The sequence below is a fragment of the Dendropsophus ebraccatus genome, chromosome 3 (genome assembly GCF_027789765.1).
Source record: "Dendropsophus ebraccatus isolate aDenEbr1 chromosome 3, aDenEbr1.pat, whole genome shotgun sequence".
Classification (NCBI taxonomy): domain Eukaryota; kingdom Metazoa; phylum Chordata; class Amphibia; order Anura; family Hylidae; genus Dendropsophus; species Dendropsophus ebraccatus.
This window is the reverse complement of record NC_091456.1, coordinates 54,398,222-54,542,400: the sequence shown is the minus strand read 5'-3', so window position 1 is coordinate 54,542,400 and position 144,179 is coordinate 54,398,222. Positions and strand designations below refer to the sequence as shown.

Sequence of the window (144,179 nt, the reverse complement as noted above, 5' to 3'; positions counted from 1 at the left end):
CATGTTATAAATAAAAATAAATAAATAAACATGTTTGGTATTGCTGCGTGCGTAATGGCCCAAAATATTAATTTATCACATTCCTGATCTTGTGCGTTAAACGACGTAAGCGCAAAAAATCCCAAAATACAAAGTTGCGCATTTTCGGTAGCATTAAATCCAGAAAAATTGTAATAAAAAGCAATCAAAAAGTCGCATATGCGCAATCAAGGTACCAATAGAAATAACACTTCATGACGCAAAAAAATTACACTAAGACAGCCCCATAGACTAAAGGATAAAAGCGCTACAAGCATGGGAATAGAGCGATTTTAATAAACATTTGTTAACAATGGTTTGAATTTTTTAAAAGCTATCAGACAAAATGAAAGTAATACAGTACATGTTACACATCAGTGTAATTGTAACAAATTGAGGAACATATATAACAAGTCAGTTTTACCCCAGGGCAAACTGCGTAAAAACAAAAACCCTCAAAATAAAAAAAAAGTGGGTTTTTTTTTGTTTGTTTTTTCAATTTCACCACACATTTTATTTTTTTCTGCTTTTGCAGTGTACTTTATGAAAAATTTCAACCCATCTTTGCAAAGTACAATTTGTGGCACAAAAAGGGATCATGTGGGTTTCTAGGTGAAAAAATGCAACTGCTATGGCCTTCTAAGCACAAGGAGGAAAAACGAAAATGCAAAAATTGAAATTGGCCTGGTCCTCTAAGGGTTAAAATATTCTTTTTAGAAGCTGATGTGCAGCCACAGCCAAGGCCACTTCTGCTAGAAGGTGGAATGAGAATCCCACCTCAGGCTGCAGATTTTTGAGTCCCTGAGGGAATGACAACTTCTGCCCAGTCCTGGCTGCTCTATATAATCTGATAAACTGCTACCTGGCTCCTCCCCCTGCACAGTGTCTTCTCAGATAAACTACTGCCAGGCTCCCCCCTCTGCGCAGTGTCTACTCGGATAGGATAAACTGCTGCCAGCAGGGGCGTATTAACTTTACCATAGGCCCCGGGCTGTTCACCAAGCCTGGGCCCCCCCACCCCACTGTAACTATGGAAGCACTAGCCTGGCGTTCATAGTACAGGACAGATAATGTCATGATGTCCTGATTTGTGCAAAATTGCCATAAAAAAACAGTGATTTTTTGCAAATCATGGCAGAACTGTAGCCAGGAGACAGTACACCATTGAAAGTATAAGTCTTTTTGGGTGGTCATGGGCCCCCCAGGAGCTCAGGGCCCTGGGCTGCCGCCCAAAACGCCCCTATTATAATGCACTACTGGCTGCCAGGCTCCTCAACCTGCACAGTGTCTTCTCAGATAGGTTAAGCTGCTGCCAGGCTCTTCCCCCTGCACAGTGTCTTCTCAGAGAGGTTAAGCTACTGCCTGGCTCCTCCTCCTGCACACTGTGGGCTAGGAAAAGCTAAGCTGCTGCCTGGGACCTGTTCCCTGATGAGCCCCTGACTTCCTGTGTTGTGCTTTGCACCTAAAACATCAGTGCACACTGAAAAATGCCGCCATCCGCCCACGCACGTTATACTGTAGTCACTTTTCTATTTGCATCCTGTCACTATATCAGGGAAGCAGATGCAGGCGCCCGGCCTGCTCATTGTAAGGGGGTATCACAGTGTGTATCTAGGTCCAGCCACTACCAGATTCTACCGTACAGCCCGTACAAGTATTTTTCTTAATTTCTGTATTTCATACGCAAGGCCTATCTAAGTTCCATACTGTGCTGTGTCCATAAAATGGTGAACCCCAGGAGGCCATGGTTCAGGGCAGGGTGACACAGCAGAACCTGTTAAGGAGGTAGCAGTGGCACACCGCAGACGTCCACTCCCTTGCTTCTTTGCTCAACTTACGGGGTTTCAAGGTAGACCGATATTGAAACCGCAGCAGTGTGAACAGGTGATCACGTGGATAGCGGATAATGTGTCCAGTAAACTATCCACCACCCAGTCTTCCACACAGTCCACCCATGCTACCCAAGGGAGTGGAACCCTTGCTCCAGTAGCTCAGCCTCCTTCCCCACAGCCTGGCCCCTCCAGGGAAAGAAGGGATGTAGATCCACCACCATGCTCCCATGAACTCTTTTCTGGACCCTTCCCTGAGTCAGAGCAACCAGAGCAGTCGATCTGTCCTGATGCCCAAACTATGCAGCTCACGCAGTCAGTGGGTGATGAGAGTGGGGACCTGTAAGCGGGATTGGAAGAGGTGTCTGATGATGACGATGAGACCCAGTTGTCAGACAGTGAGGTTGTTGTCATGGATGTAACTCAAAGTGAGGAGGAGAGTGAGGAAATAGAGTTGACAAAAATTACGTTTAGGATACACACCGCCACAGATAATAGGTTGTTAATGCTGTTTGTGCCTTAAAGGGGAGGGTAACTATCACTTCATAGAATGGTTGACGTGACTATAACTTTCATACTGACACGTCAGCCTCCTTACCCCCAACAGTTGCCAAAATAGGGCAGAGGTGGTCAGGTTGTCACCTTTTTGTTTCTGTTTGTCTATCCGGGAAGTCATGATCAGGAAGGAACAGATGCCGCACTCTGCTGAGGGCCCTCTGCCCCTTCCTTTAAGCAAGTAGGGTTAGGGTCAGCACTTGGACCCTAACAAGTTTGGTGACATGTCAGAAATTTGGAAATGATGGTTACCCTTCAGTTTAATTTGTTGGGATATATACATATTGTAAGTTTGCACAGTATGAGAGAGAAATCTATCTAGCTGTGCTCATGCTTGTTTGTTAGCACTTAAACCAGTTAGCACTTAGAATTGTGTCACATTAATCAACTAGGGATGTGACTATTGATGGGTTCATAGTTTTCAGTTCATAGTTCACATTGTAAAAGTTTAAAGTTCTGCACTTATCTCACTTTTCATTGGTTGTTGTTGTTTGATTGCACAGTTTGTGTTCACTTTTACCACTTTGATAGTTTAGAAGGATGTGTGCTTCCCCCCCAAACATTTGCACTATGATGTACCACACCACCCCTTACTAAGACACCATGTACACCATAGATATGTTGTACTTTTTTCTTAATTTAATATTTTATTATTTTTTCTTAAAGGGGAACTCCCGATCGAGGCAAGAAAAAACTTTTGAAACTACCAAAAGTCCATTTGTTTTGTGTTTTTTTGTTCTGTTTTGTATTTCTGTATTTCCTGCTTGAGCAGTACTCAGTACTACAGGTTCCAGAAAGCATTGCTGTCCCTTTGTTTTAACCAGGCTGTTGCACAGAATTAGCCATAATTGTGCCATTAGGCAACCTGAGAGGCATGCATACATGCAGCCCTTGCTGTTTCCTGTCTATTTCCGTTGTGTTTCCATCAATTTCTGAGGTTGACAGGTTTTCACACGACCTTCCCTCTACCGAACTTGGGTCCCCTGCAAAAAAGCTTGAGTCTCCCATTGACTTCAATGGAGTTCGTTACTCAAAACGAGCACTCGAGTATTGGAAGATATTTGTTTCGAGTAACAAGCTCCCGAGCATTTTAGTACTCGCTCATCACTACTCTCCATGTATCTATTTACCCAGTTAAGCTGGGTTGACACTACGTTTTTGCAATCCATTTTTTTCATCCGTTTTTGCAATCACTATAATGATATGTACCCAAACAATACAATGGTAGAGCGTCTAAAAAATATAATCTGCTGATATCAACGTGTGTGAAAAATGAAAATACATTCAGATATGCCTGTAAGTATAACTTGTATTGGGCTACACTGCATGTTTGCTACTTCCAGTTCTCACATTGAATGTCATGTAAATATCTATCATTTGAAAAACATTTAGGCTATGTTAACGCACCATAGAGTATATGAAGGCCATACAGTATGAGAAAACAGCGCATGATGGTTTTTTTCTGTCCATTTTTTGCTTCTCAAAAACCCGTCATTTCATTTCACATTTTTGATGACTGGCAATACAATGACGATTGTTGGTACATTATTCTAGTACAGGCCCTTTTGGGTGTGGTTCTTTTTTGAAGGTCCATTGACTTTAGTAGTAAAAACGATGAAAAAAAAACAACAACAAAAAAAAATATATATCAGTTTTTTGAAAACTAACGTATGCAATTAATTGTCATGAACAGTAATTTGACGTCCGTAAATCAATACACTAAGGGAGGCATTTATTAAGTCCGGCGTTTTTTACGCCGGACTTAAAAATGCCCCCGCAGCTCCGGCGGTACGGGGATTTATGTAGAGGCGGACTGCCTGTACATAAATCCTGTGCGCGCCGGTGCGCACCGCCGAAAACCTAGCCAGCTGAGGACTGGAGTAGGTTTTCGGCGTACATTTCCCGCCTACTTTCCGCCCCCTTTCCGCCCCCTTTCCGCCCCCTGGCGTACTCGGCGGAAAGTGCCGATTTGCGATTATTTTATTCGCAAATCGGCCATTTGCGTATAAAATAATACGCAAATCGGCACTTTCCGCCAAAAATCATCCGTTCGCCGGATGATAAATGTGGCCCTAAGTAGATTGAGCTTTTGTCATTCCATTGACTTCAATTTATTTCACTGACTTCAATCATAATTTGGTAATAACTAGTGATGAGCGAGCATGCTTGTCTGAGCTTGGTACTTGTTCGAGTATTAAGGTACTCGTTCGAGTATTAAGGTACTCATTCGAGTATTAAGGTACTCGAAGGTGCTTGATGCTTGGACAAGCATCTCGCGATACTCGAGAAAATGGCATCATCCTTTTCCTGCTAATTTGGGTGCAATTTCTCAGCCAATAAACATGCAGGAGACTCTTTGGTACATTGTGCGATGTCGTGGGACCCATACATGTCGATAGCAGCGATTGGTTGGCCAGATCAGATGACCCTGGCATACAAGAATCTGGGCCGGCGGTGCTTGCCTCACATGCATGCTTGAAGAGATTAGGGACAGAGCTGCTGATTGTCAGGGAGAGCGTTAGGGAGGGAACTAGCCTTCCTGTAGGCAGGGATGCTAGACAAAGAACCCAATAGCCCTTGTAAGGACTTAATTTTTTTTTTTTTTGAGTACTCCAGACTGCTGGCTGGGACTTGCAGTGCAGCTACCACGATCTTTGCTGCACACTGTGGGGATCGACTGCTGGCAGAAAAGGGACAGCAGGTGGTGCATACAGACCCCAAAGAAGTCCTTAGTACTATTTTTTTTTTTTTTGTGGCTGGTGCTGCTGCTGTTCTACATTGCATTGCTGTGATTTGTAGTACAGCTTTATAGAGCCTCACTGCTCATTGTCCTGTGTAACAGGTGGCATACACTATAAAGCACCACTTATTCACAGACTCTATAAGACAACCTCCAAAAACTAGTCTGACCAGTATCTGTTGTCATCTGCAGCCATTCTGTAGGGTTGCTTTCTTTTGTTAGTGCAGCCATATCCAACCTCACTGCTCATTGTCCTGTGTAAGAGGTGGCATACACCATATAGCAGCACTTACACACAGACTCTATACGATAACCTCCATGTATGCTGCCCCTGCTTTTCCTGTCTATTTCTGTGGGGTTTCTATCATTTTCGGAGGTTGATAGGTTTTCACGCAACCTTCCCTGGGCCGAGCTTGGGTGCCCTGCAAAAATGCTCGAGTTTCCCATTGACTTCAAAGGGGTTCGTTACTCGAATTTTTTTTTACACAGTGTGAACATAGCCCACAGCCTTTTTTATATCTTGTGATAGTTATATTTACTATTATAGAATATCCTATACAAGCTTTTGTGTTTGCCAATTTTGTTACAAGTAGAAAACAAAAATATTCAAAGAAAGAAATCTCAGCTTACCACACCTGTTGCCACATGTCCTCCACCTTGTGCTCAGACACTGTGAGCTTACCACAGAAAATGCCGAATGCTGAAATTACCTTTTTGAAAGAAAAAAAAATCATTGTGATTTGGCCCTTAAGTGCATTTATACATGGGCAACCTTTCAAATTCAATTGCTGACATATACCAGCACTAAACGCCAAAGACCACATTTACTTAACTAGTCAAAACTATTAGTTAGGCCATATTCAAACAACGTATGCTCTACAAAAATCACGGCTGGGATTCCCTCCAGCTGCATGAAAATCTGACATGTCAATTTTACATGAATAGTGGCCGCAGAGAACCTGCCAGTTCCCACGATGGAGCGTGCGGCTCCTGACACACGCTCCATTGTGTGCACCAGTAAATGGGGATGCGGACGATTCATCAGAAATTAAGATCATCCAGCCGGTACTACAGCACCGGCCAGGATGATCTTCTCTGACACTGGCCGTTCTGTGACAGCTGGTGTCTTACTCCATGTGAAGATGGCCTTAGCTAGCAACTATGTTCTAGTTATTTCCAGCAAGTACACAAGTTTTTACTAGGACTAAAGAGGGAAGTGATCTATGCTTTTGATTCTGAAGACAAGACACAAGTCAATTTATTCTATCCAAATAAAAACACCCCCACAATTAGCTGGTCATCGATGTAGTCCACCAAATCCAACATAAACCTCAAGATACCAATATCTAAAAGACAAAACAGACAAAAACAGGCAGGAGCAGAACACCCATCATTTTGTCAGTTATTTTGCTTCTTACAATATGCAGCATCTCTACAGATAGCTGCTTACAGTGCATTGCATCCCTACTTAACGCTTTGGGTGCTATGCAGAACAGTCTGGCCCCCAGTTGGTTAAATGAGGTTGATTCAAGTTGCAGCCAAGTTGCAGATAGATAGATAGATAGATAGATAGATAGATAAATAGATAGATAGATATTGTATGGAGGATCTCATTGTTTGTGTGTTTATGGTTTATTTTGCATCTTTACTTGAAACCCAAATGCCCTATAAGTATTTCAACAGAGGAGATTTTTTGTCAATCACCCTCATCTATTGTACTTAGTGGAAAGCTGCTCCTAATAGTGTCTCCTTCTGTGGTAAACCAAACTTTGTAGATCACTACCAGCTCATGGGTTTTAACAGATTACAGGGGATCCCTACAGATCTTAAAGGCAAAACACCCCATGCTCAACTTAATGTTGAAGGACATCAAGGGACATCTCCCATAAAGGCTCCTTCATAGTATTGCTCAGTTATCTGTGTTCAGGGGCGGGCTGGGCCTGGGGGCAGGAGGGCATGTGCCCCCCGGGCCGGTCTTCCCCACCAATGAGTGGGCCGCGACCCGCGGCCGACTCTCTGCAGTAGTTGAGACTGAAAGAATAGCGCGGCCGGCCGCCGCGCTATTCCCTCAGTCTCTTCCGGGCCGCCTGATCCCCCCAGGAGCCGCAGACGTGCTGTATGCAGGCACGTCTGCAGGCACCTACATCAGGTCCCCAGCGGTGACGTCACTTCCCTGACGCGCCGCTGAGGACCTGATAGGAAAGGGAGAGGAGAGGAGCCGCCGCGCTGCAGCAGCAGGGAGAAGCTGCTGCACACTGAAGATCCGGCCCGAGGAGAGGTGAGTTGTTTTTCTTTTTTTTTAAACCCATTAACATGTGGCCACACCGGGGGGGGGGGGCTATTCTATGAGGGGGGATGCACAAGGTGGCTATTCTATATGGGAGGATGCGCAGGGGGGCTATTCTATATTGGGGGGATGCGCAGGGGGGCTATTCTATATTGGGGGGATGCACAGGGGGGCTATTCTATGAAGGGGGATGCGCAGGGGGGCTATTCTATGAAGGGGGATGCACAGGGGGGCTATTCTATGAAGGGGGATGCGCAGGGGGGCTATTCTATGAAGGGGGATGCACAGGGGGGCTATTCTATGAAGGGGGATGCGCAGGGGGGCTATTCTATGAAGGGGGGGATGCACAGGGGGGCTATTCTATGAGGGGGGATGCACAGGGGGGCTATTCTATATTGGGGGGATGCACAGGGGGGCTATTCTATGAAGGGGGATGCACAGGGGGCTATTCTATGAGGGGGGATGCTCAGGAGGCTATTCTATGAGGGGGGATGGACAAGGAGGCTATTCTATATGGGGGGGTGCATGGGGGGCTATTCTATGAGGGGGATGCACAGGGGGATATTCTATTAGGGGGATGCACAGGGTGATATTATATTAGGGGGATGCACAGGGGGGCTATTCTATGAGGGGGGATGCACAGGGGGATATTCTATTAGGGGGATGCACAGGGGGGCTATTCTATAAAGGAGAATGCACAGGGGGGTATTCTATTAGGGGGGATGCACAGGGGGCTATTCTATGAGGGGGGGATGCACAGGGGGAGCTATTCTATAAGGGGGGGTGCACAGGGGGGCTATTCTATGAGGGGGGGATGCACAGGGGGGCTATTCTATAAAGGGGGATGCACAGGGGGCTATTCTATGAGGGGGGGATGCACAGGGGGCTATTCTATAAGGGAGAATGCACAGGGGGGCTATTCTATGAGGGGGGGTGCACAGGGGGAGCTATTCTATATGGGGGGATGCACAGGGGGGCTATTCTATGAGGGGGGGATGCACAGGGGGAGCTATTCTATGAGGGGGGGATGCACAGGGGGAGCTATTCTATGAGGGGGATGCACAGGGGGAGCTATTCTATAAAGGAGAACGCACAGGGGGGCTATTCTATGAAGGGGGATGCACAGGGGGCTATTCTATGAGGGGGGATGCACAGGGGGGCTATTCTATGAAGGGGGGGATGCACAGGGGGAGCTATTCTATGAGGGGGGGATGCACAGGGGGAGCTATTCTATGAGGGGGGGATGCACAGGGGGAGCTATTCTATGAGGGGGGGATGCACAGGGGGAGCTATTCTATAAGGGGGGATGCACAGGGGGAGCTATTCTATAAGGGGGGATGCACAGGGGGAGCTATTCTATAAGGGAGAATGCACAGGGGGGCTATTCTATATGGGGGGATGCACAGGGGGAGCTATTCTATGAGGGGGGATGCACAGGGGGAGCTATTCTATGAGGGGGGATGCACAGGGGGAGCTATTCTATGAGGGGGGGATGCACAGGGGGAGCTATTCTATAAGGGGGGATGCACAGGGGGAGCTATTCTATAAGGGGGGATGCACAGGGGGAGCTATTCTATAAGGGAGAATGCACAGGGGGGCTATTCTATATGGGGGGATGCACAGGGGGAGCTATTCTATATTGGGGGGATGCACAGGGGGGCTATTCTATATTAGGGGGATGCACAGGGGGCTATTCTATGAGGGGGGATGCTCAGGAGGCTATTCTATGAGGGGGGATGGACAAGGAGGCTATTCTATATGGGGGGGTGCATGGGGGGCTATTCTATGAGGGGGATGCACAGGGGGATATTCTATGAGGGGGGATGCACAGGGGGATATTCTATTAGGGGGATGCACAGGGGGGCTATTCTATGAGGGGGGATGCACAGGGGGATATTCTATTAGGGGGATGCACAGGGAGGCTATTCTATAAAGGAGAATGCACAGGGGGGGTATTCTATTAGGGGGGATGCACAGGGGGCTATTCTATGAGGGGGGGATGCACAGGGGGAGCTATTCTATAAGGGGGGGTGCACAGGGGGGCTATTCTATGAGGGGGGGATGCACAGGGGGGCTATTCTATGAAGGGGGATGCACAGGGGGCTATTCTATGAGGGGGGGATGCACAGGGGGCTATTCTATAAGGGAGAATGCACAGGGGGGCTATTCTATGAGGGGGGATGCACAGGGGGAGCTATTCTATATGGGGGGATGCACAGGGGGGCTATTCTATGAGGGGGGGATGCACAGGGGGAGCTATTCTATGAGGGGGGGATGCACAGGGGGAGCTATTCTATGAGGGGGATGCACAGGGGGAGCTATTCTATAAAGGAGAACGCACAGGGGGGCTATTCTATGAAGGGGGATGCACAGGGGGCTATTCTATGAGGGGGGATGCACAGGGGGCTATTCTATATGGGGGGATGCACAGGGGGGGCTATTCTATATGGGGGGATGCACAGGGGGGGCTATTCTATATGGGGAGATGCACAGGGGGGGGGCTATTCTAAATGGGGGGATGCACAGGGGGGGGGCTATCCTATATGGGGGATGCACAGGTGGGCTTTTCTTTATGGAGAGATGTGCAGCGGGGGGGGGGGCTATTCTATATGGAGAGATGTGCAGCGGGGGGGGGGGGGGGGGGCTATTCTATATGGAGGGATGTATTGATGAGGATGTTGCTGGAGCAAGAAGCCTAAAATGTCTGTCTGACAGATCCCGTGGAGAGGAGTCATGGCCAGAGAAGCCTTCATGATGGCCGGAGCCGGATGGAGAAGAAAAGGAAAAGTGGACGTCTCTTCATGCAGAGAAGACGCCTACTGTGAGTCACTGAATGTAACTGCACTATAATAACTTATAAGGTCTTATAACTTATCAGGGGTGTCAAACTATGTCCCTCCAGATGTTGCAAAACTACAATTCCCGTCATGGTTTATCTGTCCAGTCATGATGGGATTTGTAGTGTTGTAACAACTGGAGGGACGGAGTTTGACAACTGTGTTCTATTGTCAGTGTTCTTATACCGGAGATAGATAGGAGATAGATAGATAGATAGATAGATAGATAGATAGATAGATAGGCGATAGATAGGCGATAGATAGATAGATAGATAGATAGGAGATAGATAGATAGATAGATAGATAGATAGATAGATAGATAGGAGATAGATAGATAGATAGATAGATAGATAGATAGATAGATAGATAGGTAGGAGATAGATAGATAGGTAGGAGATAGATAGATAGATAGGAGATAGATAGATAGATAGATAGATAGATAGATAGATAGATAGATAGATAGATAGATAGGAGATAGATAGGCGATAGATAGGAGATAGGAGATAGATAGATAGATAGGAGATAGATAGATAGATAGATAGATAGATAGGAGATAGATAGGCGATAGATAGGAGATAGATAGATAGATAGATAGATAGATAGATAGATAGATAGGAGATAGATAGATAGATAGATAGGCGATAGATAGGCGATAGATAGATAGATAGATAGGAGATAGATAGATAGATAGATAGATAGATAGATAGATAGATAGAGAGATAGATAGATAGATAGATAGATAGATAGGAGATAGATAGATAGATAGATAGATAGATAGATAGGTAGGAGATAGATAGATAGGTAGGAGATAGATAGATAGATAGATAGGAGATAGATAGATAGATAGATAGATAGATAGATAGATAGATAGATAGATAGATAGATAGATAGATAGGAGATAGATAGGCGATAGATAGGAGATAGGAGATAGATAGATAGATAGGAGATAGATAGATAGATAGATAGATAGATAGATAGGAGATAGATAGGCGATAGATAGGAGATAGATAGATAGATAGATAGATAGATAGATAGATAGATAGGAGATAGATAGATAGATAGGCGATAGATAGGCGATAGATAGATAGATAGATAGGAGATAGATAGATAGATAGATAGATAGAGAGATAGATAGATAGATAGATAGATAGATAGGAGATAGATAGATAGATAGATAGATAGATAGATAGATAGATAGATAGATAGATAGATAGGTAGGAGATAGATAGATAGGTAGGAGATAGATAGATAGATAGGAGATAGATAGATAGATAGATAGATAGATAGATAGATAGATAGATAGATAGATAGGAGATAGATAGGCGATAGATAGGAGATAGGAGATAGATAGATAGATAGGAGATAGATAGATAGATAGATAGATAGATAGATAGATAGATAGATAGGAGATAGATAGGCGATAGATAGGAGATAGATAGATAGATAGATAGATAGATAGATAGATAGATAGATAGATAGATAGGAGATAGATAGATAGATAGAGAGATAAGGAGATAGATAGGTAGGAGATAGATAGGTAGGAGATAGATAGGTAGGAGATAGATAGATAGATAGGTAGGAGATAGATAGATAGATAGATAGATAGATAGATAGATAGGAGATAGATAGGCGATAGATAGGAGATAGATAGATAGATAGGAGATAGATAGATAGATAGATAGATAGATAGATAGATAGGAGATAGATAGATAGATAGATAGATAGGAGATGGATAGATAGATAGATAGATAGATAGATAGATAGATAGATAGATAGGAGATAGATAGATAGATAGATAGATAGATAGATAGATAGGTAGGAGATAGATAGATAGATAGGTAGGAGATAGATAGAGAGATAGATAGATAGAGAGATAGATAGATAGATAGATAGATAGATAGATAGATAGATAGGAGATAGATAGGTAGGAGATAGATAGATAGATAGATAGATAGATAGATAGATAGATAGATAGATAGATAGAAAACTTGTATATAGGAGCAGCACTACCAGATGTCCCGAAGTGGGTGCCAGCGGGTGGCCGAGACCAAGGCTTCAACTTGAATATATGTAGAAATCCCCACAGCACTCCGGATTGGCAAAAACAAACGTGGTTTATTGCATGGTGAAACAGCACAAAATAGTCAGAAGCGACGTTTCGACGACCTCCGTCGTCTTTTTCAAGCGTGACTCTATACAAAACAGCAGATCCTTTATACAGGTGTGTAGATTAGTGCAACACAGTGATAAGTGCAAAAAGTGCACGTGACTCAGGTTTGACAGGCAAACAAATAAAGTTTTAAAATACAATATAAGTGAAAAAAAATATACAAAAGATTGTATACAAGTGCTCAAGTGTAATAAAAAACCGCTTGAACAAGGCGGTGAGGTATCACAAAAGCTTATAGTTAAAAATATACAAAAATAATGTTCATATAGTATCTTTGTAGCGGCTTCGGCTCACCACCGGTAGAGGGAAGAATCTGAACCTTGGCACTTCTGCGCATGCGTGCGCTAACTGCTTAATAGATAAAACCCATCATGACAGATACTCCGATGGAGATAGAAGTTGCGAAGGTAGGAATGGATAACGGTACTATAAACAGCCTACTGCATAACAGTGACATCACCCCGGACCGTCACGGCACCCGGTACCGCCACCACTGCATTCCTGGCTGATGGTTCCCGCATTTCTCATTACCGACCTGTAATGTGAACAGTCATCACACTTCTACATACAAGACGATCATACCGGTACTAGGGACGGTAGTAGGAGAGCTGCATCACCCCGGACTGTTTACTCTGTCCGGTACCGCGTCCTCCTTACGTCCTGTGGCCCCTCCGGGCCCCTTTCCCTTAGATCGCTTGTTACTCGTAGAGTTCGTGATGTAAGAACTGGGTGTGAATAGTGACTGAAGATCATCCATCCAGGTTAATGCTGATGTTAGTTGCTGCCTCGGTTCATCCTTCCTCGGTTGGTGGTGAGTCTGTCCGCTACCTTCCAATATATTATGATCTGTAAAACAGAAAAAAATGAATAAATAGAGAATCCACTGTAAACAGTTATCACCCTGAAAAATGCAATGTAAGGAGCACAGTGGGAGAAACACTTATATTGTATTTTAAAACTTTATTTGTTTGCCTGTCAAACCTGAGTCACGTGCACTTTTTGCACTTATCACTGTGTTGCACTAATCTACACACCTGTATAAAGGATCTGCTGTTTTGTATAGAGTCACGCTTGAAAAAGACGACGGAGGTCGTCGAAACGTCGCTTCTGACTATTTTGTGCTGTTTCACCATGCAATAAACCACGTTTGTTTTTGCCAATACATAGATAGATAGATAGATAGAAAGATAGGTAGGAGATAGATAGAGAGATAGATAGATAGAGAGATAGATAGATAGGAGATAGATAGATAGGAGATAGATAGATAGATAGATAGATAGATAGATAGATAGATAGATAGATAGATAGATAGATAGATAGATAGGAGATAGATAGATAGGTAGATAGGAGATAGATAGATAATAGATAGATAGATAGGTAGGAGATAGATAGATAGATAGATAGATAGATAGATAGATAGATAGATAGATAGATAGGAGATAGATAGGAGATAGATAGATAGATAGATAGATAGATAGATAGATAGATAGATAGATATCCAGTAGGAAGTGGCTATCTAGCAGTTCATTATGTATCTTTGATTACACATGAGATCACAACCAGCAGACACATTTTAATAATGAGAACCTTCTATGGGGATGATCCTGGTATTTGTACAGTGGATGTTAGTTAGTAATGGCGGTGGTGGTGAAGGGGTTGTGATATTTGCTTCTTTTATACTGGTATTATTGGTCTTGTTATACTGGATCTCAGTTATGGTGTGGTGGTATTAGTTAGTATGAGGTGGTAATGGTTGTGGTCACAGTGACAATATATGTTTCTTATATACTGGTGTATTGGATTTGGTCAGTAACGGTATATTTCTTCTATCCCCTATTAGTTCTGTTCTGGGGTCACATCCACATACTGATCCCCCACAGAACTCTGTATACTGATCTCTCACAAAGCCTCCAGTATACAATACACCAGGAATCCTCCAAGTACAACAGCTGCAAACACTACAACTCCCAGCATTTACTTACAGTCTGCAGCCCTCAGGATATGCTGGGAGTTGTAGTACATCCTCTGATAACAGCTGGTGCTGCAGAGATTCAGGGCTGATGGTTTTAACATGATAAGAGAACCAGAAGGGCATTACAGCACTGATAACAGGGTCACCGGGTACACAGCATGGTACCTTAAGGGTGCATTCACACAGACAGATTTAGCTGACAGATTTTTGAAGCCAAAGCCAGGAATGGAGTTGAAAAGAGGAGAAATCTCTGTTTTTCCTTTATTACCTGTTCTCTGCTTATAGTCTGTTCCTGGCTTTGGCTTCAAACATCGGTCAGATAAATCTCTCTGTTTAAAGGCATCCTAAGGTACTATGCTGTGCACCTGGAGCTAGGTTCCCTTTAATCCAATAGATGTATATCACAAGGGCTTTTCGTGGCTGGGAACACTGGCCACAATACTATAATTCTGTGGCGCATGTGTAATCTTCCTTTCCCGCACTTATTTGGGGAGGGTAATACCAGGTAAGGGCCAGGGTGGTGGATGGGCCGCTAGCCTGCCAGTCAAGGGCCAGTGCCGTGTGCTTGCCCCCCAGGCTAAAATCTGCCAGCCAGCCCCTGTCTGTGTTATACTTTTTTGCATATGTTACCGCTATGGGATCATAGCAGAGAAAGTTGACTGTGTCGTAATATTCATGGCCGTAAACAATGTTCATGATCCTTATTTGAGTCTGTCCATATTATGAGATGGCCGCCTTTCCCTGCTATGTTCCCACAGTGGAAACATAGTCTTACTGTAAAATAACAGTTCTAATATACTGTATTTTATCTATAAATTCATGTAGGCGCTTTTAGACTCTGTCAAGTCATTTTTGGCTCTCAACCACCATATAAATAGTGTTTTCTGCTTGTGTTGGTGGTTCTGTTGCTCTTCAGTCTTCTTAATGGGCTCTTTGTGATTTCTCTGATTGCATCCATCTATCTTGTTCTTTTCCTGTCCTTCTCTTGTTTCCTTTCAACTCTTCCATGCATAATTGTTTCCAATAACTTGCAAAGTGCAATAATTCCCCCCCCCCCCTTATTTTGATTATTTCATGCTGTTTTGTTTTACTTTTATGTTTTTCCATATAGCTGGTTTAACTTAAACATGTCTCTATGCATGGCTAATCTCTCCATTTGTCATGTAAACCCACAAATGTTAAGGGTCCCAAAAGTACAATTAAGGCCGATGCAGCAAGTAAAAGCACAAATGTAACCCAGTGGACAGGCATTGTCCATTAGCTATGTAGTCTGCTAGAAATGTATTGTATTACAGCTTGGAAATTAATAAAATATAAAGCCCAAGAAGAGCATATTGTATGTGAAAACAGTATTTGCTACACATGCATAGCTTATTTTGATAAATTTGCTAATAACAATATTTTGATATATTTCTGTAGGCAAAGTTGACTCGCTGGCATAAAGCTTGTATATTTAGTATTGTATATGTCAGTGTATCTAATAGAATAATTAATATCCTCAATTTGAATCACTGAAGTGGAAATTTCCAATGTATTAATATTTCCTTATCTGTGCCAATATAGTCGTACAAGGTCATTAGGATATGCTCACAGTAGACACAAAACAAACAGTGGCTCAAGTCAGCACAGTAACTTCCTTCACCTATCCTTGTTTGCTTGCTGAGCTCTTGAGCAAAGTGAGTTTCAGAAAGACATAAAGGTATAACAGCTTGAGTCAATATTTGCCAAACAGAGTGATTTATTTAACATGAGATGACTGCCCCCCTTGAGCAAATACATCTATCTAGCATAAAACTGTTCACAGGCAGGCAGCTTTAGACTCGATGGATGAGAATTCTATTCAGTAGCTTAGACATTTATTTAAAGAAGCAACAGGCAAAGCATTGTGTCAGAAGCAACTATTAACCCCTTAAGGACCGGGCCTAAAATGGCCTTAAGGACCGAGGCAAATTTTATGAATATGACCTGTATCACTTTATTCATTAATAACTTGGGAAGGCTTTTACCTATCCGGCTGATTCTGAGATTGTTTTCTCGTGACATATTGTACTTTACATTTCTGGTAAATTGGAGTCGATAATTATAACGAATCTTTATGAAAAAAATAAATAAATAAATAACATGAAAAATTGTGAAAAATTGCATTTTTCCAACTCTGCTTATACAGAAAATGGTCATGCCACATAAATTATATATTAAATAGCATTAGCAACATGTCTACTTTATGATGGTGGCTTTTATTAGGCTATCTTTCACTTTTATTAGACAATAGAAAGCTTAAAACATTAGCAGCAAATTTCCAAATTTTCAGTAGAATTTCAAAATCAGATATTTTTAGGTTTAGGCTGCGTTCACACTACGTATTTTTCAGTCAGTATATGTATATTTCAGTCAGTATTGCAACCAAAACCAGGAGTTGATTAAAAACACAGAAAGGATCTGTTCACACAATGCTGAAATTGAGTGGATGGCCGCCATATAATGGCAAATATTTGCTGTTATTTTAAAACAACGGCTGTTATATTGAAATAATGGCCGTTATTTACTGTTATATGGCGGCCATCCACTCAATTTCATCATTGTGTGAACAGATCCTTTCTCTGTTTTTAATCCACTCCTGGTTTTGGTTGCAATACTGACTGAAATATACTGACTGAAATAAACATAGTGTGAACGCAGCCTAAGGGTGGTATTACACGGGCCGAGCAGGGCCCGATAATACCTGTAAACGAGCAGCGACCTATTACACGGCCCGATAATCGTTTGACAAGAGCTGCAAGGACATCGTTACCGATGTCCTTGCAGCCCTTGCTAAACTGGCATACATTACCCATCCACGTTCCAGGGCTGCTCCTGCGTCCGCTTCTCCCGGGGGTCCCGCGCGCTCTCTAGCGTCACAGCAGCCTGTCAGCTGGTAGGCCGCTCAGCCAATCACAGGCCGGGACCGCCGCGGCCTGTGATTGGCTGAGCGGCCTATCAGCTGACAGGCCTCTGTGACGCTAGAGCGCGCGCGGGACGCAGGGAGAAGCGGACAGCAGGAGCAGCCCTGGAACGTGGATGGGTAATGTATATCGTTAGTCGCCGGCCACGCACCGCTATTACACGCAGCGGTGCACGGTCGGCGCCCGACGAAAATAGGTTCTAACCTATATCAACGATCAGCCGATGATCGTTGTCATCGGCTGATCGTTGCATTTATTACACGGAGCGATAATCGGCCGAATCGGGCCAATTCGGCCGATTATCGTTCCGTGTAATACCACCCTAAGGCTAGGTTGACACTATGTAACTGTGCGGCTGTATTTTTTATGCAGCTGTAAATGTGCGGATGAAACTACGGCCGTGGGAAAAAATAGACATGCGGCTCAAAACATACGGTCATTTACTTGGAAATCTGGTTCAACTAAAAATAACAAATAAAATCTTAAGAAAGTGATGCAAACACCTCTGGATGCATCTGGGAAAGCTATTACCGGGGTTTGCGATCCTCTGGAGTAATGCCGATGTCTCTCATGGTTAATATATTAAAATAATAAAACACATTTTCGTTGTAATAAAGTCCCTTTCGTTGTTAAATAATTAAATTTAAACTAATCCATCATTTTGCAATTAAATATACTGTTAAAATAAATATATATATAAATAAATGTATATTTATATATATATTTATTTTTTGACAGTATATTTAATTGCAAAATGATGGATTCGTTAGAATTAAATTATTGAACAACGAAACTGATTTTATTTCAACGAAAATGTGTTTTATTAATTAAATATTAATTAGTACAGGAAGCTCCATAAGCCGTTAATTCATATTGCCGGCAAAAGAGTATTCTGTACTAATCATCACTTTACTTTAATGAAAACATCAAATGTTTCTTCTAATTATGTTATCACAATAGCATTATTAGGAGAAACATTTAGAATTATATGTGCGCTCAGCTGATTGGCTGATCGGCTGAGCGCACATATAATTAGCGGGTCCGCAGTACAGTGACTTCATTGTGCTGCGGACCAGCGAAGAGGACACATCGGGGTGAGTATAGAGCTCTCCCCACCCCCTCCCCAGCACTGCACCCCTCCCAGCAAGGAAGGGGGGTCACTTAACCCCTTCCTTGCTGGGATGAGTGCAGTCTGACATCAGTCTGGCCCCCAAGGGGTTAAGGGGGATGCAATACATCCTCCCTTAACCCCTTGGGGGCCAGACTGTAAGCAGCGATCTGTAAAGATGCTGCATACTGTAAGGAGCACAACACCGCTCACAATGATGGGTGTTGTGCTCCTGTTTGTGTGTTTTTTGTGTGTTTCTCCCTTTTTGTTTTTCAGATATCGGTATCCTGGGGATTACGTCGGATTCCGTGGACTACGTCGATGACCAGCGTTTTTTTGTTGTTTTTTTTATAATAAAATGGTCAATGAGGGGTATGGGGGTGTTTTTATTTGAATAAAAAAAATTTTTTAACTTGTGTCTTCTCTTTATTTCTTTACTTTATAGACTTAGTAGTGGAAGCCGTCTAATAGACGGAATCCATTACTAAGTTGGGGCCTAGTGTTAGCCGGTATAAAATGGCTAACACTAACCCCCCATTATTATACCAGTACCCAATGCCACCAGGGGTACTGGGAAGAGCCGGGTGCCAGTGGTCCCGGAGCGTCAAAATTGGCGCTCCTGGACCGGGCGGCAGCAGGCTGGTAAGATTTAGGCTGGGGAGGGCCTAAACCAATGGCTCTTCCCACCCTGGTGTTACTATGCTGCTGTCGTTTGGTTTTTAACCCGGCTGGTTATAAAAATGGGGGGGACCCTATGCGTTTTTTTTTTATTATTTATTTATTTAAAAAAAAAAAAAGCATAGGGTCCCCCCTATTTTTATAACCAGCCGGGTTAAAAACCAAACGACAGCAGCCTGGTAACACCAGGGTGGGAAGAGCCATTGGTTTAGGCCCTCCCCAGCCTAAATCTTACCAGCCTGCTGCCGCCCGGTCCAGGAGCGCCAATTTTGACGCTCCGGGACCACTGGCACCCGGCTCTTCCCAGTACCCCTGGTGGCATTGGGTACTGGGGTAATAATGGGGGGTTAGTGTTAGCCATTTTATACCGGCTAACACTAGGCCCCAACTTAGTAATGGATTCCGTCTATTAGACGGCTTCCACTACTAAGTCTATAAAGTAAAGAAATAAAGAGAAGACACAAGTTAAAAAAAATTTTTATTCAAATAAAAACACCCCCACACCCCTCATTGACCATTTTATTATAAAAAAAAACAACAAAAAAACGCTGGTCATCGACGTAGTCCACGGAATCCGACGTAATCTCCAGGATACCGATATCTGAAAAACAAAAAGGGAGAAACACACAAAAAACACACAAACAGGAGCACAACACCCATCATTGTGAGCGGTGTTGTGCTCCTTACAGTATGCAGCATCTTTACAGATCGCTGCTTACAGTCTGGCCCCCAAGGGGTTAAGGGAGGATGTATTGCATCCCCCTTAACCCCTTGGGGGCCAGACTGATGTCAGACTGCACCCATCCCAGCAAGGAAGGGGTTAAGTGACCCCCCTTCCTTGCTGGGAGGGGTGCAGTGCTAGGGAGGGGGTGGGGAGAGCTCTATACTCACCCCGATGTGTCCTCTTCGCTGGTCCGCAGCACAATGAAGTCACTGTACTGCGGACCCGCTAATTATATGTGCGCTCAGCCGATCAGCCAATCAGCTGAGCGCACATATAATTCTAAATGTTTCTTCTAATAATGCTATTGTGATAACATAATTAGAAGAAACATTTGATGTTTTCATTAAAGTAAAGTGATGATTAGTACAGAATACTCTTTTGCCGGCAATATGAATTAACGGCTTATGGAGCTTCCTGTACTAATTAATATTTAATTAATAAAACACATTTTCGTTGAAATAAATTCAGTTTCGTTGTTCAATAATTTAATTCTAACGAATCCATCATTGTGCAATTAAATATACTGTCAAAAAATAAATATATATATAAATATACATTTATTTATATATATATTTATTTTAACAGTATATTTAATTGCAAAATGATGGATTCGTTAGAATTAAATTATTGAACAACGAAAGGGACTTTATTACAAAGAAAATGTGTTTTATTAATTTAATATATTAACTATTAGAGGCATCGGCATTCGGCATCATTGTCGGCTATTTTTGAAGTACTCCGTACGGACCGCCTGTGAATCCACGGCCGCGTTTCCAGCCAAAAACAATAGTCTTGTTCATTTTTTACGGCTCCGTTTACGATAGGGCCGTAGATTCATACATAGTGTGCACTGTGCAGCCGTATATCGTATACTTTCCAGCGTACGCATGAACCACCAAAAATACCACCGCACAATTACAGCCGCACACTTACATAGTCTGAACCTGGCCTAAAAGTGTATTTGAGGGGACTGTATGTTAGAAAGCCCCACAAAGCACCCCATTTCAGAAACTGCACCCCCCAAACTCTGCAAAAGCACATCCAGAAAGTTTTTTAACCCTTTAGGAGAGTCACAGAAATAAAAGCTAAGAGTGTAAGAAATTTGAAAATTTTAATTTTCTGTGCAGAGGTTTTAATGTAATCCAATATCTTTCATAATGATAAACCTATTACCAGAGAAATGCACTCCAATATTGATTGCCCCGTTTCTGCAGTTTATAGAAATACCCCATATATGGCCCTATTGAGCTATTTGACGCAACCACAAGCCTCAGATACAAAAGAGCGCCTAGTGAATTTCAACGCCTCCGTTATATTTGGTCATTTTTGACTGTACCACTTCAGGTTGGCAGAGGCTCTGGGGTGCCAAAGCATAAAAAATACCCCTAAAGGGACACCATTTAGAAAAACCCCCATGCCGACAAGCAGGGATGGCCTGCTATACATTACATTAAATGTACGCCCGTTTGCGTTAAGGCACGGGTTTTGGGGGCGTACACTTACACCCGCGGTCGTTAAGGGGTTAAGAAACTGATTATATTTTGCATTTATGAGATAGCAAAAAGTAATAAATGTGGTTTATTCATCGAAAACGTTTAAAGCCTCACCACCCAAAATCTGGATTGACTGTAGTTAACCCCAATATTGTTCTTCACTACTCTCTCCAGTTCAGAATATACTCAAAGTAATAGCATATCATTAGAATGATATAAATTTCTGATGAGCAAGCTCTTTTGATGGCTGATCACTTCTTTTATTGCAACACATTTTACAAGGCAAATAGGGGATGTGCTGCCAATACACAATAAGGTCTATGGGAGAGGAGGGATTTGAAAAATGATCATAACAATGATTGTTTAACAATTGCAGTGCGTCAATGAAAGAAACTCAGCAGAGGTTGACTTCCTACTGTATATAATTGATCAGCACTCATTACGGACAATTTATCTGCTCATATAAAGAGACCTGAAACAGCAGAGACACCAGACACATTGGTATTATGGTGAATGGGAAATCCCAGAGACTAAACTCCACACTGCTTATAATGTGCCGGAAAAATTATTGAATGGGAACATTCATTTAAAACTATGATAATGAAAATCAGAACAGAAAACATGAGCAATAAATATAACCTTTGACTTTTGCTTAAAGGGTTTATCCAGTGCTAGAAAAACATTGCCGCTTTCTTCCAGAGACAGCAATACTTTTGTCTCCAGTTCAGGTGTGGTTTGCAATTAAGCCTTATTCACTTAAATGGAACTGAGTTATAAAACCCCGCCCAAGCTGGAGACAAGAGTGGGGCTGTCTCTGGAAGAAAGTGGCCATGTTTGTGTAGCACTGTATATACCCTTTAAGCAATAGTTTGAAAGCTAAAGTATATGACATGCTCATTTAAACCAAGCAAATGGATACTGTATGTTATTTCTATAAAAAAAAAAAAAGATGTCTAAATATACTTAAAATTGTTTATGGAAAAGTCATGGGATTTATAAAGATGTGTGAATAAATCCGGACACAATAGCCAAGTGAAAAACATAGTTTAGTGTAGTAATAAGACAAAGCAAGAGCTTACAAAGACAAAGACAAAGCAGGATGTCATATAAAGAAGTGAACAAGAAGTTGTCCAGGGAAAGGGCCTCCATTAGATAAATATATACTACATACCCAGTTGGAGAGTAGTTTCCCAACATGGCTGCACTTGAGCAGCCATGTTACACACAAATCATCACAGCTCCTAAAGGAGCCCCCTTGTGCTTAGTGTACATGGAATTTAACCCCTTAACAACACAGCCAAATTTTTGTATTTTCACTCGCATTTTTTCCTCTATAGACCCACAAGAGCCCTTATTTTTGCAACACCAATTGTACTTTGCAGTGACAGACTTAATTTTCCCATGAAATATATTATGAAACTGGAGAAAAAAAATATATGCATTTTAATTTTTTTTAAAGCAATTTATAATATTTCAGGAGGTTTGTGTTTATGCCATTCACCCTATGGTAAAACTTACATGTTATCTATTTTTATTTTGACTGCTTTTAAAAATGTAAAAACAAAACTGACAGCGACATTAAATGCAGTTAAAACAGCATCCATGGTGGTCTAGTGTAGAGACCAGCCTCCCCAATGCAATTGGGAGAGTGTGATCAGTTGTACCTGCTGGGTTGGGCCTCAGGGACACTCTGACACTGATTCTGACTCAGTAATCTTCTACTATGGGCTTGAGCAGCCCTCAGTAATAAAGCACTGATTGCAGAGATCAGTGCAGTACTTATGGGCTATGATTCCACAATGGTTTTTCCTGTCCATGTTTTCAAAGAAAAAATGATGCCCGTCATTGTGAGGTCAAAATGACACCCATCATTTTGTGATCTGGCCACTGGTCAGTGCAATGATGGCTGTTGGTATATATTCTAGCTTGAGTGAACTAATTGGCCTTTGGATGTGTCTTTAATTGAAAAGTCCATTAAGTTTAATAGTAAAACCGGAGAAAGGACGATGAAAAAATAAAAACCGCGTGTGAACAACAAAATATAACATCCACTGTTTGCACAAGGCGTCCGAAAATAATTAACACGATCATTATTTTGACGTCCACACAGATAACATCTGTCATTTTATACATTGTGTGCATTGGACGTCCGTCATACCATTAACTTCAATGCATTACATTGCAGTTATTAAATTCGCAGCAATAACAGTCATCTTTTTAAATGGAAAAACAGCCGCATTTTCTCTTCTTTTGACGTTGTGTGAACATAACCTTTAGTTGAAAAAGATCAAGTTCATTGAGTTTAATAGTAAAAAAAGAAAAACAATGTGAAAAACTAAAAAATAACATCTGTTGTTTACAAAAGACGTTCAAAAAGTTTGTTATTATCATTTTTACATTAGTGCAAACAACACCCATCATTTTATACACCGTGTGCATTGGGCAATAACAGACTTTTTTTGTTTTTTTTAAAGCAGATGACATTTCACTTGCACAGTAAACAGTGTAAGCATTTAAATGGTTGATTGGCCATTACCGAGTTGCCTGGCTGCAGGTAATATTGCCATGGTACAAAAAGGGGTCAAGCCGTACCCCTTTTGTAGCCCCTTAGGGACCCATCAGTTTACGTCATGGGTCCTTTGTCTCCTTCTTAAACCTTCCAGAAAGAACTTTCCGATCACCACCACCACCACCACCTTTAGACTGCAGCTCTTAATATGGTCTGGTAGAGAATGGTAATTCTTAAGCCCCCAACAAGTACATGTCTAAAATTTTAAACCATTCAATAGCCAAATTAATAAAATATCCAGCAGAGAAGTACTAAACATTAGACCAAGATAAGGAGAAGAGAAGAGATAACAATGGCAGAACCTGAGATGTCTAGGAACTAGAAAGAGAAAAGTAAGTTAACACAGTTAACCCTTCCATATACAATCCATCTATATTTACAATATCAGATCATTTAATGTGATAAACCATCTGATTTTACTGTACTACACATGCCTATAGAAATCCCATTGTCTGCCCAACTTTACAGAACTGAGATATTAAGGTGGTCATTTACAAAGTAAAGTAAAACATTTTTTATCTTGCAAATCCATTGGGGAAAAAAATCAGTTTGCACCCCATAGCTGTTAGAGCAATTTCGACTGAGACCTCAAAATGGATCTTCCAGGTTACTTTGTCTGTGAGCTTCAAATTGCAAACTTCCCTGGTACGGGGGAAGGGAAGAATGTCTGGCCAGAATGAGTAGACAGTCATACACCAGTGGTATGCAAATGCCTTACTCCATGGTGGAGTGAGTCCACTTTATTTATAGCAAAGCTTGACCAACTGTCTGAGCATGTTCCAACGAGTTGACCAATAACATTGAACATATACATAGATAGGTTAGAAGAAGACAAGGTATGGCAATGCCTAATATGGTAGCCAAGAAATCGTACATAGTAATGGGTTTTAGCTCATGGCATAGTATATCTTTAGCCTAAGACATATGCTGATCCTAGTGAGAAAACTGGTGTCGTGTGCATACTGTAACCAAGACCCCCTCCCCATGCTGTCTTACATCAGATGTTACATAGATAAATTACTCCATCATAGCTTGCATCTAAATACCCTGTCTAAGGGCCCTTTTACACAGAAAGATTATCTGACAATTTATCTGCCAAAGATTTGAAGCCAAAACCAGGAACAGACTATAAACAGAGATCGGGTCATACATGAAAGCCTGAGATTTCTCCTCTTTTCAAATCCATATATATATAATTATCAGATTATAAACTGTCAGAAAATCTCTCTGTGTAAATGGACCCTAAGGGCTCTATTACATGGCCTGAACCATGCAGTAAACGAAGGCTCATCCCGCAGATGGGCGTTCATTTCCTGAACCTAAAACATGGCATGTTAATCGCACAGAGAGCGGCACAAAACAGTTGCTAGATTGTTCTTTTGGCCATTAGCTTCAATAATCAATTGGACACACATACAATTATGCTCAAAAGTTTCCATACCCTGGTAGAATTGTTTGCTTTCTTTTTTTTTTTTTTTTAGAGAATATGAATGATAACATCCAAATGACTCTGATCAAAAGTTTACATACCCCAGTTCGTATTAGGCTATATTCAGCCGCTGTAAGAGACCTGCCTTTCTGTGAGCCGGCCGGGTCACAGAACGGCCAATTTCAGAAAAGATCATCCCGGCCAGTACTGCAGTATCGGATGGATGATCTTTAATGCCGATGAGTTTTGATGCGGGCGCATCCATGCGCGCCTGCATCGGAACTCCCCACTGCACACAATAGAGCGTGCACACAATGGTTGTCATTATGATTTAAAGATAAAACACAGTAGTTTGACAATGAATGGCTTTACCAACCACTAACCATGAGTGGAAAAAAAAGTTTTTTTGTTATCATTCATATTCTCTGAAAAAGGACAAGAAAACAAAACTTCTGCTAGGGTGTGTAAACTTTTGAGCACAACTGTACTCTTTTACAGTAGGTAAGTGCAAATGATAGCCGATGATTTTTTGACAGGTCAAAACATTCAGATTAGTCAACATACTGTATAAACATTTCCTTCTTCGTGAGTTGATTACTGGCATAATAACTAAGGGCGATATTGGCCTATTTAGCCAATTTTCTTCCCATGTAATAGGGCCTTAAATCCCAGTGACTTGTTGACACCTACCTTATGTCCTCAGCAAGTTTCTAAAATCCATTTTTTTAAATTAAATACAAGAAAAAGCACTGTTCACTTAGTTTATCTAGAAATATGAAGTGTTGATCATTTGAGACTTTACATTATTAGGCCATGTTCACATAACATATGTTGTGTTGGTCTCCCTGTGTTGGTTTCTCCTGCTCCACATTGATAAGGGGCAACTCCCGAAACAGATGTATGTGGATGGTTACCTGGCCTTGGTTTTTCCCTTGTCATTAAATTGACTTATAGGGCCACTTAATATGGAGACGCCCCTTGGCTGGGTCCTTCCCGGAGGGATATCTGGCCAGTCCTGTGTTTCGAGACTATTTGATGAGGCTCCACGGACTCTTCTTATGCATATTCATGTTTCCCAGGGGGCAATGCACCTAGGACTTCACTGCTTTGAGCGCTTTCACTAGCAGCTGGTGGTGTTGTCTTTTGGCTGGTCTCCCTGAGATCAGCGATCTGTTTCTCTTATGGCTCTACTAGGCATTGCACCCACCTAGCCAGAATCCTGCTCCACACTGATGAGGGGCAACACCCCAAAACAGCTGTATGTGGATGGTTACCTGGTCTTGGTTTTTCCCTTGTCATTACATTGACTTATAGGACCACTTAATATGGTGGTTTTGGTGGTTTCCTTACAGGAGCCACCCCTTGACTGGGTCCTTCCCGGAGGGATATCTGGCTAGTCCTGTGTTTCGAGACTGTTTGATGAGGCTCCACGGGCTCTTCTTTTGCATATTCATGTTTCCCAGGGGGCAATACACCTAGGACTTCACTGCTTTGAGCGCTTTCACTAGCAGCCGGTGGTGTTGTCTTTTGGCTGGTCTCCCTGAGATCAGCGATCTGTTTCTCTTATGGCTCTTCTAGGCATTGCTCCCACCTAGCCAGAATCCTGCTCCACACTGATGAGGGGCAACACCCCTAAACAGCTGTATGTGGATGGTTACCTGGCCTTCGTTTTTCCCTTGTCATTACATTGACTTATAGGGCCACTTAATATGGTGGTTTTGGTGGTTTCCTTACAGGAGCCACCCCTTGGCTGGGTCCTTCACGGAGGGATATCTGGCTAGTCCTGTGTTTCGAGACTCTTTGATGAGGCTCCACGGGCTCTTCTTTTGCATATTACATAAATCACGGCAACAACTTATGTTGCATTTGAATGAATGGAACCCTGGCCGGAGCGTATGCTTATAATATACGCTCTGGCCGTGATTGCATCTGGCCGCGCAAAAAACTGATATGTCAGTTTTCTTCGGCCGCAATTCATTGAATAGTGCCCGCAGTGAACCTGTAGGTTCACACAATGGAGCATGCGGCTCTGACTACACTCTCCATTGTGTGCAGCGGTGAATTCGAATGCGGGCGCACACGGATGCATCCCAATTTATCTTTATGATCTTCTCTGACACTGACCGTTCCGTGACCCGGCCGGGGCACATAACGGCCGGTGTTTTAAGCCATGTGAACATTGCCTTAGACCTTACTTTATAAAGCAAGTCCTCAGTGTTTCTTAATGTTAGTCAATACAGTATCAACACAGCATATTGTTAGCTGGAAATTTGACAGAACTAGAAGATTGCAACTGAAATGCACAGTTATAAAACAGCCTATTACCTAACTTAGAAAATAGAAGCATGATTTATAGTCGCCTGAGTGCTCTCCTGCTCTGTGTTACATTAATAGTATGATCAATGACGCAGTAACAAGATTTGATAGAGATCAATAAATAATGTGTAGGACAAAATATGCAAACCCAGTCATTTTTAATGAAGTGATAGACCGCAAGTAGAAAAAGTAATAGCCTTCATGGCTTATCGTGATCCATTAAATGCTTGGAAACACACACAAATTTTGTAGAATAATCTATAAACTGGGTCCTGTGTGTTAGTGCTTTGTTGGAGAGATGTAAAGGAAACGCATTATATTTCTCCAAATAACTGTTTTTACTATTAATATGACATAAGAGGCGATCTGACAGCCAGATACACTGGCCCAGATATACTAATGTGTCCACACCATAACTCCTTCTAAAAAGCAATGCCTGGCACTTCTCTCCACACTTGTAATACGTTTTAGAGGTTTCATAGACTTTTTTCCAACAAATCCCCAAAGGATATATGGCCTCTGTATAATCTGTGAACTAGGATGTAACAGTCTGGTTCAAAAATTCAATTCTGGCTAAAAATTTGCATGCAATTTGAGAAAAGTATTTGTTGGTCTAAACTTACACAGTCTATGTGACAAATTTATGTTAAAAAAATTCTGCCATAGACGGGTCAGATGTGAATACATTTATGCACACATGCTTGTTGTGCGAACAAATATTCAGTGTGACCCTGCGCCCCCTATTCTGCTCCCTCTCCACCCCCTTACTGCCACTCTGGCGCAATAAGCTTAGAGGGGGGTGGAACAGGGGGGTGCAGGCTCTGTGTCCTCTCAATTTAAAATTTTTCACACTAAAAAATGTTAAAGGAACCCCTACGCCAGCTCTGAACTGGTGTAGGTTTCACTACACTTTGCGCCTTTACATAAATCCATGCAGAATCAGCGATGCAGGGACATTTTTAAGCCCAGTGCAAAAAAGCATTGGACTTAATGAATGTCCCCCTAAGTTTTCAAAAAGAAGTTTTAGTACATCTGGGTACATCCGGACACTAAAATTTCACGCAACCTATGCTCATCTGACAGCAGGAAGCTTGCAACCAATATCTAATTTGTTTCCTGTAAAAGTGTTGCTTTCTTATCTCCTAAAATACATGCACTAAATCTGTTGTCCACTGCTTTTGCAACATGCAATCAATTTTTCAAGACACAAAGTAACTTGCAAAAATTCAAAATCTTTAATAGAAAAAATTAATAATTTTTGTAAACATCACCACTACATGCATTACATAAAGTCCACAGTCTTCACACTATAGGCATTAGCGCTCTAGAGACCTTTATGTGCAAAGAGGCTCTTACTTTCACAGAAGCTTTGTCTGTGATTTTAGACGCACATAACGTTTCGGGATGTGCCCTTTTTTTAAGTGCTGATTCGTGATAACCCACTCACCTCCACATTGTGTAGGGAAAGTTTCCATAGAAGTGCTTTGCTATAAATAGATAAAATTGGATTACATATAATAATGTCATATAATATCATGATTAAATAAAAACATTATTATTTTAAAAAATAAAATAAAATAATTACTTATTTAAAAAAAAATTAACATTATACGTCGTTGTCACTGCTTGATATTCAGCATCGCTATTACAAATCCGTCCCACACGCATCCGTTAGTTCATAGGTATGCCTTTAAACGTATTGGAGCATAGTAGATTTTTTCTGTGGAGCAAATTGTTATGATTAATCACTTTTTTACAAAGCCTAGTCTAAACAGTGTTCTCCACTAAAGTTAAGTTCTACATCAAGGTCCTTAAATCCAGCTGTCAGGATGGTATCTTTGCGGAGCGTCATGCGTCCCTCTGCTCATGCTGTGCGGCCGAGAAGGTGCTGATTTTCTTGCATTCTGTTTCTGTGTTTTGTTTTGTAGTGTGTGAACACTGGTTATTTGCTCACCTTGAGAGACACACCCGACTTCACCTGCTGAATTCTGACTGGCCATGTCATGGTTAATCTGTGTTTTGGTTCTGCTGTGACTGACAGGTCTTCCTGCCAGTGGATCTGTTTTGTTCTCAGCTGTCTGTGCTTGGAGTTCAGGGGGATGGTCCAATTATGTTCTGGATCAGAACCCTGGCCTCCTATATAACTAACCCAGTCTGTGCTCTCATTGCCGGATATTGAGCTTGTCTCTGCCTGGTTCTGTGGTTCTATTCTTGCTCTGTTGATTCTGACCCTGCTTTGCCTTTCTGACCATTCTTGTTTGCTGCCTGCCCCTGACCATACTGCCTGTATATTGACTTTGCCTTCGGATTGTGATTTTGTACTTTTGCTGCCCGTTTGTTGTGACCCGGACTGTTGACCATTCGTTATTGTGTTTTGTCTGTCTGTCTTGTCCTTGTGTCCCACCTAGCCAGCGCAGGGACTGCCGCCCAGTTGCTCGCCGCCATTTTAGGGCGGATTGTGGCAAATAGGTAGAGGACAGTGGGCGGGGCTGAGCTTAGGGCTCACTGTTTGTCTTGTCCTGCTGTCCGGTTCCTAACAGAATATCCGGCCATACAATATTTTTTTAACTCCTTACCTGTGGCCAGTAATGGACTCAGCACAGGAGTTATCTGCCCGCTTTGAGGGTCTTGCTACCCTAGTTTCTGAGCTGGCCAAGCAAGTTCAGTTATTGGCCCAGCAGCTACCAGCTACCACTCCTGCCACCCCAGTGGTCACGCTCAAGGAGCCTGACAAGTGTTCAGGGGACCTGAACACATCTTTGACATTCAAAGAAGCTTGGGTTAGTCACCCCACCCCTAGCTCCCTTGAAGAGGCCATTTCCCTGGCAATTACAATTGATCGCACGCTAAGACTAAGCCATGACCATCCCTGTGTCATTGATGTTCCTTCCTCTGTCCCCTCTAAACCTTTGCCTTCTATGTCTCGTCCTCTGGTCACCATAGAGGAACCTTCAGCACTGGGCAAAATTAAAAGATCCCTGGCCCGCAAACAACACAGAAGAAGGAATGGACTCTGTTTTTATTGTGGCGAAAGTGGACACTACATCAGCTTTTGTGCCAAGCGTCCCTCGAGGCCAGATCATCAGCGTCCAGGTGACTACCAGGAGGGTCATCTGGGCGCCCAGGTGGGTGTAGTTAGTGTGTGTCCCGCCGAGGATACCAAGTCTGCTGATTTGTGTAAGGTGGAAATTGGCTCTGTATATCCTGGTGATTGTGCCATATCTGTGTCTTCATGTAATGCTGAAGTTGGCTCTGTGTCTGGTACCGATTTGAGCGGTTATGGGAGATCTGTCAGGAGACCAGTTGTCCATCACTTGGAGTCTGATTCTGATGAATGGGAGACGGACGATGAGATCTCTAGCGATGTTGAGACATGTATTGTAAGAGGTCCGTTTCCTCCCAGGTCTGGTTCGTCTGGTGAGGGTCCTGAGGCCCCTCATAAAAGGGGGGGTACTGTCAGGATGGTATCTTTGCGGAGCGTCATGCGTCCCTCTGCTCATGCTGTGCGGCCGAGAAGGTGCTGATTTTCTTGCATTCTGTTTCTGTGTTTTGTTTTGTAGTGTGTGAACACTGGTTATTTGCTCACCTTGAGAGACACACCCGACTTCACCTGCTGAATTCTGACTGGCCATGTCATGGTTAATCTGTGTTTTGGTTCTGCTGTGACTGACAGGTCTTCCTGCCAGTGGATCTGTTTTGTTCTCAGCTGTCTGTGCTTGGAGTTCAGGGGGATGGTCCAATTATGTTCTGGATCAGAACCCTGGCCTCCTATATAACTAACCCAGTCTGTGCTCTCATTGCCGGATATTGAGCTTGTCTCTGCCTGGTTCTGTGGTTCTATTCTTGCTCTGTTGATTCTGACCCTGCTTTGCCTTTCTGACCATTCTTGTTTGCTGCCTGCCCCTGACCATACTGCCTGTATATTGACTTTGCCTTCGGATTGTGATTTTGTACTTTTGCTGCCCGTTTGTTGTGACCCGGACTGTTGACCATTCGTTATTGTGTTTTGTCTGTCTGTCTTGTCCTTGTGTCCCACCTAGCCAGCGCAGGGACTGCTGCCCAGTTGCTCGCCGCCATTTTAGGGCGGATTGTGGCAAATAGGTAGAGGACAGTGGGCGGGGCTGAGCTTAGGGCTCACTGTTTGTCTTGTCCTGCTGTCCGGTTCCTAACACCAGCTTTATTGTAGTAGTTTAGCAACTCCAAGATAGTATATCTATATATGCCATTGCAAACAGAAAGAATGGAGCATATACTGTGGTCTCTCAACTTACAAGGGCTTCAGATTACAATAGTTTTAACATACAATGGTTCTTTCTGAATCATCGTAACTTAAAACCATACTCAAATGTGAATAAGTAGATGATCCACCAATAGAAGTAACCATTTTACTGGTAAAACCCCATTATTACTGAAGTAATGGCAGTGATTGGCTGTCTAGTTGCACCTACAGTACAGTGTGATACCAAATGTCCTGTGCTGCTCTTTACTTCTGCCAGATTAAGCTGTTCCTTACGGCACCAGGTAAGGGCAGCTTCATTTTATTTTTGTGTGACCCTAGAAAGGCTTCACTCCTCTACATAGAGAGTAATTTACAGTTTTCAGTAGCTTCTTCTGACTGTATGTAAGGACTAGCTTTACCCATATTAGTTATCTGTTTATTTTCCTTTAAATCTAAATTTTTCTCATTTTGGGATGTAATCTTGGGGGCTTTAGAAGGAATTACCAGTTTTCCATAGAGTTTTGGTCTTAAAGCGACTCTGTATCAACAATCTGCCGCCCCCCCCCCCCCCCCCCCCCCCAAACCACTTGTAACTTCGGATAGCTGCTTTTAATCCAAGATCTGGGGTCTGTTCAGCAGGGGATGCCGTTATTGTCCTAAAAAAAAACAACTTTTAAACTTGCAGCCCCGTGCCCAACGGCTGGGGCTTAAAGTATCTGTGCCCTAACTTTGTACCGCCTCTCCTCCCCACCCTCTCCTTCTATAGGAATGCCCCTGGAACATTTTCTCCTGTCTGAACCGTGCTTTAACGATAAAGCCCATGTTCAGTATTCACACAGCTGAGGAATAGGAGACAATCTGCCTGGAGCATTCCTAATGATGAGGAGGGTGGGGAGGATGGACAGACAGGTTGTGCCAGCCTAATGCATACACAATCTAAACCCCGGCCGTTGGGCACGGGGCTGCCAGTTTAAAAGTTGTGTTTTAGGACAATAACTTCATCACCTGCCGAACGGACCCCAGGACAGATCTTGGATTAAAAGCAGCTATCTGAAGGTACAAGCGGTTTGGGAGGGTCAGATTGTGGGTACAGAGTCGCTTTAAGATACAATACTTTCAACATACAATTGTCGTCCTGGAACCAATTAATATTGTAATTTGAGGGACCACTTTATCAGAACACAGATTGTGCATCATTCCAGCAGCGGGGCTGGTCTCTGTTTCCTTGTGCAAGGAGGAACAGGAAAAGCACTGCCAAAGTGCTTTCACAGGACTCAAACACAGGAGCCAGAAGCAGCTATCTCTGCAAGCTAAGTTCTTTTCTATTGTATTTGTGAGCGAGTTTTAGATCTGAAGTGTGTTTATGTCTCAAGTGTGGAACTTTAATATTCTGGGACTTTAGATTCGGGGAGTTTTAGAGGAAAACAAATTGTTTATTTGCTTTTGAACATATTGTTTGTTTGCTTTTGCTGCTTGTTTTTTATTATTTTTTTTATACATAATATCCCAATAAAAATGAGCACCATGTTTGACAATGTGGCCCAATGTACATCTTGTGCGATGTATGCAATCCTTGCTCAACCGATCGAGGGTCCATACTATTGTGGGAGATGTGTGCATGTTGCTGGTTTGGAAGCCTAGATCCTGGAGCTAAATGCAGCTGCGATTATTGAGATGCATTAGAAACCTGGAAAGGGTTCTGCTGCTCACTGAGCAAGCGCTCCAAGGGGTAGATGGGGGAGAGAGTGATAGCATGGAGGTGCAGGAGAAAGAGGCAACTAGTTGGGTCACAGTTAGAAAACAGGGTAGAGGGAAGAGTGTAAGGGAGGCTAGTCCTGATCTGGCACACCCCAACAAGTTTGCCAAATTGGCGGATGAGGAGGATGTTGATTCAGGGGTGGCATTGCTGCAGCAGGACACTGCCTCTGAAAGCCAGTAAGGTGGGAAACAGGAGTTCAGGGCAGGCCAGGCAGGTACTGGTAGTGGGGGACTCAATTATTAGGGGGACAGACAGGGCAATCTGTCACAAAGACCGGGGTCGTCAAACGGTGTGTTGCCTTCCTGGTGCTCGAGTTCGTCACATCACGGATCAGGCTAACAGATTACTGGGAGGGGCTGGCGATGACCCAGCAGTCATGGTGCACATTGACACCAATGATGAAGTTAAAGGTAGGTGGCGGGTCCTTAAAAATGATTTCAGGGACTTAGGCAGGAAGCTTAAAACTAGGACCTCCAAGGTGATATTTTCCGAAATATTACCTGTACCACGAGCCACACCTGAGAGACAGTGGGAGATTAGGGAGGTAAATAAGTGGCTCAAGAGTTGGTGTAGGGTAGAGGGATTTGGGTTCATGGAGAACTGGGACGACTACTCGGTTTGTTACAGGCTCTACGGTAGGGACGGGCTGCATCTCAATGGGGAGGGGGCAGCCATGCTGGGGGAGAAGATGGCTAAGAGGTTGGAGGAGTGTTTAAACTAGGGACCGGGGGGAGGGCAACTACAATATAGTAAGTAAAGACAGAGTAGACGGAGAGCTGGGCCTAGATTATGGAACTGGGGGTGGAGCGGCGGCAGGGGATAGAACAGTCACTAGTGACAAGAGGAAAGGGAATTTGGACAAACATATTAAATGTATGTATACTAATGCTCGAAGCCTCACTAATAAAGCTGAGGAATTAGAACTCATAATGGTGGAGGAGAAATATGATATAGTGGGGATAAGCGAGACATGGCTGGATGAGAGCTATAACTGGGCTGTTAATATCCAGGGTTGTAGTCTATTCAGAAATGACCATAAAAATAAGAAAGGGGGAGGGGTCTGTCTATATGTTAAATCATGCCTTAAGCCCATTCTGCGGGAGGATATACAGTAGGTGATAATAATGTGGAGTCTCTTTGGGTAGAAATAAGGGGAGGGATGAAGAGTAATAAAATTCTTATAGGAGTGAGTTATAAACCTCCAAGTATAGTGGAAGAATCAGAAAATCTTCTTATAAGACAAATAGATGTGGCAGCGAAGCAGGGTGACGTCATTATTATGGGGGACTTTAACTACCCAAATATAAACTGGAAAGCAGAAACCTGTAAATCCAGCAAAGGAAGCGGGTTTTTGTAAATAGTAAAAGATAATTACCTTTTCCAACTAGTAGAGGAACCAACAAGAGGAGGGCACTCCTGGACCTAATCTTAACCAATAGGCCAGACAGAATATCAAAAATAGAGGTGGGGGGGTCACCTAGGTAATAGTGACCATAACATAGTAAGTTTTCAATCATCCTTCAATAAAATTATTAGTAGAGGGGCTACAAAAACATTAAATTTCAGGGAGGCTAATTTCCAAAAACTAAGAGAGGACCTTGGGAACATAGACTGGGACAATACCTTTAGAAATAAAAGTACACAAGAGAAATGGGACATATTTAAGAGCATCCTGGGTAAATCGTGTGAACGACACATACCATATGGGAATGAGAGTAGTAGAAATAAGAGAAATCCAATCTGGTTAACTTCAGCTATAAGGGGTGAAATAAATGATAAGAAACAAGCATTCAGAATACTAAAACAAGAAGGTAGTGGGGAAGCATTGAGCAACTATAGACAGAAGAATAGAATGTGTAAAAAGCAAATAAAAGAAGCAAAAATAGCAACAGAAAGAAGGATAGCCACAGAAAGTAAAACGAATCCCAAAGTGTTCTTCACCTATATAAACAACAAAAGACTTAAAACCGAAAATGTTGGTCCCCTCAAAAATAATCTGGGTGTAATGGTGGAGGGGGAAGAAGAAAAGGCCAATCTATTAAATACATTCTTCTCTACTGTATTCACAGAGGAGAATCCCATAACAGACGACATGACTAAGGATAATGTAAATCCTCCCATAAATCTCACCTGCCTAACACAAGAAGAAGTGGGGAGATGCCTTAAAAACATTATAATCCATAAGTCACCGGGCCCAAAAGGTATCCATCCTAGAGTTTTGCAAGAATTAAACGATATTCCTAATATTTAAAGATTATATAATGACAGGGATTGTTCCACAGGATTGGCGCATAGCTAATGTGGTACCAATATTCAAGAAGGGGTCAAAAAGTGATCCTGGAAACTATGGGCCCATAAGTCTAACATCTATAGTAGGTAAAGTATTAGAAGGGTTTGTAAGAGATACTATACTGGAGTATCTTAATGAAAACAATCTTGTGACGCAGCATCAGCATGGATTTATGAGGGATCGGTCCTGTCAGACTAATCTGATCGGCTTCTATGAAGAGGTAAGTTATAGACTGGATCGGGGGGAGGCTGTGGATGTTGTGTATCTTTTCAAAGGCATTTGATACTGTGCCGCATGAAAGGTTGGTCTACAAAATGAGGATGCTGGGACTTGGGAAAAACGTATGCAAATGGGTAACTAACTGGTTGTGTGATAGAAAACAGAGGGTGGTCATTGATGGAACATATTCAGATTGGGTTTTAGTTACTAGTGGGGTACCACAGGGGTCAGTGTTGGGTCCACTTCTTTTTAATATTTTTATAAATGATCTTGTAGAGGGGCTACAGAGTAGAATCTCCATTTTTGCAGATGATACTAAACTGGGTAGAGTAATCAGCACAGAGGAGGATAATATCTGTCAGGGCCCCAGGGAATAAAGACACAGGACAAGCGGGCCCTATGGCTAAGACCCCCCCACGCTGTCCCTACCTACTTGCAGAGCAGGCCCTAAACGACTGTCCGCAACTCAGCGGCGTTCCCTACGCTGCAGTACGTGCGAAACACAAAACAAGACAAGACAAACTAACACAATAAAAAAGTCGGCGGGCAAGGTTGGCAACAAACGGGCAGCAGAAGTACAGAGTCAGAATCCACAAGCAAAGTCGAGGTCACAAAATCCAGGTCAGAAATACTAATAAACAGGAACTATACGCAATAACAGACAGTAAGCAAGGTACACGGTGAAACAGAAACCAGAGACAGTAACCAGGTAACTAGAGGACAAAGCAAGGAACACTGAGGACAAGCAAGGCACACTGAGGACTAAAGGAGAACACTGAACCAAAAGACAAAGACGGTAATAAACAAGCAAGGGATCAGGAAACCAGGAATACAGACAATCTGAGGAAAGGCATGATCTAGCAGACAGACAAGCTGAACAACGCTTTCAAGAGCACTGAGTGAAGGGAGAGGCACAGGTATAAGGGATCAGAAGTCCTGGGCTCCAAGCTGATAGGTGGAGCAGGAGAAACACACAAGAAATCACAGAAAGCCAGAGGTGAGGAGACCTGTCCATTACAACACAGCAGATAACAATCAGTGAACAGACCACAGCAAGGAAAGTGCAGGGAGAACTAAGAAAACATGGACCGAAACACAGATGACATAAGCAGAGAACACAGTAAAACCAGGAATGGATTAATGCCAAAAGTGCAGTCTTTTGCGCAGAGGTCGGATCTTCACCGCAGAGGGTGGCACTGATGCCTTTTCAGGCACGATCATGACAATATCATATTACAGAGGGATTTGGAGAAGCTAGAGGCTTGGGCAATGAAATGGCAAATGAAGTTTAATGTGGATAAATGTATGGTTATGCACTTGGTCTGTAGAAATAATAAGTACAGTTATGTGCTAAATAATAAAACACTGGGTAAAACTACTTCTGAAAAGGACCTGGGGGTATTGGTGGACAGTAAACTCAACTTTAGTGATCAGTGCCAGGCAGCAGCTGCCAAGGCTAATAAAATAATGGGATGCATCAAAAGAGGGATAGATGCTAAAGATGAGAACATAGTTTTGCCTATTTATAAATCACTGGTCAAACCACATATGGAATACTGTGTACAGTTTTGTTCACCGGTATATAAGAAGGACACAGCTAAACTGGAGCATGTGCAGAGGAGGGCAACAAAGGTCATTAAGGGAATGGGTGGGTTACAGTACCAGGACAGGTTATCAAGCTTGGGGTTATTTACGCTAGAAAAAAGACGTCTTAGGGGCGATCTGATCACAACGTACAAATATATGAATGGACAGTACAGAGATCTTTGTAGTGGTCTTTTTACTCCTAGGTCTGTAACCATGACAAGGGGGCATCCTCTACGTCTAGAGGAAAGAAGGTTTTATCATCAGCATCGACGCAGGTTCTTTACTGTATGAGCGGTAAGACTGTGGAACTCTCTGCCACATGATGTTGTCATGGCCGATTCATTAAATAAGTTTAAGGGAGGCCTTGATGCTTTTCTTGAACAATATAATATTACAAGTTATGGGCTTTAGATTTCCGGTGATATGTTGATCCAGGGATTGTTCTGGTTGCCATTGGAGTTGGGAGGGAGTTTTCGGGCAATTGTCGTCTGCCTCATAGGGGTTTTTGCCTTCCCTGGATCAACACAGTAGGATTTCCCTAAGTTGAACCTGATGGACTCTTGTCTTCTTTCGACCTTATTTACTATGTTACTATGTAAGTCCTACAAAATTATTTCCAACAGGCTTCAGATGTTCATGTTTTTGACTAAGCCATCAAAAGGAGACTCCCAGAGGTTGGCAAGAGGGCTTAATATCTAATAGTGGGACCTGTGCTCACAGCCCAGCACTATACAGTTAAACCGAGAACACCAGGATTGGCAGGCCCATCATTGGTACCCCAAACAGTTCACAGATGATAGCAGGTTCCTACTTAACACATGTGACAGACGCAAAATATTCTGAAGACACTGAGATAAACTGCCTGCAACTTCGTCCACCATCCTTGGATGGTTGCACAAACCACAAAATTGTGAATATAAAGGCAATTAAGCAAAACTTAAGGTAGCCAAATGCCTAAGAAAGTTGTTCGGTGACAGACTTCTTTCCTAATTCCCCCCCACACCACACCACCACCACCATACTCAAGGAACTCTCAGCTGAGCCAAGAGTTCAGGTGTTTGGTGAGTGGAGAGAAGGGGAGTAAAACATTCACAGGCTCTCCAGTAGTGATAAGAGAACATGTTGGTAAATGTTCTTATGTTTGTACGAACATGAAGCTAATTGTTTGTGTTTGACGATCACTAACAATTTGTTCAATGATCGAAATTGTTATAATGATAATTTTCAAAAAATTTCGAACTTGTAAATGCTTTGTGCCTGATAATCTGTACACATGTGCGTACCTCTGGACCAAAACATACGCAATCTGTATAGAACTGTGTACACAAATGTGTACGCAAATGCGTATGCAACTGTGTAATTCACACTTTGTACCCGATAATCTGTACGCATGTGTGTAGACCGAAATGTACACTTCTACTGTACGTTTGTTATTTGTTCGTGAATGTTTGGCAAACACAAACCAATCACGATCATATTTTTTTTTTATGTTCGCGATCTGAATCTGAACCAAACATCAGGATGTTTGCTCATCACTACTCTCCAATAAATTATATGAATGTGAAATTCCTGATCCTGGTTCCACCAAAAACAGCAGACTTGTCCAATATATGTCCAATATATATCTACTTTATAGGAGTGCATTCTACTGTGATACATATTATTCCGACCATGTAAATATCTATTAATAACTATCTCAGGGAATGGCTGTAATATCAACAAAACCATCAAATCCTACACAGAAAATGTTTACCCAGCTTACATTGTATGACTTTAAAAAGAGAATCAAGGCCATGGTAATGGGAAGTGAGCATATGTTCCAATGGATGCATCAATTTCTCAATAAATAGTTTACCGTTCAAATATTAACCAAATATGGAACTACTTTAATCAGCAGTGCAAATATTTGTTTTTTTCAACCTATTTTTATGGGTACCATTAAAATGCTGGTAAGACTGTAAAAAAATGACAAAACAAGAACGTTAATGTCAAACCCAATGTGTCATCGGAACACAATAGCGGCATGTAATGGATGATATTTATCACTACATGTAGCACTGAATAAATAGTGTTTTCACGTTGTCAGGAAATTAATTGTTGCCAAAGCAGGAGATTGTGTGAGCTTCCAATAAGCTGTCACAGAAATGAAGCTCGGTAATATAGCAATGTTAATGTTATATTCACAGTAGGGTTTCAAAGTAGTGTAAATGTTTGTTCACTCTCCATGTTTCAAACACTGGAGGTCATTCATAAAGTAGAAGTGCTTGAACTTCTCATTACAGCTGGTGCAAGATTTTATTTTAGATTTTCGCTCCAGAATTGGCAGGAGACAAAACTTTTTTGAAAAAATAAATGTCTGACTGTAATCACAGATATTTTAATACTGCACATTCTTGGCACACGGACAGAATCGCATGGCTGTAGAAAGTAAATACTGCTTTTACCTTTTAACCTTTCACAGTATATGTTCTCTCTTGAGCTTAAAGAAATTGATTTGAATTACAAGCAAAGGGCTCTGTTTAGAAGCATTAGGATACTTTAAGCATATGACCTCATTGCGTAAAGCATTTTTTTTCTTTTAAGCATATTTAAACAGAGATATATCTTATTACAATACCTATGCATGTCCATTCCAAGATAAATATTATCAGATGGATCCACAGTACAGTAATATTTACAATACCCTCAATGGTATTTAAATAGTTGTGGCCGGGGTAATCAGCACTCACTATTGTTCTAAGGACATAGTGCCAGTATGTGGTCTATATGCTCTTTAGGGTTTTGATAGTATGGTTTATTTAACATTCTTGTCTAGCCATGGCTACAGTGTTTTCCTCTTACCCTCCTACATAAGCAATTCTTTACAAGGCAGTACTATACTGCTTGGTTAACCATTAACATACTTGAACACATCTTTGAATTACTTTACATTTATGTTTTAAATACACAAAATGTTACATGAATAACCTATACTATGTATTCTTCTTAAGGCTATGTTCGCACTCTGTATGAATATTGACCATTGTTTGACCCTGCCGGGTCAAACAACGGCTGTTGTGTTTGATGTTTAAATTGTAATCTGGGCACATTTGGGTGTGCCTGCACTCCAATTAGCCATAGCACACAATGTAAAGTATGGCCAGGAATCATACTTTACATTGAGAGCACAGGCTAAGTTGTGCAGCTGCTATGCACTGAATAGCGGCCACACAAAAAAGACTTGTCAATTATTTTGTGCGGCCGTAGTGTATACAGTGGGTATACACTACGGTCGTGATTCCATGCAATCTAAGGTAATGCCGCAGTGTCATTATACAACGGCCCTTGTTGTAATCTGCAACAACGGCTGTTGTTAAATGAAAAAATACATTTTGTGAAGAGGCCTAAAACTACATAAAGTCATGCGTATAGATCTTTCAAGTTATATCTAGTATTAAGTAATTTTCTCAAAATTTATTTCAAGCCTGATTGTCCTGAAAAGTTGTATATAGCATTCAAAGGTTTTAGGACTGTATCCAATCCCTTTAAATTTCCCTTACTGTGAAACACACACTGATTGACACTAAAATTACTACTATCTATATGTACCATATCTTACCAACTCTGTTTAAGGTCTTCTGTCAGAGACTTACCTGCCTGCGCTTCCATGCCATTCTCTTCACCTCCTGCATGGCGAGCAAAGTATGTTCCCAACATCATGGATACTCGGCTGTCACAAGCAGCAGCTGAGCATCCAATCATTGGGAGAATGTTAGGCTGGCAGGGCTGAGTGATGCCCCGGACTGGCATCAGAAATGCTGGAGGGAAACCTGGAGGAAGATTAAAAGGGGCAGCTAAACAAAAGTAGCTTTCTGTGATTGTTGATCTTGCCTTTGCCACCAGCGTTCCCCTTTGTTCCTCTTTTTGTTCTCTTGGCTCTGACCCCCTGGCCTATATTTGATCTTTCCTTGGTTATCATTTTTTGGCATATCCATACAGGTTCTTGTTCGGACTTAATACCTCCGAAGGGACTTGTAGTTAGCTAGAGTAGGGAACATCCCCTAGCTTGGGCTGCCCCCTAGGAATGATCATCTAAGTAGGCAGGGACAGTGTGCTTTATTTAGTACAGAGCTCACTGTTCCCCTACTGACGTGACATAATCACTCTCCAATCTGTCGGCCAACAAATGAAAAGAGTTTCCTGGTTGGACTGTTTTATAGTGGCTATGACTCCACTAAAATGTTGGCCACTATTTTGAGCAATGGGCCTTCACGCGAATCAAAAAATGGGAAGACCTAAAGAAATTTAAACATTTAATGAAATTCAGGACAAAACTGGTGTCAAATTAATTCACTTATTTCAACTGATAGCCACCAGGGACACTGATAGCAAAATGCTAAAGATATTGCTGCAGCGTAAATCACTACTGGATCTCTCTCAGGTGGGTCAGGTGGTTATTTATTGCTGCAGCTTATGCTAAGTTTACACGGAGCGATAATTGGTACAATCGTACGATTAACGATTTCGAAGTAACAATTTTTTTTTATAACGATCAGCGTTTAGATGGAACGATATATAGTACAGAAAATTCGTTTTGCGATCGTTTTGCAATCGCCTAAGCCTATCTCACACATAGGTAAAATCAGTGAACGACTGTTTACACGGAACGATCAGCGAATTTTTTACGAACGACAATTTAAGAACATGTTAAAAGATCAAAATGACCGATTTATCGTTTGTTCGCCGCGTTTACACGTTCGATTATCGTTCGAATTCGAAAGATTATCTGACAGATTATCTGCCAAAGATTTGAAGCCAAAGCCAGGAACAAACTATAAACAGAGATTAAGTCATAAAGGAAAGCCTGAGATTTCTCCTCTTCTCAAATCCATTCCTGGCTTCGTCTTCAGATGATGTCAGATAATCTTTCTGTGTAAATGGACCCGTAGACTCCTAATAGTGTTGAGTGAATCTGTCAAAATGTTTAGGTTTGGCAACATTATCCAAACCCAAACTCTCAAGGCTGTACCAATGTTTTCAAGGAGTCCCCAGGGCTGCATCCATCTTCTGAACATCTTGACAGGTTCGCTCCATGCTACTTATTAGTCTTGTCTTGTTTCTTAATGTATCATCTAGTCACTTTTTGCTGTAGAGCAGAGACTAGTGTATAAGACAAAATATGGCACTATAAAGGCCTATGCATATAGCTTCAGTGAGCAGTGATTCCAGATGTTAGAAGATTTCTGTGCGGGACAGTGAGCAGTGAACAACACAGATAGGGGTAAGACCACACAAATACAATAAAGCAGCACTACAGAGTGAATTCTGCATCTGTTCTGTCCGTGCACCTGTTTAACGACAAGTTGTGTGCCAATGTGCAAGTTGTTGTTTTTTTGTGGTATACTAATTGCTGTGAAAAAGCAGCGAATAGAGGGTTTTGTGCCACTTTTGCACACAATTTGTTTTACTACAAATTCTGGTATGCCTTTACTTCTTTCTAGGATGGAAATCCTATTGCTGCTCCCCAAAATGGGATAATATTTGGACTGCTTAAAATGAGCCATTGTTTCTTCCAATACCTCCATGTTCACACAATGTCAAAAATAAAGAAAAGGCGGACGAAACCTCTGTTTTTGCAGCGATTTAACTGACTGCAATGGCAATGCATTGAAGTCAATGGGAACACGGACAACCAATGCACACAATGTATTGAATTACGGATGTTTTTACCACGGACGTCAAAATAATGAACATGATCGTTATTTTCGGACATCTTTTTCAAACAGCGGACTTTTTTTTATTACTTGTTCACACGCAGTTTTTCTTTTCCCATCATTCTTTTTCCATTTTTACTATTAAATTCAATGGACTTTTCAATCAAGCCGCACCCAAAGTCCAATTAGTAACCCAAACTATAATAATGTACAAACACCAGTCATTGCTCTAAGGGGAGGCAAGGCTGCTAAATAACTTTTATTAGCTCAGTTTAAAATGGCGTCCGTAATTTTGAGTCTAAAATAACGGACGCCATTTTAAACGGAGCTAATAAAAATGTTGCATTAACATAGCCATCTGCATATACAAACCACAACCAAAAATAATTTTTAAAAACATTAAGGGTATATTCACACGGGCGGGCTCGCAGCGAGATTCTCGCTGCGAGCCCGGCAGGTCCTGGCAGTTCCCATACACTACATACTTGCTGCGGTCTAAACGACCGCAGCGAGTATGTAATTATACCGCCCTTAACCCCTTCTGCTCCCCCGCTGTGTATATACTTTACCTGTCCTCGCTGCACGGGTCCGGCGTCCTGCTCTCCTGTCCGGCCAATCAGTGTGTTGCCCAGCCGCAGCCACTGATTGGCCAGGCGGGAGAGCAGGACGCCGGACCCGTGCAGCGAGGACAGGTAAAGTATATACACAGCGGGGGAGCAGAAGGGGTTAAGGGCGGTATAATTACATACTCGCTGCGGTCCTTTAGACCGCAGCAAGTATGTAGTGTATGGGAACTGCCAGGACCTGCCGGGCTCGCAGCGAGAATCTCGCTGCGAGCCCGTCCGTGTGAATATACCCTAAAAATCTGCTAGTTCAGTGTGTTTTAAGTTGTTAGTTACCACTTTTTAACCATATTTGTACATTTTGCTGTAACTTTATTAACTTTTCCTCAAAAACAGCTTAAATATACTTAGCTACACTTCTAGGTTACCTAATAGTGTTAAATAGGGCTTTTAGGACTATGTGTTATACACAAGTCTTTCTGCTACTGGTGAAGTTTGGGTTCACATGGAACTCGAAACGTTTGCTGAAGTTCAGTAAACCAATGGAACCAAACATTTGAAGTTTGCTCATCTCTGTTAAAGAGCATCAATACTGAGAATGAAAAATGTGTTCAAAGCAAGATGAAAGAAACGTGTAAATGTAGGATTCGTTTTGCAAACACCAACTGAGTGCCCTCAACACAGTATGATGTTGCCACATTTTTTTTTTATCAAAGGGAAAGCTAGAACTTTATTCTTCTTGGTTGTTATTCTTGAAAAAAACTAGTAGGAAATCTGGCTAACATTCACCAGCATGCTGAAGCACAGGGTATATTTACTTTCAATGAAATTGCAGTGTCAGAGGTCTCAATTAGTGTTTGAAGAATAGCTCCCTCACTTTTAAACATCTTTCTATGGTCAAATGTTTCATCTTAGATGGAAGTATCCATAGACTCACTGTACGCATAAACAAACATACATAAATCCATGCAGCCGGACTCTGACATCTCTGCTCAGGAATCGTTTACATGCTGAAACTAAATAAAAGCTATTCTCTACTCCCCGAGAACCCCTTTAATGGTTTCATTTCACATAAATCTATTACATGAACTACAAAACTTATATCAATCGGTTACTTTCTACCTTTGTTCTTTTGATGTACCATGAAAACTGAGACAGTTATGCTTTCTCATTCCATTGTACAACTTAGATTATTAATATACTGCAGAATGAACCCTTTATTTCTTTGTAATCCTGATTCCAATCTGTCTAGTATTATGTTTTTATTCCATAGATATTGTTATACATGTATCATGCAGTGCTTGCGCTTTTTTAAGGTACAGAAATCATTCTGACAACTCTTTTGGCTGGCGGAAAGATCTATAAAAGATGGAAATCATAATGGCATGAAAGGAAGGACGGCTTTGTTTTTGTTTTTTTCTATTAAAATAGTTAAGGTAAATGGGTAATAATCTATTGCGAGCAGACTGCTAATGGCAAATACATTTTTTGCCACTTTTTCACACCTTTTCATATAAAATAAAATAAAAAATATTATGGCCAGAAATGGAAACATATATACCAGATCATGAATCATTTAGTAAAAATTGTTCTGGTGTAAGGACTGCCACAGTCTGTCCCAATGTACACAACAAAGTTGAAAAGTCAGTTACAGGGAATAAGAGGCATCCTCCTATTGTGGTCACTCTAGCGGCCAATGCAAATAGTGGAATATTGTTAGGAATGTGCAATAGCCTGGTGTGAAATGGGCCTGGTTTTTGCTTTTGTGTGACACACCCAATTGCTTCTCAGCTTCTGGCAATGCAAGAGTTACACTTAAGGCTATGTTCACACTATGTAAAAGTACGGCCGTTGTTGCGGATGGCAACAACGGCGGTACTTTTACCAAGGTGGAACAATGCCTGTTGTTCTATGGGATCCCGGCCGGAGCGTACACACATAGTATAAGCTCCGGACGGAATCCCATACGCCGCCGCAAACAACTGACATGTCAGTTTTCTGCGGCCGGAATTCTGTGAATTCCGGCCGCAGAAAGCCCTGTCAGTTCACACAGTGAAGCGAGCGGCTCCGGCTGCTTGCTTCATTGTGCGCTATGGAAAGCTCTGATGCGGGCGCGCGCTGATGCGGCCGCATCAGAGCTCTGCGGCCAGAAAGATCACCCGGCCGGTACTTAAGTACCGGCCAAGATGATCCGGCCAGAGACCGGCCGTTCCGTGACCCGGCCAGGGTCACGGAACGGCCGGTCTCTTACGTAGTGTGAACATAGCCTTACTCTGCAAGACTTGATTGCTGCAGCTGAGCAAGTCTTTTTGATTGACATTTTCCTCTGCCTGTCTGGAACCAAGGTGAGCCAGTCTCCCAGCGCTGGCTATTAGGGTTCACACCCTGATCCCAGCTCCCCCTGTCTACTCCTGCGATCCCCGTTCCTAATTCCTCTGCTTGCTCAACCTGTTACCTGATCTCCCGCCTGACCTTTGACTATCCAATTGTTTGCTGATTCTGTACTGCATTGCCCGTTTGGTTTGGACTTTGGCTTGTTTGACTCTCCCTTTGTGTTTGTTTGTCTGTCTCGTTCTGTGTTACACTTACACCAGAGCAGGGACCACCTTCATGGTTGTCCGTGGCTGCCTAGGGCCGTTTGAGGCAAGTAGGTAGGGACAGTGGGTGGGCTCTGCTTCAGGGCTCCATGTCGTGTCTTATTCCTACCTCCCTGTCCTGACAAACAGGGCTGGCGTCAGCACCCGGCTGACTAGGGCAAGTGCCGGGGCCCACAGGTCCTCTAGGGGCCCACTCTCGTCTGTTACTACATTTGTTTTCTGTTAGTAAAAAAAAAAAGTGTAGTAACAGGGGGGACTGGGCCCCTAGAGGCCGCATGTGACAGTTAGGGGCCCGTCGATACATACTGGGGGCCCTGGGCTCACGTCTCCCTCCATAAGTCTTCCCTACAGCCGAGTAGGTAGAAAAGGACCTTTGAGTAAGAAGGACCTGTGATGATGTCATGGGTCATGTGATCGGACACCTGACCTGATAGAGGGCAGACGGTAGGCTCTGTAAACTAACAGTTTACTGTATGTTCTGGAGTTTCTTGTTGTTTTGTTTTGTGTATAGAGGTCCTGCTGTAATATGCATATGTATATATATATATATATATATATATATATTACAGCAGGACCTCCTCTATCTATCGATCCACAGAGCAGGAGCTGTATATAGGAGTGGTGCTGCTGGTTCTGTATACAGCTCCTGCTCTCTCTGTGTGTGTATATATATATATATATATATATATCTCATGCTGGTGCTGCTAGTTCTGTATACAGCTACTGCTCTGTATATAAATAAATAAATGGCCACCTCCATGCAGCGGGTGTATACAGCGGGAGGACCGCCTGGAAAACTGGGATACAGCCTATGGCTATGGCTGTATCCCAGTTTTCCAGGCGGTCCTCCCGCTGTATCCACCCTCTCCACGGAGGTGGAAGACAGCGGGAATCGATGCCGAGGGTTTCGGCAGGTTCGGACCATCCCTAAAATATATATATATATATATATATATATATATATATATATATATATATATATAAACATGCTGGGCTGCTTGTTCTGTATACAGCTCCTGCTCTGTGTGTATATATATATATATATATATATATATATATATATATATATATATAATCCTGGCATTGGGTCTGACTCCTCCAGAGTCCTGACTACTACAGAGATCAGGAGATACAGGAGGAGAAAGATATGCAGCAGCCGCATGTTTCTTCTGCTGCAAATCTTTCCTCGCCTGTCTCTCCATGATTTGCTCCTCAAAGGGGCCCGCCGAGGCTCTGTCGCCCAAGGGCCCACAAAAACCTGGAGCCGGCCCTGCTGACAAATATATTAATATTTTAAGAACCTGAACCCACAAATCAATCTACTGGTACTTTGAAAGCCAATCTGATCATGACTAAGAGAAAAGTTTAAAGGTAAACTATCAGCAGGTTAGATTAATGTAACCTGCTGATATGTCCCTATTGCATAGGAGATCCTGAGGAGGAAGGTATGTTTCTTACCTTCCTCCTTTGCATGGTTCCGGTACAGTTAATCATGAGCTCCACGGTCCGGTGAGACCATTAGGAGCACTGGGGCACCCGTTAGGAGTACTGCCTGCCCCCATAGTGCCAATCCATTACTTTATAATGATAATGAAAGGAGCAGTCTGGCAAGAGGGGGGGGGGGGGGGGCAGATCTGCGCTATGGGGGTGAGAGGTGCTTCTAATGGATGCCTCAATGCTCCTAATGGTCTCACAGGACCTTGGAGCAAAAGACTAACTGCACTGGAAAGGCATCAAGGAGAAAGGAAAGAGACAGATCTTCATGCTTGGTGTCTCCTGTGCAATAGGAACATATCAGAAGGTTAGATTTGTCTAGATTGCTCATAGTTCCCCTTTACCGACTTAAAGGTTTACAGTTCAGTAATTGTTGGTGTAACATAAAAGTAACTTAAAATTATGAAAACTAGATAAAATATGGACCAAATAAAGATGTGTTTTGTTTTTAAATTTTTTATTTTTTGTTCTTTGTTGGATTTGTTGTTTTGTGTTTTGTTGACATGCAGTTCTTGCAGTACTGTGCTTAAGTGTTAGGCAGGTGTGAAATAAATCCTGAAAACTAAGAATTGCTTTTAACCACTACCTGCACCACAGCATACAGTTTCATTGAGGTGCTTCCTGTGTGTAAAGCAATTTAAAGGGAACCTGTCAGCCAGGAGAGTGGGCCAGAACCCACTCTACCACGGGATACAACATTGGATACTTACCCTCTCCTGCCTGTGACGATCCAGTGAGTCACAGTACAGTGATTTCCTATGGACATCAGACTCATCTCTGCTCAATAGCATAATGAGTGCAAAGAGGAGCAGCAGGGATTTCTCAGTGACGAGACCGCCATCCGGAATGTCAAGTCTAGTAAAGGGTAAGTATTCAATGCTGTATCCCGGGGTAGGGTGGGTTTTGGCTTGCTCTCCAACTGACAGGTTCCAACCATGAGTAAAGTCTTCTTCACTACACTACAGTTTTCCAAATCTGTGGGGGCCCTCTAGGGCTGAGTGTAGTCTAATTGGATTGTTTAGCAGTAACTGGTAAGGATAGCAAGGGCCACTGTAACTGAACCAACCAACCAACTTTCAGTTAAAGTTGCTTTATTAAATCCTAACATCAAGAAGCCTCATTCCTGCAGATTCATTGAACCACTACATGAAAGTGTCCATGTTTGGCAACTTCTCTGAACCCGAATGATAGGTATTCAACTCCCCTGGTAAAGGTGGAGGCAGCTTCTAATACACTTACTACAGTGTCCACAGAGATTCTGTTCCACGGCTCATATCAGAAGAGGACCGCCTAGCTGCAGGACTTTTTTAAAGTATCCTGTTGTGGTCATATAGTGAGGGGTTTCCTTTAGTTGACACAACACTCCTACTCAAGCAGCATTATGCTCATCATCTTTGTAGGATACTACACAGTTATAGTATATGTAGGCCAGGGTCACATAATTAGAGACAAAGTACCTGTAGACACCTTCAGAATGTATAAAGTTCCACATGGATCTCAGATAGCAGAGAATGAACTCAAAGTATTTGTCATGATCGCGCCTGAAAAGGCATCAGTGCCACCCTCTGCTGCGAAGATTCGACCTCTGCGCCAAAGACTGCGATTTTGGCCATAATCTTCCATTTATTCTGTGTTTAGTTTGCCTTGTTTTTGCCTTGTCTGAACTGTGTCTTATTTCTTCTGGTCTGCTAATTGTTTTCCCTGCCCCACCCGTGTCTGTGCTTCTAAGCCTCCCTGGTCATGTAACGGTTAACCTGCCTTTGCCTCAGTGATTGACAGCTGGTCCCTCCTATCATCTTGTGGACTTGGTTCCTGGTGTCCTATTTAAGATTTCAGCTTCTGCCTGTGCCTGGCCGGTTATTGACTTCGTCTCTGCCTGCTTGTGTGTTCTGTTTTCTGGTTTCTCCTGATTCCTGCTTTGTATCTCTGACCTCCCTTGCTTGCTGCCTGCCCCTGATCATATTAGAAAAAAAGAAAAAATGTCAGCTCACCAAATTGCTGTAGTAGTTTAGCTCAGTTGGCAGTGGTGTCCTGAAGAACGTGGAAAAAACATATTGCGGGCCACAACCCGTAGGGCAATCGGAAAAGGGTAAACGTCCACAGCTTCTTAAAAATATAAAATTCTTTATTGCGGCATCAAAACATAAAAGAACAAACAAAAAGTGAACAGTGAGCTTAAAAAATGCCGACGCGTTGCGAGGCTCTACCTCTTAATCATGGCAAGGTGAAAGCATGAATGACAGATTTTTATGTTGCCTCATGTGATGCAAAAGGAATAGGGAACGCCCCTCAAAGGGAGGGGAAATCTCTCGTCAAATCGATCACATGATCGGCTTACAAAATATACACAGAAAATGACGAAAGAAAAATAACAAAATTACTACCAAAAATGGACACAAATTATAACCCAAGAGGTTTAATAAATATACAGTAAGTCTGATTTATAATTCAGGCCTCTTGGGAATCTTGTGTCCAAAAGGAGAATCCACAGGGCTTCTCGTTTGCGCAATAGGGAAGTCCAATTGCCTCCCCTCCTGGGTTGTTTAACCCTTTCTATAGCGCTAATGCGGAGACTATTGATGTTACCAGTATGGCACTCTACAAAGTGTTTTGCTAGACCTGATAACGATCTGCTAGATCTACCTAGGGAATGTGACCTGATGTCCGTGATGTGTTCCCCCATTCGGATTTTAAGTTTTCGTGTGCTGGAACCCACATATTGGACGTTACAGATGTTACAACATGCTACATATACAACATGAGTTGTGTTACAGTTAATGAAAGACTTTATGGGATAGTTACGGTTTGTGCTACAGGAGGTTATGGTATTGCTCTTTTCTGTGAATTGACAAATACCGCATCGCGGTACTGCACATTTAAAAAATCCTTGCACCGAGAGCCAATTATGTGCTCCTCTGTCAAATTCGCCAGATGAGACATCACTGGGTGCAAGTAAGTTACCCAGGGTAAGGCCACGTCGTGCTACACACCTGATGCCGGTATTAAGAACTAGTTCACATTTCCTATCATGATAGAGTAAAGGCAGATATCTGTTTACAATTTTGCATATGTCCTGAAATTGGGGACTGTATCTGGTGGAAAAAACTATAGGGTTATGAGAAGGCTGATTGGCTTGGAGACCGTTCACATTGTGATTTGATGTTTCATGTCTATCCTGCAAATGAAAAGAACGGTCCCTTCTCTCTGCTATAGCCCTCGCTCTGGTGATAACGTGATGTTTATAACCTCTAAGTACCAGGCGGTGGGTGAGTTGTTCAGCTTGGCGTGTGTAGGCGTCTTTATCCGAACAATTACGTATAAGGCGAATGAATTCACCTATTGGTAAATTTCTAGTGACATGTGGGGGGTGGCTGCTAGAGGCATGAAGTACTCCATTTCCTGCACTCGGTTTTCTATATAATTCGGACTGTATCCTCCCTTCCACAAACCTAAGGGTAACATCCAAAAAGGAAATGGATTCAAATTCAAATTGAAAAGTGAAACTGAGGTTAAGTGGGTTGTTATTGATAAACCGCACAAACTCTGCAGCCTCCTCATGTGAACCCAGACCAGGAGGAGGTCATCTATGTAGCGTCCATACCAGGCCACCAAGCCTACAAAAGGGTTATGGACACTACATAGATAGACCTCCTCCCAATAGGCCATGAACAAATTTGCAAGAGAAGGAGAAAAAGACGCGCCCATAGGGCAACCAAGAACCTGTAAAAAGAAATCCTCACCAAACTGAAAAAAATTATTGGTCAACAAAAAAGACGTAATTTTAGTATAAATTCACACAGTACATTGCTGTAGTTACTATATTTTTTTAGGTGAAAAGCCAAAGCGGTAATAGCGACATCATGGGGTATGTTCGAGTATAGTGCGACTACGTCGCAAGATAGCCAAGATACATTGTGGAGCACCGGGAGATTCTCAATACTAGCTAATAAACTTTTACTATCTCGAACATACCCCATGGTCCGAACTGCCAATGGCTGCAATAAATTGTCCAACCAAATACAAAGTCTTTCCAACAAAGAATTAATGCCAGAAACAATAGGGCGTAACGGAGGGGGAAAAACATTTTTGTGAGTTTTAGGTAACGCATGAAAAACGGGAATAACAGGGAAAGCAGGAAAAAGATAAATACGTTGCTTTTCACTCAAGACATTCCACTCTACCCCTGTATCCAACAGATCTTGTAGTTTTTTGCTAATAATCCCAGTTGGATCACCCGGCAACTTTTTGTAGGTTGTCGTGTCATCTAATATGCTGTGAACCTCTCGTATGTATAAATCTCTATCAAGGATAACTACAGAACCCCCTTTATCTGATTTTCTAAATACTAGATAGGGGTTATTCCTAAGTTCTGTCAGGGCCATACGTTCTCTCCTAGTTAGGTTATCCCTGTGTGTGTTATCTCCGGAATGTGTATATAGGTCAGTAAGGGCTTCTTCTACTCTGTGTTGGAATAAATCCATACCAGAAGTTCTGGATTGCACAGGGTAGAAATTGGGGTTAGAAATGGTCAGCCGACCACTGGTGTTGGTGATATTTTGTTCATTGCTAAACCCCAGAGCCTGCAAATCAGAAAGTCCTTGAATACACATCTGTTCGGAAAACAACAAATTAGTGGGAATAGTACCACTACCGATTGCATTTAGATCCGACATATCAGCATTAGTAGTGATACTTTGCAACATATTATCCAAAGGTAAAACAGAAACACAGTCCTCTGGTGGATTAGGCATGAAATGTCTCTTGACTGTTATCTGGCGCACAAGCTTATTAACATCCTGTATGGTATCGTATAAACAAAAAATTTTTGTAGGAACAAAAGTCAAACCAAGGGACAGTACCTTCAATTGGGCATGTGTAACTGTGCACGCCGATAGATTGTAGACATCCAAAGCAACCGGTGCTACCATCTCCTGCGGGCTCCTCCGTGACCTCCACGATCGGTGTTTGCGCCCGGCTCGGCGGGTTGATGGACGTTTTTGCCTGTGGAAAATCAGAGGTACCTCTGGAGCGTGTTACCGGAGGGTCACGATAAAAATTTCTTTTTTTGTTGTTTCTACGACGGGCCCCGCTAGTTGAATTGCGGTTCCTGTTGGTAGAAGAAATGGCCACTTCCTCCTGTTCTGAATAATCTGTTTGGATATCCGAGCTATCCGCGTCTGAGGTATCAAAAGACACAGATTTTTGGCACATCTGTAACGTCCAATATGTGGGTTCCAGCACACGAAAACTTAAAATCCGAATGGGGGAACACATCACGGACATCAGGTCACATTCCCTAGGTAGATCTAGCAGATCGTTATCAGGTCTAGCAAAACACTTTGTAGAGTACCATACTGGTAACATCAATAGTCTCCGCATTAGCGCTATAGAAAGGGTTAAACAACCCAGGAGGGGAGGCAATTGGACTTCCCTATTGCGCAAACGAGAAGCCCTGTGGATTCTCCTTTTGGACACAAGATTCCCAAGAGGCCTGAATTATAAATCAGACTTACTGTATATTTATTAAACCTCTTGGGTTATAATTTGTGTCCATTTTTGGTAGTAATTTTGTTATTTTTCTTTCGTCATTTTCTGTGTATATTTTGTAAGCCGATCATGTGATCGATTTGACGAGAGATTTCCCCTCCCTTTGAGGGGCGTTCCCTATTCCTTTTGCATCACATGAGGCAACATAAAAATCTGTCATTCATGCTTTCACCTTGCCATGATTAAGAGGTAGAGCCTCGCAACGCGTCGGCGTTTTTTAAGCTCACTGTTCACTTTTTGTTTGTTCTTTTATGTTTTGATGCCGCAATAAAGAATCTTATATTTTAAGAAGCTGTGGACGTTTACCCTTTTCTGATTGCCCTGATCATATTGCCTGTTTTCTGACTACACTTTTGGATCCGATTTTGTACTTTTGCTGCCAGACTGTTGTGACCCGGATTGCTGACTATTCTTATTGCTGACTATTCTTATTGTGTTTGTTCGTTTTGTCTTGTCTATTGTTTCACGTATTCAGGCCAGGGATCGCCGCCAGGTTGTCCGCTGCCTAAAATGGGCAGATTGCGGCAATTAGGTAGGGACAGTGGGCGGGGCTGAGCTCAGGGCTCACTGTCTCTTTGTGTTGGTGTGACTGGTCGTGACAGTATTGTTTACAGATGCCACCAAGATTTCAAGTATAGCAATACCCATTAGCCTGGAGAAATGGGGGGGGGGGTGACTGTAGGGGTCCTGCAATGAGGGGCTTTGCAGCTGTACAAAAGAACACTGTAAAAAGGAGACCATTGACCAGGTGTTATATTTTTTTCCAGAAGGGGACAATGAGTTGGTATGGTAATCCCACAATACACAAAGAAGGGTGTAACTGTGCTGTTACATTTTTCCAGCAAGGACATGGAATAGAATTTGAAAGAATACTGAACTATGATACCAATGTATCAGCTTATATTGTGTAACTGCTTCTGTGGTACAAATGGAGGCCTTGGAGTCTGACACAAAATAATTTGCCATTGATCTATAGAAATAGGTTATTACTCTTCTGATGATTGCACTAAGTGGCAGATCCAATTACAGTATTTAGAGAAGATGGCGTGCACACTAGGTCTGATTGTAGATGTTACTCATAGCCCATACTTTTTCAATTTCCATTTAGACTCTAAAGCTGTGCCAATCCATGAATTTCAGTGAACTCCTGCTCTTTGACAGAGCTTTAGACACACTTGCATAAATCAAGATTCTCTGAAGATTAAACAGAGTTTTATGCCTCCGCTCAGCATTTGTACTTCATAAATGATCTGCTATATATGAAGGACATGATAGCATATGCTCAACATGTCTTTTTGTTTACTTGATATTATACCTCTTTGCAAGGTATTAACAGATTTATAACTTTGTGACTCCTCACATCACAATCTCTACTCAATTGGCAGAATGACGAAAATAGTAAGTGATTCTTAGCTTAGACATTCTACAAATGCAGCAGTTTTCAAAAGAGGTGTAGGTTGTTAAAGGAATACTTTTTATATATAATGCTTCCCTCGCATGCAACATAAGTCAGTCTAAAATAAAGCCCTGTCCCCATTTATCCAATCAGATTTACAAAGAGACGTGCGCCTCTTAGTATGGCTAGCGGGACCTCTGCTTGTTGCAGTGGGGCTTATGGCTGGTCTGCTCTATGGAAAAGGTAAGACTATGAGCCTTTTCCGTGGTGTACCCCAAGGGTGCATCTTTCATAAAAGTGCCCCCTTATTCTACAGTGTCTCTGGGTTTCTTATGCTTCATATAAGGGCAGCATTATAAAAAAAAAAAGCTTAAAGTGACTCTGTACCCACAATCTGTCCCCCCTAAACTAAACCACTTGTACCTTCGGATAGCTGCTTTTAATCCAAGATCTGTTCTGGGGTCCGTTCGGCAGGTGATGCAGTTATTGTCCTAAATACCAACTTTTAAACTTGCAGCCCTGTGCAAAACGGCCATGGCCTAGAGTATCTGTGTCCTAACTTTGCACCACCCCTCCGTCGCTCCTCCCCACCCTCTTCATCATTAGGAATGCCACTGGCAGGATCTTTCTTAGTCCTCTGCAGTGAAAACTTCACAGGTGCCTTAACGATCCAGCCCATGTGTCGTGCTCACACAGCTGATGAATAGGAGAATAGCTGCCTGGGGCAATCCTAATAATGAGGAGGGCAGGGAGGAGGGACAGAGAGATTGTGCCAGCCTAATGCACACACACTCTTGGCCACAGCCATTTGGCACAAGGCTGCAAGTTTAAAAGTTGTTTTTTAGGACAAAAACTGCATCATCTGCCGAACGGACCCCAGGACAGATCTTGGATTAAAAGCAGTATCTGAAAGTAAAAGCTGTTTGGGGGGTCAGATTGTGGGTACAGAGTCGCTTTAAGTTTAGGTACACATACAGTAAAATAAAAGCTAACTACGTCCGTAATTTTGAGGGAAAATAAAGGAAAAGAAAGCGTGAACAGATTAAAGAAACAGCCATGTTTTGTAAAAGTAGATGGTAAATAATATGCATGTTCATTGGTTGGAAGATAACAATCAATTAAGACAGTTATGCTAGACGGTGTGTCTTTCCGCTGCCAACCAATTTCCCATTGACTTCAATGGCCATATTTATTATATTGAAAATATGGCCATGTTTTAACCTCAAAATTATAGAAGTGTTTTACCTTTATATTATGGTGTAAGAACATAGCTTTAAAGTGCTGAAGTATTCCTTTGACAAATCTGGTGGGGTTTTTTTTTCAACTTACTCTTGGTTTTGGTTAAAAAAAAAAAAAAACTGACCAAAAGACTTCCATGAGAATTATTAGATTCTGAATATTGTTCTATGCAGTTAGATCAGTGTTCTGCCAGATTCTATTAGCAGAGATACTTCTGTAGCCACGAAGGGTAAATTAAAGGGGTTTTCCTCTCAAACATAACTTCAAATGTTGCTTACCATGAGACTAACAATTCCTTCCATACTTATTGTCTATTTAGACTGCTTTCTGCTGAAGACAGAAAAACTGTGTGTGAGCTTTTGGGCTCGTTCACACAGAGCAAAAGCAGCTGAATTTCTGCGCAGGAGCATCAAATAACAGCCCTGACACAGACAGAAACAAAACCTCCTCCCCCCTCCCCTCACAGAGGTGACTTAGCAGAGCTGAGGGTGTTGTGTGAGAAGCAGTGCAGGGGAGGAGATGGATGGAGGGACAAGTACCCAGTGCTTCAACAAGGAGGGACATGCCACCATGACTCCAATGTACTGCATGAGGGAGAGTGGGTGAGTCACTGAGGGGAGGACTACAAGTTCCAGCACAACACAACTGTAGTCCTTCCATAGTACATATAACATGTCTGCAGCAGGTGCCCCCACCTCCATGGCTGACATTATCCTACAGTGTTATGAAAGCAGATGACTGTATCTAATCCCACTGTGTGTGATACCATCTGCTGGGGCTCTGTATCTAATCTTACTGTGTGATACTGTATGCTGGGGCTGTATCTAATCCCACTGTGTGTGATACCATCTGCTAAGGTGCTGGTCAGTGAATGGAGGGAGCCAGCCAGGGAGATGAGGGATAGGCCACGCCCACTTTCTGTCAGCCAGGAGAAAAATTCATTTATTCTTCTGAGCCAAACAACTGGTGATATCTCAGCAAGCACGCACACTATCAACACAATTTAGGGCTCTTTTTAAAGGGTAACACGTGCGCTTTTTATCTGAGAAATTTCATTTTTTGGCTACCTAAATTATAGTTACACTTTAAGGCTATGTTCACACTAATTAAAAAAAAAAAAGAGAGAGAGAGAAAAGGTGTCCACTTTTTCTTTTTAAAATGACGTCCGTTATAAGCGGATTTTTATTAACATCAATTGAATGCATTGAAGTCATAGGAATGACGGTGGCCCAATGCCCACAATGTACTAAATAATGGACATTGTTTGCACAGACATCAAAATAATGATCACGACAATTATTCGCAGACATCTTTTGCAAACAACAGATGTTATTTTTAGTTGTCACACACATTTTTTTTTCTATTTTCACAGTTCTTTCAACATCTTTACTATTAAATTCAAGGACTATTCAATTAAAGACAAAACCAAAGGGCAATTAGTCCACCTGAACTGGAATAATCCAGTGGCCGTCATTGCGCTAAAACATGCTAAGAAACTGACGTTATTTAATATTCAAAACAACAATCATTTTTTCAAGTTTCAAACAACAGCCAAAAAAAAAAAAAAAAAACATCACGTGAACATAGCCTAAAAGCTAAGAGCTGATGGAAGTAGAATATTCATTGTTATAGCGTCTAGAAAGATTATGCAGATAGAAACCTACCGCATCCTGCTTTACAGTGTGTATTCATAATATTGCACTTCACACAGTGTGCTGTGCCAATGAACAAACAGTGAATGTAAGGATAACAAACCAGACAAAGCTTAGAATAATTAGGTTCAAATGGAGTTCAAACTGTTTAAAAGCACACAACCAGCTGCCTTTTCTGTTTGTTTGTTCATCTTCTTGTTTTATGTAACCAAAATCCCTACTCTATATTGATTTAAGTATCCTCTGTGCAAATCTTCATCCCGCACTTACAAGGAGATCTTCGGAGTTGAAAGTAGACGCGTTTCTTTCTTTCGTCAGTTCTGCAGACAATTAAGCAGCTAGGTTTTAAGATCCCCCATTTCCAGTTTTGATAATATATTTTGCAAATGCTTTTCTTCTGTGTATAATTTAAAATTCAATTACAGAAAAGTCGGCGCTGGAAAGAGGAAAAGATTTCAAAACTTGGCAGGGTTACAATCTAATTCACATTATTGCGTCATCTTTCACTAAGCCCAAGAGGATATTAGACTACATCTGTTTAACATTTACTGAAAACAAACAGAAGTGCTGTCAGACATACCAATTTTAGTCAAAGAAAAATGTTAATTTGGACATGTTAGGTGGTATGGTAATTTATGGCGGTAAAAGAAGTTCTAAATGGTTACCATGCAGGTTTGCTCAGAATATTCTTTTCCCACATGTAAAATAGTGATGGGGAGACTTATACTATTAATATTTAATATTTTTTTATTCCAAACAAACCAAATAATTTTATGTTTTAGGCTAAGTTAACACATTGTGAGTAAAAAATAAAACAATATGTGAACAGGTGGCGAAAAAACGGCTGTATTTTGCAGGCTGTAAATAATGAACATGTTCATTATTTGAATGGCCGTAATCAATTACATTCATTAAATTGCCGTCCAACTTTGCATTGACTTCAATAGAGTACATTATTAGACCACGTTCACACAACGTATTTGTTAGTAAAACAACAGCCGTTGTTGCAGCTTGCAACAACGGCCGTTGCTAACTAACAATACTGGACTGCATTGAAGTACTGTATATAGAACTCCGGCTGAGATATATACACACTGTATACACCATGGCTGGTGTTCTATGCAACTGCAAAAAATAACTGACAGGTCTATTTTGTGTTGCCGCTATTCATTGAACAGCGGCTGACAGAACAGTCTGTGTAAAGTGTAATGTAAAGTATGGCTCCCGGAGGTACTTTACATTAGGATCTATGGCTAATTGGAGTACGGGCACACCCAAATGAAATTAAATGATATTCACCTATCCGATACTGCAGTATCAGCCGGGTGAAGACACATTTGAAACATGTTTAACATATAGCGTTTGTCATACAGCATTGGAAAATGGCCTTATATTGAAAATATGTCAAAATTAGTCTAATTTTTGTTTTTTTATTTTACGATGTGTGAACATAGTCTTTTAGTCACAATAACAGCTGTTGTTTGATAATGTCAGTCATAAATAATGTTCATGAAGATTGTAGCTGGATTTTTGCATAAAAAGACATTGGGTGAACATAGCTTTTTAATATATTCAATACTCTATTGAAAACCTATTTTACAGTGTGTGAACCCAGCCTACCCATTACTACCAGTATGTTCACAGCACTTTACAATAGATTCCGCATGATGCGGCAATACCAAATATGTTTACTTATTTATTTATTTTTATTTATAAAATTGGAAAAGGGGGGAAATTCAAACTTTTATTAGGGGAGGGGATTTTCTATTAATAAAAAAAACCTTTTTTTATTTTTGTCTACAATTTTATTTTCCTTGGGGGGACTTTTTATTATTACTGTACTGATCTCTCATAATATACTTAATACAGCAATTATCGATTAGATCAGTGCTGTATTGCTCTGGGCCGCTGCAGCCCAGAGCTATGGATTTCCAAGCCGGGTTCGGCATCATTGTGACTAGGTATGGTCCGAACTTGCCGAAGTTCGGGTTCGTACGAACCCGGACTCTAGGCAATGATTCCCGCTGTCTTAAACCTCCGTAGAGAGGGTGGATACAGTGGGAAGACCACCTGGAAAACCGGGATACAGCCACAGCCATAGGCTGTATCCCGGTTTTCCAGGCAGTCATCCCGCTTTATCCACCCTCTCCACGGAGGTTTAAGACAGCGGGAATCATTGCCGAGAGTCCGGGTTCGTACGGACCCAAACCTCGGCAGGTTCGGACCATTCCTAATTGGGACACTGAGGCTCGGCCAGATAAAGTGAAAAAATTACTCCTCCGCGACTGCATCGCCGGAGGAGCATTATCCTCTACGAGACACCAGGGTTGAGGGTAACAGGCTATTTAAATGCAGCTGTCAGCTTTGACAGCTAATACCCATGGTCCCCATGTGCTGTTAGCAATTGGAAGCTCCATGCTGTGGAGTGGACCTGCGCAGTGAGCCCTCTCTAGACAAGCATACTCATCCTGCATCCTTAAGGGGTTAAAGTGATTATCCAGCACTACAAAAACATGGCCACTTTCTTCCAAAGACAGCACCACTACTGTCTCCAGCTTGGATGGGGTTTTGTAACTAAGTTCCATTGAAGTAAATGGAACTTAAAACTGCAAAGCACACCCGAACTGAAGACAAGAGTGGTGCTGTCTCTGAATGAAAGTGGCCATATTACTGTAGCGCTGTATAACCCCCTGTATAAGCCACAGTGCAGCTAAGGTGTAGGCATGGTGCAGACAAAGGCTATTTTCACACAACATTAGTTCAGTAGTAATCACTGCAGATGAGCGAACCGGCCAAGGTTCGGGTTTGTATGAAATTGAACTCTCGGCTTCTGATTCCCGGTCTGCCCGCTCCGTGGGGAGGGTGGATACAGCCTGAGGACTGCCTAGAAAAGTGAGATACAGCCTATGGCTATGGCTGTATCCCAGTTTTCCAGGCGATCCTCAGGTTGTATCCACCCTCTCCATGGAGCAGGCAGACATCAGGAATCAGAAACCGAGAGTTCAGGTTCATACGAACCCGAACCTCGGCCGGTTCGTTGTAATCACGACCGTTGTTGCAGATTTTCAACAAAGGCTGTGATTACTACAGAACCTACAGTGTGCTGCAGGCGAAGTGTATACACATAATATTCACTCCGGCCGGGATCCCTAGAGGCGCCGCAAAAAACTGACAGAACCTGTCAGTGCTCACAATCGAGCGCGCGGCTTCGGCTGCATGCTCCATTGTGTGCAGCAATGAATTCGGATGCGGGCGCGCATGGAATGGCCGGTGTCTTACGCCATGTGAACATGGCCAAAAGCTGTGCCAGCATGAGGTTTTATCACGAATAGATAAAGGATTCAGACTGAATGTTAATGAGGATGTGGTTATACAGGTAAATAACAAATAATCAATGTGCCAACTGTACCAACATACTGCACAGCAGAATTAAATGTTAGCATGATTTTCTGCCACATCATGGCCACTTATCTGTATGTGTCACAGTGTATATATACATTTTTTTATTATACACCAGTCCACTGTAACAATCAAACCATATATCTAATACCCTTGTGCCACCCCAACAGTTGTAACTCGAGACATGGATTTTACTCTGAAGGTGTTCTTCAGTATGTAGAACTAAGATCCTTAAATCCTTTAAATCTGGAAAATTGCGTGTTAGGATCTCCCTAGGTTGGACTTGTTCATCCATTGCATCCAACAGAATTCAGAAGTCAAATCAACACCCTCAACTCTTTGTCATGTTTCTTAAACCATCTCTGAACAATTTTCGTCTTAGTGGCTGGGCATTATCCTGCTGATAGAGGCCGCTACTAGTAGTAAAATAGTTTTGCCATGAAGGAGTGTACTTGGTCTGTAACAATGTTTAGGTAGGTGGTACCAAGGTGAAATCCACTGAAATACCAGGACCCAAAGTTCCCCCAGCAGAATACTGCCCATTTTTCACACTTTCAATGTGTGTGTGTGTGTGTGTGTGTGTGTGTGTGTGTGTGTGTGTGTGTGTGTGTTTTTATATGCACACGCACATATTAACTCTTTAACATCTATGCTATATTATAAATTATTTAGGTTATTGTTGACACTCTTGTGGGTGAAGAAAATGCACACTTAGGCTATGTTCACAGCATGCTCCTTTTCAAATAAAAAAAAAAAAAACGTCTTATTGCAGCGACTATGCAATGCAATGCAGTGAAGTCAATGGAATGATGGACGTCTAAGGCACACAGTGTATAAAATGAATGATGTTATCTGCGTGGACGGCAAAATAATGATCATGTCAATTATTTTCGGAAGTCTTTTGCAAACAGCAGACGTTGTTTTTTTTTAGTTGTTCACACACAGTTTTTTCACCGTCTCTGTTTTATTAATAAATTTAATAGACTTTTTAATTAAAGGCACACCCAAAGGCCAATAAGTAACCCCAAACTAGAATAATGTACCAGCAGCTGTTAAGGACGGACAATCCTTAAAATAATGGACTTCATTTTGGACTAATTTTATTTTATAAACGGGCAAGAAAAAAAGTTGTGTGAACATAGCTTTAGCATGTTGTGATATCATGATTAGTTGCATCAAATTGCAAAAAGTTTGGTAAATCTATGCATTCTATTAAAATTAGTATTCTTGTCATGATGATTATTTTGGAGCACAATGGTGCCTCCCATAAATTCAAAGAGAGGTTAACTATTCCTGGAGGTGTCAGTAATGTGGAAAATGATTTAGCTTTGCTAGATAAGTGGTCCAAACATTGGAAATTGAAGTTTAATGTTTCCAAATGTACTTGGGGAGGAGGATTCCTCTATCTGAGTATCACATTGGCAGTAATGTGTTGGAAAAGACTTCAGAAGAGAAAGATTTAGGGGTAGGGATTTCTGACAGCCTTAGGCCTTGTTCCCACTGCATAAGTTTCGTAGTGATACTTTCTAAGGAATCATGGCTGAAGTGTATACACATAGTATACTCTCAGGCAGAATTCCTAGCGGTGCTGCAAGAAACTGACGTGTCATTCATTGAATAGCGGCCGCAGAAAACCCTGTCAGTTCACACAATGCAGTGTGCGGCTCCGCACACTGATGCGCCGGCATCTGAACCGGCCAGGAGGATCTTTTCTGACACCAGCTGTTCCGTGACCCGGCCGGGTCACAGAACGGCTGGTGTCATGCAAAGTGGTAACATAGCCTTAAAATGAGTCACCAGTGCAACCAGGATGTGGGGAAAGCCTATCGTATGCAGGGCTTTATAGCTAGAGGTATAACCAGTAGGAAGAGGGAGATTGTGATCCTGCTGTATAAAGCTCTGGTGAGGCCACATCTGGAATACTGTGTCCAGTTCTGGAGACCTCATCTACAAAAAGATATTGAGAAAATAGAATGGGTCCAAAGACGGGCTACAAAAATGGTGGAGGGTGTCAGGCATAAAACATATCAGGAAAGACTTAAGGATTTGAATTTGTATAGTCTGGAGGAAAGACGGGAAAGGGGGGACATGATTGAAACCTTTAAGTAAGGACTAAATAAGGTTCTGGAGGGAAGTGTTTTTAGTAAAAAAAAAAACCAACTCAAAAACAAGAGGACACAGTGAGCGGTTAGTTGGGGGGAAGATCAGAAGCAATGTGAGAAAAGATTACTTAACTGAAAGAGTAGAAGATACTTGGAAAAAAAACTTTCAGCAGATGTGCTTGGTAAATCTACAATAACAGTCTCATGACATGTCAGCAGGAAAACAGGGGTGTAATAAAGGACATGGCTAGATATGACTTCTTAGCAGGCATACATTTTTTATTGTTGTATGCCTTTTTGTTTATAAGTAAGCTCAAAAGCCCAGGTGGTGTTCCCCAGCACAGCAAAAGCAAAGGTAAGCCCCACCTTTCTCCTCTTTATCTCATTGTAGTCAATCTATCTAGTATATAATTTATTTAAACCCAGTTCTATTTTAATGTATTTAAAACAACATATTTTGAGCATTTTTATGACATTTTATCTGGTGTTTTTTTATTTAGTGTAATTTTGTATATTTTTCTGGTGTATATAAAATCCTATAGAGAACTACAGACTATAGATGTAAATACCAGAAAAAAATACTCTAACCAGGACATGCTGTGCTTTAACAAATCCTCAATGGTGTGGTAGCATTTTGACCCCATAAAATATCACAAAACACTACGTAAGCTTTAGGCTATATTCACACAACGTATTTTTTCGTATTTCTACGTCCGTTGTTGCCGATTGCAACAACAGCCGTAGATAATCCAAGAAAATACGTTGGCCGTGTGTCTATGGGAGCGTATACACCTAGCGGCGCCGCAAGCAACTGACATGTCAGTTTTCTACGGCTGCTATTAAATGAATAGTGGCCGCAGAAAACCATGTTAGTGTAGACTATGAAGTGAGCGGCTCCGTCTGCAAGCTTCATAGAATGCTGTGGGGAGTTCTGATGCGGGCGCGCACGGATGCGCCCACATCAGAACTCTGTGGCAGAAAAGATCATCCGGCTGGTGCTGCAGTACTGGCCGGGATGATCTTTTCAGGGACCGGCCACTCTGTGACCTGGGCCGGGTCATGGAACGGCCAGTCTCTTACGCCATGTGAACATGGCCTTACAATATAGTATTATAGATTTATGGTGCGTTCACACCTACAGGATCTGCAGCTGATTTTCTGCAGCAGATTTCATTTAAATAACTGAACACAGCATCAAATCTGCTGCAGATCTGCTGCAGATCCGGTAGGTGTGAACGCACCCTTAATAAATATAAAAGCAAAACTGTTATTTGCAATTCATCTGTGCTTCCAGGATGTAAAAAATGCTTTTATTCTCTGGTGCAATGAGTCAAAGAGGCCTTTCTAAACTCCTAAATAGCTGCAAGCTGGAAAGTCTCCTCTCTTGCCCCTCCCTGCTTAATTGACACCTGGAAGCTGAGCAGGGTCAGTTATGGAAGGGGAGAGTAAGAAGGTGTTACTGCTTACTGCACTTCAGAAGCTCAGGAAAGCCACTTTGACTCTTTGTACTATAAAATAAAAACTCTTTTCTACTATACGGAAGCACAGACGGATATGTGAAAGTTACCAAATGAATTGCACTTGACAGATTTCCTTTAACAAAACATCCGGCCTTAGCGTTTTTGAACCAAAAGAAAATGTGTGGCATGTAAAGACAGCCTGATAAAATATATTGTAAAAAGAAAAAAAAAAAGAAAGGTCTAAGCTCCTGTCTGAAAATATGTGACGCTGTCATAGAGTTGTCACTTACACTGAATTAAATGCCATAAATGTCCTTGATAAGTGCGCTCATGTTTTTTGATATGCTTCATTTGTAGCTTCTAAAATTCTTTTATTTTAAAGTAGATGTCTTTTATACGGTTTGTGTAACCCAATGTTAAAAACCGCATTAACACTGGATACACGAGTTAAAGAAAGCAATGACCTCATCGTTTTTATCCTATTTATTGTCTGGCTACTTGGTAGAAGGCATGTGTTACACGGATAAATTCAACAAGTAGATGCTGCCATCTAGAGTACAGGTGTTGTGACACTATAAAAACACGTCTCATTAAGCTTGGACTCATTGCAGAGAAATACAGGAAGCAGACTGAGATGAGTCAGGGTCATCTTCCATAGGTATTGCTTTTTATACATCTCGTGGATGAGATGGCGATAAAAAGTCTTTTAAATAATGAAATGACAAAGGTTATTTTACACATAATCTATCAACATCTATCAGCATGACAAATATAAGGCTAATATTACACTGCATATTGTATAATTGTACATGATAGGATGATTGTTTAATGACATAAAACTGAAAAATCCCATCAAATGATTTTCTTAGGGCCATATAAGACAACCGATATTGCAGTGTCCCAGAACATGCTGTCAGTTTCTCACTTTAAGTTACTTTTATTGCTATAGCCATGCCTGTCCTGGAAACTATATGCACTGCAACTGTTTACCATGTAATCCCTATTACTCTCAGGTTCATGTGTATATCTTGTGTGCATAACTATATGTAGTGGTATGAAAAGACTGGTGATCACGTGACCATGCCCCGTAACCATGGTTCCTCCAATGGCCGTCGAGCTTTGGCCAGGTGTTACCATGTGACTTCCTCTTGCAAGTCAGTCTATTCCCTGCCACAAAGGGGATAGGATGTCTGTGTGAGTTCTGCTCTCTACCTCAGAAAGGACAGATCTGTTCCTGCGGCCCTCTTCACCTTTAGAAGAGTGGCTGGTGCTCTGCTGTAACAGTTCCTGGCTGTCCGCCTGCTCAAGTGCCAGGAGTATCCTCTTATCTGGGTGTTGTTCCTGTTCTCAATCTCCTCATCAACTCAAGATATTCACCGCAAATATTATAATCCACCCAGCCTCACTATTCCTCTATCACTACTACTCCCATCATCCGGCACGCTTCACCTCAGCCTATGCAGCACCACCTTTTCTCTGTCTGTTTAAACCTGCTATATACCCGGTTGCATCCGGAAGAGACTGTTGCTACCAGTTACCTCGGTTACAATAAACTTGTAATCACCGCTGTTACTGAACCCTGGCATTGGTGTCCCTTATCTGGTGCCCCGACTAGGTACAGCGAAGAATCGCATGACCAGTATCCCGCATAGAACCGCAGACCGGCCTACAGCTGTACCACCCTCGTGCCAGTATCGTGACAACTCTATACCCTGCAGCTGCCCGGTTCCTGCCTGCTAGTAACACCTGCACTGCGGAGTGGCCCTCACGGGTCAGGGCATCGCAATATTGCACTGTAAGTGAGTGCTGATCTGCTAGATCAGCACTCGCTTACTGAGCCTGTATACGGCTTGATAAGTGAGTCTGAGGGCTGCACAGACATTGTGTGTGCAGCCCTTGCTTTTACATACAAAATAATAAAAAAAATATATACTTACCTATGCTCCCCCGGTGTCCTGCTGCCTTTTCCCCGAGTTCCTTGTTCAGCACAGCTTCTGCTCCCAGTCACTGAAGCTGGTCACTGAAGAAGAGCCAGAGTTAGTGGTGACTGCAGTCATCAGGGAACACAGGGAAAAGGCAGTGGGACAAGGGGGGGGGGGACATGGCAAACTATAAGCTTTATTATTTTCATTACTTTTCATCAGCCATCCGTCACGCATCGCTATTACATGTACCAATGGGAGGCCAGAGGCCGATGATATTTAAACATGTTTAACCTCCTCCCGACATTGGGCAGTAAATTAACGCTGCTGAAGCCCATGTCTGATGCTGCAGTGCCGTTAATTTACACAGCAGGATGACACAGGCATAGGAGCTGCCTTAGGCTTCCGGTTTCCTGGTTACGGAGGCCGGCAGGGAAAGGGAGGGAAAGCTGGGCACGCCGGGCATGCTCCTGTGAGCTCTTCCCCCCCCCCCCCTTTCTCCCCTGCCGCTGTCATAAGACTGTAACAGTGGCAGGGGACAGAGGAGAGGGGGCAGACATAGGGACATCAGCTTATGGGATCATTATGATCCCATAAGCTGATGTCCTAAAACAACCTGGGCATTGATGCATCAATGATCCATGGTCGTGAAAAGGTTAATAAACAAGTTTCATTAAGTTGTTCCTTAATGTTGCTTATGGCCCAGATACCGACTTAAAGGAGAAGTCCGGCGAAAACTTTTATAAAAGTATTGCATCGGTCCCCAAAAGTTATACAAATCACCAATATAAACTTATTAGCATCACCGCTTCACTTCCTGGATAATATGGTGATGTCACAAACTGACTCCCAGAGCTGTGCGAGCTGTGGCTGCTGGAGAAGATGAGGATAAAACACCCCTACCCGACCAAGGACGTACAGTTACGTCATTGGTCAGGAAGGGGTTAATATGTTTATCCTCAAGTTTTTGCCAAAAATGGGAGGGAATATATAGCATGAATGAAAAATCGACTGTGGCTTAAAACCTATTTTAATATATTGTGCAGGAAATAAGCAAGAAATGTTAAACTTCTGTTATGACTTGTCTATGTAAAGCAAACATCTTTTATTATCATTGTCTCCGTTCCAGGTGTATTTATTGTACTGTTTACCACTTTGAGCCATTTCAGCTACCCAGGCTTAGTTGTTACTGCTGACTAATCACTGTAATCTCTTACTAAATTATAGACTGGAAGGTACAAATGTATCAGTCAGAATTATAGCCCATTACCTAGATGGCTCACACACCTAGTCTGACTGTTACCTCTGCTTCATCTGCAGTCCAGTGCTTAGTGCAAGCTTATATATCATATAATTAGGTACAGCCTACTGTACAGGCAGGGAGCAAGAGTGGTTACACAAAGCAAAATTAAACCTGACCCATTATGTTTAATTGAATGTTAAAGCTTCCAGAGATTTCCCACATTATTAACAATAATGATCTCCAGTAAGTAATAGTCCAGATTTATGTCACCTCAAGACATCTTTAAAAATTTTAATTGTGGAATAGCCTATTTGTTCCTGAGCTAGTGGGTGGAGCCTAGCTGCTACGATGCCTCCCATACACTCCACATACATACAATCAGAATCAGAGGACACCCTCTGAAGCATTGAATACATGATACACCAGTACTGAACAGTCCCAACCCCAGTTGATTTTAGAACTTTTCCTCCAGAGTACCCCTTTAAGCACACAAAAAGTAATTCTAAAATTGCCCTGTTTGTGAAACCACCTAGTAAAAATGCTTTCTTTGTACCCTTACTAATCATGCCCCCTCTCAGAAATAGTGCCCCCACTGTGTACCTGGAAGAAAAAAAACATATACTAACCCATCTCCATTCTCGTGACGAGTTCTTTCTGTGGCTTTGTCTTATTTGTGCCATTGTCTTGTAGGCAGGGTGGTTTAGACCTGTGACCTATGAGACTCCGAGTGCCCTGAGTACATTGGCAGCCTTGTGCAGGGGGTATGATGCAGTAATTTCACAAGTAAACTATGTGGCAATGGAGGACACAGTCAAGAGTGGCACTTCTCTAGACCAAAAAATTCAGGACATGTGCTGTAAATAGTTGGTGAAGTCCAATGGCCCCATGGTAGCCACTATGGTTGACATTACGGTAGTTGTGCCCTTACTCCCATACTGTAAATCTTTCTTGATCAAGATGATAGATGAGAAACATTGAGGCTATGTTCACACTGCGTATGAGTCCGTCTGTAGTTCGTACGCCGCCGTACATGTGCGGCTGAAACTATGGGCATGGGAAAAATCGACATGCGGCCGCATGCGTATGAACCGCGAACATACGCCCGTAGCAGTTATGCTTCGAAGCGATCTGAAACAGGCCTTGGAACTTGGAAATCTTCGCCCAGCCCAATAAAACACACAGAACCTTTTGGATCGAAAAATCAAGTTCAATTTGGCTGAAATAAGTACTCCGTACGGGACCACGAGGAAATCCACGGCCGTGAGTTGGAACATTTCCGTCCTCAAACAATGGTCTTGTTCATTTTTCACAGCGCCACATACAATCCGGCCGTAAGCTCATACGTAGTGTGCATTGTGCGGGCATATATCAAATACTTTTAAGCGAACGCATCAACCTCAAAACTACGTGCGTATATTCGCAGTTCGCACTACGGACGGACTCATACGCAGTGTGCACATAGCCTTAATAAGGAAATGATAATAGAGGTTTCCCTTTCTTTGTCTTCCCCTTCTTTCCCCTTCTTCTTTTCATTTAAAACAGATGTTTGCAAAAGTAATGCCTTCAAAACTGAAAGCATCATAGATTCCTTTAGTGCTGTTAGTTTGGGTCATTAAATCTGTAGCAAAGTCAGGAGATTCAACCATAATATGTGAGCAGAACTTTGCCCATATTATACTCATGTGAAACTAGTCATAGTTCGATTAACTTTCAGTTGCAGTACTGGGCTATGTTCACACAGTGTACAAACAACAGCCACTGTTTCACATGTTCATCCGTCCAGTACTGCATTAGCGGCCTTGGACGGATGAACTTTATTTTAAAATCATTATAATCCGGCTACCCTATGAATGTGCCTGGAAATCAATTAACCATTGATTTCCAGGCACACTACAGCCGCAAGACAAACACCTGCTGTGTGAACTGACGATTATTTTGTTTGGAAACAACGTCCAGAAATAATTGACTGGACAATATTTTCCATAGCAATTTTGAAAAACGGCTGTTGTCTCAATTGAATTCATTGTTAATTTTTTAAAAGACAAGAATGGACATTATTTTAATCAGCAACAAGAGCCGTTCTTGTCTTAAAAAATACACTGTGTGAACATGACCTTGAGCTAACCTGTGTAATTTTGCCATTTTGTTCTATTATATGACCTTGAATAAAGTAGTCCATAGATATACTAAGCTGCTATTAGTAAGTTCTATTTATTTACTGTACATAAAAACTAAACTAATAATATGGGAACCATGCCCCTTTGTTTTATTCTACCAGGGACGTGCTTTGCTTATTAGAAAAGGAGGATAAATAGATTTTTTATGTTAATATTAGAGAACACCTTCTATAGATGGAATACAAAAACAGCTGCACAATAGAAAGTTTGAAATGGCAGTTTTAGAACAAGACACATTTTTCAGATAAAACTACAAATATATTTATTTGTGCTCTCAGTTGATTGTGTTCTGCCCACAGACTACATGTTGTTGCTGCCAGAAGTCAGGAGTCTAGTTGACAGAATGTTTACCACCTGCCAGCAGTAAGTAGTTAATTCCAGCAGTGCAATGTGAGACTCTTTAAAATTGCTGTTGTTTCCATTTACTTTTAAAGTCATTATCGTATATTGAACAAAGTCTGGAAATGATTTCCCACACATCCAGCCCAGGTGCATAATGTGTATTATGGAATTCACCAACATTATTTTAAATCAAATTCCTAATTTAAACAGATACTTGCACATTAAACATTTATGGCATATTGAGGGAATTTGCCATTATTATCTAATAGATGCAGGTCCCACCTCCATGACCAAGGCTTATTTCCAGACCATCGGACGCAATCCCCAGATGTATGGATGGAGAGATGGCTGTCCATGTGTGTGGTTCTCTTAATGTACTTCTATGGTAGTAACTGTTGCAAAAACAAGGAGGAGGAGGTGCAAAAAGGAGGGAAAGGGACCAGGCTAACTGTGCCCAGAGGTGAGGCCCAAATCAAAAATCCATGGTATAGCTTATTTCATAAATGTCATAAATTCATAAAAGTGGGAATGCCACTTGAATTTCATTTAAATAAAAAAAAAAAGAAATTGTACTCAAACCTGTCCTTCTTAAAGTCACCGTCACGACTGCACCACCATAGAAAAAGGGAACCCCATATAAAAAGGGACATTGGCAAAGGATGGATTTTTCCATTTTTCATGTTTGATCAAACCTTTAAAGGGTGGGTTTATACATACCAGAATCTAAGTGGATTTCGCATGTGTGAACCCACCCAAAAACAGTTGTCAATTCTTCAAGTGAAGAGGCGTGGAGAGTAGAGGCGCAAGCCCTCCCATTCAAACAGATAGCGAGTCCGCATGGGGGGGTTCTGCACAGAATTTTGGCACTGATTCCGTAGTGGGAACGAGCCCTAACATTTTTGACATGTCCCTAGGACATGTGATGTTTTTTTGTTTTTTTAAATGCCAATTTAAAACATCATATGAAACAGTGATACCTTTATTTAGCTAACTCTGTTTCAATCTCCCTCTTCCTGTGCTTGGCGTAGTTCTTATATTTTTTGGCATGGTGTAAAGGGTTAAAGTTAAACAAAAACATAGTAAGGAGCATATAGCATGCAAACAGTGAAACATCTTCTGAGATGACCACCCAAATATTACCAGATAAAGGGTTGTACTCTCAAAGAAGTGGTCTTTTTGAGTGGTTTCTTTGTATGCATATGGTGGGCAATGTGATGGAACAACTGATACCTTAGTATGTGTATATGACTTAATAATAGCTTGTGCCACCATTTACTTTGGCTGTGATCAAGGTTTAGGCTATGTCACAAAACTTCTTTTTTTTTGGCTATTTTGCAACCAAATAATGGATGCTATTTGGCCTTGAAGTGCCGGACATCCAAAAAACGTCTGTCAAATGGTAAATAAAAGGACTTTGTGTGGTCATAGCCTTATACTGTGGACGTATCTCCATTGGTTTTGCTTGCTTTGGATTACAATATTAAAGATGACAAACTTTATGTTCAGTATACAATTAAACCAGCATCATGTGGATTGCTGATTTTTGGTTGTTTATACATTGCACCCAAGTTTAAGATTTTTATTCGTATCTTGTAAAATCTACCTATTAAAGGATTTGTTAATGTTATGTTGCTGATTATATGTTAGCAGGTGAAATAATTGCTTACTTGGAAAAACAGTGAATTTGTGGAGCTCCCTAATTGTGACTCCCACACAAGCCATTCAGGACATAAGTGTTCATGAAATCAAGGCTTCAAATAGTCTTTATGTCGTTAAATAGTGTGCATGAATATGTCATGACATTTTTTTGCTCATTTACAAAGTCCAATTGTCACATACTACTAAACCAGATTCAATGAGAAATAAGTTATAGAGCATTTACTAATTACTTGCTTCCCTGTTCTATTGGTGGGAAGGGGGCATGGTCCGCACACCATGGGAATAACTAAAAGAGAGTTGGCGTATACAGTAAATGAAATGTATACCAGCTCCCAAGCTGGCGTACATTTTAAAGGTGACATGTGAGCCAGCCACTGTAGTATCTTATTTATTTAGAAGAAATAATGACCCAACCCCCCCCCCCCCCGCCCCCAACACAACATAGGCTGACTACTACATAGAGGCGGACAGTCAGCGTGTCTGTTGGGAGAGACATTCACTGCACCGCAGGCTCCTTCTATTAGTGATATTTCCAAAGTGCAAGTAAAAGAAAAGAGGAGAGAGGCAGTGGAGAAGCAATGTTAGAGTAGTGGAGTGTTAGAGTAGTGTAAATTAAAAAAAAAGTACACATCTCCACTTTGTAATAGTCCCACTATTGTAGCTACAATGGTTTAGCTGCTTTATTGCAATTCATTATGATTCAGTTCGCAAAAATTTGCGTACCTCACAAAATGAACTTTGAATGATTCACTAATTTCTATTTGCCATCTGTTTGAAGATGATAGAATAAACATTGTCTATTATTTGTCTGTGGTCCTCGGACTATGCTGTCTTTTATGCCCCCGTTTTGAAATGCTTAACTCTACCAGGAGCGCACATTTACGACATTGGCTCCTGGGCTTTGGTGCTAATGGCCGTAAGTGTTCAGTCCCTTTTGGTATAGAATGATGAAGCTGAGCTGAGCTCATGTAATTAAGGGTGAGGTCTGACGACTATCAGCACCCAGATCCTCACCATCAATGTCCAACAGCAGCTACTGCCTGCCAACTCCTTAAATGTCACTGACAAATTAGGACCCCCACAGTGTGACTCATTTTCCCTGTTTGCTCCAGGTAAAATACCTCCATGCAGTCCAATCTGCAGTCTGGAGATGGAGTCTGCCTTAGGCTTTACCATTTTACAAATAAAACATGTACAATAAATAAACAAACATATCTGATATCATAGTGTGCGCAATTGTCAGATCTAATAATATAGAAGAATATTGTTTTCACATGGTGAACAGCGCACGCAAAAAGAGGGGGAAAAATGCCAGGATTGCATTTTTTTTTGTCACATTATTTATCAGGAAAAAAATGTTTAAAAAGAAATCAAAATCAACACAAATATAGAACCAATAAAAAATTATAGATCATGCAGTGAAAAAATGAGCTCCCAAATATCCTGTGGGTGGAAAAAAATGTTATAGATAAAGATAAGCAAAGCGAAATCGGCAAATCAAAATTCATTGCAAATCGGGCAATAAATTTGATTTGTTCTGCAAAGTAAATTCCCGCCAATTTGTTAGAAAAATTAAAAAAAAAAAAAAAATTGTGCCCGTTCTTGCTGTTTAAAGCATCACTGGGCAGGAGAAAGTGATTTACCATAATCCCCAGCGCCCGTCCAATCAGCTGCAGGCCCCTCTGTGATGTCAGCACCTCCTCCTCTGTATAAGGTAGTTCGGTAATAAAGGGGGACAGTCGGCTGTGTGTGGAGGAAAGAGCAGTGCATAATCAGTGCACTCCACTCCTACTGTGTTAAACAAATTTGGTTTCATTACTGAACTGAGTGTGTGTTTTACCTAATCAGTGCTTGCACTCTACTCCTACTGTGTTACACAAGTTGGGTTTCATTAGATGATTGACCTTTTTTAAATTGTGATTTTCCAATTTTTGACACTTTTCCAAGAACATGCTTTAACAAATTTCTCCTTCTGTAATATTCCCAGTACTGTAGCTACTACAGGTTGACTGTTTTATTGAAGTTTTGATTAGCAAATGTTAATGAATTTGACCCTCTCTAGTTGTAGGAGTCACAATAGGCTCATTTTAATTATAACTATTTTTACTGTTTTAAAAGTAGTAAGATATTAAAAAACCTACAGTAACATGAGTGACCATATTTTATTCGTACTAGTGAACAGAATAAAGATAACATGTCAGTTTTACTGTCTAAGTGCATTGTGTAAACATGGAAAAGTTGAGAAATTGTTTTTTTTTTCCAATTTCACAGAGTAAATATTATTTTCAGGGTTTCAGGGTTTTAAGGTTTAAAAAGAGTCATTATAAAGTACACTTGTTCCTGAAAAAACAAGATATTGCACAGCCCTAGAAAATAGAAAAAATAAAAGTACTATGGCTCTTAGAACGTAAGGAGGAAAAACCTCAAAAATAACTGGCTCTGTGTCACATGGTAAGTCAGGTTCATAATGAGAGCATATGAGGCAGTTTTTTTAACCTGACACAGAGCTGAGATCAGACCACACAATCGATCAGGGTCTGGACACTCAGACCAAGACCGATGAAGACTTTTGACATATGAAAAAAATTTTTTTTAAAGGAAAGTGACACTTTAAGGCAGGGGTTGGGAACCTTGTCTCTCCAGCTGTTACAAAATTACAACTAGCATCATGCCTGGGCAGCCAATGCTTTAGCTTTAGCCGCCCGGTATGATGGGAGTTGTAGTTTTGCAACAGCTGAAGAGCCAAGGTTTCCCTACCGCTGCTTTAAGGCCAAAATTCACTCAGTCCACTATAACTGCTCAATTAAGACTTCAATAGTACCTCATTGGCATTGCCACACACATTGTAACGGTGCCGTCCGTTTTTTTCCTATTGCCGCCAAGTTCCTGATATCTCCTGGAGGCCCAGTGCCCCCAGTTCACTAATATTTTCTTCCCCCAGGGACCCAACACCTTCAGAATCAAGTTTGTCCCAGATCTGTCACTGAAGGGAAGAAATATCAATTCACTGTGGGGCGCTGGGCCCGCCTCCAGTGCACCAAATGAGACGTTTGCATAAGTACAAATGGGAGGAGATCTTAGGAACGGGGTGGAGATAGGTGGAATGGATGGCACTGTTACAATGTGCACAGCTGTGCCGACCAGGTGATATGAAAATCTCTGATATGGAAATCTCTGTTAAGTAGTTATAGTGGTACATTCACTTTACGGGGTTAATCCTAAAGTGTTCATCTATCCAAAGCTTTAACCCCTATACGGCCCTGGGCGTACCCGTACGTCCTGGGCCTCCTAGGGATGTTCAGAGCGGTGGCGCGCGATGGCCCCACTTAACCGCTGCGGTCCCGGGTGCCACTCGTAGCTATTAGCGGGCATGGTCTGATTGCTGTGCCCGCTAATTAAGTAATCGGATGCAGCTGTCAAAGTTGACAATAAGGCTACAGTATGTTCACACAACTTATATTTTCGTATTTATAAGGCCGTTGTTGCCCAGCAGCTCCGGCAGTACTGCCTCTACATAAATCCCGTGCGCACCAGTGCGAGCACCAGGAAACTTATGCCAGCTCAGAGCTGGAGTAGGTTTCCTGACTTTATTTTACCGAAAAGCGGCTGTGGCCGCTTGCTTGATAGTAAGCTGTGGGGAGTTAGCATTAGCGCGCGCCTGCATCAGAACTCTGCGGCTGTAAAGATCATCCGTCTGGTACTGCAGTACCGGCCGGGATGATCTTTGCAGAGACCGGCCGCTCCGTGACCTGGCCAGGTCACAGAACGGCCGGTACAATACGCCATGTGAATATGGCCCTACTCGCTATTTTGCAGAGTTTCCATTCTCTGCAATGATAAGGCAGCTATCACAAGTCTCTGAAGCACTAGCTGTAACTCCTCCTAGTTCCCCATCACTCTCATCCTTATCTCTACTTGACTAACAGTCCCAAGAAGACTAAAGTATGGGAGGGGAGAGCTAGTAATCTTTTCAGCAGCATTTCAGGAGTTTGGAAAAGCTTCTTTGACGCTTTATACTGCAGAATAAAATCATTTCTCTACATTATGGAAGTACAGATAAAAATATGAATGGTACCATGTGTCTCCTTGCTCTAACAGCTATGTACTGTAACAGTGTCAGCTGTTTGGAATGTGCATTACAGCTGACAGATTCCCTTTAAGTTGCTTAAGTTTTGACACTGTAGATAAAGTTTTTGGTATTTTTTTTAATGCAGACAATCCTGACAGCTATGACATCATCAGTTCATTATGTCCCCGTACTGGAATAGCCCAAGCAAAAGCCTCTCTGGCAGGAGTAATACAATGTATGTCATCTTTAATCTGTCGAAAACATTTGTGCCACCAGCTGTAAATGGATATTTAAAGAGTTTGGCTATTAAAGTGTCAGTAAGACCTACTGTCGAAGAAAACTGTCATGACAAGGCCTGTATCGCAGGATCAAGCTTTATAGGTCCAGGGTCTCCAAAAAGGTTCCAATGTCAAGTTGTTCATTACATTGCATTTCATTACAATTTCCTTTGGCAACCAGAGGTCAGTATATTACATGCCTGCATTGTACACTGTTTTTAAAGGGAAACACAAAGTCTTAGAATGTGCATCGGCACTACTCACCACAATTGCTGTTAGGTCTTGAACACAATTAGGACTTCAAATTGTTCGCACCAGGGTGCAGCCTCTCAAAAAAGACGTAGTATGTACAAATCAAGTATAGTAAATCAAGTAAGCAGAGGGCACACACAGATCGTTGCAAATCTCCTTTATTTTGATGCGGGTAAAATCATATGTATCAAATCCAAAAGAAAACAGATGAGGGCACTCACCAGATACGTGATCTCTTCTTTAATTTTTCAACATGCATTTAAAAACTTACGGACATCCTGGGACACATAGTAGACGCCAAGCACTTATGAAGTAGGGTGGTTGACACCGCCTCTCTGGCATTTTCAGAGCTAAAAAGACTTCACTCAGTGACGTGTGTGAGTGGGCGTTACATAAACAACATTAAAAACAAAATTACTGCCAAGTTCCAAACAGTGACTTAAATAAACATATTTAATTCAACTTTGTCATTGAGTCCAATCTCGCCCTCTGCATTTGTTGCTAGAATAAGGCGTGTTTCTTTTTGAAGTAGTACTTTATTTATATCTGACCCTGCTTTCCTCTTACTCGCTCTAATCCTACAAATTTTAGGCAATCTGTTCTTCCTTGATGTTTCTCTTTTATATGTTTTATTAATCTAGTTGCCCCTTTTTTTGTCCTGCAGGAATAAATGTGCTCATAAAACCTTCGGTTTAACTTTCTAATGGTTTTACCTATGTAGTGTACTCAACATTCGCAAACCAACGCTTACACTGCCCCTTTGTTTTTGCAGCAAATAAAATCTTTTATAACACAGGTAATACCGCCTAGTGTGATTGCTTTTGTTTCTAAACACTGTTCACACCATGTACAGCTCCCGCACTTGAACATTCCTTTCGGCTCTGCTGTGCGGATCCAATCCGGTTCTTTTATTTCTTTGAACAGGCTGTGCACTAGCACGTCTTTAAGGTTTTTACACCGTTTGAAAGTTACTAGCGGTTTTTCCTGGTATATTTTGGACAGAATTATGTATTTTAGGGACAAAGTACATTGTTTTTAATGTTGTTTATGTAACGCCCACTCACACACGTCACTGAGTAAAGTATTTTTAGCTCTGGACATGGAGAGGCGGTGTCAACCACCCTGCTTCGTAAGTCCTTGGCGTCTACTATGTGGCCCAGGATGTCCGTAAGTTTTTAAATGCACGTTGAAAAATAAAGAAGAGATCATGTATCTGGTGAGTGCCCTCATCTGTTTTCTTTTGGATTTGAACTGTATGCTTTTTACATCTGAGTGAGCACCAACCAGTGATCCCCACAAGTTTTTCAATGTCCAGTGTGTTTGGCGGTATGTGTGGCTCCAGAGCCGTAAGAGACAGCAGTGCCGGTATCTTTGTATCTATTGGGAAGTAAAATCATATGTTGTTACATTTCATGGGACAGCAGATGCCAAATCCTACAAACAAACCACACACAAGACAGCCATTTTGCGCGCTTGCGCGCTTCATTAGAATACTTGATCTGTTTTTAAAGGGGTTATCCAGCATCTGTCGAAGAAAACAGCCATTTTTTTCTAACGTTGGATAACCCCTTTAATGTGGTATACTCACACTCTGAGTACGCCACTTCAACTACGATAGTATGCAAAAGACTAAAATAGATAAGAATATTGCTCACACAGAAAATGCATGCTAATGTGAATTACTTGTCTTACATTAAAAAAAAATCAAGGAACCCCATTGTATACTGTGATTAGGGCCGCATTAAGGTTGGTGGAGGCCCCGGGCGACCCAAAAAAAAAAAATACTATACCGTGATCTATACAGATGCCCACTTACTGTAGGTGAGTAGGCGACTTAGCACAGACCCTTCCTCACTCCTGGCATGCTCCTCTGTTTTGCATGTGATGGTCACAGACTGCAGTGCAGAGGAAGATGCCAGGCCCTAGAGACAGGAGAGGGCTCAGTGTTCTCACTTGTTTGTGTTACTAACGCAATGTGAGAACCTAGCACTTTCTCTTCGTTCTTACCTTCTGTGTTAGGGCCACATTACATAGTCTGATATCCTATCCTGATATCCTAGCTTACAGAGCCTATTATAAGGCTCGATCAGCCATCGGTCGCACATCACTATTAAATGCAGCGATGCACGGCCGGTGCCCAATGATTTTTGAACATGTAGAAAGACATGGATGAGTTAATGGGGGGGGGGGGTTGCTAGGGAGAAGCAGTGTGAGTTTTATGGCTAACCTTTTATTTTACCCCAGGGCACCCCTACTGAATAATGTTCTAAAAAATACAAAAGAAACATCATAGTAGCTGTAGTTCTCCCCCCTTGTGTCCTGGTAACTGTAGTTCTCGCCCCCCCCCCCCATCCCCAGTGGTGTCCTGGTAGCTGTAGCTCTCCCCACCTGGTGTCCTGGTAGATGTAATTCTCCCCCTCCCTGTGGTGTCCTGGTAGTTGTAATTCTCCCCCCTGGTGCCCTGGTAGCTGTAGTTCTCCCCCTTGGTGCCCTGGTAGCTGTAGTTCTCCCCCCTGGTGTCCTGGTAGCTGTAGTTCTCCCCCTTGGTGTCCTGGTGGTAGCTGTAGTTCTCCCCCCTGGTGTCTTGATAGCTGAAGTTCTCCCCTCTGGTGTCCTGGTAGCTGTAGATCTCCCCCTGGTGTCATGGTAGCTGTAGTTCCCCCCCCCCCCCCCCCCGTTGTCCTGGTAGCTTTAGTTCTCCCCCCTGGTGTCCTGGTAGCTGTAGTTTTCCCCCCTGTTGTCCTGGTAGCTGTAGTTTTCCCCCTCCTGGTGCCCTGTTCCCTGTTGGTAGTTGTAGTTTTTCCCCCCTGGTGTCCTGGTAGCTGTAGTTCTCCCCCCTGGTGTCCTGGTAGCTGTAGTTCCCCCCCCCCCCCTGGTGTCCTGGTGGTAGCTGTAGCCCCCCCCCCTTTCCGGTGTCCTGGTAGCTGTAGTTCTCCCCCTGGTGTCCTGGTAGCTGTAGTTGTCCCCTTTTGGTGACCAGGTAGCTGTAGTTCTCCCCCTGGTTTGCTGGTAGCTGTAGTTCTCCCCCCCCCCTGTTGTCCTGATAGCTGTAGTTCTCCCCCTCTGGTGTCCTAGTGGTAGCTGTGGTCCCCCCCTCTGGTGTCCTGGTAGCTGAAATTCTCCCCCCTGGTGTCCTGGTAGCTGTAGTTCTCCCCCTGGTGTCCTGGTAGCTGTAGTTCTCCCTTCTGGTGTCCTGGTGGTAGCTGTAGTTCTCCCCCCTGGTGTCCTGGTGGTAGCTGTAGTTCTCCCCCCTGGTGTCCTGGTAGCTGTAGTTCTCCCCCCTGGTGTCCTGGTAGCTGTAGTTCTCCCCCCTGGTGTCCTGGTAGGACCCTCCCCTTCTCCATTCACCTTTCCTTGCTCCAGAGTTGGGCTAGCCGGGTCTTCTCCAGCAGCTGGCGCACGATGAAATGACGTCATCACGCGCGGCCCGCCCAGAGAGGAGCTGTCAGGCATGACACTCTCCTGTGTCTAGCTGCCACTGGACACAGGAGAGTGCTGTGCACGTGGGCCGAGTCAGGAGATGACGGGGGCCTGATGCGGCTAGCGGAATAGAGTTCCCCAACCTGAACCCGGAACTCTGCTTCCGGGTTCAGGCTGGTGGAGGCCCCAAAGTGGTGCCGGCCCCGGGGCACGTGCCTGGGTGCCCTCTCTTTAATCCGGCCCTGACTGTGACATATTTACCTTCTATGCACATACAGTAGGCATAGCATTTTACACAAACTATTAAGCTCAGGATCCTTTCCAGAAATAGACTTGAGTGGAGAGTGGAAAATTTACTACTTACAAACTCAATATAATGCTCAGTGACCAGATACTAAAGAGCCACCTTTAAATTGTATCTTCCTTCAGAGCTAAAAAGTCAATCATTTCTACTGCTCTTCTTTTTAACCACTTCCATCTGCGGAAAAAAAAAAAGGAAAAAAAAATTAAAACATTATGAAGGCTTGATGTATGTATGCTATGTAAAATGGATGCAAGTACTGAACTCTGCTCCATCACATTTGTATAGGTGGAAGGTGTTGTTCACCTACAATAAAATAAGTTTAAAATATTTTATGAGGTCACGCACAGAAAAAAAAAAAAAAGAATAATTGGAAGAAAAATTCTGCTTGTCTAAGCGGAGAGCACATTTGTAGCAGTAGGGTAAATGTTTTATCGATTGAGGAACTGGGAAACTGAAGTCATTACTCACCACGGGCTAAAGAATAATTGCTAATGCTCTAGCGGAAAGATTAAAAAACAGTTTCTGGAAGTATTTCTTACAATGATCAATGAAGTATCATCCCAGGCCACTGGATCTTCAATAACATTTTTCCCTTTTGGGATACGATCAATTTTTATAATATGATTCATTTGCCAGTGGGCATGCTTTTTTTCATTTGATGAAAAGGCACTTATGCTCCTTATATTGTTAAAAAGTAACCTTGCAGAGACAGGGTTCAGACTCACACACAAAGGGTTCAGACGCCTCTGTGCTTTAGGAATAGATTTCAAAGCTGTTCCAAGCACTTGTTACCTTATCTATCTGTCAGTATTGTCACATTAATTTACAGTTATTATGGTAACATTGTGGAAATTGTGTTCCCTGACAAAGACATCAGGTACATTCTACTTTTTTTTTTGCTGTGTTTTCTCTTTTTCCTCAAAATGAGTTTTAGATGGAAAATAATATTCTAGAACCTATAGTAAAAAGTAACACCTGACTTAATACTCACCAAAATGGCACCAGGAGATAAAACAATTATATTATGCACAATCCAATTGACATCTGGGAGATATTTTCTTTTTTTTAACTTTATTTCGGGGGGGGGGGGGGGGGCAGACAGGGGTAGGGAACCTGGATGTAAACTGTACAGTAATTTTACTGCAAAGTTTGTTATTTTGAGCCCAAACGTTTGATTTGCAAAAAAAAAAGTACAGTTTAAGGTCTAGTATGGTCTTCTCTGCCCTAGACCACAAGGGGTATATGCATTAACCGTCATCCTAGAGTAAAAAGAATACATTTACCTCCTCACTACCTTCAATTTTAAGGGGTGCTGATAGTCTGACCTAGACCAACAGGGATGGTAATATTAACCTTGTGACTACCTTAGACATTAATGTCCATATCTGCATAGGTATATTGACACATAGGTAAACTGCTAATGTTGTTTACTCTGTTTTTAGGTTTTTTTTTATATAATTTATCTCAAGTAACAGAGACACCAAGACAGAAGGCATTAAGAAGAAGAGGGGTGAGGCAATGGTTCTCGGGCTCCCTCCTGTTTGCCAGTGTCCTATATCTCACCTAAAGTATCTCTGCAGCTCAAAGTAATAAATGTTCCTTCTCCCCTAGTGAACAAACGGTAGTCACCTCATAAAAAAAGGCAAGCAATTGGTTGTTGAGTGAGCAAATCGGCTGATTTGATCATTTGTGCAGCTAGTAAAATCATTGTTATTGGCTGCTTATCTCTGTCTGGAGATGTGTAAAGACGCTGCAAGCCGGTCTCACTTACTGGGGCTCAGATGCAACCTTGCAGGGCCATATATAAGGCCGAACTGTTAGAAGCTGAGCCGCGCGCCTGGTTCCCAGCCATGCTGCTCGGCTGGGAGTAATGCTGACGGCTTCCTTCACAACAGGCAGGATCGATTGCTGGGGGCGCGCCACTGGCGTCCCTAGCAACCACCCTGCACTTTTGGTTATCGGGCCACGCTCAAACGTCACTACGTTCTGCTGTTGAGCGGGACCAGCCTGCTGTGTTTATATTTTCTTTTGTGTGTAGCAACCGCCGGGGCCTCACCACTCCTGATCAGGTGTACCGTGTGACAGCTGGAAAAAAACCAACTGTGCAAATCTATGGCTATAGGAACAGAAAAATATTAATCAAACAAGGTTTTGGGTTTTTTTTTCAAATTTCTTCTGACCCTCAGTTTTTAACCCCATTATTAAAGTCTCACTACAAGCTCGGGCTTCAGTTCAACATTCTAGCAAATCTTCATCTGCAGTGCCCAAGGGCGAGATTTTATTGTCTTTAATCCAATATTGTTAAGATTGAGTCCGATCTTAAAACAGTCTTGAGGTGGTACTAAACCTGGACCCACTGGTGATAATTTACCCTAACTCTCCTGCCCGCTGCTGGAGAAATTTGCAGCCATGAGGGATCCTTACCCCACATCCTGTGATATTGTCCAAGTATCTCTAAATATTGGGAAGACTGTAAAAAGCTCCTATGCCAAGTCATAAGAATACCTATCTATTGGTTACCCCAACTAATATAACTGTTCATCAGAGCTAAGGATATACCACCAACAGTGAGCATATTAGCTTTCAAGATATTTATGATTTTTAAAATAAAAAAAAAAAAAGGTATAGGGTGGGACTGTCAAGGTCCCATGCCCATCCCACGTTTGTGAGGGTCCTATGATGGCTCCATACAAATTGGTACTATAGTTCTGTGCATCTATTTATGACCATTTACTTTTGCTTTAGGGCCAATATATATTCAAGATGGCATCTAGTTTTGGATTATCCTGACATATAGCAGCGCTCAGGCCCCCTATTGCCCCACTCATGAGCTACCATGGCTTGACTACTATTAACCATAGCAAATCATCTAGAATATTGACAAGAATGCATCAAGACTTTCCAGAACATTGTAACAAAGTAAAAGGCAGATTATATCTTACGACCTAAATGTCTATTCTTTTCAGCCAGAGCACATAATCATAGTCTAAGATGCACAGGACTAAAAAGACATTACGCACTTAATAGACTTTAACAGCTGCAGGACACAGCAGAATCTTATATCGTATTATCACCAAGGCTCCTTCCTCAGTATCTCTGATGGGTCATGAATATGTAAATTCAGAATGTACTTTGGACACATACTTGACAAGAAAGCAGCTACAACAAACCGATTCTAGTTATAAAAGCATCAGTATGGAATTTTTTTTTATGTTTGAGCAGGCAGCCTATTGCTAGGTGACAGATCATTAAGGCTATATAGCCAGTCAGCGGAAATGAAGAAATAATTTGTTCCTAATAACTTTCACATGACCTACCAGGCAAAAGAGATTTTTTAAAGTGCTATCTTTAGCAATGCATGTCAAGAGTGTATATAGGGTTCTTGTGACCCACAGTAAAAGCAGGCGGGTTATGAAACAAAGTAATAAACACCTAGTGACAAGGCCTGAGCATGAAGAGATCTCATCACCTACCATTAGAACACTTATGAATAATTCAGAAGTCTCTCTCAGCAGCAGGAGATTCAGTCAGTCGGTGCTTTTCACTATGCTCCAATAGATAGGAAAAGGGCACAAGAGAACTGACTGCTTTGATTAAACCAGAAAGCCCAGAGGTCACTGTATTTTTTTTTATGAGACTCTAAAATGCTATGGAATGAATTGACCACGCTTGTGTGCATAAACCTATTAGCTTCTATATACATGTGTTGTAACACTAGCAAAACAAAGAGAATATTTCCTGTGCTTTAAATGGTGCCATTTAGTATATGTGATGATAACGCAGATCATGTCCTCCGGCACGCATTAACATATTCATTTTATTCCACGTTGACTTAAATAACCAAGAGCTGTCGTACAATGTCAAGAGACAAAATGTATGTAATTATCAAATCGATTGGCTCAGACATGAGGTGACATTTAATGCGGTGGAAGCGACGCTGAATTTCTGTACACAGCAATTGCCTAACATGATCATTTATTAACAGTTTGAGCCCCATTTTTACAGTGCACATAAACATTTTCCTAATATACTATATTCAAGGCAATGGTAATCTGTTTCTATAGCATAAATACTTGCCTAAATACTTTGGTGGCCCTCTGCCTCCACTCGGGTCAGGTCATATGGAAGAAGTGAGAAATTGTATACAGTTTTACGGCTGGGTTCACACTACGTATATTTCAGTCAGTATTGTGGTCCTCATATTGCAACCAAAACCAGGAGTGAATTAAAAACACAGAAAGGATCTGTTCACACAATGGTGAAATTAAGTGGATGGCCGCCATTTAATGGCAAATATTTGCTGTTATTTTAAAACAACGGCTGTTGTATTGAAATAATGGCAGTTATTTACTGTTATATGGCGGCCATCCACTCAATTTCAACATTGTGTGAGCATAGCCTTTCTGTGTTTTTAATCCACTCCTGGTTTTGGTTGCAATATGAGGACCACAATACTGTCTGAAATATACGTAGTGTGAACATAGCCTAACAGTTGTAGCAGAGCAACTGCATTGTTTAAAGGGGAACTATCAGCAAGTTAGGAGTATCTAAATTGCTGATATTTCCCAATAGCGCACAGAATACTGAGAAAGAAGGTATGTTTCTTACTTTCATCCTCAGTGCCATTTTCACGCTATGAAGAGTTAAATCTTTACGCTAATATGGCATTTTGGTGCATGGGGGGTGGGGCTACTGCCCAAGTGCACCGAGCTGGCCCCCTTTGCTGTTATTCATTAGAAGGGGCGGACTGGCCGGAGTCGGATCAGTGCACTGGAGGCACCGATGCACCAATAATAGCGTGAAAACAGCACTGAGGATGAAGATAAGAAATGTACCTTCATCCTCAGCACCCTGTGCATTATAGGATGATTTCAGCAGGTTAGATTCTTAGTTTCCCTTTAATCATTTAATGTGGTTTATCACCAGAGAAGACATGTGTACTCAGCTCTACTTATTTCTGTGATTATTGACATAATTCAACCATAAGCCTTTAAATTATGTACAGTACATTCATAAGGTAAAGCCTGTATTTTGTGTACTTAATGACTTGATGTGCCTAAGTGTATTTGGTGTTAGTACTCTTACACAGACTGTTTCAGCTGCAGTTGTGATTTAACGCCAATTGCTGGACAATGGCTAAAACATGCACATGCACATGCACATGCACAGCATAGTGCCATGTGGTTCATACACCATATCGGGATTATCGGTTTATTATATTAAGATGGAATATGCCATGCCTGTATTCACGTTTGTGATATTTTCCCCTGAATTGTGGGACCATTAAGAGCCATGACTAAGGACTGTTAAGTCCGAAATGCGTCGACATTTTAAAAGCATTGAAATAAATTGAAGACCTTTTTATTATAAAAGCTGAAGAGATTTGTGGTTTTCATTTATGTACCTCAGGGTCCAGAGGCTTCTCTTCGTGCTTAACTTGTTTATTGGGAGACCCTCACATCAACACAGAAGTGCTGACCAATTGTGGTTAAAACAATTAAACTATTAAAACAATAGCAAGTTAAGGTTGCAAGCTCAGCCCACAAAGACTATATATGGACACTTCTCATAATTATAGAGATCAAGTATTTCAGCCAAACACATTCAAGGGGTTATGCAGTGCTACAAAAACATGTCCATTTTTGCCCTACTCTTGTCTTCACATTGAGTGGGGTTTGAAACTTAGTTCAATTGAAGTAAATGGAGCTTCATTGCAAACCACACCTGAACTGAAGACGAGAGAGAGGGGAAAAGTAGCCATGTTTTTGTAGTGCTGGATAACCCCTTTCAAAACAGACGCATACAATTAAGCCTATAGTTGTGTAATCTTCATAGACAAACAGTGGTAGTAGTATGGGCTGTCCTGATTGGATGCCAAGCAGTGTTGTGTTAGGGCAGACTAATGGTTATGCTGTCAAATTACAAATCCATTTCTGTATAAAGTTTATTAGTTTGTGGAGGAGCACCAAGCTGAACCTTTGCCCCAGGCGACAGCAAGCCTAGATTAGACCCTTTAAAGTATACCGGTCTTGTGAAATGTTTGACCAGCAGTTCATTTTAAAGCTTTTACCTGCATATATATGTATAATATAAGCAGCATGTGGTGCTATTCTTTAATGATTATGCACTGGAGATTTTAAGTAGCCAGATTGATGTTGGCTAAAAGTAAATTTAAGAAAGCTGTAAAATCCCATCCATGTATTTATTACAGAAATAACATGTAGCCAGTTATGTCAGCCTTTGTTCAGTGGAAAACATATGTTGCAAAAATGGCACTGAACTAAGAGCCAAGTCACTAACATTTCAATGTGCCCTTTACATGCGAGCGGAACATTACATTCTATCAGCTCAGTTCCCTAAAAATACTATAGTGCTATGATCAATTAGTAATGATGGCTCTTTGGCTCCTCATCCACCTATTAGATGCCTTCTATTACTGGTAAGACTACATCATGCTATAAATTATAGAAATTGCATTATTCTCAGAATTACATATGTGGAAGAAGATACAATAATTGGCTTTAGACATCTACATGAAAGATGAAAACGGTGTTGTAAGAAAAGGTTTCTTCTACGTCTTAGAAAGTATGCATCTCCCAGGGCGCAATGTCGCAGATATTTCAGTAAAGAGCAACAGAAATTAAAAAAAATCAAGTAACCTGGTTACACTTATTGTAGTATGGATAAAAAAAAACATACATCAAGGTCCATTGTACTGAGAAATCACTAAAACATTTGCTGAACTATAATGACCACTGTTACCTAGAGAGAATGGGCAGCTCGATTACCATTTTTCTATTATGCACTACATGGGGATATAAAAGGCCACTTATTCTATACTCCGCATTTATACAGAAGCATTTTGTTAAAAGGACTTTATGCATTTAAGATGTTATTGATTATATTGATTATTAAAGATATGATAGATTACTAAATATATTGAAAATTAACTAGATTGAAAATACATATACAATTATACAATTCTCTGATATAATAAACAATATTCTAATATATTATATTTTATACAATTTTCTAATATACTTTCTGTATCTTTATTAGCTTTCATAATAACTGCTAGTAACCATTCAGTAAAATTTTTTATTATTAAACAGAACCATGTCCTGATCATGTGATTCTTGGCTACATTGATGACACAGTTGTCATCCCTGTAATGTAACACTAATGATCATATGACCACTGGGTGGGAGATTTATGGAAGCTGCCTCCGGGGCGTATGCCACTGAGCAGGTACAGAGCACCTGCTTCGTGGTGTACACCATCTCTAACACCCGCTCCCCTGATGCTTGGGCAAGAGGGGCACAGTGAGGCGGGGAGGAGTTGTGGCACCTCCCTCGCCTAACTTATCAAGGTTTATGCCTGGAAAAGATTATTCATAATATGCTATTTGCTCAGGGATAGTTTTAGACTAAGGCTATGTTTCCACTGTGTACACTGTGTTCCACCATGAACAGCTGTTATTTAACGCATCCTACGGTGAGAATTAATTAAGTAGTGTTAAACGACAACCGTTCACAGCGGAATGGTTGTTGTTTGTACAGTGTGTGAACATAGCCTAAATGTGCCCTGAATACTAAAATATTATAGCAACAGCAGTCATACTATATATTACAGGCAATCACTATTCAGAGACCAAAAAAAGTGGTATTATTAAGGCCACAGAGCAAGAGTGGCGGAGTTGTCCACCACGAAATGCCACCAGCCTCCATGTCATAATGATACTCTATGGGAGGCTCGCACGGCTCCTCTCTTCGCGCTGAAAAATGAACATGTTCATTCTTCAGCGACGAGAGATATAGCGAGCGAGCCTCCCATAGAGTACCATAATGACACAGAGGCTGGCAGCATTCCACACTTGCTCTGTGTGCACAGGACCTTAGAGTCAGTCTACTGCGATCCCATTTGCTGCATGTTAATTTTTATGTGGACTGCAGACAAAACTCCATGAGTAAAATCCGCAAAATTTCAGTCCATGTGAATTTACCCTATAGGTATGACGGTTAGTTACCTCGCACATTTCTCAGTGGCAAAATTACGAATACGAAACACATAGCATCAACGATCATTTGTTAATGTGATCAGAAACACTACAGGATAAACTAGGCGCTTTATTGCCTGTCACATGTTCATTGCACGGTCATGAATAGATTACCCTGACAACATTCATTGCATGTCAGAAGTTACTAAAGCAGCACTTTGTACCTTCATTGCTTGAGTTTTTCTCATGTACAGGACAGTTTATGTTCCATTAATTCATTCATCAATTCTAAGACTAGAGAGGACATCAAAACATCTATGCAAGTGGGAAAACCACGTGTTCAGCGGATATACGAGTACCAATTACCACAATCAATTCAGGATGACCTGTCACAACCTTTGCGGAACAGACAACTTGTGTTCTGGGCTTCTTTCCAGGTCTTACCATCAACTACTTTTATGGTTTCACAAAAGCAGTTTCATATCTTACTTATGTTTCCATTGAAACCAGTTATTAATAATCTTAGAGAAACATATATATGTAGATCAGCTCACCCCAGATAATTAATGGCGCATGCAGGTACACGAGTCTCCGGGTTTGGAGTGGAGCACGTGGAAATATATGCGGGCCGTGTCCCGTATCGGCAAATCCAACGTAGAAAGAGATTTTCCACAGCTCCTTAGGATAGTGCGAATTCTTTATTGGTTGGCGTTGCGGAGGCAGCCCTCCTTAATCATGCCATGATTAAGGAGGGCTGCCTCCGCAACGCGTCGGCGTGATTTTAACCAGTTTTTAATTTCACCGTATATGTACCAATAAAGAATTCGCACTATCCTAAGGAGCTGTGGAAAATCTCTTTCTACATTAATAATCTTAACTCTGTTAATGTTATCAGCATGCTTAATATAAAAAAGGAAAAAATGAGGTTGAAAAGTTAAGTCTTTTTAAATGATGGTTTATAGACCTTATTTCTTCCACAGTATGTGTCATAGCCAAGATTTTTTATATATGGAAATAAAAAATCTTCTTTAAGTTTTTAAGGCTGCTGTCACACATGGCAGGTTTTTTTTTGACCCCTGCAGTTTTTGAGACAAAGCCAGAAATGGATTGCCTCTACATAAATCCCGTGCGCTCCGGTGCGCATGGCCGAAAACCTACGCCAACTGAGGACTGGACTAGGTTTTCGGGGTATCTTTTGGCGGAACGGATGGTGAATCACGCTGACTCTGAGTCTGCGCCCTTCGCTCCGCCCCCTTCACACCCCCTCCCTGCCCCCCGGCGTACCCGGCGGAAAGTGCCGATTTGCATATATTTTATTTGCAAATCGGCCATTTGCGAATAAAATAATGCGCAAATCGGCACTTTCCGCCGAAAAACCCCTGTACGCCCGTTGATACATGTCCCCCATAGACTATATTGCAATACACTTACAATGTAATCTATATTGGAAAGGAAAAGAATAACAAATCACATCATTCTTTTAGGAAACTGAAGACAATCCCCTGATTTTAACGCAACTTACCTTAACAGACATTAACAGACCTTTACTTGTTAAGTCATAGCTTAAAGGGATTATCCAGTGCTACACAAAAATGGCCACTTTCTTCTAGAGACAGCCCCTCTCTTGTCTCCAGTTTGGGTGGGGTTTTGTAACTCATTTCAATTGAAGTGAATGGAGCTTTAATGCAAACTGCCCCTGAACAGGAGACAAGAGTCATGCTTTCTCTGGAAGAAAGTGGCCATGTTTTTGTAGCACTGGATAACCCTATTAAGACAAGAAAGAAAATTGCTTCTCTTCTTATCTTATGAATATATATTAATATAGTATAGGCAAAAAAGTCTAAGACCACTTCTATATACCGCCATTTAATAAAAAGTTATAATTGTTCACCCAGAGAAATGCATGGTACCTTTACTCACGTATACAGAGAATGGAGAGTGCACTCACCCATTATAACGTCCTTTATTGCAGTCTTTAGCTACAGTCCATAAAAACTTGGTGGCCACACACTGGCACCTTCAATAAATGTGACAGCTGTTTCATGCAATCAATGCACTTACTCGGACATCACTCCATTGCTGGATGTGCCCTCCGCTTATTCTACAGTGAGAGATGGTGCCTTTACTGTACCTTGGTATGCCATTGATATAATATAAAGATTTTTACTGTCAAATTCTATACAAAGCTGTATACATGCCATGTGAACAAAGCTTTCTGTGAATCCTAGGGGAGAATATCACATATGGCACTCAGCTGAGCATTGTGCAGCAGAGCACAGGGTCAGTGCAGCTGCATAGTTCAACCTACTGCACATGGCCCTATGGCCCAAGTCAGCGCCTTCTATCAAAGTGAAACTGGAAGTCACTTGTCAAAAGGGACGTGGGTTTATTTGTAGATCATAGACCAAATACCAGCATGCAATGTCAATCAGCTGCTTCTAAGGCTAGCGGGATGTGTTAAACAAGTCATGGACTTGCAGAACAGGGACATAATATAACTGCTTTGAAAAGCATTGATATGGCCTCATCTGGAATATGCTCTTCACCTCCGGGCAAAGGTTCATGGAAAATCTAGTCTAGAACTGGAATAAATACAAGGATAAGCAATTGAAATGAAAAGGATCATGGGAGATCTTAGTTATGAAGAGGGATTAAGACATAAATGTATTTATTTCTGAGAAGAGGCGGGTAAAAAGGTCATGATCAACTCATAGAAATATTTAAATTGACTGTAAAAAATATGATGAAAAGCTTTTTATGTAAAATTCCCTCCCTTCCTCTGTAGAGTGCTGTTGTAGAGGCTTTCTTACCATAAGCACCATGGATCTGTGGTATAGTCTAGCTCAGGAGCTGGTCAGTGCAATAACAGCTGATGACTTCATAAAAGGCTTAGATCACGTGTCAAACTCAGGCCCTCCCGCTGTTGCAAAACTACAATTACCATCATACCTGTACAGCCAAAGTTATATATATACATATAGTGTGTGTGTGTGTGTGTGTGTGTGTGTTTGTATGTGTATATATATATATATATATATATATATATATATATATATATATATATCCTCACTGTGTTTGTGTGTGTAATGCTTCTCTTTGTTGTAGGCAGTGATAGAAAATAGTATACTGCACATGGCCCTCCCCCTGGTCTTATAACCATCAAGAATTGCCAGAATAAGGGGAAGGGATTAGATCAAGAACTGTCTCATAGAATCCACATATATTCATTTTTGAATAGTTAAGTTCATGTATTCACATGTGTTTGCATTTGTATGCTATTTACGCATGTGTTTTGAGTTTTTTTATGAATGAATGGAAATTATTATTATTATTATTATTATTATTATTACTACTACTGTGTTTCTCTGAAAATAAGACCAACCCCAAAAATAAGACCTAGCTTTATGTTGCAGGCTTGAACTAGATTTGCATTTCCAAGGAAATACATAGTGCTTGAAAAGGACGCCCTTTTAACATTGACTTCCCTTTAAGGGAAACTTTAACCCTTGATACCCTCCCTTTAAGAGCGACTTTGGTACAGTCCCTTTAAGAGCAACTTTGGTACAGTCCCTTTCAGAGCAACTTTGGTACAGTCCCTTTCAGAGCAACTTTGGTACAGTCCCTTTCAGAGCAACTTTGGTTCAGTCCCTTTAAGAGCAACCTTGGTACAATCCCTTTAAGAGCAACTTTGGTACAGTCCCTTAAGGAGCGACTATGTTGCAAACGCTTTGAGTGACCTATATACTGTCCCTGTAAGAGCAGCTTAAAGGGGTAGTGCTGCGGTAAAAAATTATTCACAGACTAACACACATTACAAAGTTATACAACTTTGTAATGTATGTTATGTCTGTGAATGGCCCCCTTCCCCGTGTCCCCCCCCCCCCCCCCACCCGTGTACCCGGAAGTGTGGTGCGCTATACTCACCTGTCACGTGCCGACACCCGTCTCCGATCTTCAGCGAGTGACGTCTTCTTCGGGCGGACGGCGAACAACTCCGACTGTCCCGAAAGCCGGCCACCCTCTGCAGCGTCATCCGATCGCGGCTGAGCACAGTTGTGACGCGTCGGAAAGGGGACGGGCGGCAGTGACTCGGCCGTCCGTCCGAAGATGACGTTTGGCACAAGATGGCGGACGGCCCTCGACACGGATCAGGTAATGTATATTGCACCACACTTCCAGGTACACGGGTGGGGGTGGTGGGACACGGGGAACGGGGCGATTCACAGACATAACTTTGTAAGGTTTGTTATTCTGTGAATAATTTCTGAGCGCCGCACTACCCCTTTAAGTTTTGTCCCTATAAAAGAGACTTAGGTACCATCCTTTGAAGACCAGCTTAAGTACTGACCCTTTAACAGTGACTTGGGTACAGCCCCTTTAAGAGCGACTTGGGTACCGCCCCTTTAAGAGCGACTTGGTTCCGTCCCCTTAAGAGCGGTTTGGCTACCGTCCCTTTAAGAGCGCCTCGGGTACCCTTCCTTTAAGAGCAACTTGTGTACTGTCCCTTTAAGAGAAACTTGGGTACCGTACCTTTAAGAGCGGCTTGGGTACCATCCCTTTTAGAGCGACTTGGGTACTGTCCCCTCTACTTTGCTACTTTACTGACTGACCTCTGCTATGTTATGCGGTTATCGGCTCTACTACATCACTGACTAACCTCTGCTACTTATAATGGTAAAGATCATTGCTGGGTTACCATGACAATCTTACTCTTAATCTGTCAGTGAGAAAAAATTGTTAAGGACCTTCCATCTTCTAGATCTTCTATTGGCCAATAGTGGACACGTGACTGTGGGGATGTTGTGAGGCATTAACTGACAAGACCTACGAATTTCTATTAGCTGCTATATTTCAGCTATTTGCATATGTGCTTTGATTGGCTGTCAGCGTATACAGTGTGGCCATTATTTCCAATGGGCCATTATTTTCTTTGGTAAATTAGGGGTCTAGACGTAAATTTGTTAAAAATGACATATCCGATCAAAACCAAAAACAGATAGCACACCGCCGAGGGCTTCGAAGAGCAGTTTGAACGGAGTCTGTGCGCAAAATGGTTGGGGCTTTATCAATCACATAACAATGGCTGGAAGAAGATGGAGAAGAATACGGATTACAATATAGTGCTTTTCAAGCACTATAATGACATCATTAATAGTATAATCGTAGACATCATTGACGACATCACTGATGACAATAATTGACAACAATGATAACTTTATCGACAACAACTCCTTTGACATCACTGATGACATCATCGAGTAGTGATGAAAAAAATCGATGACATCATCAATGATATCACTGATGACAATGATTGACAATGATAACTTTATCGACAACATCATTGTTGACATCATCGATGACATCATTGAAAAGTGTTGACATCATCGATGATATCTTCAATGACATCATCGATGGCATCATCAATGACATCACTGATGACATCATCGAGAACATCACTGATGACATCAGTGACATCATCAATGACATCAGTGACATCATCAATGACATCACTGATGACAATGATTGACAACAATGATAACTTTATAGACAACATCATCGTTGAAATCATCGAATAGTGATGACATCATCGAGGACATCATCAATGACATCACTGATGACATCATCAATAAAATAAATGATCACATCATCAATTACATCACTGATGACAATGATTGACAATGATAACTTTATCGACAACATCATTATTGACATCATCGATGACATCATTGAAAAGTGTTGACATCATCGATGATATCTTCAATGACATCATTGATGGCATCATCAATGACATCACTGATGACATAATCGAGAACATCACTGATGACATCAGTGACATCATCAATGACATCACGGATGACATCATCAATGAAATAATTGATCACATCATCAATTACATCCGTGATGACAATGATTTACAACAATGATAACTTTATCAACGACATCATCTTTGACATCATCGATGACATCATCAAATAGTGATGACATCATTGATGACATTATCAATGACCTTTTCGATGACATCATGGATGACATCATCAATGACATCACTGATGACATTCATTGACAACAATGATAACTTTATCGACAAAATCATCATCGATGACATCATCGAATAGTGATGACATCATTGATGATATCTTCAATTACAACAATAACATCACTGATGACATCATCGAATTGTGAACACATAATTGATGATATCTTCGATGACATCATCGATGACATCATCAATGATATCACTGATGACATCATCGATGACATCACTGATGACATCGATCACATCATCAACGACATCACTAATAACAATGATTGACAACAATGATAACTTTATCGACAACATTATCATTGACATCATCGAATAGTAACAACATCATTGATGACATAACCGATTACATCATCAATGACATCACTGATGACGTCATCAATGACATCACTGATGACAAGGATTGACAACTGTGATAACTTTATCAATTACATCATTGTTGACATCACTAATGACATCATCGAATAGTGATGACCTCATCGATGACATCTTTGATGACATTATCGATGACATTATCGATGACATCATCGATGACATCATGGATTACATCATGGATGACATTATCAATGACATCACTGATGACATCATCAATGACGTCACTAATGACAATCATTGACAACAATAACTATCATCGACTTTATCTTTGACATCACTGATGACATTATCGATGACATCATAAAATAGTGATGACATCATTGACATAATCGATGACATTTTCTATGGAATAATCGATGACATCATTTATGACATCATGGATGACATCACTGATGACATCATCAATGACATCACTGATGTCATTCATTGACAACAATGATAACTTTATCGACAACATCATCGATGACATCATTGAATAGTGATCACATCATTGATGATATCTTCAATGACATTATCGATGACATCATCAATGAGATCACTGATAACATCGATGACATCATCAATGACATCACCGATCACATCATCAATGAAATCACTGATAACAATGACAACAATGATAACTTTATCGACAACATCATCGATGACATCATCGAATAGTGATGACATCATCAATGAAATAATCAATTACATCATTAATTACATTACTGATGACATCATCGGTGACATCACTGATGACGTCATCAATGACATCACTGATGACGTCATCAATGACATCACTGATGACAATGATTGAAAATAGTGATAACTTTATCAATAACATCCTTGTTGACATCATCTATGACATCATCGAATAGTGATGACCTCATCGATGACATCTTTGATGACATTATCGATGACATCATCGATGACATCATGGATTACATCATGGATGACATTATCAATGACATCACTGATGACATCATCAATGACGTCACTGATGACAATCATTGACAACAATAACTATCATCGACTTCATCTTTGACATCACTGATGACATTATCGATAACATCATAAAATAGTGATGACATCATTGATGACATAAACGATGACATTCTCTATGACATAATCGATGACATCATTTATGACATCATGGATGACATCACTGATGACATCATCAATGACATCACTGATGTCATTCATTGACAACAATGATAACTTTATCGACAACATCATCGATGACATCATCGATGACATCATTGAATAGTGATGACATCATTGATGATATCTTCAATGACATTATCGATGACATCATCAATGAGATCACTGATGACATCACTGATAACATCGATGACATCATCAATGACATCACCGATGACATCATCAATGAAATCACTGATAACAATGATTGACAACAATGATAACTTTATCGACAACATTATCGATGACATCATCGAATAGTGATGACATCATCAATGAAATAATCAATGACATCATTAATTACATCACTGATGACATCATCAGTGACATCACTGATGTCATCAATGACATCACTGATGACGTCATCAATGACATCACTGATGACAATGATTGAAAAAACAGTGATAACTTTATCAATAACATCCTTGTTGACATCACTGTTGACATCATCTATGACATCATCGAATAGTAATGACATCATCTGTGACATCTTTGATGACATTATTGATGACATCTTCTATGACGTCATCGATGACATCATCGATGACAATCATTGACAACAATGATAACTTTATCGACAACATCATCTTTGACATCACTGATGATCATCAAAGAGTAACTTTGATACAGTTTCTTTAAGAGCGACTTGTGTACTGTCCCCTCTGCTTTGCTACTTTCCTGACTGACCTCTGCTACGTCATGTGGGTATCGGCTCTACTACATCACTGAGTGACCTCTGCTACTTATAATGGTAAAGATCATTGCTCAGTTACCATGACAATCTTACTTATCTCAGTGAGACAAAATTGTTAAGAACCTTCCAATTTCTACATCTTCTATTGGCCAATAGCCTATGGCATAGGCTGTATCCCAGTTTTCTAGGCATTCCTTAGGCTGTATCCACCCGCTGCACGGAGCTGGCAGACAGCGTGAGTCAGATGCCAAGATTTCTGGTTCGTATGAACCAGAAATCCGGCAGGTTCGCTCATCTCCAATAGCAGCCAATAGAAATTCTAAGGTCTTGTCAGTCAATGTCTCACAACATCCACACAGTCACATGTCCACTATTGGCGGGAGACAGTGGGAGTCAGATGCCGAGATTTCTGGTTCGTACGAACCAGAAATCCGGCAGGTTCGCTCATCTCTACCTGCTATATTTCAGCTATTTGCATATGTGCTGTGATTGACTGTTAGTGTATACATTGTGGCCATTATTTCCAATGGGCAATTTTTTTCTATGGGAAATTAGGGGTCTTTAAACGTAAATTTGTTAAAAAAGACAAATCCGATCGAAACCAAAAATAGCACACCTATCACCACTGAGGGCTTCGAAGCGCAGTTTGAACGGAGTCTGTGCGCAAAGCGCTTCGGGCTGTATTAATCGCAAAACAATGGCTGGAAGAAGAAGAAGTATACGAACTAGATTTGCATTTCCAGGGAAATACATAGTTCTTGAAAAGAGCGCCCCTTTACCAGTGACTTCCCTTTAAGAGAAACTTTACTCTGGGTGCCGTCCCTTTAAAAGCGACTTGTCTTTATCACTTTATCACGGCTTGTCTTAATACATTGTGTTTTCCTTGGCGGTGTGTATATACTACTATATGTGTAGGGCGGATTGTTCCCTCTTTTTTCTTTGCTATTGTATGTTTTCTATGCAAAAGTTTAAATAAATTCTTTAAAAAAAAAAAAGCGACTTGGGTCCCATCCCTTTAAGAGCGACATGGGTCCTGTCCGTTTAAAAGCAACTTGGATCCCGTCCCTTTAAGAGAGACTTGGGTCCCGTCCCTTTAAGAGCGACTTGGGTCCCGTCCCTTTAAGAGCGACTTAGGTCCCGTCCCATAAGAGCGTCATAGGTCCCATCCCTTTAAGAGCGACCTGGGTCCCTTTAAGAGCAACTTGGGTCCCTTTAACAGCGACATAGGTCCCATCCTTTTAAGAGCGACTTAGGTCCTGTCCCATAAGAGCGGCATGGGTCCCGTCCCTTTAAAAGCGTCTTGGGTCATGTCCCTTTAAGAGCGACCTGGGTCCCTTTAAGAGCAACTTGGGTCCCTTTAACAGCGACTTGGGTCCTGTCCCTTTAAGAGCGACTTGGGTCCTGTCCCTTTAAGAGCGACTTGGGCCCCGTCCCTTTAAGAGCAACCTGGGTCCCGTCACTTTAAGAGCGACCTGGGTCCCTTTAAGAGCGACTTGGGTCCCTTTAACAGTGTCATGGGTCCTGTCCCTTTAAGAGCGACCCACTTCACTCTTAAAAGGTCGCTCTTAAAGGGACCCAGGTTGCTCTAAAAGGGACCCATTTCACTCTTAAAGGGACCCAGGTTGCTCTTAAAGGGACCCATTTCACTCTTAAAGGGACCCAGGTTGCTCTTAAAGGTACCCAGGTGGCTCTTAAAGGGACCCATGTTGATCTTAAAGGAACCCATTTTGCTCTTAAAGGGACCTGTGTCGCTCTGAAAGGGACCCAGTTCGCTCTTAAAGGGACCCAAGTCGCTCTTGAATGGACCCATTTTGCTCTTAAAGAGACCCAGGTCGCTCTTAGAGGGACCCAGGTCGCTCTTAAAGGGACCCAGGTCGCTCTTAAAAGGGACCCAGGTCGCTCTTAAAGGGACCCAGGTCGCTCTTAAAGGGACCCAGGTGGCTCTCAAAGGAACCCAGGTCACTTGGGTACCGTCTCTTTAAGAGCGACTTGGGTACCGTCCCCTTAAGAGCAAATTAGGTACCGTCCCTTTAAGAGTGACTTGGGTATCGTCCCTTTAAGAGCAACTTATGTAATGCCCCTTTAAGAGCGGCTTGGGTACTGTCCCTTTAAGAGCGGCTTGGGTACCGTCAATTTAAGAGCCGCTAGGGTATCGTCCTTTTAAAATGGCTTTGGTACTGTCCCTTTAAGAGCGACTTATGTAATTCCCCTTACACAGCGACTTGGGTACCGTCCCTTTAAGAGCGGCTTGTGTACCGTCTCTGCTACATGGCTGCCTCAGCTTTGCTATTTTACTGACTGAACTCTGCTACTTGGTAATGGTAAAGATCATTGCTCGGTTACCATGACAATCTTACTCATGTCAGTGAGACAAAATCGTTAAGAACCTTCCATATATTAAATCTTCTATTGGCCAATAGTGGACATGTGACTGTGTGGATGTTGTGATGCATTGACTGACAGGACCTTAGAGTTCCTATTGGCTGCTATATTTCAGCTATTTGCATATGTGCTGTGATTGGCTGTCAGCGTTTAGAGTGTGGCCATTATTTCCAATGGGCCATTATTTTCTATGGGAAATTCGGGGTCTTTAAACGTAAATTTCTTAAACGACAATTCCAATCGAAACGAAAAATAGATAGCATACCTCACGCCGCCGAGGGCTTCAAAACGCAGTTTGAACAGAGTCTGTGCACAAGTGGTTCGGGCTGTATTAATCGCAGAAAAACAGCTGGAAGAAGAAGAAACGGAAAAGGAAGAAGAAGAATACGGATTACAATATGGTGCTTTTTCAAGCACAATAAATATAAGCCCGAGCATCAGCCAATCAGTGACAGATTTGTTATGCTCCGCCCCCCCCCCTTCTGCTCAACACAAGCTGCAGGGGAGGTGAGAAGATGCACACTAAGGTACATAGAATAGGAGGGAGAAGGTATAAAGTATAGGGACTACCTGCTAAGGCAGATGTATACAGTATGGGGTTAGAATTACAATGGGGGAGGGAGGTTTACAATATGGAAGGCCTTACAACAGAGGGAGATTTATATAGTATTGGGGAAGAACTTCAAAGGGGATGTATTCAGTAGAAGGAAAGAACTACAGAGGGCGATACAGAGGAACCTACAGTATAGGACCTAAAAACAGTGGGACATACAGTCGAGCGGTTAAAGAAGCAGTTCACTTTTTATTTTTTTCGCCCCCCCGGGTAGCCGCTGTCAAGTATACTTACAGAAGATGATCGGTGTCCCGTTCCCGTCGGTCAGTTCCGTCCCGCGGTGCCGTTCACATCGGGCGCGCGCTCACTTCCGCCGGCTGCTGCGAGTCCTCTTCTCTGCCCAGTGATTATACGCCGGAAGTCACTCGCTTCCATGCATTCTCTATGGAAGCGCGTGACTTCCGGCGTTCAAATGACAAGGGAGAGAAGAGGAGTCACAGCGCCGGCGGAAGTGAGCGCGCGCCCGATGTGAACGGCACCGCGGGACGGAACTGACCGACGGGAATGGGACACCGATCATCTTTTGTAAGTATACTTGACAGCGGCTACCCGGGGGGGCGAAAAAAATAAAAAGTGAACTGCTTCTTTAACTACAGTATAGAGTGGTGCTACAGTGTAGGGGCATAACTTTAAAAAAAAACTACCCTGAATATGAACCCTAGCCTAGTTTTCTGAGGAAAACTCAGTATCATGTAAAATACAGTATATTGTAGACTTATATACTGTAAATCACTGTTAGTCTCCCTTTGATGAATATATATAGATTAGTATTTGCATAATATGTATAGGTCCAGAAATGGTACAATTTACCACTTCCACTATGCCGTGCCGTACAGAGGTAAATCTAATAGACAAGTGCTGCTTTTGTTTGAGACATGTGCTAACAAAAGTGTGATGCCCTGCTCTCTACTTACAACAGATATGACAGTTTATTGAAGCAAAAGGTATGTTTACCTGAGGAAAAAATGTCTTTCTGACACCGATCTGCTCTGATGAATCCACTAATGTGAAATTTCTGACCCAATAGACAGTGATTTCACAGAGCTGAAACTCCTCTCATTATTCATGAAATATGTGCAGCATAGTGTCAGTTTTCTCGCTGTCGACTAGCTGGCAAGCAATTACTCATTCACATCACCCGTGTTTTTCATTCAGTGGGTGTCTATATACTGCGTTCAGCTAAGGAAGAAGAGCACAGTGCTGGAATGAAAATGAAAAATTTTGATTGTGTTGTTAGAATTTAAATAGAAGAACAGTCCTACCAAGATCTTAAATATTTTAACAGCTTAAATATTACAAGACACTATCATAGCTTATAGGGTAACACATTTTTTCTTTTAATACATAGCTTCCATTGAAGATACTGGATGAGTACAATTTAAAGAAATTGCCCTAAGCTTTAGTAGTCAACGGGACTTGTTTATGAAAATGCACACAAAAATAGTAAGACGTTGCCCATTGCATTAAATCAGAATACAGCTTTAATTATTTACAAGACAATGGTAAATGAAAGCTGTAAAAGGAAAAAATGTCAGCTCACCATCCCGCTAAAGTGTCCACAGTGCAAATCCAGTGTCCCGTAGATAGGAGCACGTGTAGAACGTGACATTGCGAGCCGTAACTCGTATAGGATCCAATGGAAAGGTGAAGTCCACAGCTCCTTAAAATGTGAAAATCTTTATTTTGCGTCCAACATCAAACAAAAATAAACATACTGAATAAAAACAAACACCTACGCGTTGCGGAGATACACTCCTTTATAATGGCCATGATTAAGGAGTGTATCTCCGCAACGCGTAGGCGTTTGTTTTTATTCAGTATGTTTATTTTTGTTTGATGTTGGACGCAAAATAAAGATTTTCACATTTTAAGGAGCTGTGGACTTCACCTTTCCATTAAATGAAAGCTGTGATCGTCTTAGTTGCCATGGGCAATGAATCCACCTTGTGTCTTAATAATTTTCATAAATAAAGCCTATTATTATCTATCATCCAGCAAGGTTTTGTTTCTATGGTATATAATGAAAAGCAAAAACACTTCAGTTACTAGAAGTCTTAGGCTATGTTCACACTATGTATATTTTCGTATAACTACGGCCATTGTTGCCGAACAACGGCCATGATTTATAGGAAAATATACACGCCGTTGCCGCCTATGGAATCCCGACCGGAGCGTATACACAACGTATACGTTCCGGCCGGGATCTCTAGCGGCACTGCAAACAACTTACATGTAAGTTTTCTGCGGCCGCTATTCATTAAATAGCGGCCGCAGAAAACCCTGTAAGTGCACATTATGGAGCAAGCGGCTCTGTGGGGAGTTTTGATGCGGGCAGGCACGGATGTGCCCGCATCAAAACTTTGCAGCCCTAAAGATCATCCGGCCGGTACTGCAGTACCGGCTGGGATGATCTTTTCAGAGATCGGCCGGGTCACGAAACGGCTGGTCTCCTACAATGTAAGAACATAGCCTTAAAGGGAATGTGCCATCAGGTACATCTCTTAAGTTTTTTACATGAATAGTCTGGTGCCGGCGTGGGGATGCTGGTGCCACGGCCCTGTTTTACCAGGGATGTCGGTCTATTCCGGGCACTGATCCGGTCTGAAGCACATATTAAAGCCACAAGACCCAAACTCCTTGCAATTCAAGTAAAGTGATCTTAGGTCACTACAGAATCTTATGAACATCTACTGTATGTTCAGGTCACTTCAAGTGCAGTTTTGAAGCAATAATATAGGCATTAAAATGTAGCCACAATAAAGCCTAAAATAGTAACATAATAACCTTTCTAATACAGCCCCCATTCCCCAGCTGCCAGTATCCTGCCACACTGTGATGCAGCTTCATGACATGTTATTCACTATTGATGCCAAGTTATGATACAACTTTGCAAACAACAGCTGGGGAACAGAGGGAAACTGGTAATTGGAAAATCAGCTGTAAAACATATAACAATATAGAGTGTGAACTTGGACAAGTTAAATAGCTGTTTCCATAACTCCCAAAGGCTTCAATGGAGAATACCAAGCAAATACAGTATTATGCTATCTCTCCACTCTATGGGCCCAACTACACAGGGTAATTATCGGTAAGTAGATGCCATGACCCTGTGTGAATAGCCAAGCAATCAACCAATAAATAAGCACTCGTTGGCTAGGTTTACACTATGTAAAAATTACGCCATCTTTTATAATAAATGCTCAAACAACGTCCGTTATTTTTTGTGTGTTTAACAGGTCCCCTCCAGGGTATCCCCATAGCCACAGGTACAAGTTTTCTAACCGTAACACCCAGAGATTTTCCAAAACGTCAGGTATAATCTAATTCAGTTCATCTGTTGTTGCAGGATATTCAAAACCCATTTGGGTGCCTTCACACGTACCAAATCCGCAGCGGATTTAACGTTGCAAATTCTTAGCTAAATCCGCTGCAAATCCAGTGCCTGTTCATCCCTATAAGAATACATACTCACTGCAGGATTGACATCCCGATGAGAGTATGTAAGGTAACCCCCCGCCGACCAGAGCATACATCACCTGCTTCCCGCTCCGGCTTGCTTTGGACTTCCCGCTCAGCCAACCAGTGGCTGCGGCGGGGTAGTGCGCTGATTGGCTAAGCGGGACAAGTAGACGCCGGGAAACCCCAAAGATGTCAATCCCGCTGCGAATATGTATTCTCATAGCGATGAACAGACACTGCATCCATAGCGGTTTTTGCTGTAAATTCGCTGCGGATCCAGTACGTGTGAAGGCCCCCTAAAGGGAACTTGTTGGTAAAACTGAATTTCAAGCTCAAAAAACTAATCTTGAACGCAGTCATTGAAAAGATATTGTACTGTGCCTTTAATAGACTGTTAAATAAAGGTCATTATTGTGCAGTTATCCCGGAGTCTACGTGTTCATACATTGCACCAGCACACTACTGTTGGGTCCCAGGAAAAGCTAGTTACCACTCCAGTATCATCTGTATACTGTGAATTCTCTTGCAACCTTGTGGACATTTTGAGTCATGATCAGTGCAATTGTCTACATACACACGTTGATAAATGGAAGAGCTCAGCACTCCAATAAGTTTGCCCATGCATGGTTACAGCAAGTACGCATTATGGACAAACATGGCCTTCTTTCTAGTCTGAAATGGTGCTCTTTGCTGCCACCTCTGCCCATGTCAGGAACTGTCCAGTGAGAGGTGATTTTTTTTTTTTAACAGAACTATTTAGAAATAGAATAATTTATAAATCTGTATAACATACTGACACCAGTTGATCTTAAAAAAAAAAATCTCTGGATTTCCCCATTAATGTAATGGCCAATTTATTCTTTTTTTCTAATGTTCCAACCAGGTTTACAACTTGGAGACTTATCTATCTATTTATTTTTTTCAACTTATTAAAAGTAACACAGTCCTCCTGTACTAAAAAAAAATCTACGCACACTAATATTCACTTCCTTATTATAAGCCTAGCTCTTTAGGTGACAGATCATGTATTTTAGAGTTATGTTTTGCATTAAAACATACAAATTTATCAGGTCAATGAGTATATTAGCAATGGAATATGTCAAGTCTTATCTATAGCAGAATTATTTTGAAGAGATGAAACTGGGCAGAAAATTGTACTGAATATGTTAAGGTCAATGGCTTGTATGAAAACAGAGACTGTTGTGCCAGAAATGATTTCATTTTATTAGTTCTCACAGTATATTTTCATCATATCATTTTTAATAGGAAAAGGGCTCAGACTGCAGGCCAATCTATTCAGAAAGCATACCATTGCAATTTCCATTGGTGCAAGGAGCTGGACCATAATATCCTTTTATTTCATGCATAACTAGGGCGACTATAAATTGTACTACACAATTAGTTTCCTATTCAGTAGTCTCAAATCTCCATCCTCCCACTTAAAACCATTCTTTTCTATTGACAAGCTGACTTTTGCACTTTTGTCAGAAGCTCACAGTACAGACAACTTTTCCCTATTATAAGGCCAGGTTCAAATCAGAGTTGTTTTTTTTCCATTATCTACTCCATTATAATGGCCCTTTTACACAGGCCGATTATCACTAAAGAGCATTCCTAGGAACCTTCATTTAGCTGATAATCGACCTATGTAAAAGAGCCAGTGCTCAGCCAGCGATCAAATGCCTGCTTGTTGGTTAATTATTTATTTATTTATTTATTTTGTGCGGCCTAAACAGGAGATGTGCAGCCAAAATGATGCATTTAATGGTTGCATAAACATTGCCGTGTAAATGCTATGCAAGCAAATGCGTTGTGAAAAGGGCCCTTAGAGCTGTAGAATGAAACTGTCCGCTGTATGTCAGACACCAATACATATTCATTATTTGGATGGTAGTTTGTGTTTGTCTTCCCACACAGCAACGTACAGTTGCATCATGGTGCTGGTAAGAGGGTATAGAGAGGGCTGATGATCTCTATACCGAGCAGCTCCCGACAGCTACCAGGAGCTGAGGACCACTTTATAGCCTGAACAGAGTGATCTCTCTGTATGGTGGTCATACAGGCTCTCCGCAATGCAATCACTGGATGCCTGTCCATTTTAGAGAAAGCCCAAGGCCTCTGCAAGGCGTTGGATCCTTCCATGGCTTGGCAATTGCTACAGGCTGCCTTCAAGTGTCTCTAGCATTATTTCAATATAACAGCCGTTGTTCTAAAATAACAGCACATATTTGCCATTAAATGACGGCCATCCACTCAATTACAACATTATGTGAACAGAGCCTTTCTGTGTTTTCAATCCACTCCTTGTTTTGTTTGCTATACAGCCTCAAACATACAGCCTCAAATATACGTAGTGTGAACATAGCCTAAAGGTGAACTTTGCGTAGCCACTCCTCTGATGCAGTTCTCTGCCTGCGCTATATCTCTTGCTGTTCCTTTTCCCTTGCACTACTGTCAAACTACATTTCCCAGTAGTCTTTGCGATGCACACTCAGAACATCCTGTTTTCCCACCTGTGTAACCCCGCATCCCAGGGACCCACTACCCCCCGTACCCCAGGCCCTTTCCATCCCCGGTTATGTCTGCATCTTCAGTTTGTGCTCAACAAGAAAATTGAATGTGAGACAGTGGTCACATGATCTATGTCTCCTGAGGAGCAGAGGGGGTGGGGGTTGCCACAGAGGGAGTAGGACAGAGTGTATTGCAGGATGGCCTGATTTCCTGGATGTCAATCAACTACCAGTGAAGCAGAATTGCGCAGACATGATAATACATTATATAGACAAAAAAAACAGAAAGTGCAACAGCAACCCACAGGTGCAAGAGTGCGGAGGACACCTTAACGTTGGTGACATGGTACACTCTGTTTAATCAAATAATTTGCTAAGATCCTCAATTTTTAATATCTACGGGGCAAGTATTTTTTCGTGTGTATGTTGGGAGGAGTATATACGGTAAGCCCCTGCACCTGTGGGTTGCTGATGCACCTTCTGTTTTTTTGTCTGTACTTAAGCCACAAGCAGCGTGCAACCTGCAGTGTGAACAGAGTCATAGATGTGCTGCCAATTTTTTCCTTTTTTTCTAATAAATTATACAAAGACATCTTTTTTAATAGAAAATAATTTTCCCTATCTGTAGTACCCCTTTAAGAAAAATGCATCCAAAATCCACAAAATAACAATATAACTACACTGGTAAATTCTAATGGCATGTTTATTTTTTCAGTAAAGGTAGGCGCCTATGATATCCTATTAGCATGCGTAATCTGAAGTGCCAAACCCCAAAAAAGTCTGTCTCCAGTCTAGCATATAAGCTATTCGGAATAGTTAATAAAGTAATACCTCCCTCCTCACTTATCAATGAACTATGGAATGGTATTAAATAAAATTAATTAGAAGTTTTAATGACTCGTGTCTGTCTTCATTTATTACACAATGTAATTTTCAAGGATTGAATAATTATACAGCACAGATGATTGAATGTGTAATGTGATTCACTGATTTGTTAACCATGCAACGAAGCTGTAGACGCAAGGAGAGAACTACTTCTGCTGGGAAATAACTTTACATATTTACATCTGTGAGGGCCTGACTCACTCCAGTGCCTGCAATGCATTAATTATGTCTGATAGGTTACCAAATTATTTTTATTAGACACACCTAATAAACTCCCATCCTATAACAGATTGGTGTGTCAAGAAGAGTCCTGACAGAATCGTTTAATATAGAATTTATGGGAAATTTTACTCCTAGTTAGAAAACAGTAAGGCTTACATATAAAAAATATGGGAACTTCAATGGTGGCGGAGCTGTTATTGATCGGATCACTGCTTATATTTTCCAAGGCTACATTTTCATGTGCAAATTTGCTGCAGACTTTCTGCAATTGATCTGCAGTAGATCAGAAGCAGATCTGCCACAAATCCACACATGTAAACAAACAGAAACTTTTATTGCACTAGAAAAAGTTGTTTTTTATGGAAAAAATGGGGGCTATGTGCATTGCAATACTGCCAATAGACACATCTCATATACATGTATATATAATATATATATATATATATATATATATATATATATATATATATATATATATATATATATATATATATGTGTGTATTTAGGCTATGTTATCACTACGTAAATTGTCAATTAATCACAACAGTTGGGAATGGCAACAACGGCCGTGATTAATTGATAATTTACATTGTGCTGCAGACAGTAGAATCCCGGCTGGAGTGTATACACATAGTTTACACTCCGGCCGGGATTGCAAGTGTCCGCAACAAAAGCTAACCCTGAGGTCCCCACTAAGACCCAGAAGTGGCCAGGACCAGGGGACCAGAGCTGTGGGGTACAGGTGCTATCCAGGAGTACAATAAACATGATTGCCTGGTTTATGAAAACAGTTCCACAAATATTCTCAGTGCCACTCTAAGCTGCAATACCACGCACACAAGGGACAAGAGTGGTGCTGTTTCTGTAAAAAAAAAAAAAAAAAAAAAAAAAAGCAGCTATGTTTTTCTAACCCTTGATAACCGCTTAAGCCCCCTACATAAATGTCAGAGTGTTGAGCAGGGAGTTTAGAAGCTAAACCCACTCCATACAGTTGGTTCTGGCTGTATGTTATAGCTGAAATACAGCAGTAACAAAGGTACCTATAATTCTGGCTATTTAACCCTCTAAATGACTTGGTCAATAGCGACTATAGCATCTAAGCAGTTAAATAGAGCAGTGATTTTCAACCTTTTTTGAGCCGCGGCACACTTTTTATACTTAAAAAATCCCGGGGCACACCACCAACCAAAATGGCACAAATTGACACTAAAACAGTACATATCATACATATAGTTAATAATATAGATTCTAAATGTGGTTATTCTCACTCAGTGTGAAACCTGGGCCTGTTTTCTTCTCCCCCCTGTGCTTCTCTCCACCATACTTCTCTCCACCATACTTCTCTCCTGTGCTTCTCTCCACCATACTTCTCCCCCTGCTTCTCTCCTGTGCTTCTCTCCCCCATGCTTCTCTCCTGTACTTCTCTCCACCATGCTTCTCCCCCCTGCTTCTCTCCTGTGCTTCTCTCCACCATACTTCTCCCCCATGCTTCTCTCCTATGCTTCTTTCCCCCATGCTTCTCTCCTGTGCTTCTCTCCACCATGCTTCTCCCCCCTGCTTCTCTCCTGTGCTTCTCTCCACCATACTTCCCCCCCTGCTTCTCTCCTGTGCTTCTCTCCACCATACTTCTCCCCCCTGCTTCTCTCCTGTGCTTCTCTCCCCCATGCTTCTCTCCTGTGCTTCTCTCCACCATACTTCTCCCCCCTGCTTCTCTCCTGTGCTTCACTCCCCCATGCTTCTCTCCTGTGCTTCTCTCCTCCATGCTTCTCTCCACCATACTTCTCCCCCTGCTTCTCTCCTGTGCTTCTCTCCCCCCTGCTTCTCTCCACCATGCTTCTCTCCTGTGCTTCTCTCCCCCATGCTTCTCTCCTGTGCTTCTCTCCACCATACTTCTCTCCCCCCTGCTTCTCTCCACCAAACTTCTCTCCCCTGTTTCTCTCCCCCATCCCCAGGCTTCTCTCCCCCACTTCGAGATGGTCGCCGCTGCTGTCCGCCTCACCTACTGGCCGCCCCGTAGGGCCCGGATGTGCTCCTCCAATCAGCGGAGACCGGGAGCGTGGTGCGCCACGCAACCGCCCACATTATAATCCGCCACTGATCGCTGTGCATTGCCGGGGAACAAAACACAGGGGCGCCATAGTTTGGGGAACTTTCCCCGGGGCACACCCGACCATGTGTCGCACACTGGTTGAAAATCACTGAAATAGAGGGACACCTGACTGTCCCCTCGCAATGCTGTTGTGGGGAGTTGAGTGTTTAAAATGGCAGCACAGGTCTTAATGAAGGTCTGCCTGGGTTGAAGGGGACTAAAAAAGCTGTAAACAATTAAGCCTATGACTATATATATGCTTTCAATGACTTTGTAAAGCTGCATCCAAATGCCAAACAATGGGACTCGAGCATGCTTGGGGTTACGCTCATCTCTATTTGACACCTAGAATTCTTGTTTGAATGTTGATCAATCCCACTTGGAAGGGAAGGAACCTCTTAACATTGAGGACAGATTAGGTCATGTCTTATGGGTTTCTTACCTTCCTCTAGTTCAATTTGGAGAAACAAAGCTTAAGAACTTAAGCTACCCCCCCCCCCCCCCTCCTTCTTATCCCTGTCCTTTCTTATCCTATGGTTTGAACGGGAAGGCCTAATGTATTTTTTGCTATACTAACTACAGTACGCAGCTATGCATCACCCTCTCCATTTGCTCCATAATAAAGTATTTGAAAACAGGCTATTCACACCAGACAAACCCTTTAATAAAAGTGACTAGAGCTACAGTATAGAAAAACCAATTTCTTCATGCATTTGGTTTTGAGATAAGTTACCTCCATTGGCAGTCATACATTTAAATTATGATTCATTGCTTCTTATTACCTCAAGCACTATATATCTACCATAAGAGCAGAGGGTTGTTAGAGACTGTCATATAATTCACTTCAACACTGATATCTTTAAATGTGAGACACATACATGATGATAATGAAGTTTATTATATGGTTGCTAAGCTTAAATGTTCTTATAAATTATTTTGTCTTTTTCAGAAAGCTGAACAAAATTATATGGGGATAATTCATCTAAGTTTGTGTTGTTTTTTGTTGGTTTGTTTTTGTTTATATTATATGAAAATTTGCAAAGAAATAAATTGGAATGATCTGCGTATGAGTTAACATGCTCGTCCGAGCTTGGTACTCGTTCGAGCATTAGGGTACTCAATGGTACTCGTTACTCGGACTAGCATCTCGCGATACTCGAGAAAATCTCATCATCCGTTTCCCGTAAGTTTGAGCACTATTTCTCAGCCAAAAACATGCAGTAGACTCTTTGGTACATCCTGCGATGGCGTGGGACCCATACATGTCGATAGCAGCGATTGGTTGGCCAAATCAGATGACCCTGCCATATAAAAAGCGCGGCCGGCAAGGCTCGGCTCACATGTATGCTGGAAGAGATCAGGGACAGAGCTGCTGCTGGTCAGGGAGAGCATTAGGGAGGGAATTAGCGTTCCAGTAGGCAGGGAATATTAGCGAAACAACCAAACAGCCCTTGTAAGGGCTTCAAATTGTTTTTAAATTATATTACTACAGACTGCTGGCTGGGACTTGCAGTGCAGTTACCACAATTTCAGCAGCACACTGTGGTGATCGGCTGCTGGCAGAAAGGGGGCATTCGGTGTTGCATACAGACCCCTAAGAAGTGCTCAGTACTCTTTTATAATTTTGTGGCTGGTGGTACTGCTGTAGTACATTGTATTGCTGTGATTTGTAGTACACTTGCTAGAACTTCACTGCTCATTGTAAGGGGGTGTCACAGAGTGTATTGGTGCAGCCACCACCAGATTGTATCTCACAGCCCCCTAAAAACTATTGGAACCACTAGTATATTTCCAGATTTATGTCTTTCTTACTCAAGCCAAATTTAAGTTCACTACTGCTTGCAGAGTGTAAAGGGGGTGTCACAGAGTGTATTGGTGCAGCCACCACCAGATTGTATCTCACAGCCCCCTAAAAACTAGTGGGCTCTCTACTATATTTTCTGATTTCTGTATTTCTTACGCAAGGCATATCTAAGTTCATTACTGATGGGGAGTGTAAAGGGGGTGTCACAGAGTGTATTGGTGCAGCCACCACCAGATTGTGTCTCACAGCCACCCAAACACTAGTGGGACCACTAGTATAATTCCAGATTTCTGTCTTTCTTTCTTTCTGACTTGGAGGTGCTGGGCTGCCCTGCCCCTAGTGTATTGTCAGAGCGGGTCTTCAGTGCAGCTGGTGGCATCATCAGTCACTAATAAGCGCACCTGCCTGTCAACTGACAGCGCTGACAGGCTGACATTTATTATTTGTTTTTTATTTATTTGTCTTATTGAAGCCATATCCAAGCTCACTGCTAATTACCCTGTGTAATTAGCAGTGAGCTTGGTTGCGTGTGACAAGGGGCGGAACCTGGTGGCGGCCCTGCCCATCGGCAGCCTCACACATGTACCATGCCTGACCCACTTCTTCAACCCAGTGTTTCTGCCATTCCTTAAAACCTACCCCAATTTGGCTGACTTTCTCTTTAAGGTGCACCGCATCTGTGCGCATTTCCGCAAGTCAACCAGGGAAAGTTACCCCAACTGCTACAGTCAAATTCAAAGTCGAAACAGCGGTGGGGGGAGAAGTGGGGAGTCACATTATGCAGGGAATGTTACCCCAACTGCTACAGTAAAATTCAAAGTCGAAACAGCGGTGGGGGGAGAAGTGGGGAGTCACATTATGCAGGGAATGTTACCCCAACTGCTACAGTCAAATTCAAAGTCGAAGCAGCGGTGGGGGGAGAAGTGGAGAGTCACATTATGCAGAGAATGTTACCCCCAACTACTACAGTCAAATTCAAAGTCGAAACCGCAGTGGGGGGAGAAGTGGGGAGTCACATTATGGTATTAGCCTTTTTGAAGGCAGGATTGACCAGGCCTTTCACCAGTAGCTTCTGTTTCAATCATTTTTATTGAGTTTATAGATTAACAATGACCACCAGTAGTTTCTATCTTTCCTTGGATGTTGTTGTAGCCTTTTTGAAGGCAGGATTGACCAGGTCTTTCACCAGTAGCTTCTATCCTCCCTTGTATGTTGTAGTAGCCTTTTTAAAGGCAGGATTGACCAGGTCTTTTTAATATACAAGCACTTGCCCTCTCTTAGAGACTCTTTAAAGGATTGAAAGTGCATTAATTCGATCAAATCAAATTCTGGGGCCTCTTAAGAAGACTGTATTGTTATTCTTCATCCCTACCTCCAAAGATATGCCTCTCATGCACAGCTGCATGAGGGGGTGAGGCTAAATTTAGCCATAATCCGGCTATTTTAGTTTTAGGCGCAGCAGCAGTGCCGTGGGTAAGTGCCAACAGGCGGTGCTCAAACTGCTGAACAGCACCTTCTACCTTCCTTGGATGTTTTAGCCGTTTTAAAGGCAGGATTGACCAGGCCTTTCACCAGTAGCTTCTATCCTTCCTTTGATGTTGTAGTAGCCTTTTTGAAGGCAGTATTAACCAGGCCTTTCAACATCAGCTTCAATCCTTCCTTGGATGTGGTATTAGCCTTTTTGAAGGCAGGATTGACCAGGCATTTCACCAGTAGCTTCTATCTTTCCTGAAATGTTGTTGTAGCCTTTTTGAAGGCAGGATTGACCAGGCCTTTCACCAGTAGCTTCTATCCTTGCTTGGATGTTGTAGCCTTTTTGAAGGCAGGACTGACCAGGTCTTTTTAATAGACAGGCTACCGCACTTACCCTCTCTTAGAGACTCTTTAAAGGATTGAAAGTGTATTCATTCGATCAAATCAAATTCTGGGGCCTCTTAAGAAGACTGTATTGTTATTTTTCGTCCCTACCTCCGAAGATATGCCTCTCACGCACAACTGCATGAGGGGGTGAGGCTAAATCTAGCCATAATCCGGCTATTTTTATTGGATCATTGTATTGTCCATCTTGGTCTGGGTCTGTGAAGTTAGGCTAAGTTTTTGGGTGGTTCATATGCTACCTCTGTTTTTAATGGTTCTCTGTGTCCTCACTGCCATGCTGTGTCAGATTAAATTTTGGGGTGGTTCAAATGCTACCTCTGTTTTTAATGGTTCTCTGTGTCCTCACCGCCATGCTGTGTCTAGCCTAATTTTTGGGAGGCTCACTTGCTAACTCACTCACTTTTAATGGTTCTCTTTGTCCTGACTGCCATGCTCTGACATCACTACGTCTATGGAGGAGTGAGACTGGTTGCTAGGGGCCCGCCAATCGCGTCCCCGGCAACCAGCCAACTGTGTTATGTTTTTTTGTGTAGCTACGGCCAGGGCCTCACCACCCCCAACCCCGGTGTACCCTTGATGGTGACTGACAGCTGACCTAGCCAGTTATCTGTCAGCACTTAGGTTTGTGTCCACTATAAATCCCAGCCCTTGGCCTCACTCCAATTTTTTGGGAGGCTCACTTGCTTCCTCACTCACTTTTAACCCCTTAAGGACAGAGCCAATTTAAATTTCTGCGTTTTCGTTTTTTCCTCCTTGTGCATCAAAGGCCATAGCACTTGCATTTTTCCACCTAGAAACCCACATGAGCCCTTATTTTTTGCGACACTAATTGTACTTTGCAATGACAGGCTGAATTTTTGCATAAAGTACACTGCGAAACCAGAAAAAAATTCAAAGTGTGGTGAAATTGAAAAAAAAAAACGCATTTTGTTTATTTGGGGGGAATGTGTTTTTACGCCATTCGCCCTGGGGTAAAATTGACTTGTTATACATGTTCCTCAAGTCGTTACGATTAAAACAATATATAACATGTATAACTTATATTGTATCGGATGGCCTGTAAAAAATTCAAACCATTGTCAACAAATATACGTCACTTAAAACCGCTCCATTCCCAGGCTTATAGCGCTTTTATCCTTTGGTCTATGGGGCTGTGTCAGGTGTCATTCTTTGCGCCATGATGTGTTCTTTCTATCGGTACCTTGATTGCGCATATACGACTTTTTGATCGCTTTTTATTACAATTTTTCTGGATTTGATGCGACCAAAAATGCGCAATTTTGCACTTTGGGGATTTTTTTGCGCTTACGCCGTTCACCAAAAGAGATCAGGAATGTGATTCATTAATAGTTCAGGCGATTACGCACGCGGCAATAGCAAACATGTTTGTTTATTTATTTATTTGTTTACTTTTATTTATAACCTGGGAAAAGGGGGGTGATTCAGACTTTTATTAGGGGAGGGGGCTTTTTATTGACAACAACACTATATATATTTTTTTTACACATATACTAAAAGCCCCCCTAGGGGACTTCTAGTATATACACTTTGATCTCTCATTGAGATCTCTGCAGCATAGATATGCTGCAGAGATCCATTAGATCGGCACTCGTTTGCTTTTGGCTGCTGCAGCCGGAAGTAAACGAGTGCCGAGACGGGGACGGCGCCATCTTGGAGCGGTCCCCGGCCGGCTTCAGAAATGGTGATCGCTCCTCCGGGATAACATCCCGGAGGAGCGATCTCCGCCACTAGACACCAGGGAGACGTTGGATCCGGTAATCAGATGCAGCTGCCATGTTTGACAGCTGCATCTGATTACTGTATTAGCGGGCACGGCGATCGGACCGTGCCCGCTAATACCTATGGTCCCGGGCTACAAGCGGCACCCGGGACCGCCGCGGTTCAGAGCGGGGTCGCCGTGCGGCCCCGCTCTGAACCCCCTTACCGACAATAGGGCGTACCTATACGCCCTTTGTCATTAAGGGGTTAATGGTTCTCTGTGTGCTTACTGCCATGCTGTGTCTGGACTAATTTTTGGGAGGCTTACTGGCTTCCGCTTCTACCTTGGTCACTCTGTCCTCACCCCCATGCTGTGTCAGGCAAAATTTTGGGGTGGTTCATATGCTACCTCTGTTTTTAATAGTTCTCTGTGTCCTCACCACCATGCTGTGTCAGGCAAAGTTTTTGGGTGGTTCATCATATACTACCTCTGTTTTAATGGTTCCCTGTGTTCTCATTGCCATGCTGTGTCAGGCTGAGTTTTTTTGTGGTTCACATGCCTACCTCTGTTTTAACCATGCTGTTCCCATAATTTGGCATAATGGTGAGATTAGGCAGCCTCAGAGGCATCCATACATGCTGCCCCTGCTGTTTCCTATGCATTTCCGTTGTGTTTCCATCATTTTCTGCGGTTGACAGGTTTTCACACGACCTTCCCTCTACCGAACTTGGGTCCCCTGCAAAAATGCTCAAGTTTTCCATTTACTTCAATGGGGTTCGTTACTCGAAACGAGCACTCGAGTATCGGGAGATATTCGTCTCGAGTAACGAGCACCCGAGCATTTTAGTATTCGCTCATCACTAGTTAACAAAGTAAAAAACAAATATTACTATCTATTGGCCTTTAGGAAACCAAGTATTTTGGTATAGGATAGACCTGATAACATGCTCCTTGACCTGCACATGATGCTTACATTGCCATGGCATAGATTGGCTTGCACCCATTTTCACAGCTTGAGAATAAGGTTCTATATTTTACTTACAATGTGATTTTCTGTTGATATTCAGCACTGTTGATATTCAGCACTGTGAAATCCACCCTGTTAATAGGCTGCAAATCTGCCGCTTGTCAGCCTATGCAGTATTTAGCAACTGTGTAATTTGTCTGATTTTGAGATAGCATTTAACACTTACATTTTATGAGTAATTTGATTTTATTGGTTTCATATACACAGAAATACAAATTTTGAACACAGGGACTTTGTCTATAAGGCTATGTTCCCACGGCAGGAAAATGACAACCGTTTTTCTGGACGTCAGTCACTTTAGTACCTAAAGACGGCCATCTATTCACAATGATGGCCGCAAATAATGTTCGTTAACAGTATTTGTGTCTGTCATCAAAAGTAGACAGCCGTCTTTTGGCACCAGAATGACAACCATCCAGAAAGCCCATACAGTGGTACTTTGGTTTAAAAGTAACTTGGTTTAAGAGCGTTGCTTCGGTTTAAGAGCTCCCTGAACTTGGTGGGAGCGCGAGTGAAGGAGGGGTATGGTCTGCATAGAGAGGTCTGCAGCCCTGTACTCTGACCCAGGATGTCTCCCTCGCCTTCCAAATCATAGCAGATCCACTTCAGACTGGGGCTTGCATCAGGGGACAGGACGGTGGAGGTAATCTCTTCATAGCTATAACCCCTCTCTCCCCGGACAGAGTGCTGAATGCATGTGCCCACATCTGTCCTGCTCATTCCTTCATGCTCCCTGCAGTCTCTGTCAGCCCTTGTGTTTCCCATCCTCTCCATTACTGTACAGTAACTTATAATATCACATATTCTGCTGCTTCTGATTGTTTGTTTCATTTGTTTTACATGTTATTCAGAATAAAAAAATCATTTTTGGGGTGTGGAACCAATTGTCTGAATTTCTATGATTTCTTATGGGAAAATTTGCTTTGGTTTAAGAGTGGATTTGGATTACATGAATGATCCCGGAACGAATTATGCTCGTAATCCAAGGCACCACTGTATGTGTGATTCAAGTGTGAAAAATCATAACTCTTTTTGTGGTTAAAACATCTGTGAAGACTCAACGCAGTAAATCAAAGTATAGAAACTGCTAATGCTTTGCTTTGAATTAATTAACCGAAAAAATTGAACTACCAATAGTTCTATGTCCATACGCATCTAAATAATGCACACCACCTATAAATAAACAATGCTGGACAGTATTCTACATATATCAGAAAATACTTTATTTATTACATACACAGAAAATATTTGTTGTTTAAAAACACATGTTAAAAAGGGAGCAGAAAACCATACAATACATACATCAGATGGTATACAGGGCAGAGTAAATGAATAAATAATATAACTACTAAATATTAAACCATTGGTGGTATATCAGTCGACCCACAGATGCAAGGAAGTGCAAAAAATAAAAAATAAATGAATGTTAATAATCCAAACAAAATAAGTATGAAAAAGTAAAGTAAACCTATATGTATAAGGCTGCAAGTGCAGTCTAAAGTGCAACCAAGTGCAATACCACGTATAATGTCTAATTCATACAAGTGTATAGTCAAACCTCTGGGTATATAGTGTATACTCCTGCCCAGTACCACCACTCACCCAACGCTGCGTTTCGCTGTACAAGCTTTATCAAGGGACCGACTCACATCCAGCTGATTGCTAATCCACGTCAATTGTGATGACGGAGGAGGGAGCGCCGTATCTCAGCAATGATTATGTCAGGACTGAGCGCCCATGTACATGTATAAAGTTAGTCAGTGCTATGGCTTGTATTAGACTAGTTGAGAAAGGCCACATGCCTAAACGCGTCCTATCTGTTGTACGGACTTTTGTTTATGTGACCTTGCAGAAGACTGGTGAGTGCCGGGACCTTCTTCTTCGGGACATCACCCTTGGTTTTTTCCAACCCATAGTGCCTTAAATGGTAATAATAACTCTTTTAGCAGATAGGTGCAACCCACAAAGCAGTTACTGCAAGAACATAGGTGTCACCCAATAGACTAGTGTCTCCCAGTAGGTAGATATGTACCCCCAGTAGGTTATTAACCCCAAGTAGGTATGTTTTCCCCAGTTGGTAAATAGTTGCCAACATTGTACAGAAGATAGGTGCCCCATAGGGATCAGACTGTACCTCCAATAGGTAGTTATGCCCCAACAGGTAGATAACTGCCCACAGTAAAGATTTACCCAAGTAGGTAGGTAAGTGCACCCAGTAGGTAGTTGCTTCCCGAATAGTAGATAGGTTATAAAGATTGGAGATACATAGTTGCACCTCAGTTTAGATAGGTGAACCCTTATATAGATAGCTGCCACCCTGTTCTCTAAAGGTAAATTGGTGTACCCTCAATAAAAAAAAAAAAAAAAAAAAAATATATATATATATATATATATATATATATATGTATATATATATATATCCTGCTCTCCACTCCCTCACCAACAGGGCCTATGCTTCCCTGGCTCTGCTGAGTTGCATGGACCATAATGATGTCACCATTGTGCATTTCCCTGAGCCAAGATCAGGGCACTGAGTTCCTGCGCTACTCTTAGCACCCATTATAATGCATATCCAAGGCATCCTGTGGCCAGCAGGGTAAACACTTGAAGTTGAATGCGGTGCTTTAAAGGATTGTGGATGCATGACAAGTGGCTACCCTGTTTAGGCTATTGCAAAATAGGGACTTGTTATTAAACACTGCGGAGAAAGCACAGCAACCTTAGTACAATAACAGCACCAGCCCATACAGGTTGTGTCTGGGATTACAATTTAGCTCTATTCACTTCAATGGAACTGAGCTGCAAACTCCCACCCAAATTGAAAAAAAAAAGAGGGGTGCTGTTTATGGAAGAAAGTGGCTATTTTTTTCCTAAGCCTTTTCATCAGTGACACAGTATGGTGTGCCTGAAAATACCAGTAAAACTCTTGTTTTCTACTTTCATTTATTACTCCTTTGAAGGCTATGAAACAAACCAAACACTGACAGGCATCACCAATAAATCCAAATGAAGTGCAAACAGCACACACCAACCATGTAACACTAACAGACACAGAACAGAAGCTGTGTGTTACAGGAATGCCCCTCCACATAATGCTAGTAGTACAGAAAAATAACTTTATTATTAGATTATATATGAAAATCTCTAGACAAAGTCACATAGTCACTAGTGATGAGCGAATACTGTTCGATCAAATAGATATTCGATCGAATAGTAAGGTATTCGATCTATTGAATATTATCCAATAGTTTGCTGAATATTCAATAAATATTCGATAAGTGTTCAAATCCCCCAGCTTCCTTTTTCTACCTCCAAGTGGTCGAATAGATGTTTTTCAATAATCGAATACTTGTTCCCGTAGACTTTAATGGGATCGAATATTCGATTGAATATTTGAATATTCGGTAGATATTCGTACGAATATCGAATATTCGAATATTTCACTATTCGCTCATCACTAATAGGCACAAATAACACACTGCGAAAACATACACTAAAAGCAATTTTAAAAAAAGGACCATAAGCTCAGTGCTGACTCCAGGAACTGAGCACCATGCATCAGGGGAATAACCTGCAAACCCCTATGTACCCCTAATCTGAAATATAAGGAACACAAGTAATGGAGTAATGCAGACACTCGGTACTAGGGTAGTATAATTGTGTACATCCCTGTGGATGAAAAAACTTCACACAGAGGCTTTGTAAGGGGCACTATAGAGAAAGTGTGTGCTTTGTTTTACAAAATCTTGACAATTGAAATGCATCTATAGACAAGACACAAAAACTGATCTCCATTGACACTTCATCTTGACTGTGAATATGCCATCCTACATTGTGTGTACCATATACCCTATTCCTCACTGCACCATCACCGCCAGTAGTAAAAATTGTGCTGGAATTCAGCCAACAACCATCTGATTGTGATGTTAATCCCCTCCCACTGTTGGGGTGGGTTCACACTACGAAATTCTTGCGGATAAACTCAGCGAAATTACGCCGGCTGTTTCATGTCAATTCTTTCGGTGGAATGCGTAATCAGCCGGCCCATAGAATGGTGTCTATGGAGCCGGCGGAAAGGCACGCGTACAGCCGATGGAATTCCGCAGAGTTTATCCACAGGAATTCCGTAGTGTGAACCCACCCTTGCACAGTAAAAAACATTGCTGTAGCCTATGCCTAATGCTGCAGAAACTTTAATTAATGGTCCCAGGATGACATTAGCACAGAAGCTGTGTCTGTGCTACCCATGGGAGGTCCCAGCTGTCAGTGATAGCTAGGCACCCACCACAACTGTCAGTACTGGAGCAGAAATCTCCCTCTGTTTATTATTGGGGCTCTGCAAAGCCATCAAGAGTCCTGATGGTGGCCATGGGTACCGGAGGCCTCCAATGTCCTAGCTATGGATGCCGGCAGGGGAGTTTAAGCAAAGATCACAGCAGTTCTTTTCAAGCTATGTTATAACCTGAGAAGTATTGCCACAACCTCTGCCCACTTCCCTTTTTCCCCTGCCACTGTCTCAGGAAAGCTTGTGACAGTGGCTGGGGAGAGAGGGGAGCAGGCAGATTACAGGGCTTCAGCTTATGGAAAGATTATGATTAGAGATGAGCGAACCTCAAGCATGCGCGAGTCGATCCGAACCCGAACTTTCGGCATTTGATTAGCGATGGCTGCTCAACTTGGATAAAGCCCTAAGGCTATGTGGAAATCATGGATATAGTCATTGGCTGTATCCATGTTTTCCAGACAACCTCAGAGCTTTATCCAAGTTCAGCAGCCCCAGCTAATCAAATGCCGATCGTTTGGGTTCGGATCGACTCGAACCCGAACCCGGTTCGCTCATCTCTAATTATGATCCCATGGCTAAGATTCAAAATTTGACCTGGGCATGGAGACATCAATGACCCATGGCCATGAAAGTGTTAATAACCAGCACAATCTGGACAAGCCCCAATGTATGACATAATCATTATTTATTACAGCCTGGAAAGTGTTGCTGCTATGCGAAAGAGCAGTGGTATTATTTTCATTCTCGTCCTTTCTATTATTTCTTGGCAAAGTGTTTAACATGTATTTTAAAGACCGAGTGTAAAACATCTGATAGCTAGATAATCTATCAACAGTAAGTTTGGATCACTAAAAATAAATCTCCTCCCTATTAAGTCAATAGTTGTACATCTGTTAGTTACACCCTGCTAATCCCTTCTGTCATACCATACTTCAATCAGTTCTCTGTGTTCCACAAATTTAAGATTATAAAACCCAGCTTAAGTTATGGTATTTATAGAACCCCTACTAGTTTTACTCCTGCAGTAGACAAATATAGTATGCACACATATACTAGTACAACAGAAAATATCTATGACACTACATTAAAATGTTTCTGGTATGTTAAACATAGTGTTTCTGAGAATTTAGCACTCTAATGATGGAAAACAATTACTAAAGCGCTTCACATACAGAAAAACTTGTCTTGGCTTTTTTTTTTTTTTACATGAAAATGCATTATTTGCCATCCTAACACTTAAGTGTGAATTTTTTTTTTAATGTGTGTTTTTTTTACCTTGGCGTCTTTCGGGGCGATGAAGTCTATGTTCAGGTCTGAACGGCAATGCCAGGTTGGCACTCCTGCAGTCTTAGCTGAGCTGATCAGCGGCTAAGGCTGTGTTCCGCCTTAGCAGCTGATTGGCTCAGCAGACACAGCCAAAGCCTGGTAAACATCAGGCTCAGTGTGCTTGGTCTGGCACCTGCCCCAGCAAGGAAGGGGTTCACTTAACCTTTCGGGTCACCATTGGTGTTATTCTATTTCAATAAAAAATATTTTTCAATTGTGTATTGTCTTTTTTTCTTTACTTTACTGGCTTAGTAGTGGAAGCGTTCATATAGGCAGCATCCATTACTAAGCCAGGGCTTAGTGTTAGCTGTTAAACTGGCTAACACTACCCCCCTCCCCCCCCCCACACACACACATTATTAGCCAGGGATACTGGGAAGAAACAAGTACGAGTAGTCCCAGAGCATCAAGAAATGGTACTCCTAAATTGAATGGTGAAAGGCTGGTATTACTAGGCTGTGGAGGGCCAAAATAAATGGCCCTTCCAACCCTGGTACTACTAGGCTGCTGCTGCTTGTTTTTTTACCTGGCAGTTTATGGAAAATAATGGGAACCCAGGGGATTAAGTGAAGGTGCATAATATAAGGGGAACTGCAGATAAGGAAAACTTTTTTTCTATTAAAAGTACATTTAAAGTTATATTGAAGTGTCTATATAATGTATTACCATATCTGTGTGGTTCTGCCCCACTGGTAGCTGATTGACATCCAGGAAGTTAAGAAAACTGGCTTCTGTTCCTATCCACTTTGTCTCCTGCTCCCTCTGCTCTCCCTCCCCCCCTTGGGAGACAAATATTCCATGCCTCTGTCCCACATTGTGTGTGTTTCCTGGGCACAGGCTGATGATGCAGACAGGGAGCAGGGCGTGATTTCACAGTAGGCTTGGCTGGATTCCCCAATCCTCTGAGTCATTCACCATCTCTAACCAGCCAGAAGCAGGTGCAGCAACTTCACTGATTGTGCAAAAGTCTGCAGTGAAATTAGGGCTATGTTCACACATGTTGGAGTTTCATTGCAGTATTGCAGCGTATTCACAAAAATGATGCAGTAACACAATTAAATGATGCTAAACGGCACAGAGGTTCAGAGCCGGAACTGCCAATCCTACCTGGACAAAAAACAGTTATTTCCATGTAAGATAATATCCTTATTGTGGGGCTCAACCCCACAAAGAAAAAAAAATTAAATTAAATTCAAAAAGTACTTTATTCCGATATCGGTGTTACAGGTAGTGAATACAGTCATGGCCAAAAGTTTTGAGAATGACACAAATATATTTTCAAATGATCTGCTGCCCTCTGGTTTTTATGTGTGTTTGTCAGATGTTTTTATCACATATAAAAAAAATATATTTGCAATCATATTATGAGTAACAAAAGCTTATATTGATAGTTAGAATGAGTTAATGCAGCAAGTCAATATTTGCAGTGTTGACCCATATTCTTCAGGACCTCTACAATTCTCCCTGGCTGCTCTCAATCAACTTCTGGACCAAATCCTGACTGATAGCAGTCCATTCTTGCACAATCAATGCTTGCATTATGTCAGAATTTGTTTTGTTTTTTGTTTTGTTTTGTTGTTTGTTTTTTGTTTATCCACTCATCTCTTGATGATTGACCACAAGTTTTCAATGGGATTAAGATCTGGGAAGTTTCCAGGCCATGGATCCAAAATCTCTATTTTTTGTTTCCTGAGCCATTTAGTTATCACCTTTGCTTTATGGCAAGGTGCTCCATCATGCTGGAAAAGGCATTGTTGACCAAACTGCTCTTGGACGGTTGGAAGAAGTTGCTCTTGGAGGACATTCTGGTACCATTTTCGATTCATGGCTGTGTTTTTAGGCAAGACTGTGAGAGAGCCGATTCCCTTGGCCGAGAAGCAACCCCACACATGAATGGTTTCAGGATGCTTTACAGTTGGCATGAGACAAGACTGGTGGTAGCGCTCACCTCATCTTCTCCCAATAAGCTGTAAGAAAATAAGAAAATGACTGTGCTCTGTAAGGGAGGAAGGTTAAACTTACCCTCCCGGTTTGCTGCCTCTTCTATTTTTTATCTTCTTTGTTCTGCAATCAGCCAATCGGCCACTGAGGTGGGACACTGCTGTAGTCACTGATTGGCTGAGTGGAAATTGTTTCTGCTCAGCCAGTCAGCAGCTGTAGTCAGTAGTTCTTCCAGTACTACTATTACCTGTACCCGCAGCTGTTAAGTGGTGTGTTATAATTCACTGTATTGTGCTGAAGTTAATAAGTAAATGTCTACTCTGTTCTTATTTGCTAGCTGGACCTGCACCTATACCCTCATATTGTGCTACCCTTACAAGTGCCAGTGCCCGTGTGTCCAGGGGGTGGGTAACACTGTGGCAGGTGGACCAGCCACAAAACACCAAACGCCCAACTGGTGTAAAGTACCTCAGCACCCATGGCCATGGAATAATTTATATAAACTGTATAATATAAAAAATATTTCTCCCCGAAAATTATTGCAATTACATATCTATATATATATATATATATATATATATATATATATATATATATATTGATATTGTATGTTTATTAACTTTGTGTATATTGGAACCAATAAAAACAAAAATTATATAATTTTACACAAAATTACAAAAATGGACTGAACAAAATAGTTGGCACCTTTTCAAAATGGTGGGCTTCTTTTTTTGTTCATTTGTTTTCAAGCAAATGATGCTAGTACAATGTCACCTGTGGCAAGTAACAGATGTGGGCAATATACAAATTACATCTGAAACCAGATAAAAGGGTAGAAGTTGGGTCTTTGCATCTCCTTTGTCCACAGTGCAAACCATAATAAAAAAAAATTACAGTAATCTCCCTGGATGTGAACAGAAGAGAAAAGTTGATGAAAGGTTACAATACAGTATAGTCTAGAATCACAGGTGTCAAACTAAGGCCCTCCAGCTGTTTCAAAACTATAATTCCCATCATGCTTGGACAGCCAAAGCTTTAAGCCTGGTCTAGATAAATGCTTCTCTAACTTTTTTTTACTGGAGTCTCATTCAACAGACCAAGGCTGCGTTCACACTACGTATATTTCAGTCAGTATATTTCAGTCAGTATTGCAACCAAAACCAGGAGTGGATTAAAAACACAGAAAGGATCTGTTCACACAATGTTGAAATTGAGTGGATGGCCGCCATATAACAGTAAATAACTGCCATTATTTCAATATAACAGCCGTTGTTCTAAAATAACAGCAAATATTTGCCATTATATGGCGGCCATACACTCAATTTCAACATTGTGTGAACAGATCCTTTCTGTGTTTTTAATTCACTCCTGGTTTTGGTTGCAATACTGACTGAAATATACATATACTGACTGAAATATACGTAGTGTGAACGCAGCCCAAAGCAATGCCTGGGCCTTACCACCTATGGTGGTTGTCCATTTAAAAGCTGAAATAATGCTAGGGCTACCTTTCACCTGTCTCCTATGCTCTATATACCAGTAAAATACAATAATATGTACAATAGTTAGCACAAAATAACTCAATAATGTTGCTAAAATGGAGACTGTGGCAAACAGTGAAAGTGCTGTGTAGTCAATTTTGTGGAAACTGCCTCCCCAACTATGCCTCACTAACAAATCAGTGTAAGAACCAACCAACTATCTGTGGACGTTTAAATAAAATGAAAAGCTATGACAGGAGACCCAGGAGGACCTCACTGATGACACAGAGAAACAAAGCTAGACTGTGGTTTGCCACAATGTTTGTGAGTAAGCCAAAATCCTTCCGAGAAAACATCTTGTAGACAGCTTAGACCACAATAGAGACCAAATATTAAATTGAGAGTGCCAGTAAATTTGTCTGGCCCATTTTTGAAGTTTTGTGTGAATTTTTCTCAGTTTTTTTTGTTTGTTTGTTTATTTTAATACACACAAACATGTGTATAACAAAACATGTGTAAGTGCAATGATATTCTGGGAGAAATACTTCATTCTCTGAAAATATTTCAGGGTTGCCAACACTTATGGCCACGTGAGTAGGTGAGTTTACTAGATGAATGTATTTGCCAAAGTATATAACTTGACAAGACCTACAAGTTTACCTATATTAGTTGGGATGGGAATACCCCTTTATGGTAGCTTCACACATACCGGATTTGCAGCTGATTTCCCATTGCGAGTTTGCAGCAAAATCCACTGCAAAACCTGGTACTGTCACTTCATTGAGGTTACAAACCCGGAACGGAATTTTCATTCCCCTGCGAGTAGGAAAGCCGGCCCCTTTAACTCCGCGCCGCCCGCAGCCAGCAGCATACCCTACTTGGCACCGTAGCTGCATGTGAGTCTCCTGGCTCCCGTTATTCCCTCTCAGCCAATCAGTGACTGTGGCGGGGCCGTGCACTGATTGACTGAGTGGGACCAATGGGAGCCGGGAGCCTCACATGCAGCCACGGCGCCGAGCAGGTAATGTATGCTGCTGATGGCGGGGGGGGGGGGGGTGTTAAAGGGGCCGGGTTACCTACTCACGGGAGAATAAAAATTCCACTGCGGGTATGTAACCTCAATGAAGTGACAGTACCAGGTTTTGCAGTGGATTTCACTGCAGACTCGCAGCATGAAATCGGCTGTGAATCCGGTACGTGTGATGCTTAAAACTGTATTTCTACAAAACTGAAATACCACTGAAATTCAGTAGTGTGAATACTATGGACTGACGGAAATGAGCAGGAAGCGTATGGCAAAGAAAAATTACTGGAGCAACTCACAATAACATGAGCACTGTTTGGATGTGGTTAATGACAGGCACCTGCATGACCATCTCTGTCTGCCATTAGCTCTAGTGTCAGCCACACTCATGTGTGCAGGACCGCTCGCATTGGATCAGTCATTTACAGCCCCTTCACCACAGGAACGTATATATATGTTCCTACTGCACAGGGCATGTGCAATAGGAGGGTATATATACAGACTTAGGTCGTGAAGGGGTTAAAGTGTGCACCTGCTATATTCTCAAGAATCCAGGGTACACTTTTTTGTATCATATCATTTTATAACTACAGTAAAATCAGTGGTAGACTATACCTGTATTGTATTTCCGCATCAAAACAAGCACTTACATCTCAGTCCATTAAGCCCCACTATGGTCTTCTATCAAATACAAAATATTATAAATATTGTATTATAATATTATAGTTCATAATATAGAAATATTTTACAGATAGTTAATGAACACGACATGACAACTTAATCCTTATACCAGATGGGGGAGCTTGCTTGAAAAAAAATAGTCTGTGTGAGTGGCCAAGGAAACACCATATCACTAATCTAAGAATTCTCTTAACCTTTGTTCTATTTCCAGTAATACAATTATTATTTTTCTTTTGAATACGAAAGATGTAGCATTACTTTACTTTATCGTACCTTTTCTTGTTGTTAGGAGAATAAAGGGGCAATGAAAAGAGTAGTTCTTGGTACTCAAAGTACTTATATAGAGAAAGCTATTAGGTCTTCTGATAAATTCTTATTATTGCTAGCTGCTAAAATGACAAGAGTGCCAGTTTGGGACATAGATCAAACAAGCATTGTGTTCGCAGCTCCCTAGAGCTAAGAGAGCACTCGATGTACATTCCAAATGTAATGAAAAGCTTCAGAAGAAAAAAAAAAAAAAACTTCTTCCATTTGCAAACACCTTAATTTTTGCCTTGATGTTCTTTTTGGCCACTTTGATTTGTAAAGCATTTCTTAAATATAAGATGTTGTCTTCAGAGAAATAAAATGCAATACAATACTAATCAGTATATCATGATTCATATAAGACTCATTTGTTGTGTTCAACAAATAAAAAAAAAAAAGTGAAGCAATATATTATAATACAATTTACATCAAAATACTGCTATCAATATAAGTGCACACTTATAAGTGACAAGAATGAAATGTATGACACGCTGAAGATGACTGCAGTGCCTACTAAATGACAATAGCATAGGCAACTTTCAAGACGCATCCCCAGATTCCTAACCCAACACTTATGATATGACGCAGGCTCTGTAATGTCGAGATGGGTAAAGGTTGAGCGCAGCCCTGGAACCAAACCCATCCACTCTACCTGCCTACTTAGAAACCACCCTAAAAGGTGGCCCCATCCTATGATATGATATCTGAGGGATATGAAAAAGGACTGAATAACAAAATCAGACTAGCCAGGTCAAACCAGAAGAATACATCAGGAATAGGGATGGTCCGAACCTGCCGAGGTTCGGGTTCGTATGAACCCAAACGCTCGGCAGCAGATTCCCGCTGTCTGCCCGCTCCGTGGATACAGCGGGAGGAACGCCTGGAAAACTGGGATAGAGCCTATGGCTATGGCTGTATCCCAGTTTTCCAGGCGGTCCAACCGCTGGATCCGCCCGCTGCACGGAGCGGGCAGACAGCGGGAATCATTACCGACGGTTCGGGTTCGTACGGGTTCGGACCATCCCTAATCAGGAACAAAGTCACAAAACAGAGACAAAGTTAATACTAAGCCAAGGTCAGAATGGCCAGGAAAAGGAGGAGTATATCAAAACTAAATCACAAAGACAAAGGGAATGCCAAGGTACAGGCAGCGGTAAGTAGAACAACAAATATCAGCAGGCAGATAAATGCTTGTGTGACTAAAGAGACAGGCACCTCCTGTCAGTGGCTGAAGCGCTTATAGACTGAATGGCTGAAGCGCTTGTTCAGGGAGTCAAGGTTAATATGTAAAACACCAGGACAGAATGTGACTGACACAGTACTTTAGTCTCTCTACAGCACTCCCACACTGCAAAGTGCAAACGAATGGTATGTCTCCTCATGCCCATTACCCTGGCCCCAGGTCCAGGAAATGGACAGAAGCAGCTCTAATGTGTCAGAAGAGGACAGCACTGCCATGGGTGGAGGCAAGTATGTAACAAGTATTAAAGGGGTATTGTTACCTCTGGGATTCGGCTAGGCAACATCACATTCAACTCTCACTTCCTGGTTTGGCTGGAGAGAGCCAAAATGCTAAAGAAAGCAATTTTGCTAATGCAACATAGTCAATGAAGATAGGTTGAGTTGATGACAATTCCCCTTTAATGCAAACTAGTGTCATGGTTTCTAATATATATATGAGATTATGAGTGGAACTCATTGTAAAAATAGCATAGACTATGGTTTATTGGTCATCAAAGGCAACAAAAAGCTTATAGAGCAAAGCCTAAAGGCAGTGTGAACAAATCCCAGATGATGTTGGGAAAGGAAAGCAGTTGAATTTCAACAGCCCAATACGGCACGGCCAGTCTCAGAAAAGATCATCCCAGCCGCTCCATAGTGTGCACTGACAGGTTTTCCTATTGAATAAATAGCGGCCCGCAGAAAACTGACATCGGTTTCTCGCAGCGCCACTAGGGATCATAGACAGCAACTGTCTTCATAGACGGCCACTGTTCTTCACCAGAGGATGCCAGAAGGCAGGAAAGGCTTGCTACTAGGTTGCTACTCCTGGCACAACTTGCCAGGCAGCTGAGGTGAAGTGTATTACAGAATTCTTAGACGGACTCAAAGTTGGGGACAGGCAGGTCAGGACAGACGGCAGGCAGACGAAGTGAAACGGAGGCAAAGAGATCTGGTACATCGGTAGTGAAAACAGGCTCAAGAAAAGCTTTCTAAATAGGCTAGGGCGCTAAAAATCAGGCAAGGAAGACAGGAAGAGGCTGAAGTAATATAGGGTCAGTGTCCAGCAATAACCAAATACTGGTTCACTGGCCCTTTAAATCTTACAGAGTTGGACGGGAAAAAAACAGAGCAAGGAGCATGGGAAGGTAAGTGGAGCAGCTGAGAGCCGGGTCCGTGAGTGCATGCAGGTAGGGGAGCTGGGAAGTTGAAGCAATAGAATTGGACACGACACAACGTGTGGGTTGCGGCCGTTACCATAACATAGATCTCCTCAGGAGAGAGAATTATAGGAACTAGACAAGACTTTATTATTGCTTCAACATACTTTCTCAACATAGTTAGGAGGGTTAATGGAGACCACTTTTTTCATAATGCCCAGGGAGGGGATGGGTGAAAAATAACATCAGCTTACCTCCTCAGCTCCAGCGCTGGTGCCCACATTTCAGTGCTCTGGTCCATGGCCACCTCCTGGTCTAGAGACGGGACTTGGAACGTGATGTCCTAGGCCTGCTCAGCCAGTCAGCAACTGTAGTAGTGTCCCGCCTCTCCTGCTGACTGGCTGAGCAGGCCCTAGGACATCAGATCTCAGAATTGCTCTGCAGAATAATGTTGAATAAGTATTTAAATGCTTAAGTACTCGTTTCAATGCTTGAGGGCTCCATTCGAGTAACAAACCCCATTGAAATCAATAGGAGAGTCAAGCATTTAACCAGGTGCCTCCTGCTCGACAAAACTAAGGGTGCCTAGTTAACCTATTACATTTGTTCATTTTAATTTTTGTATATCTCGTCCCTTGAAGAGATGTTTAAAGGGAGGTTTTTGCTACAAAAATTAGAACAAAAAACTGTAAGACACATTGGTGAGCATACTGGGAGACTTTTAATTTGTTTTGCAGAACCCTATTTCATTATTGCCTTCTATTTTTTGTAAATTTAGTTTAAACATCACTTCAAGGGCCAAAATATTCAAAAATTAAAACAAAAAAATGTCAAAGGTATAACCGCCGGCCGGACGATAATTGTTCATTGAAGGTGTATGGTCACCTTTACTAAAACACCACCTTTACCAGAGCATTGTAAATCGAGCACTATGCTTGGCTGAGCATGCTCTCTCAACACTACTGCAGAAGTCATTTTAAAGGATACCTATCATTTGGAGTGGGTGGCAGGATAAACTGTAAAAATCCTGCCAGTGGGCTGTCTGATCAGGCATGCCAGAGATGGATTTCTTCTGGGTGGGCCTTTGATTGCATTAATTGCTCCAAATGATAGATACCCTTAAGATCTATTAAATTCAGATCACAGAGTGCTAATGGGCAGCCAACAGAAAACTTAAAATTACTAGAGAACACCAACATTTCTTTTTACCAATAAATCTCCCAATATCTCCTGTTCATGACATTCTGTGAAGGGGCAAGTTAAATTCTAAAATGGTAAATTTTCAACTATTACCAAAGACAATAAGCAATGTTTTGACAGGTGAAAAGTGATTCATGGTTGGCTAGATGAACTGACAAACCCACTAAATGATTATCACATCACAGTATTTACAAGTACCTGCTGTACGGGTGCTAACACATTTTAGTGCCTTACGCTAGATCTAAGAAATGTTGAGGCTGCAGAGTGAAGTGGTCACCGGTTTCTCCATTCAGTGATTCAATGAATGACTTTTTTTTTTTTTACAGAAAATCCCAATGGTTTTGGTAATCCAAAGACTGATGGTTAAGGATTAATTACACCATAATAAAGTCATCAGGATCTTGACAAGACAAATAAAAGATGCAAGCCACATTTCTAAAAGCTTAATGAAAAGTAGGATATTTGAGAAAAGATTAAAAATGCAGAGACAGACTATACACCGGGTCCAGGAACTTTTCCAACACAATCATTATTATTTCAAGCATAGTCCTATGTTTGTTTTATACTACATCTGTATTCCTTCTCTACAGAAAAAAAGAAATACTTCAGCAACTGGACACCAAGACAATATGAAATTAGAAAGGGGAATTAAATCAATAGCCAGTCCACAAGGAGACAGCATGTTCTCTCCTCTGAGCTGTTAGCAGGTACCGGGTGCATACTGATAAGCTGATAAAAGGCTTATTCAATAGACTAGTAGCAAACACATGCTTTGTTAGAGATGACTTTTTAAGTCACTATACATCAAACAGAGAGTGTCAGCCTTTGAGGATAAACCTATGATGACTTGTGGTGCTCTTTGAACTCATACTAAGGCCCTGGGACTAGGAAAAAAGTGGCTATATTTTTCTCTAGACTCTAGAAGGATTGAGAGCTTCAAAGCAAAGAACTACCACAAGCAAGGGGAATGCATCGATTGAAAGAATCAGTGTGAAATAGTCTTTAATAATTACCAGAAAGCTAGAATCGACCGGTCTTTTGCTGAGCTATATTTTATCTTTATTGGATTAACTGTGACACAGTAGGTTATGTCAAAGGGAATCTACATGAATGCTGAAAGTAAATGTAGTGTGAATAATAGATAGCTGGCATTAGATGCAGCAGCATGCAAAGTTTTTTTTTTCTTTACCTGTGCAATTATCAAAAGTAAAGATTTACAAAAACAAAATGATCATCCTATAATCTGGGGACTTGCTAAACTAATAGGGTTGTCCAACGAGTTTTTGCCCATTTTTAAATTATGCCGGAACGAAAAAGTAATTTGTTTTCTAGAGGATGCTTTATACCAAGGGAAAGCAAGTGTGGAAGACAGGAATTGAATAGAAACATTATCAATAATAATTCAAGTATCTTTAAAAAAAAAAAAAAAAACAGGGACTTTAGGCATATTTCATATAAATGGTAATGAAATATCCGGGCTTAGCGTATAATAGAGAAAATTAGCTGCAGTGCACTGGAAAAAAAGTTGTTCATGTCAGTTCTGCCGGAGATGTTATCAATAATATATTTCTACATGTCAAGTTGTTATGAGCAAATGGTAAAATGAGGCTGTAAGTATTGACTTTAATACAGAGCTCACATAATTATTTACGTTTCAATGTCAGCGATCAATAGATTTGTACAGCGTTTCCTGATGAGGATTCACTGGTGTCCCTAAACAGTGATGGCAGCATCAGTAGTACTAGTAGAAGTAGTAGTAATAGTAGTTATTATATATCAGTTAAAAGGATATTAAAAATAAATAAATAAGATGCTGCTGGGTAGGAGGGAAAATAGAATAAAAACCTATACTTACCCAGCCATGGTCTTCCACTGCTCCCCCACAGCTTCCTTTATGGTCACTTTTCTTCTTTCTTCTTACAGCACCCTAAATGTTATTACCGCTCTGATCCTGTATCCTCTCTTCCTTCTCTTTGTTTGTTTTGCTTTAGGAATAACCATGATGCTATGCAAAGTTTTTAGCCCCCTTACTGATTTGCCCTAGTAATGCTCAGGCTGATGGCCAAGGCCATAACAGCTCTTCCACTGCACCCTTGCAGTGTCCTAGGGTAGTGGATAAGGGTGCTTACTGCATTTTGACCACTAGATGGCACTATTTCATAGGCTGAAGAATGCTGACAAGGTAAATTGACACTTGTAAGGGTCCATTCAAACAGAAACATTATCTGAGAGATTATCTGCAAAAGATTTGAAGCCAAAGCCAGGAATGAATTTGAAAAGAGGAAAAATCTCAGGCTTTCCTTTATGGCCTGATCTCTGTTATAGTCTGTTTCTGTCTTTGGCTTCAAATCTTTGGCAGATAATCAGTTAGATAATATTTCTGTGTAAATGGACCCTAAGTGAATGAGAGGAAGTTTTCCAGCCACCTCCCTGCTCTGGGCCCTTCCAAAGTTTCAGTCCAGGTTTGCCCTTTCAGGTACCAAGGTCTACTCCTTACCAATATGAGACCTGGCCTTTACTTATCTGGTGGAGAGGGCCATGTGCTTAGATAAGTTGGAGACTAGTTTCAGTTTAGTTCCAGTGAAAAAAACACAGAGCAAGGTATTCTGAGGAAGTACTTTCCAGGGCCTGTGCCCAGTGCTAGAGTGACTAAAGCCTGCAATTTAGTCCCCTTCAAATTCCTGCAAACCAGGCCCTGGCCTGCTAGAACACTTAATGGGTAATTTCTACAGGTGATGGTATTCCGCCTGTTCAGTTTATGGGGGATTATCCCACTCAAGTCTTCCAAAGTTTGAACAAGGATGTATTTCAAAGTGGTTGGAGACTTTTCTACAAGCTAATGTGCACCTCTGTCTCCTGCTCCGTTCCCTCGGGATAAGTTGAGGGGCTAGCTCTGCCCAGCCATGCAAACCTGGGGCCGATACTTCTGGACCTGATACTTGTATTGTGAAATGGTGATTGAAGGGTGGACATTACATATAATTAAAGATTTAGGCACAAAAGTGACTCAAAAGAATACCCTTTATTTTCCAATCACCGCTAAAAAAGTTATTAAAACGTAATTTTTAATTAGAGTACACAAATACACAGCAATAGTTAAAATAAAAGGATAAAGGTATAGGGATCTCTGTACAGTAACTGGCTAGGCTAATTAACCAATATCGCCATTTGTATTGTAGCCCACTGGCTATTGTAGTACCAAACACTCTTATCACTGAAGATTAAAAAACACGCTCTTCCCCCCAACATGTTTTGGCACTTAAATGTGCCTTTGTCAAGATGTATGCGTGCCCACACGGGTGTGTGCTGATATCTTGGGAGAGTTACCCACACTCTCAGCCTGGTGGCAAGTGCTGCAGTGGTATTGTAACATCAGCTCTTGCATGTACTATCTTGCACCCTTGGGTAACCACACACCCATGCATTAATCTGCAACTGCCGCAAACTGAGGGAAGTCCATTCCCGTCAATTTAACCCTTTAAATGCTGTGGTCGAGACTGCACCATGTAAATCGAATGACAGAAGGTGGGAGCTACCACTTTCATTCTCTGTACTGCTGTTCTAGTTACAGGTTATAGCAGCAGCAGACAGCCAGGACCATGCTGCAACTGCCAAGCATGGAGATTTAACTCATTACATTTTGTGGTTCCAATTTACTGTGGCATGCAAGTCCCCATGCCAGTCTTTTCTAAAGGTGGGGCTTAACATAAGGGGGACCTGGTACCTACCAGATTTACGACAACATACACCACAGAACTGGGCTAAGTTGTAGCTGAAATCTAGCTGATGGCATGGATTTCACTCTGAGGTGCATGGGTAGCAATGGATGGATCTAATTTATTAAGGGGACTGCGACACTTAATAAATTAGAAGCAGAGTAAAGCATGAACATAGCCTAAAATTTGAACCACTTCAACTATGTGACAATTTATATACTGTATATAACATTAGATCAGTTGGTACATTTAATTTAAAATAAGAAATCCGCCATATTTGGGAAAAGACGACAAAACATGTTTCATGGAAAATCTAATTAAGAAAGAAGTGTTGTGCCGAATATTTTTTTCTTCAGAACACTCCACAAGTGATTTGCTAAATTAGTTTTCACACTTTAAATGAGCTAAATTCATTAGCGAATTTCCAGTGCTCTGGCAACTGTATCTATACATATTAGATATATATGGAGGTCATGCTTGTTTATGATTTTGTATGCAGGGACGGGGAATGGAAATCATGCTTAATCTGTGCGTCTTCATATGACTGTTTAACACAGTGGCTGCATTTAATTGCAAGTAATAGGAATGTGATGATCATATTAAATGAAATAACCGGGGCACTATTTTGAGGTTTCAGAAAATGATATGATAATCATTTTTATAGCAGAAGCAGAGTACGCTTCGATCTTGTGTAGAAAAAAAAAAGCAGCAAAGGTTATTGTTCAGTGAACTGCAGTTTGCACTGTCATTTGCTGCAGCAGTTCTTAATTGTGCCTCATTATAGCAAGACGATCATTACTCTGCTTGTCTGTCTGATTTAGGGACCACTAAAAGTGTCTTGTAACAAGCAGCCGAGCTGTCTCCTATGCGGCAGTCCTTTGGCTCTCACCCTCATTACTTAGAATCTGTCCAATTATTTGTCATTAAAGTAATAAAAAAGAACGGCAGCAGAAAATGTAGGAGGTAATTGCTGGAGTCCTGCCGAGGAAAAAAAATGCAAACTGTTTTCAAGGCACTGGGAAGGTGACATCGTTAATTAAGTGTTAGAGAATATGCAAATCAGTCACATTCTCAAGAGACTGTAATAAAATTGAGAAAACATTATTATCACTTGGAGTAAAGACAAAGTTATTGTCACACTGGGTGGTTCAGTCATTTTGTAGCTGTTATAAAAGCAAATAAACCAACATGTATGAAGGTTTCTAAAAAGACTTCAACCAAAATTTGTTTTCTTTACAAGCGCTAATTGAGGTATTGCTATGTAGGCAGCATTTTAATTACCACGTCTGTCCGTTACCAGCAGCCAACTGTAACATTTACGCTGTAAAACTTAATTATAGCAATTTTCCAAAAAAGCCCGGTAAGGCACAGTTCACATCAGGCCCTCAGTTGCAGATACCATTTATTTGTCTACGGTGCAGTACGTGGTGCTAGTTGTTTCTGATAAAATGACAATCAACAAAACACAGTAATCACTGATCTCCTTGAGTTCAGTGATTACTGCGTTTTGTTGGTTGAATTTTCATTGCCCCCAACTAGCCAGAATCCTGCTCCACATTGACGAGGGGCAAATACCCCGAAACGGCTGTCTGTGGATGGAGGCCTGCATGGAGGCCTGCCTTGGCAAGCCCTTGTCATGATCGTAATACTCGCACCTTGAGTTAGATACTGACAAAACAGGGGCCACCCTGTTGTTTCCTTATTTATGTTCCAATTCTCGCAACTGAGTGGGACTTAAGGGGCTATCTTTCAGGGTGGTGTGGTGCTCTCCCCATCATGGAGGCACCCTGTGGCAACAGAGTAGAGATATCTGGCTATCCCGTGTTTTGAGACTCGCAACCAAGGCTCCACGGACACTTGTTTTGCATGATAAAATGACAGACACCACCATGGAAATTATGCACCATATTGAAGTCATTTAAGTCATTTGGGAGCCATTAGTGTCCACTATGCAACAAATCTGGCTTGGAATCCTATCACAAAGCAAAAAAATAGAAACAAACCAAATACATAAGTTGAATAACAAACCTGATCAGATTTTTATGAAGAGATAGACTAGTCATAGACTACAGAACAGCATTCGAGGTCAATCGGCTGTTTCTGACACCAGTGCCAGGGTCATACTTTACAGAACATTGGGAAGCCTCATCTAAAGTATGCTGTTCAGTTCTGGACATTGATTCATAAGTGATAAGGGGCATGGAGGATCTTTGGACCCTTTATTTCTAGGAATGCTCATTGTTGACAAAAGGTCTATGTAAAGGGACCAGCAAGCAGCCAATAAATGAGCAAATGTCTATTTGTCAGCTGATTGAATCTGTTGTGCAGCCTATTAAATGCATCATCAGCCACAAATTGCCATGTGTAAGCAGGTGATCATGCAATGAATGGGCCACACAAACGATGGTCGCACAGTTGTGCCTTGTAAGGACACAGCAAAGAGCGGTGATTACATAATTTGATGCTTGCTGTAGTCCATCTTCCCATGGTAAAGGCTGGAGCACCTGGCCCACAGAGTAGAAGAAATTAAGTGGTATCGCACCACTGCTTACAGTAACAGAGCTCAATCATAGTGCTGGGAGTCCCTGCTCTGTACGGTGTTTCCCACTCAAGAGGAGAAAGCTTCTGTTCCTAAGTGGGTCCCTTCTCTACAGTGACTGGGCTATGGCTCAGCAGTAGGCATTGTATGCCTCCTGCCCAGCCTGCAAAGAAAAAGTTAAATGGGTTATCCAGGACTTTTCAATAAAGCATTGCTTTGACTTCTGTGGGTGTTGTATGTTCTCTATATACCTTTATTATTTATTTTTGTTCTCAGGCTCAATCACATGACCACTTGCTTGTGATCTGTTTACTTGCTGTGATGACATGAGCGCAGCTAATATTGGAGCTCAGTAGAAACTGTAGCAGAAAGGACAGCATGAAATGAAGGAGAGCAAGGGCTGATAGGTCTCTTGTTGGAGTCCAAGACAGCAAGACAACAAGGCTAATTACTGTGTCACCCACAAGGTAGTTATCCTCTCTATTCTCTAGATATGCTCTCCTCAGCTTTTACAGCTTCTACTGAGCTCCAATATTAGCTCCACCTAAAAGGTCAGGGGTAAAATCAGTGCAAAATTCCAGACAGCTAATGGGAACAGGAAAGAGATATTGAATAGGACATCACAGAAAGTAAACAAATCAACAATGTGTAGACATCGCTCCTTAGTGACAACAGGAGGTCTCTTACTTACCTCTGTGCTGTTCAATGATCTGCTCTTATGGTGCGTTTACACGAAACGATTATCGTACAAATTTGCGCGATAACGATCGAATTTGAACGATAATCGTACGTGTAAACGCAGCAAACGATCATACGACGAACGATACATCGCGCATTTTGATCTTTCAACATGTTATCAAATCGTCGTTTGTAAAAAATTCGCAAATCATTCCGTGTGAACAGTCGTTCGCCGATTTAACCAATGTGTGAGATAGGCTGAAGCGTTCACAAAACGATCGCACAACGAATTTTTCCGTACGATATATCGTACCGTCTAAACGCTGCTCGTTATGAAAAAAAAAAACGTTACTCCGACATCGTTAATCGTACGATCGGGCCAATTATCGTTACGTGTAAACGCAGCATTAGAGGCAGACTCTAGTAGCAGAGCCTCAAAATTTCTAATGAATAGCACAGCTTTGACCAGTATAGGAGGGACATAAAAAGTATAAATTAAAAATAAAAATGCCTTTTTTCTTAATTATTACAATGCCCCCCCCCCCCCCCCCACACACACACACACACACAAAAAAAAAATCACCCCCTTTTCCTGTTTTACAAATAAAATTTATATATATATATATATATATATATATATATAGTTGTGCCTTGGATTGCAAGCATAATTCGTTCTGGGACTGTGCTTGTAATTCAAATCCACTCTTAAACCAAAGCAAATATTCCTATGAATACAGAAATACAGGATGTAGATACAGGATGGAACTGCAGATCCCCATAATGCAGTAGCGTAGTACAACAGGCTACAATAGAGAAGCAGGGCTGTTGTCAGAGGTCTGTGTGGTCACATGACAGCAATGGGGAAGGGGGGGGGTGTTAAGCATGGACCAATCATGACTGACAGACTGCAGGAAGCATGAAGGAATAAGCAGGACAGATGTGGGCACATACATGCAGCACTCTCTTCCTGGGGAGAGAGGGGTTACAGCTATGGAGAGATTACAGTCCTGTCCTCTATTGTAATCCCTGGCCTGAAGTGGATCTGCTATGATTTGGAAGGTGATGGAGACTTCCTGGGTCAGAGTACAGTGCTGTAGCCTGTAGACCCCGCTATACAGACAGTGCCCCTCCCCAACACGCCCCACCACCCAGTACAGGGAGCTCTTAAACCGAAGCAATGTTCTTAAACCAAGTCACAATTTTGAAAAACTGTGAGATCTTAAACCAAGTTACTCTTAAACCAAGGTACTACTGTATTTATATTAAAAGAGGGGGAAAATGCCAGAGTTGTAAATTTCTTTCTTACAATATAGAAAAAAATAATAAAAAAAAGCAATCAAAAATCTACATCTACAACTATGGTACAAATAAAAGCTGTAGATCATGGTGCAAAAAGTTATCCCTTAAACAGCCCTGTAGGAGGAAAAATAAAACATTTATAGGAGTCACAATAGGGCAACTTTAATCATAATTATTTGTAAAGAAAAGTATTACAGTTTTAAATATAGTAAAATCTTAGAAAAGCTATGTGAATGATGGGCATTGTTATATTCGGACTGACCTGCATATTTGTGAAAGTGCATTTATTTCCAGTAGTATGTGGAGAGATATCACCGGCACTACTCCTAGCACGTAATCGGGTTATGTGACTGGACATGTGATGGACTAGTGTTGATTAGTGGCGGGGGTGCTCCTTTAGAATGCACTTAAACATTGTGATACAATTTCATATAAAGAAGAAAAGCCAAGGGCACTCACCCGTCTGTTGTGAAGATTCTTTATTTCATAGTGCAATAAAATCACCAAATTGCACACTGATCGGAGCAGACGCCATCCTATATTATAGCGTGGTCATGATGGCCATTTCGCGTGCATGGACAAAGCGTGCATGCGCGCGAAATGGCCATCATGACCACGCTATAATATATGATGCCGTCTGCTCCGATCAGTGTGCAATTTGGTGATTCTATTGCACTATGAAATAAAGAATCTTCACAACAGACGGGTGACTGCCCCTGGCTTTTCTTCTCCATATGGAATTGCATTTATTTACAGTTTTACCCCATAAACAATATATTTGGGGGTTTTGTCAAATATTTTATTGTACATAATGTATTGTCACTACAAAGTACAATTGTTCTCTTACATGGCCCCGTAGAAGGAAAAATAAAAGAGTTATGGCTCTTAGAAGCAGAGGAAGAAAAAAGTAAAACTGCAAAAATTGAACTAGGGAGCCTGATACTGGAGTCTTATTGTGAGGTTTGTGTTAAGTTGGAGGCCTGATTCTGGGGTCTTATTCAGGGGTCTGTATATACTATATAATGTGTGAACACTGCATTTAGGCAGTGTTCACACATGGCGTATTTATTATGTTTTGCAAAATATTGGGAAAATAGTATCAAAACCGCAATAGAAACCCCATGTGTGAACACAGCCTTAGACAATAATTGGTAGTGAAAAGCCACCTGGATGATCACTGGATCGTTTGGGTGGTCACCCACTTTCAGTATTATTGTCAGCAGATCCTCCATGTTTACACGGGGCTAAGTTTTACACAACAATTAATGATTTTTAGGCATGCATAATCAGCTGATGAAGAAAAGTTTTGAGGTTTGTCAGCTGATCATTGGGTCTATTATTCAGGGCAATTGTCTTTTGGAATCTTTTATGTATCATTAAAAATCAACTAAAAAGTGCCCTATGTAAAAAAGCAATTGTTTGAGCAGCCATTCATTCCTGACTATTGTGGTGTGTTTAGACAGAGATTTATCTGACAGATTTTTGAAGCCACAGCCAGGAACAGACTATAAACAGGGAACAGGTCATCAAGGAAATATTGAGATTTGTCCTCCTCTAAAATCCATTACAGGGTTTGGTTTAAAAATTCTGTCAGATAATCTGTCTGTGTAAATGCGCCATTGGGCTGTGCAACTTGGCCTTTAAATAGGCACCACCTAACGCCAATAATTGATTTACTCTCTAGTGTGACTTAAGACGGCATTAAATCTGACTACAATTGGAAACTTTGCCATTTGCCCCTTTTATTAACTGAAAGACTGGGAAAAGTTGAAATGTTTTGTTCATAGCCATTCTTCAGTAGAGATGATTGAACATTGGAAAATCCTAGATTCAATCAAACTCAAACATTCCCAAACCTTCCGCATTAGATTGCTGATGCTTTCCCGGTCCGTGTGGAAGTAGAAGCATGCCCGGGGACTGCCTGGAATTCTGGGATTAAGCCTAGGTAAAAGGCTGAATCCCGGAATTCCAGGTGGCCCCCAGCCATGCTCCTCCTTCCCTATGGACAGGGAAGGCATCAGCAATCTGATGTGGAAGGTTCGGGAATGTTCGCGTTCGATTGAACCTAGGATTTTCCGATGTTCGATCATCTCTATTATACAGCACGATCGAGCAAAACTAAGCGTTATACCCAAATTAATATCCAGCTTGCTGATTCCACAGTTTTCTTTTACATTTCCGACCAGCCACCGGGAGATAAGAGACATTTCTTATATAAAAATTTACTTATTTCCATTTCTATATAAAAATTGACTTTCACAAAGCTCATGGGACTCGTCACATGACCTCCTTGGGAGTACATTGCTGCAAATCATCACTCATACATGAGCTAATCCATCTGCTCTAATTTCAGCTTATTCAATGTCTGCCACTTCTGAAGATTCATCATGGCTTCAGTTGAGACTGAAAAGGAATGTAATTGGTCCTTCAGTTTCTTGATTTCATAGATATTGGAAGAGCTCATGGTGTCTATCTCTATAACGCAGGTATGCAGTTCCAAGCCTCCTGATTACATGTAATTTCTCAGGAATTGTGAAAGTAATATGATTTCCCCCTTCAAGTCATATCATTACTAGACATGGGGAGCATTTTACAGTGTTGCTGTGCACGATTTCTACTTTTAGTGCATTTCAGCTTATCACCTTTTACCTTTATACTTCATTTACAATAAAAAGTTTGTGTGTATCTAGTGTTGCTGACCAGCAGCGTACAATTCTCGTGGTACTATTGTAGGGTCTCTGTCTACGCATCACTCTATCTCCCTGGCTGATGCTATGCTGCTTCCTCCTTTAAGGCAGTTCCTGGTCTGGCCAATGGAGGCTGCCCATGTGCTCTTTCTGCAACTTATAGGGCCAGTGTCTCTGTGTACCCCACCAATTCCATTTCACCATCTCCTTTTAAAGGCTGCCCCGCCAATTCTATAATGCCTGAGCAATATTCGTTTTGCCATAGGGAAGATGTGTGTTCCTGCTCGGCTATCCTGACCTTTATCTGTTTGCCTGATGTTGCCTCTGCCTGACCTATTTTTCCCCCACTGACCACTGCATCTCTACCAAGTGGCTGTTTAAATCTCCTGTTGCTGACCAGCCCTACTAATCTGCTAGATATGCTTTCTGCTACTGACTGTTTAACCCACACTGGACTATGCTGTGCAAGCTGCTGAGCTATTTCATCTGCCTCACCCCACCAGGGCTATTTAGCCGGCTGGGCCACCCACTGCCCATACTGTGACCACTGTTAGGAAAGTGGTCTGGTACCTTTTAGCAGCAGAAGTTCTGCTTTCACATCCTTGAGCAAGATACCTAAACTCTACATAGGATACTTAAACAACACACCCGAATTCAACATTATGTATAACTGGTTGTGTAGCACAGCAGGTTTATACTTCTTGGTGTGTATACCTAGATTAATCATACATAGCATTGCTTCTATTAAAAAAAAAAAATCTAAAATTCTGATTATTTTGTGCTACCACACTTTAGATTGTCTATAAAATAAGCTTACCTCCCCATGATCCAATTGCGATCCTTGCCTTCTCCTTCTCATGGCTTCAACAGGGCTGTCCTGTAGCCATCTGGCAGCAGACTTGGTGTCGGCATTTCACTCTACAAAACCCTAATAGTGCCAATAGGATACCCAGCCAGGTGGACTTGCACATTTCACCAAACAAGAAGGGCCATAAGCCCAGAACACACCTGAGTGGGTTCCCAAAAAAATAAGTATAAAATATAACTTTTATTGGCTTGATTAGAATCTGTTGGTTAATCTTGTGGTCATTTTTAAAAAGTACACCCCACTATTTCTCTATGTTATCACATGTTCATCCCAAACTTAGACTACCGACTAACTAAAGGTATTAGAGTTTAATGCTATCTAACTCAAAAAAATAAATTGATGGGTGATATTAAAAACTGGTCCGCATAGCCCCTCAACTAGTTTCACTAGCACCCATTTGGGATTGTTTGGCATTCCATTCTGTCTGATGACTTCTGGTCACAGTTGCCTGTGATTGCGTTCTCACAGTGTTTGGATGCTATTGATGTTCTTGTGCTTCTGACCTTCCCTGCCTGGTGTTCACACTTCTACCTCTGGTTATTAATTGACTCTTATGTTCCCTTATGGTTGACTTCTAGTTTGGACTTTGACTACAATACTGGTTCTGATTCTGCTCCTGAATTTCCTATCTGGTTATAACTCAGTCTGACTATTCTTCCTAACCCAAATTAGGTCACCTGCACTTAGAGCCCTACTACACAGAGCAATAATCGGCCAAATCAGAATGCTTCAGGCGATTATTGCTCTGTGTACTAGAGAGACGATCAGCAGATGAAACAAGGCCTCTCTTTGCCTTCTTTGCACTGATAAGCCGCTGTTTTGTCATCTTTTGCACCATTCAACAGCTTTTGTGGTATCATCCATTGCATTATCTCCGGTCCCAGTATCTGTTGGTTAGCTGCTAATCTTGATCTTATCACCAGTCAGAATGAACATTTGCTTTGTATGTTTTTCTTGCAACTGCTTGCATGTAATATTATTTGTTCTGTCAAGAATCTAAGCAGTAAAAGTCACAGTTAGGACCCAGGAAAGGTGACTACTACAGGAGAAGTCCAGTTCTGCCATTTAGTGACAACCATATTGTGTATGTCCATGTGGCCCTATGATATGATCCTGAATCATTTGTGAAATGGTAAAAAGGTTGACTATACATACATGATGAAAAGGCACTGGGAAATTGCCTTCTCCTAGGAACAATGCATTGTCAAGTAAGAAGAACTGTAACTGCATTGTCAAGTAAGAAGAACAAAATAAAAGAGAGAGAAAATATTCAACTTCATTCCAAATTCCTTTTAAGCTGAAGTTATACCTTAAGTATGTAGTCCCCTGCTGATACATTGTAATTTTAGCTGCATAAGATTTTTAGAGGGTTTTTTGCTGTGAATGTGTACACATTTCTCATATATATGCATGTATGCTGCAAACAGAAACATCTGCTCAAATATAAATGATTGTTCATAATTAGCAAACAAAACAGTAATTTCTGTGGAAAATTGCAATTTTAGCTTCTTCCTTCTGTTCAGCGAATTAAGGAAAACTGTTATTTGGTGAAACTAAAAATTAATATACCAGAAAGCAGGAAGTCAATAAAGATTTCCTTAGTAAAATTACAGAACATTCATTGTTAAGGTGGAACATTGTAAAGTTATATGTATATTGCAGCCACTGTATAACCAACAGTAAAAACATTAACAGTAACTCACCAAGTAGTAATATCATCTTAAATTTCAAAGATTTACTTACTTATTTCCTAAAAAGACATGCTGATATGGCGGCTAGTGTTGGTTTACTGCCTCCAAACTGCTGTTTTCTTTTCTCTGCAGTCAGCAACCCAGGCTTCAGCTGAATAGCAGCCTATCAGACAGACTGGTTGCTAAGGATACAGCTACAGACATTAAACCTGTCCATAGCAACCAGTCTGTAGTCTTAGTTTGAGATGATGTATTTCTGCCTTATCATATGACATATTTGTAAAGGGGTATGTTCACAGTTTTTACACATTTTTTCTTTTAAGATGATGTACCCAAAGACACACACATGTTAAAAAAAGCGCTCATTTCAGGTTGTCCCACTAATTACTATAAAAGCTTAAAATGGTGGTTGGGAAAAAAAAAATTGGATTTTGCAATGCGGCATATTTATTTCTGTTTACATCATGCAAATATAGTTACTTAGGCATCCATCCTGTCCGGCGTAGTCTCCAGATCTGAATTTTACTGAGCCTGTTTGTGGCATTGTTAGGAACAAGGTTAGAAGTTTAGAATTAGCATTTGTATAGGTTGAAACGTGGAACACAATTCACATAAATGTTGTTCATGATTTATATTTGTCTATTCCTCAACATA

At 41.7% G+C, this 144,179-nt stretch overlaps 1 long non-coding RNA gene across 1 annotated transcript; it reads right to left on the bottom strand.

Moving 5' to 3' along the window:
* Positions 1-78,114: 78,114 nt before the first annotated feature.
* Positions 78,115-143,656, bottom strand: LOC138785640 (uncharacterized). The gene is made up of 5 exons (XR_011362128.1): positions 143,578-143,656; positions 100,783-101,028; positions 99,481-99,564; positions 80,610-80,723; positions 78,115-78,202 (listed from the first exon to the last, which is right to left on the bottom strand). It is a non-coding gene; the product is annotated as an uncharacterized lncRNA (long non-coding RNA).
* Between the last annotated feature and the right edge of the window lie 523 nt (positions 143,657-144,179).